Consider the following 128,962-nt stretch of genomic DNA (forward strand, 5'->3'; position numbering starts at 1 on the left):
ACCTAAGGGGACAGGAGGAAACCCCAGTGACCGGGTAGGATGTGGGGTGTGGGGGGAGTGAAGGGGGAGGAGAAGTGGGGGCGGGACGGGACTGGTGCCCCTGAGGGGCGGCTGGGGGAGGGGAAGGGATCCCACGCCCGAAGGGGGAAATTGGGTAACCACTGGGAGGGCAGAGGATCAAAAGGGAACGTGGCCAGGTTTCCCCTGACCACCTAGCCCCCTTCAGCCACGCGCGTCCTGAGGGAATGGGAGGGAGTGAAGGGGGAGCAAAAGTAAAGGTGGACCTCTGGGACAGCACCCCTGAGGGGTGCTGGGGGAGGGGAGGAGTTCCTATGGCCAGCGGGACCCACCCACGGTTAGGGGCCTAATGAAGTAGGGGGAGACCCCGGGGGAGACGGTGCAGGAGGGGCGCAGAGGAACGGAAGGGAATGGGCCAGTGCTTTCCCTGTCCACTTAGGCACCGGGGAGCCTGTTGGGCTCCCGGACCTAATCCTCTGCCCTCAGAGCCTCCCTCCTGCCGTGCAGAGCCCAAGCCCTGCCCCTACACCCTCACCCAGGGCCCTACCTCCAAACTCCGGAACTCCACACTCCAGAGGCCCTCCTTTCCACATGCTGCCTCTCCCCTTCCTCACAGGTCCAAGGCAGAGGCCCGGCTCCATGCTTCAATGTTGCCCCGCCTAGGCCCTGCCCCCAAGGCCTTTTCGGCTGCGTGGGTCCTGAGCCTAGGCCCCGCCCCAAGCTCAAATATCAACCCCCCGACCGGCCTAGGTCCCACCCCACCCTAAACCCTGCCCCTGCCTAAGTTCCACCCCACCCCAGCCTAAACTCCACCCCTGTAGCTAAGACTTTTTTTTTCTTTCTATTTTCCTCTTAGATTGGGGTTCTGTTTTATCTTGATTCATTGTTGTTGATTCATTTATATTTTTATTTTTCCTAATAAATTTTTATTTTTATAATTTTGTTTTATTCATTATACTTTGTTATTGTTCTCTCCTTTTGGCTTGTTCCCCCACTCCCCCCCCCTTTTTCTTTTCTTTTTTTTGTTGTGGTTTTATTTTACCTTGTTGCAGTTGTTTCAATTATACTTTTACGTTTCCTAATATATTCTTTATCTTTCAACTTTTATTTGTTTTTTACTCTTTGATATTGTACTGCTCCTTTTTTCTTTTCTTTTCTTTTTTTTCCGTGCCACGCAGCTTCCGGGGTCTTGGTTCCCAGGCCGGAGGTTGGACCTGAGCTCCTATGGTGGGGGCTCTGAGTCCAAACTGCTGGACTAACAGAGAACTTCAGACCCCAGGGAATATTAATTGGAGTGAGGCCTCCCAGAGGTCCTAATCTCAGCACCAAGACCCAGCTCTATCCAACTGCCTGCAAACTCCAGTGCTGGGCGGCTCAGGCCAAACAACCGGTAAGGCAGGGATACAGGCCCACCCATCAAAAAAATAAATAAATAAACGACAAAAAAATATGTTACAGATGAAGGAGCAAGGTAATGCCTACAAGACCAAATAAATGAAGATGAAAGAGGCAACATACCTGAAAAACAATTCAGAATGATAGTAAAGGTGATCCAAAATCTCGGAAGCAGAATGGAGAAAATAAACATTTAACAAGGATCTAGAAGAACTAAAGAGCAAACAAACAGTGATGAACAACACAATAACTGAAATTAAAAATATTCTAGAAGGGGGCTTCCCTGGTGGCACAGTGGTTGAGAGTCCGCCTGCCGATGCAGGGGACACGGGTTCATGCCCTGGTCCGGGAGGATCCCACATGCTGTGGAGTGGCTGGGCCCGTGAGCCATGGCCGCTGGGCCTGCATGTCCGGAGCCTGTGCTCTGCAACGGGAGAGGCCACAACAGTGAGAGGCCCACATACCAAAAAAAAAAAAAATTCTGGAAGGAATCAATAACAGAAAAACTGAGGCAAAAGGATGGATAAGTGAGCTGGAAGATAAAATGGTGGAAATAACTGCCAGGGAGCAGAATAAAGGAAAAAGAATGAAAAAAATTGAGGACAGTCTCAGAGACCTCTGAAATGACATTAAACACACCATAATTCAAGTTATAGGGGTCCCAGGAGAAGAAGAGAAAAAGAAAGAGTCTGAGAAAATATTTGAAGAGATTATAGTCGAAAACTGCCTTAACATGGGAAAAGAAATACTCAGTGAAGTCTAGGAAGTGCAGAAAGTCCCATACAGGGTAAACCCAAAGAGAAACATGCCGAGATTCATATAATCGAACTATCAAAAATTAAATACCAGAAAAAATATTAAAAGCAGCAAAGGAAAAGCAATAGATAACATACAAGGGAAACCCCATAAGATTAACAGCTGATTTTTCAGCAAAAACTCTGCAAGCCAGAAGGGAGTGGCAGGACATATTTAAAGTGAGGAAAGGGAAGAACCTACAACCAAGATTACTCTACCCAGCAAGGATCTCATTCAGATTTGATGGAGAAATTAAAACCTTTACAAACAAGCAAAAGTTAAGAGAATTCAGCACCACCAAACCAGCTTTACAACAAATGCTAAAGGAACTTCTCTAGGCAGGAAACACAAGAGAAGTAAAAGACCTACAAAAACAAACCCAAAACAATTCAGAAAATGGTAATAGCAACATACATATCGATAATTACCTTAAATGTAAATGGATTAAATGCTCCAACCAAAAGACATAGACTGGCTGAATGGATACAAAAACAAGACCCATATATATGCTGTCTACAAGAGACCCACTTCAGACCTAGGGACACATACAGACTGAAAGTGAGGGGATGGAAAAAGATATTCCATGCAAATGGAAATCAAAAGAAAGCTTGAGGGCTTTCCTGGTGGCACAGTGGTTGACAGTCTGCCTGCCGATGCATGGGACACAGGTTCGTGCCCCGGTCCGGGAAGATCCTGCATGCCGTGGAGCGGCTAGGCCCGTGACCCATGGCTGCTGAGCCTGCGCGTCCGGAGCCTGTGCTTCACAACAGGAGAGGCCACGACAGTGAGAGGTCTGTGTACCGCAAAAAAAAAAAAAAAAAAAAAAAAGAAAGCTTGAGTAGCAATACTCATATCTGATAAAATAGACTTTAAAGTAAAGAATGTTACAAGAGGGCTTCCCTGGTGGCACAGTGGTTGAGGGTCCACCTGCCGATGCGGGGGACGCGGGTTCATGCCCTGGTCCGGGAGGATCCCCCATGCTGTGGAGTGGCTGGGCCCATGAGCCATGGCCGCTGGGCCTGTGCGTCCGGAGCCTGTGCTTCGCAACGTGAGAGGCCCGCGTACCGCAAAAAAAAAAAAAAAAAAATGTTACAAGAGACAAAGAAGGACACTACATAATGATCAAGGGATCAATCCAAGAAGAAGATACAACAATTGTAAATATTTATCCATCCAACATAGGAACACCTCAATATATAAGGCAAATGTTAGCAGCCATAAAAGGGGAAATTGACCGTAACACAATCATAGTAGGGGAGTTTAACACCCCACTTTCAGCAATAGACAGATCATCCAAAATGAAAATAAATAAGGAAACACAAGCTTTAAATGACACGTTAAAAAAGATGGACTTAATTCATATTTATAGGACATTCCATCCAAAAACAACAGAATACACTTTCTTCTCAAGTGCTCATGGAACATTCTCCAGGGAAGATAATATCTTGCGTCACAAATCAAGCCTTGGTAAACTTAAGAAAATTGAAATCGTATCAAGTATCTTTTCCATCCACAATGCTAGGAGACTAAATATCAATTACAGGAAAAAATCTGTAAACCATACAAACACGTGGAAGCTAAACAATACACTACTAAATAACCAAGAGATCACTGAAGAAATAAAAAAATACCTAGAAACAAATGACAATGAAAACAGGACGACCCAAAACCTGTGGGATGCAGCAAAAGCTGTTCTAAGAGGGAAGTTTATAGCAATACAATCCTATCTCAAGAAACAAGAAAAATCTCAAATAAACAACCTAACTTTACACCTAAAGCAATTAGAGAAAGAAGAACAAAATCCCCCAAAATTAGCAGAAGGAAAGAAATCTTAAACATCATATCAGAAATAAATGAAAAAGAAATGAAGGAAACAATAGCAAAGATCAATAAAACTAAAAGCTGGTTCTTTGAGAATATAAACAAAATTGATAAACCATTAGCCAGACTCACCAAGAAAAAAAGGGAGAAGAATCAAATCAACAGAATTAGAAATGAAAAAGGAGAAGTAACAACTGACACTGCAGAAATACAAAGGATCATGAGAGATTACTACAAGCAACTATATGCCAATAAAATGGACAACCTGGAAGAAATGGACAAATTCTTAGAAAAGCACAACCTTCCGAGACTGAACCAGGAAGAAATAGAAAATATAAACAATCACAAGCACTGAAATTGAGACTGTGATTAAAAATCTTCCAACAAACAAAAGCCCAGGACCAGATGGCTTCACAGGCGAATTCTATCAAACATTTAGAGAAGAACTAACACCTATCCTTCTCAAACGCTTCCAAAATATAGTAGAGGGAAGAACACTCCTAAACTCATTCTATGAGACCACCATCACCCTGATACCAAAACCAGACAAAGATGTCACAAGAAAAGAAAACCTCAGGCCAATATCACTGATGAACATAGATGCGAAAATCCTGAACAAAATAGTAGCAAACAGAATCCAACAGCACATTAAAAGGATCATACACATGACCAGGTGGAGTTTATCCCAGGAATGCAAGGATTCTTCAGTGTATACAAATCAATCAATGTGATATACCGTATTAACAAATTGAAGGATAAAAACCGTATGATCATCTCAATAGATGCAGAAAAAGCTTTTGACAAAATTCAACACCCATTTATGATAAAAACTTTCCAGAAAGTAGGCACAGAGGGAACCTACCTGAACATAATAAAGGCCATATATGACACACCCACAGCCAACATCGTTCTCAGTGGTGAAAAACTGAAACCATTTCTTCTTAGACCAGCAACAAGACAAGGTTGCCCACTCTCACCACTATTATTCAACATAGTGTTGGAAGTTTTAGCCACAGCAATCAGAGAAGAAAAAGAAATGAATACAAATAGGAAAAGAAGAAGTAAAACTGTCACTGTCTGCAGATGACATGATACTATACATAGAGAATCCTAAAGATGCCACCAGAAAACTACTAGAGCTAATCAATGAATTCGGTGAAGTTGCAGGATACAAAATTAATGCACAGAAATCTCTTGCATTCCTATACACTAATGATGAAAAATTTGAAAGGGAAATTAAGGAAACACTCCCATTTACCATTGCAACAAAAAGAATAAAATACCTAGGAATTAACCTACCTAGGGAGACAAAGGACCTGTATGCAGGAAACTATAAGACACTGATGAAAGAAATTGAAGATGATACAAACAGATGGAGAGATATACCATGTTCTTGGATTGGAAGAATCAATATTGTGAAAATGACTATACTACCCAAAGCAATCTACAGATTCAATGTAATCCCTATCAAATTACCAATGGCATTTTTTACAGAACTAGGACAAAAAATCTTAAAATTTGTATGGAGACACAAAAGACCCCACATAGCCAAACCAGGGAAAAAAACAGCTGGAGGAATCAGACTCCCTGACTTCAGACTATACTATAAAGCTACAGTAATCAAGACAAGGTGCTGGCGCAAAAACAGAAATATAGATTGATGGAACAGGATAGAAAGCCCAGAGATAAACCCATGCACCTGTGGTCAACTAATCTATGACAAAGGAGTCAAGGTTATACAATGGAGAAAAGACAGTCTCTTCAAGTGGTGCTGGGAAAACTGGACAGCTAGATGTAAAAGAATGAAATTAGAACACTCCCTAACACCATACACAAAAATAAACTCAAAATGGATTGAAGACCTAAATGTAAGGCCAGACACTATAAAACTCTTAGAGGAAAACATGGGAAGAATACTTTTTGACATAAATCACAGCAAGATCTTTTTTGATCCACCTCCTAGACTAATGGAAGTAAAAACAAAAATAAACAAATGGGACCTAATGGAACTTAAAAGCTTTTGCAAAGCAAAGGAAACTACAAACAAGACGAAAAGACAACCCTCAGAATGGGAGAAAATATTTGCAAAGAAATCAACAAAGGATTAATCTCCAAAATATGTAAACAGCTCATGCAGCTCAATATTAATAAAACAAACAACCCAATCCAAAAATGGGCAGAAGCCCTAAATAGACGTTTCTCTAAAGAAGATATACAGATTGCCAGCAAACACATGAAAGGATGCTCAACATCACTAATCATTAGAGAAATGCAAATGAAAACTACAATGAAGTATCACCTCACACCAGTCAGAATGGCCATTATCCCAAAATTTACAAACAATAAATGATGGAGAGGGTGTGGAGAAAAGGGAACCCTCTTGCAGTGTTGGTGGGAATGTAAATTGATACAGCTGCTATGGAGAACAATATGGAGGTTCCTTAAAAAACTAAAAATAGAACTACCATATGACCTAGCAATCCCACTACTGGGCATATACCCTGGGCATATACCCTGGGCATAATTGAAAAAGAGTCATTTACCACAGTGTTCATTGCAGCACTATTTACAATAACCAGGACGTGGAAGCAACTTAAGTGTCCATCAACAGATGAATGGATGAAGAAGATGGGGCACATATATACAATGGAATATTATTCAGCCATAAAAATAAACAAAATTGAGTTATTTGTAGTGAGGTGGATGGACGTAGAGTCTGTCATACAGAGTGAAGTAAGTCAGAAAGAGAAAAACAAATACCATATGCTAACACATATATATGGAATCAGAAAAAAAAAGTTCTGATGAACCCAGGGGCGCAGGCCAGGGATAAAGATGCTGATGTAGAGAATGGACTTGAGGACATGGCGAAGGGGAAGTTTAAGTTGGGACGAAGTGAGAAAGTAGCATTGACATATATACACTACCAAATGTAAAATAGATATCTAGTGGGAAGCAGCTGCATTGCACAGGGGTATCAGCTTGGTGCTTTGTGGCCACCTGGAGGGGTGGGATAGGGAGGGTGGGAGGGAGACGCAAGGGGGAGGGAATATGGGGATATATGCATACATATGGCTGATTCACTTAGTTGTGCAGTGGAAAGTAGCACAACATTGTGAAGCAATTATACTCCAATAAAGATGTTAAAAAATAATAAAATGGACAGTATAAAAAAAAGTACTCAGCAATCTGTGTCAATGTCAGTGATACAGTGATTATATGACTTAGTGAGAAATTGAGAGAAAAAGATAACTATTTTTTGATATTTTTAATAAAGTTTTTTTTTCTGTTTTTAATAAAGTTTTCTTTTAAGTACAACTTTGCTTTCATTCTGTAAGGTTCATGGTCAAAAGTCACATGGCCATCTGCAAGCTGCAAGAGATGCTAGGAAATGGAGGATTTTAATTAGCATACTGCTGTCCCAGACAAAAATGAGGATTCTGTTAATAAGGAAGAATGGGGGAATAAACATTGGATAAACTACTAGCAGTATCTTTCATAAAATCCTAAGGGCTTGGGAGATTTTCCTGTAGATTCCCATGCTATACAGATTGTTACAAAGCATTGCGAGATGGAAAGATACCCAATTTATTTTATAAAGCTGCCAGGATCTTGTATCAAAACCTGACAAAGATGAGTGAAAAGGAAAATTATAGACCAGTTTAACTTATGAATATAACTGTGAAAAGTCAAGATACAAACATTTCAACTTTTCAGCACATTGAAAGAATCATCCATCATGATCATGTAGGGTTCATACTGTAAATGTAAGAATGCTTTAATATTAGGAAAGCTTTTAATTCAATACAGCATATCAAAAGATCTAATAAGAAAAAATATGGTAATCGCAATAGATAAAGATTTGATCAACGTTAGCCCTTGTTTCTGATTAGAAAATCAGTCTTAGACAATTAAAACTGGAAATATATTTCTTTAATGAAATAAAGATATCTAACTCCTATTCTGGTCAAGTTTATTCCAGTACAAAGAACAAAGGTATAGTCCATATACCCCAGCCTTATCAATCTATGACTTCAAAATACACTTTTAAGTAATACCTGAAGTAGGATGGCACAAAACCATAACGATGTACTCCCAGTTCCTTCTGGAAGTGTCTCAAAGTATTCTCTTTCATGTGCTGCAGAACACATCCCCCTCCTTCCTCAGCTCACATCTCTCTGACTTGCCACCATACAGCTGCAGTAACTCTAGTTAGGTAGAATGATGGGCGTACCTGTTCTTCACTCAGGGGAAAATAGTACCCACTCGTTCCTATTTTTCTGTTTGAGAATAAAAATGAGGATACTTCTAATATTGCCTTTGAACTTTTAGAATTAGATAGTTTTATAAAATCAAATTATCTACTCCTTTGTAAAGTGTGTGATATGGCTTTGCTCTGATAATAAGTGGACTAAGGCTTATTAACTTCTGAAGCCACAGTAGTGTACGTTTTATATCAGTATTTTTAAGTCTTTTTTCTTTTTACCACAACCCACACTAAGAAATACATTTTAAACTGTGACCAAGTGTACACACACGCACACACACACATTCTGTACATTCATATCTATAATTTTTTTTAAGTTTCACAAAACTTACCAAGGATCTATGCAAAATACTCTCATATATATCTATTCTATTCTACTTCATTAAAAAAAATTGATATCAACCCACCAAATTTCCTTAGACCATGCTTTTTTAAGTTTTATGATTCTGTACAGAGGGTGATTCTTTCGACTCTTAAGTAAATAAAATGTCTGGAGTTCAAGAATTCAATTTTGGAAGATGAGAATGTATTGGTTTTTAGAAATATGTTCTAATTTTGTTGTAAATATTAACTTTCATGTATAGGCAGGATGCTTTTGGTGCTAGTTGCTAGTTTTTCTTTGATTTCTAGGAGGGTGATTGGATAAGAAAGAATTTTCTAAATGGTGATTTCTTTTCTACCTGCAGCTCTCATGTGTGACTGTAACTCTAGTGCATGATTAACCTAAGGACCTCACCACTTGGAAGTTACAGTTTTCGTCATCAGCTTACCTTATCCTTTTGGTCTGGTTGTTTTCCTCAAACACTGGAAACATCTTTCTTTCAAGTTGCTTTTGTTGAAGAGTTAGGCAAATGGCTGATAGCAGCTGTGGTAAAAAATCCACAAAATGCCCCAACTGTTCATCTGCTTCTCAGAGAAATGTGCTTTGTGTATGTTCTTGTAAAACAAAGCTTTCTCCAATGTCAGTGGTGGAAATGTCACAGACATCGAGCACTGGTAGTTCAGAATTTACAGTTTCACCAGAGAGAAAAAAAGAAAGACAAGCCAGCAAAGATAGTACCTCTGGAAAAGATTTGGTAAATATTGAAGATTCAACACAAGTGGATGTCCCATTCCCTGATCCCATCCCTAGATTCATCCATATCCCATGGACCCTTGTCAGCCAATTCATTGCCTTCTTAACTATTAAAGTAACATTTCTTTCTTACGTAAGAGGTGAGAAAAGTTGGTTGGTAATTTCTTTTATGCTCTTTCCAACGACTGCCCAAATTAATGATTTCTCAGGATTATGAATAATTCAGAATGTTATTCCAGCTTCTTTTTTAAAAAATGGTTTATATGGAAATGAATTGGTTTTCAAATTGAATTCAATCTGAATTTTGGGGCATTTTCTTCAACTGATGCAGAATGAGATTTATGGTTGTGGTTAAATATAGGGTGGTTATTACTTAAGACAGTTCCTGGTTATCTAGATGGAATATCAAGTATACCTTACAAAATTGACTTGCATTGGTTACAATCTATGACTACCCAGTTGGACAGGTTTTGGTATATTCGCCTTTATAGAGGAGAGGCACTATGGAAGATTGTCATTGATATAGCACAACTTTGGAGACAGAGAGCAGTAAGTTTAAGAAAAGTTAGGTTCTCAGCCCTCAAGTTTGTACCCTTTTCACATTTTCACCCTAAACTGTTATTTCTGATTTGTATTATGGTATAGTTTTTTCCATATAGGTGTCTCTGAGTGAATTATTGCTGTGTTATCTTCATTCAAAGCATATTTCGTGAATGTCTGGCCAGTAATTTTTTGTGTATAACCTATTTGAGATGACTGTTATGTCTTGAAACAAGGGTGATTGAGAAAGCTGTGAAGTTGCTTTCTTTTGTGGTGTTAAAGATTTTAAGTCCTGATTTATCTTCTATGCAAGTCATCATGTAGACTTGCCTGGATAGAGGAGATTAGATTGAATAACTTCTTAAGGCCTCTTTTAGCCTAATGAGTGAATGAATTATATAGGGCTTAGAATTTGAAAAAAACAGTAAACTGTCTTGTACACAATAAATATCATGACACACATTAAAGATTTGTCAGATTATTATATCTGAAAGTTAATATTAAAATTTCTTTTTGGTCCAAGCCCTCAGAAACCTCAAGTGTAGAGAGAAAATCATCTCAACAACAGTGGGGTCGAGGCAACTTTACAGAAGGAAAAGTTCCTCACATAAGGATGGACAATGGAGCTGCTATTCAGGTATATAGAGAGCAAACTGAAGCTACTAGAAATTTTCCAGTTTCTTCTAAGTCAGTGTTAATGGCAAAAATGATTTAAAAGTAAGTCTCTAAGGAAAGGAAAGAGGAAACTTACCATTTTTAAGTATGTCAAAGTCTTTACTAAAGAAAATGCAGATTAATTATTTTTTCTGTTCATAGAGGTGCAAATGGACTTTAATAATTAAAGTGGAGAGCATTTTTATTAGACAAAATGAGAACATTTTGGTCTCCAGGTCTTGCCTGTTGCTGAGGGCAGTTGTGGAGTCTTTGTATAGACCTATTCAGGATGCAGACAGAGACCAGGTGACTTAGATGGTTTGGCTGTTCACTTCTTTGATGACCAGTAGTGAGGCTAGAATTTCCCTCATGGACCCCTCCATATTTTTCCAGCCTGTGACTGAGTGAATACCAATATTATTCTTCCCAGGATTCTAATTCTTATATACAAATATGACTTAAATATTAGTACCATTTTAGAAATTAAAATGTGTTCCTTTAACACCAGATTAAAGGAACTGCAACAAGAACAACAAGAAGAAAATTGTGTTAATGTTAAATAACTTTAAAAAATTACTTTAAGAAATATTTGGCAATTTACTTGAAGAGATCAGAAAAACTTTCTGAGAACTTCTGACCTGAAAAGTTTAAATCTTCCCCTGTAAACAAAAGACCTGAATTTTAAAAAAATCCACAAATTTACTGAGTTTTAAATTTAACCATAAGAGCTTTTATAAAAGCAAAATGTATGTGTTTTGAAAAATTAGGAAAATATAGATAGAAAAGTGAAGAAGATAAAAATCATGAGCCAGACATAACCAATTTTAACATTTATTGTCTTTACTTCATTTTTCTAGGCATGTATAAGTCTTACCCTATTTTTTGTTTTTGTTTTTTTCCTGGTTTAAATTGTAAAATATTTCAAATATACACATATTTTTAAGAAATAACATTAAATGGTATAGTGGAAGTTTCTCTTCCCCTATTAAATAGACAGGCTCATTTTAAAGATATCAAACATTTCAGAAGAGTATAAAAAAGGAAGCTACAGTCATCCAAAGTTCTACTACCTAATGATAACTATTCTTAATATTTAGATGAACAACTTTCCAGACATCAATGTAAGCACCTCCACATATACAGATTTTTCGTAATGGGATCATATCATGCATGCTTTCACACTCTATACTATATCATGGACTTCTTATATGTCAATAAAAAGAGATCTACGTTACCATTGTAATAGCATCCTCTTAAAATTATTACAAACAAGAAGTCATTTTCTCCTTACTGTCATCACTATGTAATGATGCCAAAGCAGTTAGTTGAAGAAGAAGATTAATTTATAAACAACTAGTTGGGCAGTTGGACTATTTTTCTACCCATTCTTCATTTTAAAAATCCTATAAACAGTATTAAAATACTGTGTCCAAATTGTGGTTCTATATGTCTAGAGATGAAATGAGAGGTTAATTTTTAAAGAACAAGAAAAGTTGGGGAAGTGGTTAGGGATTATTGAGATTATTTTGTTCTGTGGGAATAAAAGGTTTAAGTGGAGATTTAACTCATTTTACATAGTGTATAGTTGGGAGTTGCAGGTACATATAATAAAATGTTTTGTCTTATTTTAATCATCTTAGTTTTTTGACTTTAATTCTCACTATCAAGTGGTAATGGGAAGAGGGAAAAGCCAAAGTAATTATAAGTCATCAGAAGGCAGTGTCCTGAGGACAATCGCCTGGACAGGATGTGCCCTGCCTGAGTGGGGGTCACCATTCACAACATTCAAGACCTCAGATCTGGAGCTCCTTCTCCAGGGTTCAACTCCATGTACCCAGTCTCTCACTTCTCTCAAATATGCATATGTATAGAAGGTTCCTGACTGGCTGGCTTGCTGACTAGATTGATTTATTGATTCAGTTCATTTATCAGCTCACTCATTCATTCCACATTTGCACTGCTGTTCCTTTGAAATGCCTTCCTTGCTGTGATTGGATTAGAGAAAAATATTCTCAGTTATTTTTTTTTTGCCTTTGTTCCCTCACATGCCTATCTCAGAAGCCATGTCTTTCATAACGTTTTCCCTTATTCTCCCAGTATTTTAGCTCTGGTCTCTGGCCCCAGTGTCATTTTGTATTTTTTTTTTAACTTAAGATTTTATGACTTAAGTAATAATCTTGTCTTTTGAGTAGACTACAAATTATGAGAAAACAGTAATTATGTTTTATTCATCTTTGTAGCCCCCACACTATGTATCACAAGGAAATATCCAAGGAAAATCTAACATGTTGAAGCTGAACATTTTTCTTTTCTTTTCCTTTTCTTCTCTTCTCTTCTCTTCTTTCTTTTCCTTTCTGTCTCTCCCCTTCCCTCCCTCTGTCTCTTTTTTCTTTCCGTTTCCTTCTTTCCTTTCTTCCTCCCTTCCCCTTCTCTCCCCTCCCTTCCCTTCTTCCTTCTCCCTTTTCCTCCCATGCACTAAGCATGAATATTTTGCCTACAAGGTTTCAGGCAGGCTTTTTAAAGGATACAAAAGAAACAGCTTCTTCATAAGGTGTTTCTAGACCATCTTGGAAGGAAAAAAATGAGCCAAAGTGTTTGTAAGCAAGAGAGTAATAATAGTGTTTGAGGACCAATGCATACATGTTGAAGGAAGTCAAACAAACAATTACCATGGTGCAGAGTTAGGCAGAGAAGCCCTTCATAAGGAGGTAAGTAATTAGTTGGATACGGATCTTCTTTTACAAAAGTAAGAAAGGAATGTAAGCAGTAGAAAACATGAAGTCTAGCAGTAACTTACCTGTTGCATGGTGAAGATGAAAGTAGTCACGCAGAGGGAACGTGGCATCTCTAAGGCAGGCTTTGGCTGGCTAACCCAACAGGGGCTTCCCCGAGCAGCATTAGCTCAGGTGTTCTCTCCTGTTCTAGTCCCTGTGCATCATGGGTCGAGAAACTCTTGCTACTGCCCTGGAGTTGATTGAGATCAAGGAGACTGACTCCCTCCAACCAAATTCACAAGAAATGAAAGTGTAAATGAGTTACCTGCTTGTTATTTTACGACATGAAGAGGAATGCTGGTTGCAAGACCACGCATTCTGTCTTTGTAAGCAGGAGTAAAACGATAAGCAGAAGGATCCTTGGTCTGGATAGTGTTACTGTGGAAGGTTTTCATTTTTTTTTTACAGTGCTGATTTATATTAATATTTTGGTCATATATTCCTTTTCCTAAAACAAAAGGAAATAAAACAACTAAAGTGATTTTTTTAATAGAAACAGTGAAGATAAAGAAAAAGGGTTACTTGGTAAACAGGAGAGCAGTTGTTCAGTGGTTAATATGTGCTGATTTTATAGTGTAGCTCTCAGAGTTTGGTGATAATTTTTTGGTTGAATGTATCTTATACACACACATATATATTTGCATGTATGAATGTTCCATTCCTCCTTTTTCTTATGAAGACATTTCATTAATATTGTAGTTTATAAGAGGTTCATTTTTTATGCTTTTGAAGTTTTTTACATTTCTTTGTAAGGATTTTTATGGTTTTCCTCTAAAGGATATTTAATAAAATTCATCAAAACTTATTTTTGTTTAATTAAGATGTGTTTATTAATATTGAAGCAAATATGGGGTGTCTTCTGTTTGATTTTACCCTGGAGCAGAATCACTCTTCCCTTGGGTGGATATCTGTCAGTATTATATGTTTATTTGTAATCCTGATGAATGGCAGAGAGAGACAAAGGAACTCATGTTTTTTATCCAGGAAATCTATACCTTTGGAAGAATACTGGGAAAAGGGAGCTTTGGAATGGTCATTGAAGCTATTGACAAGGAGACAGAAACTAAGTGGGCAATTAAAAGAGTGAGCAAAGAAAAGGTAAGGCATATCGGCAGCGTCCTACTGAGAGCACAGTGCCAGTGCAGGGTGGGGTAGGCAGTACAGTTTTTCACACTAACACAGCTGACCCTGAGGGCCAGGGCCTAGGCTGTTCCCCTGGAGAAATGTGGATATTTCTCTAGCCTTCTGGGACGGGACCAGTTCTTAAACTCAAGTAGACAGGTACTAAAAAGTAAATGAAAGGATTACCTAACATAACCAGCATAACCAAATATAGGTAAAGTTTACCAGAGTGAGCTGAAGGTGAGGGCTGATCATCAGTATGTGTAGATGGAGGGCTGTGGGCTAGCGATGTCTTAGTGAGAAATGGGTCCCGGTAGTCTCTCCCGATGTGGTTCTGATATACTTTGTCCCTATCTTTGCCTTTCCTTTGATTCCCTATTTCCTCATTGGTAGCTAACTCTGTTTATTCATCCTACCTACTCTTTCAGTTTGAACCACTTTTCCCCCAACTCTCTTCTGTACTGTTTACTTGTAATCACTGTATGTCTCACTAGGTTTCATTGGAGTGAAGAACAACTGGGCTTCTTTTTAAGGGAGAATCTAAGTCCTCAAGCTTTATATCTGATCGTTTCATCAACTTTAAAACACTTTCTATGCCCGAGGAAAAACAAAAGACAACATTAGGTGTTTTCCCCTTGGATTTGCGATGATAAATATTACACTTACAAAAGGAAATAGTAGGTTTTATGTATTCTTTAAAACAAGCCATAGGAAATTATATACCATTTCCCCCTAAAGTTTAATACGGTAACATTAAATCTTAATAAAGGGAGATCCAAAAAAATAAAAAAATAAAGGGAGATCCAGAGCCCTTCTAGAAATCTTTAGAATTAACTAAATGAACTGTCGGGGCTTCCCTGGTGGCACAGTGGTTGAGAATCCGCCTGCCAATGCAGGGGACACGGGTTCTATCCCTGGTCCGGGAAGATCCCACATGCCACAGAGCAACTAAGCCCGTGCGCCACAACTACGGAGCCTGTGCTCTAGAGCCCGTGAGCCACGACCACTGAGCCCACGTGCCGCAACTACTGAAGCCCACATGCCTAGAGCCCGTGCTCCACAACAAGAGAAGCCACCGCAATGAGAAGCCCACGTACCACAACAAAGAGTAGCCCCCGCTCGCCACTACTAGAGGAAGCCTGCGCACAGCAATGAAGACCCAACCCAGCCAAAAATAAATAAATTAAATAAATACATTTATTTAAAAAATAAATAAATGGGATGTTATATCCTTTGCTTTGCTCCTATCCCAGATTGGGTTAGGGGTTAGGTTTTAGGGTTATATAGTCAGGATGCCTGCTTGCAACTTTAGGAATTCATAATCTTGCACATACCTATTGATGCTGAGAGCTTTCAGGACACTAAGTAAAATAAAGTTATATAGTCAGTATATGAATTGGACAGTATCTTACTGCATTATATACAGGTCAAATCATTTGTGGAGGGAGGTAGGAAGAGGATTGAGATGGATATTGTTATAACTCTCCATATCTAGTCTGTATAGGAATTCACTCCTCACAATCACTATTTCTCTTGACCCTCTAGGATAACCTTAAACTGTGACTTTCATCCTCCATGGGTGAGGCACAGAGGGTGGGCAGTTTCCTATCCCTCCTGAGATGGTAATGGTTGAAGGGTAAAGGTAATTGGAAGCAGGGATGACACTAGGAACAATTTTAACTAGGTAAAATTTGCCTTATGATCAATCCCTTTCCAGTCCTTCAGGAACTATTATGTCTCTCCCAAACTTGGTGGGGGCAGGGGTTAGGGGTAAGGAGGGAGGAATAAGAACTTTATTATCCCTTTCAGGGATATTTTCATGTGAATGAGGACAATGTTTATCCTTGAATAATGATGGTAATTTAGATATCAAGAGGGGTGATGACTGGGTTGGTGGTAGTGGTGGTTAGGGTGGAGAAAGCCCTTCTGAAATTTCTTAGATGACATTGTAGACAGTTACTTACACCCTGAATGAAGGCCTGGTCAGGTGTGGTTAAGGGTTACATGTAAGGAGATAAATTGGAGTTAGGTTGGTCTGAAGGCAAAATCTCCATCTCCATCTTGATCGAGCGTGCTCTCTCTCCTCTTTCTCTCTCTCTCAAATTTTTGAGGCTGGGGGACTAGGAAGTAATATAATGCAGGGCTAAGTGTAGAATCTCACTGCCTGTTGTTTCTTTTGATATGTATATAAATATAATCAAAACAAAACAACAATAAAACAAAAACATTTTATTTTAACAATTCTAACATTTAATGAGACAGATGCTTTATATCCGTTTTCTAATTGATGTCCCGGGAAAGTAGATTTTGTTTTTATTACGCTAACATCAAAGGATCAATACGATTTTGAAGGAAATTCCAAAAAGGCTATTAAAAATTGCAATAATTTTGTGACATGACAGAGACCATGTTGTAGCTAATTTATAGAAACAGTCCAAGAAACGTGGTTTGAGGCCAAATTATATATCTCTTAAAATTGGACAAAGGATAAGATGGGGCATACTTTAATCTTAACACATAGGTAAGTTGCATGTTATCTTTTGAAAAAGGAACTTCTAAAGAAAATGTAGGAAAAATATTAAATAACTTTAACTTTTATATTGAGGTATGCAGTAATGAAATTCATATGTGAAATCTATGTTTCCTCATCATTGAAGGCTGGAAGCTCTGCTGTGAAGTTGCTTGAACGGGAAGTGACCATCCTAAAAAGTGTGAAACACAAACACATTATACATCTAGAACAAGTATTTGAGACGCCTAAGGTAAAGCTTTGTCAGGTGCTGCATTTTGAAAATTGTTGTTATTACAAAATGAACATCATTCCCTTGGGAAGTAATCCTTTTGGGACACAGTGGCTCATGTCCTTGGCATGAGTCTGTCACTGGAGATTGATGAGAGCATTCTGGAGGACTTTTTATTGTTGATTTTATAGTTAGGTGTCTGATGATTAGATTGACGTTTTTAGTGAAATTTCTGGTGGCATGTTGAAAACAAATGTTTAAAATTGAAACAACCTCAGATATAACCCATTTGTGACCAGAGCTTCCTCAGAAGTGTCTTTCTTTTTGCTTTGCCTTGGTTCTCCATTAGAGTCTCTTGGAATATTGTCATAATTTTGCAAGTCTAGCTTCATAGTAGAGTTGGTATGGGCATATTTGGCACTATGTAGAAGATATTTTGTCATCTGTGTCTTAAACTAATATGTTTAATCTTCCTTCTTTCCTAGATGTTTTCATTCTTGTCTTTCAATGCTTCTAATTTCCATTTAGAGTTGTTCTGAAGCCTGGGTTATTGCCATTCTGCCTTCAAGTTGTTTATGCACGTGGGCTTGGGTATTTCTCTGCTCGGGGGCAGTATGATACAGTGGTTACGCACGTGGACTCTGGGATCAGATTGCCTGTGCAGTATAATCCTGGCTCCAACACTTATTAGCTCTGAGACCATGGACAAGTTACTCAACCTCTCTATACTTAAGTTTCCTCATCTGTAAGATTGGTTTAATGATAGTATCAAACTCATTTGGTTGTTGAAGGATTAAACGGGAAAGCGAATATAAAGCATACATCTCATCGACTGTTAGCTATTGTTCTTTGTTTCCTTTGACAGTCTCTAAGGCAGCAATAGTCAACTTGCGTTATGCGTTATGCTTGATTCATTAGAAGTGCTTGATAAATGTTAGCTACCACAGTTACCTTTTATGGGAGCAGTATATGGCAGTGGTGCCAGAAGGCTTCTCTACCTTTTCAGTTTTAGAGCTGTGACTTATTTTATCCTCAAATCTGCTTAGAATAGTTTTGCTCTTTATCATCAGCTTTAACCAATTTCATTATGTTGTGCCTTGGTATAGTTGTCTTCATGTATCCTGGCTTGGGGTTCATGGAACTTCTTGAATCTGTGAGCTTATGGTTTTCATCAAATTAAGGAACATCTTGGCCATTATTTCTTCAAATATTTTTTCTGCCTTCTCCTACTTTTAGGACCTCAAGTACACATGAGATTGCCTGACATTGTACAAAGCTCACTGATGCTCTATTCATTTTTTTCCAATCTTTTTTCTCTCCCTGTTTAGTTTCGCAGAGTTTCTGTTGTGATCTCTTCAGATTCAGTAATCTCTTTTTCTGTAACATCATATGCGCTGTTTATCCCTTCCAATGGAAATTTGCTTTGGATCATTTTTCTATCTTCCATGTTTCTACTTAACGTGCTCACTATTTCCTCCTCCTTAAATATAGTTACAATAACCTTTAATGTCCTTTTCTCTTAATTCTATCATATGTGCCATTTCTATGTCAGTTTTAATTGATTGATTTTTTCCCCTTCGTTATATGCCTGCTTCTTTAGATGCCTGTTAATTGTTGATTGAGTGCTGGCTATTTTTTATACTCTTACAACTATTTTTGAGCTTTATTCTGGGACATAGTTAAGTTATCGGAAATAGTTTGATACTTTTCAAGCTTGCTTTAAGCTTTGTTAGGTGGCACCAGAGCAGCCTTTGGTCTAGGGCTAATTTTTCCAGACTAATGAGGGAAGACCCTTTTGAGTATTCTACCCCATGAATAATGAGATTTTCCACTCTGGCTAATGGGAATACAGACCCTTCCTGGCCATGTGTAAGCGCCAGTGATTGTTTCTTCTGACCTTTTCACATGGTTCTTCTCCCAACTTTGGGTAGTTTCCTCATACATATGTGCTAGTTGGTACTTCGCTGAAGAGTCGAGGGGGGGCTGTCTGCAAATCTATGGAGCCTTCTCTCCATAGATTTCTCCTCTTTGGTAATCTTCTCTGTGAACTTCAGTTGTCTTGGCCTTCAGGGACTCCCAGCACCATCTCCTCAGTTCATGTAGACTGCTGGGCTCTGTTTGGATTCCTTTTCCCTTCTCTGTGGCTTGGAAACTCTCCAGACAGTAAGCTAGGATAATCACGGGGCTGGCCTCGTAGGTTTCCCCTCTCTCAGGGATCACTGCCCTATGCTGTCTGATGTCTAATGTCTGAAAATTGTTATTTTATGTATTTTGTCCATTTCTTAAGTTGTTTCAGGAGGGAGGGTAAGTCTGATCTGTTACTTCATCAAGTGGGAGTCCAAATCTAGGATAATTTGAAGGCCAAAGAAACCATCATCTGTGATTGTCTTTTTCATGTATTGTTTGCCCTTGATTCACACAGGTCACATCTGACTCCCCATCTTCCCAACTCACACAAATGCCTAGACCTTCCGTTGAAGCTATCTTAAGGATGAATGGAAATTGCTACCTGAAGGGTTAGGCTAAGATAGTAATGCTGATCATGCAGTTTGACTATGTATGGTTTCTTGTGAGTCCAAATGTTCTACACAATTACTTTTAATAATTGTATAAAGAGTTGTAAAAAACTTCTGTTGATATAACTTTTATCAATGTGCATATTTTAAAATGACATCAATTTATACTGTAAGCACTGCTAATATAACTTTGCCTTCCAAATAGTTCACTTACCATTTCATTTCATGATCCTACAGTGTTGTCAGTGGAAAAACTACGGCCTAGTTCAAAAGCTTGTTTACGTGTTAGACTTTGCAGCATTCTGTAGTTACTTTTGAAATTCTAAACATCTTGAGTTTGAGTGAGTCAGAATTTTGACTATAGGAAGAAAGGTTGTTAGCCTTGTCCTCCTGTATTCGTGCTTGCTGACTGAACACAGAAGTTGCACTAGTAGTGGTAATAGAATAGGATCAGATTCCAGAATCTTAAAAACAGCGGTGAAAATGTGGTATAGGATAGAATGGAGACATGGAGGGTAGTCTGTGTCTGAATAGCATAGGTATGAAAAAGACACGCATTTTAGTTGACTGTGAATCTTTTTGACTTAATAGATGACTTGGCTATCGGAATACCTAAGGTGATCTTAATATCTATGCACAGAAACAGGAAATATGGAAGAGGCGTTTCATTTGTGGCTTTTTACGATTTATACCCAATTAGTCACTAAGTCCCACTATTTCTCCCTCCAGGTATTTTCACATCTTTTTCTTCTTCCTTCTTTTCTCCATTCTGTGCCTCACATCTACCCTCTTATAATCAGAGGTCAGCTTACGCAGCATGTGAGCCAGTGGCATGTGGCCTGTTCTTTTATGGCCCATAAGCCAGGTTTTATACATTTTTAAATGGTTGGAGAAAACGTAAAAGAGTAAAATTTCATGACATGTTAAAATTATATTAAGCTAAATTTCAAAGTCCATAAATAAAGTTTCGTTTATGGATGCTTTTATGCTGTAACAGCAGAGTTGAGTGGTTGCAAGAGATTGTGTATGTTCCTCAAAGCCAAAAATGTTTACTACCTGGATCTGGCCTTTACAGAAAAAAGTTTGTTGAACTCTGCTCCTCATTACTGTTAGAGTGTTCATTTAGAAATGCAGAATTGATAGTAGCACATACCTTTCCCCCCACTCCAGACATCAGCTTAAAATCTACAGTGGCGGGCTTCCCTGGTGGCACAGTGGTTGAGAGTCCGCCTGCCGATGCAGGGGACGAGGGTTCATGCCCCGGTCCGGGAAGATCCCACATGCCGCAGAGCAGCTAGGCCCGTGAGCCATGGCCGCTGAGCCTGCGCGTCCGGAGCCTGTGCTCCACAACGGGAGAGGCCATAGCAGTGAGAGGCCCGCGTACCGCAAAAAAAAAAAAAAAAAAAAATCTTCAGTGGCTCCTTATTGCATATGGGAAAAAAGAAAAAATCCCAGCTCCTTTGTGTGACATCCAAGACTCCTTACAGCCTGACACCAACGTGTTCTTTCTGGCCTCACCCCTCACCATCTCAGTCTTCTCTGACTTACCAAACTCCCAGTGCTATTAACACTGAGATACTTGTTATTCTTTAACTGCCAGCACTGGTTTCTTTCTTTCTTTCTTTCTTTCTTTCTTTCTTTCTTTCTTTTTTTCTAGTCTTGCAGCGCTGGCATGCGGGATCTTAGTTCCCGACCAGGGATAGAACCGGCGCCCCCTGCAGTGGAAGGGCAGAGTCTTAACCACTGGACCGCCAGGGAAGTCCCACCAGTGCTGTTTTGAGCTTTGGAGTCTGCAAATGCCATGTGCTATGCCTGTTCTTGCCCATATTCTCTACCCATAAATCCCTATTCAGTCATCCAGACGTGCCTGTATGTTGCCTCTTCAGTGAGCATTCTTTAGGCAAAGGCTCCCCTCCTCTGTAACCTCATCACATTTCGGACATTCCTCTTCTGTTAGCCATTACCCCATGGTATTGTGATTATAGCGAAACTCTGAACTCCTTGAAGGTAAAGACTATGTGTCTTATGCTTCCTTTTTCCTCTAGTATCCTGCATAGTATCTTGTACATGATAGATAACAAATAGTTTTGAATGAAAAGATCGATTGTAACCATATTTCTGCTATACGTATACCATATATAACATTTTAAAGATCCTCAGCTAAATAATTTGTGCTCTCTGTCTCTCTTTTTAAATTTATAATGTCAGAAAATGTACCTTGTGATGGAGCTTTGTGAGGATGGAGAACTCAGAGGAATTCTGAATAGGAAAGGTCATTTCTCAGAGAATGAGACCAGGTGGATCATTCGAAGTCTCGCCTCAGCTATAGCCTATCTTCACAATAAGGGTAAGAAGAGGATCCAGCTCACTGACTCCATGAGTGCAGACACCACTTTTGTTTAAGGGCAATTGTATTCAGGGTTCATAGTCACAGAAATAATGCCTACTAATATGGAAGATATTCTTTTAAAAATTAAAAAAATTTTTCCTTTTTAACTTTATAGATATATTTTAATTAGAAGCAAGGCAGGTATGCAATTACATTGTACACAGACAAGATGAAATTATGAATGTTTCTACAGAACAGTTTGAAAAGAAGCTAATATTATCAAATCAAACATAGAAAATCAATAATAAAAGTGAAATTTCTAAAAACACATATATTAATAATGTTAAAAGTCTATATATTCTAGGCATTTAAAATTTTTTAGATTAATTATTAGAGCAGTTTTAGGTTCACAGCAAAATGGAGAAGTTACAGAGAGTCCCAGATACCTCTGCCCATGCATGCACATCCTGCCCCGTTATTAGCATCCCCCATCAGAGTGGTACATTTACTACAATTGATGAACCTACACTGACACATCATTATCACCCAAAATCCATAGTTTGGATCCATAGAATCCAAAATTCTATGGATTTTGACAAATGTATAAAGATACATATCCCCCAGTATAGTACCATATGGGAATCGTTTCACTACTTTAAAATCCACATTTAAATATTATTCTAATTCTTCTAATTGCTTTACTGTTCTTTGGTGTTATTGCTACTGTTTTTCCTCGTGCTTCTGCTTTTTTTTCTTCAGTGTTAGTTTGGCTTACATGTGACTTTAGAAACTTCTCATTTTATAGATGAGAAAAAGCTTTGTTCCAGAGAGGTGAAGTGACATGGTTAGGTGTGGCAGAGCCGGTACTGGAACCCAGGGGTTCATTCAGCAGATATTTCTTGAGCACCTACAGCATTGTGGTTAGTTCTAGAGTTACAGAAGTTAAAAGACAAGGCACCTGCCCCTCAAGGAAATTGAGAGGCAGATGGGTGATGGAGTACAGAAAACAAACTGTAATGCAACATGATAATTTCTGAAAGCCATATAAAGTGCAAGGAGCATAGGTATATTAAGCGCCTCATTTGATTTGGAAAGTCAGGGAAGAATTCACAGAGGAAGCAAAACCTGAGCTGAGGAATACAAACTCAGACGAAAAAGGGAGGGCTTTCCAGGCAGAGGGCAACAATTTTTGCAAGGGCAGGAAACCAAAGGCTTAATATTATGCTAATGTCGATTCTCCCACATTAAGCTGTAAATTCAGTATAATTTCAAACTAAATCTTAACAGGGTTTTTCATGGAACTTGATAAAATTATTTTGAAATGGGTGAGACTAGTAAAGCAAACAATGAAAAAGAAGAACAGCGGAGGCAGCAGAGAGACTTGCCCTGCCAACTACTAAAACAAAAAGATAAATTAATATTAAAATTTTGTGGTATTTATGTAAGAAGAGATAAGGAGAACAATAGAAACAATTAAAATTCCAACACAGGCTGGAACTGTGTAAGGGAACTGTAAATAATTAGGTATAATTGCCAGTCCAGGGCTCATTCAGCTTCATTTTTCCAGAAATTATGCCTATAACTTTTTAAGTTTAGGGAAATGATTGCTATGGATATGAACTGAATCAGTTATTTGCAAAGGAAATATTTGGTACATGAGAGTATTTGCATGTACATAAAAGTCCTACCTGAGCTCTGACATGTTCAACTGGAGATTTTGTGTCTCAGGGGTTTTTGTTTTTAATTTTGATGTATAGAGTAGGAAGGTGGTACTGATGTTGTAGAAAAATATACTGAAGTAAGTGTAGTTTGTATACGTGTTGCCAGGTTGCAGTATGTTAAATGTTTATACTGGCAATAACATATGCATAGAAGTAAAGAAGTCATCCTCTATTTGAAGAGCGAAGGACATGGGAAACCTTCCCAGGCTTGTAAGTACACGTGTCTCCCTCCTCCAGGGAATACCTAACCTTGGACAGGATCCTCTTCCATACTTACCAGGCCACTTGTCATGAAGAGCGGCCAGTTGGAGCAGCAGGGGATTGGGGAGAGGTGAGGGAGCCAAAGAAAATGGCTCCTTAAGGTTAGAAACATGGAGAAAAGGGATCTGAATATCAGGGAATAGAAGAGGGCAGGGTTACACCTGGCCCTCCTCAAATTTTTCAACAGTGGATGTTAACTGGTCAAGTATATTTATTTGTTCTATTTGTGTCCTCTCTATTTTTTCATTATCCATTTCATTTGATTTGTTGTTTATTTTCTTGGTAGATATAGTACATAGAGATCTAAAACTGGAAAACATAATGGTTAAAAGCAGCTTTATTGATGCTAATGATGAAATGAACTTAAACATAAAGGTAAGATATTAGAAATGGTTGTAATTATTTGCCTATAAACAGTTTGATAGCGAAGTGGCAAAGTACATCCTCTTTTTAGATACATTTTGAAAGCTTTTAAACAGCCAAAACTAAGTGCTTGTGCTAAAAAAATTAAAATTTCACAAAAGAGGTTGTGACTGACAAGAATAATTTTACAAGTTAAGCGGTGCTATTGAATTTTTCTAAAGTACATATTCATTTTGATAGTTCTAAATCATTAGTTAATAGCAAACAAACAGATGCTCTGAATTCTAATTAATTTCAAAATTATGCCTGGTAATTTGATGTAAATGTGTTACAGATCTAGAGAAAAAGTGCACCTTGGCTGTGCCTTTGATACTAAATTAATGCTAAAGTCTGTATTTCTCATTTAAAAATAAAGGCTGTATTTCTCATTTAAAAATACCCAAACTTAATAAGTTGGGTATTAATATTTATGTCCTAAGAAAAATTAATGTGCCAAGTATTTATTCTTGAAGACTTTATTCAAACTAAGTGTTCCTTAATGTCAAATAAATGATAGGATACATTATTTATTACTTAGCACTTTAAAAGTGGCTGCTTTCAAAATATATGAATGTGTTAATTTAGGAATAAAATGTTGTCTGTGAATAACTTGCTCTGTTGCATTTAAATAGGTTTAACAGCATTGTTGTTTTACCCAAGTAAAGTAAATGTTCTTAAATATTTCCGCTGTAAACTCTACGAGAACAGGAATTCTGTGTGTCTCATTCACTGTTGGTACCTGGAGTAGTGCCTGAAGCATAGTATGTGCTCAATTAATATTTGGTGCATAAAGGAATAAATGCTCTCCAAAGAACTGAATTGGATCATGAAAGCTTTTATATATTTGATATCTGTATAAATTTTCTGTGGAGAAAGATATGTATCATAATGCTCCAAGTAGGATCGTTGTGAACTCTCCTGGAGAAATTTATTAATCTCTTTAGAAAAATAGTGATATTACATTGTTGACAGGAATATTTTCTTACTCCATGCGGTACTGGAAACTTTCCATTCAGTGTCTGTGGACCAAAAGCCTATCTTTGATTGTGTGATCAATAAATGTGCCTGTTTTTCTGCTTTCAGCCCAAGGCTGTTCCAACTTGGGAGACAAGACCAAGGGCACGTACTGAATATTTAATAACCAAATGTTTAATGACGAAGATTTAGAACTGAGCAGAAAGCCTGCAGTTGCAGCAGTAGGCCTCCTGTGTATTTGTAGCTATATTGTGGTTTTTTTCCTGTTAATTTGCTTCTCGTAGTTTTTAATAGTGTAATAATTTTTTAAATTAATATACTCTAGAAAACAAAGGAAATATTAATAAAGAAAAGATAGCATTTACTAGAGATAATGTTTTGTAAATAATTATTAAAGGGGGGAGTTTCCTTGAGTTCTGACAAGGATAATGATTTGCATTTGTAACAGCACTTTAAATTGGAACATAGCTTGAGCATCAGAAAAATAGATGATAAACTTACTAAGGCCAGAATGTATTTTACAGTGAAAGAACTTTATAAAGATAACTTTTTTATTGAAAAAAAGTTAAATGCCTTCTTGCAAGAACAACTTCCTATGTTGAACTGGTGAATTTAATTAGAAGGAATGAACAATCAACGTCATGGGTGTTTTCTCAAGATTGGACAAACCAAGCTTCTCTTTACCAAGTTTCTTCTTCAAAAGGAGGGGTGGGTGGAGAGGGGAAGCAAGGTCCTTATTAGTAATACAAGTAAAGCCCCTCCATCCTCAAGAATCCCTGAATTAAATGCAATACAATGCGGTGAAAGTCCTATTTGCAGAATGAGTGAATTCTGGGACTGGAACACAGGTAACTCCGTATGAGTTTCTTATTTTAGGTGACTGATTTTGGTTTAGCGGTGAAGAAGCAAGGAAGGAGTGAAGCCATGTTGCAGACCACATGTGGGACACCTATCTATATGGGTAAGTTAGTAGACTTAAAATGATTCTTTTTCTATATGAAAAAGTAGAACAACTAGTATGGATTAAAACTTGAGCAGTTCAATTTCACGTCATGACTTAATGGCCCTGAGCAAGCTACCTTTTCTTAGGTCAAATAATTTTAATTGTTTTAGCAGATTTCTCATAGTTCTTATCTTCAAAGATTATAGTTTTCATTATTTCTCTGGGCTCTTCTTATAGCTGTTTATGTCTCTTAGGTAATCATACACCCAAACTTAATTATTGTTTTATTAGTTCATGCTAAAATCGTGAGTATGTTTTGCTTCTTTCCATTTTTTATCCAATTTCATTGCCATCCAGTGGTTTTTCAGAGAGTACTGATTAAATATATTTTATAAACCAAGTTGCCCATTTTCCTAAATGTGATTTTTAACAGCTTTCCTGAAGTATAATTTAAATACCACAAAAATGTACCATTCAGTGATTTTTTTCATACATTCACAGAGCTGTGCAACATCACCACAATCCAGTTTTAGAACAGTTCTACCCCCAAAAGTTGCCTCATGCCCGTTTGCACTCAATCTCATTCCCATCCCAACCCCAGGTAACCACTAGATTGGCTGTTTCTGGACATTTCATATAAATGGGATCATGCAATATGTAGGCTTATACGCCTGGCTTCTTTCACATAGCATGATGTTTTTGAGGTACATCCCTGTTGCAGTCTGTTTCTTTATATTGCTGAACAGTTGTCCGTTGTATGTTGTTTATATATTTATTAGCTGATGGGCATGTGGATTGTTTCCAGTTTGGAGCTATTATGAATAATCCTGCTATGGACATTCGTGTACAAGTTTTTTTTTTTTTTAAGCTTTTTGTAAAATTTATTTACTTTATTTTATTTATTTTTGGCTATGTTGGGTCTTCATTGCTGTGCACAGGCTTTCTCTAGTTGCGGCGAGGGGGGGGCTTCTCTTCATTGCAGTGCGCAGGCTTCTCATTGTGTTGTCTTCTCTTGTTGCAGAGCACGGGCTCTAGGCGTGTGGGCTTCAGTAGTTGTGGCTCACAGACTCAGTAGTTGTGGCTCGCAGGCTCTAGAGAACAGGCTCAGTAGTTGTGGCGCATGGGCTTAGTTGCTCCATGGCATGTGGGATTTTCCCGGACCAGGGCTCGAACCCATGACCCCTGCATTGGCAGGCGGATTCTTAACCACTGCGCCACCAGGGAAGTCCCTCGTGTACAAGTTTCTTTTGTGGACGTGTGGTTTCATTTTCCTTGGGTAACTACCAAGGAGTGAAATTGCTGGGTCATATATTATTTATGTTTATACTTTGTAAGAAACTGCCAAACAATTTTCCAAAGTGGCTCTAATATTTTTCCTTTGCACTAGCAATGTATGAGAGTTCCAGTTTCTTCACATCCTTGCTAACTCTTTATATTACCTATCTTTTTAATTATAGCCATTCTAGTGGTTATGTAGTATCTCACTGTGATTTTTAATTTGCATTACTTTAATGACCAATGATGTTGAGTATCTTTTCATGTACTTATTAGTGATTCATATATCTTCTCTGATGAAATGTCTATTCAAATCTGTACCTATTGAGATGATCATATATTTTTTCTCTTTAAATTTATTAATGAAATAATTACATTAATAGATTTTTAAAATGTTGAACCATCCTTGTACTTTTGGATTAAACCCCACTTGGTTTAATGTACTGCCATATTCAATTTGTCACCACTTTATTTAGGAACTTTGAGTGTAGCTTTCTTTCTTTCAGCTGCCCTTGTCTTTTTTGATGTTAGGGTTATAATATCCTCATTTTAAAAATAAAATATTTTCACTTTTTTTATGCTGATGAACCACTTAAGCAATAGAAATTACCTGTTCATTAATTATTTGATGAAATTTCCCCTTAAAATTTTTTGGTCCTGATACCCTTTGGGGCATAAAGTTTCTATTATTAATTTATATTAGGTTATTCAAGTTTTTCACATCTTCTTGAGTCATTTTGATAATTTATGTTTTTCAGAAAATTTCAAAATATCCAGTGTAACATTTGCAAAAATGAATCCTGTGTTCAGTCACAGAGAAAACTCCTAAAAGTTGGAAACCTTTAAGTCACAATTACTAGTATAATGAAGAAAGCTAGACAGAAAAACCGAAAGACTAGATAAATTAACACACATTCACATGAGCATCAAACACATCCCACCACCTAGAAAATTTAACCCCCCCACCCCCCTGGCAACCACCCATTTGTTCTCTATATCTATGAACCTGTTTCCATTTTGTATTATATTGTTCGTTTGTTTTGTTTTTTAGATTCCACATATAAGTAAGATCATACAGTATTTCTCTTTCTAGCTTATTTCACTTGGCATAATAACCTCAAGAACCATCCATGTTGTTGCAAATGGCAAGATTGAATTTTTTATGGCTGAGTAGTATTCTATTGTATATGTAAACCACATCTTCTTTATCCATTCGTCTATCAGTGGGCACTTAGGTTGCTTCCGTATCTTGGTTATTGTACATAATGCTGCATTGAACATAGGGGTGCAGACATCTTTTCAAATTCTTGGTTTTTTGTTTTCTGGGGGGTTTTTTTCCAGAAAAATACCCAGAAGTGGAATTGCTGGATCGTATGGCAGTTTTATTTTTAACTGTTTGCAGAATCTTCATACTATCTTCCAGAGCGGCTGCACCAATTTCCATTCCTACCAACCAGTGCATGAGGGTTCACTTTTCTCCACATCCTCACCAACGTCTGCTACTTGTTGTCTTTTTGGTGATAGCCATTCTGACAGGTGGGAGGTGGTATCTCATTGTAGCTTTAATTTGCATTTCCCTGGTAGTTAGAGATGTTGAGCACCTTTTCACGTGCCTGTTGGCCCTCTGTATGCCTTCTTTGGAAAATGTCTATTCAGGTCCTCTGCCCATTTTTAAATCGGGTTGTTTGGTTTTTTGATGTTGAGTTGTATGATTCTTGGTATATTTTGGTTATTAACCATTATCAGATATATCATTTGCAAATATCTTTTCCCATTTAGCAGGTGGCCTTTTCACTTTGTTGATAGTTTCCTTCTCTGTGCAAAAGCTTTTTAATTTGTTGTAGTCTGATTTGCTTATTTTTGCTTTTGTTTCCCTTGCCTGAGGAGACACATCCAAAAAATATTACTAAGACCTGTGTCAAAGAGCGTACTGCCTATGTTTTCTTCTAGAGGGTTTATGGTTTCAGGTCTTACATTTAAGTCTTTTATCAATTTTGAGATTATTTAAATTGAATATGGTATGAGAAACTAGTCCATTTTGAGTCTTTTCCATGCAGCTGTCCAGTTTTCCCAACATCATTTATTGAAGAGGCTGTCATTTCTCCACTGTATATTCTCGCCTCCTTTGTCATAGATTAATTGACCATATAAGTGTGGGTTCATTTCTGGCTCTCTGTTGTGCTCCATTGATCTATGTGTCTATTTTTGTGCCAGTACCATACTGTTTTGATTACTGTCACTTTGTATTATAGTTTGAAATTGAGCAGCATGGTATCTCCAGCTCTGTTCTTTCTCAATATTATTTTGGCTATTCAGGAGGGTCTTTTGTGTTTCCATACAAATTTTAGAATTATTTGTTCTAGTCTGTGAAAAATACCATTGTTATTTTGATAGGGATTGCACTGAATCTCTAGATTGCCTTGAGCAGTATGGTCATTTAAATAATATTAATTCTTCCAGTCCATGAGCATGGTATATCTTTCCATTTGTGTCATCTTCAATTTCTTTCATCATTGTCTTGTAGTTTTCTGAGCACAGGTCTTTTACCTCTTTAGTTAGATTTATTCCTAGGTATTTTATTCTTTTTGATGCAATTGTAAATGAGATTGTTGTCTTTTTTTTTAATTGACATATAGTTGATTTACAGTGTTGTGTTAATTTCTGCTGTACATCAAAGTGATTCAATTATACATATGTTTACATTCTTTTTTATATTGTTTCCTTTATAGTTTACCATGGGATATTGAATATAGTTCCCTGTGCTATGCAGTAGGACCTTGTTGTTTATTCATTCTATATATAATAGTTTGCATCTGCTAACCCCAAGCTCCCAATCCACCCCTCCCCTACTCCCCTTCCCTCTTGGAAACCACAAGTCTCTTCTCTATGTCTGTGAGTCTGTTTCTGTTTTGTAGATAGGTTCATTTGTGTCATACTTTAGATTCCACATATAGGTGATATCCTATGGTATTTGTCTTTCTCTTTCTGACTTACTTCACTTAGTATGATAGTCTCTAAGTCCATCCATATTGCTGCAAATAGCATTATTTCATTCTTTTTTTTACTGCTGCAAAGTATTCCATTGTATATATGTATGACATCTTCTTTATGTATTCATCTGTCAATGGACATTAAGTTGTTTCCATGTCTTTGCTATTGTGAATAGTGCTAGTATGAACATAGGGGTGTATGTAGCCTTTTGAATTAGAGTTTTGTCCAGATATATGCCTGGCAGTAGGATTGCTGGATCATATGGCAGCTCTATTTTTAGTTTTTTGAGAAACCTACATACTGTTTTCCATAGTGGCTGCACCAATTTACATTCCCATTAACAGTGTAGGAGGGTTCCTTTTTCTCCACACCCTCTCCAGCATTTGTTATTTGTATTTGTAGACTTTTTAATGATGGTCATTCTGACCTGTGTGAAGTGGTACCTCATTGTAGTTTTGATTTGCATTTCTCTAATAATCAGCAATGTTGAGCATCTTTTCATGTGCCTGTTGGCCGTCTGTCTCTCTTCTTTGGAGAAATGTCTATTTAGGTCTTCTGTCCATTTTTTTATTGGGTTGTTTGTTTTTTCGTTGTTGTGTTGTATGAGCTGTTTGTATATTTTGGAAATTAAGCCCTTGTTGGTCGCATCATTTGCAAATATTTTCTCCCAGTCTGTAGGTTATCTTTTCATTTTGTTTATGGTTTCCTTTGCTGTACAGAAGCTTGTAAGTTTGATTAGGTCCCATTTGTTTATTTTTGCTTTTATTTCTATTGCCTTGGCAGACTGACTTAAGAACAGTTTGGTATGATTTATGTTAGGGAATGTCTTGCCTATGTTCTCTTCAAGGAGTTTTATGGTATCATGTCTTATATTTGAGTCTTTAAGCCATTTTGAGTTTATTTTTTGTGTATGTTGAGAGGGTGTGTTCTAACTTCGTTGGTTTACATGTGGCTGTCCAACTTTCCCAACACCACTTGTTGAAGAGACTGTCTTCTTTCCATTGTACATTCTTACCTCCTTTGTCAAAGATTAATTGACTTTAGGTGTGTAGGTTTATTTCTGGGCTCACTATTCTGTTCCATTGATCCATATGTGGGATTGTTTTCTTAATTTCTCTTTCTGATAATTTGTTGTTAGTGTATAGCAATGCAATAAATATCTAAATATTAATTCTGTATCCTGCAACTTTACTGAATTCATTTATTCTAATAGTTCTTTGTTGTCATTTTTAGGATTTTCTGTATACAGTATCATGTCATCTGCAAACAGTGACAGTTTTACTTCTTGTTTTCCAATTTGTATTCCTTTTATTTCTTTTTCTTCTCTGACTAATGTGGCTAGGACTTCCAATACTATATTGAATAAAAGTGGTGAGAGTGGACATCCTTGTCTTGTTCCTGCTCTTAGAGGATATGCTTTCAGCTTTTTACCATTGAGTATGATGTTCACTGTGGGTTTGCCATTACGGCCTTCATTATATTGAGGTATGTTCCCTCATACCCACTTTCTGGAGAGTTTTTGTCATAAATGGATGTTGAATTTTGTCAAAAGCTTTTTCTGCATCTATTAGGATGATCATATGATTTTTACCCTTCAATTTGTTAATGTGGTGTATCACATTGATTGATTTGAAGATATTGAACCATCCTGAGTTCCTGGACTAAATATCGCTTACTCATGGTATATGATTCTTTTAATGTATTATTGAATTTGGTTTGCTAAGATTTTTTTGAGGATTTTTTACATCTGGTTCATCAGTGATATTGGCCTATAATTTTCTTTTTTGTGGTATCTTTACCTGGTTTTGATAGCAGGCTGACACTGGCCTTGTAGAATAAGTTTGGAAATCCTCCTTCCTCTTCAGCTTTTTGGAATAGCTTGATAGGGATAGGTGTTAATTCTTCTTAAGTGTTTTATAGAATTTACCTGTGAAGCTATCTGGTCTTGGACTTTTGTTTGTTGGGAGTTTTTAAATTACTGATCCAATTTTATTACTGGTAATTGGTCTCTTCATATTTTCTATTTCTTCCTGATTCAGTCTTGGGAGAGTATACATTTCAAGGAATTTATCTGTTCCTTCTAAATTGTCCATTTGATTGTTATATAATTGTTCATAGTAATCTCTTACGATACTTTGTATTTCTGTGGTGTTGGTTTTAACTTCTCTTTCATTCTGATTTTATTTGTGTCTTCTATCTTGTTTCTTGGTGAGTCTTGCTAAAGGTTTATCAATTTTATCTTTTTGAAGAACTAGCTCTTAGTTTCATTGTTCTTTTCTATATCTTTTTAGTCTCTATTTCTATTATTTCCGATCTGATCTTTATTTTTTCTTCCTTCTACTAATTTTGGGTTTTGTTTGTTCTTCTTTTTCTAGTTCCTTTAAGGGTAAGGCTAGATTGTTTATTTGAGGTTTTTCTTGTTTCCCGAGGTAAGGCTTGTGTCTCCATAAACTTCCCTCTTAGAACTACTTTTGCTGTGTCCCACAGATTTTAGATCATTGTATTCCCATTTTTATTTCTGTTTAGGTATTTTTGATTTCCGCTTTGACTTATTCAATGGCCCACTGGTTGTTTAGTAGTATATTATTTAAACTTCATGTGTTTGTGCTTTTTGCAGTTTTTTTTTTTTTCATTTTGCCCAATTCTCTGTGTCTATTTCTATGTATTAGGTATGTTGGTTGCGTTTTCTGATCTTGGAGAAGTGGCCTTATATAGATGTCCTGTGGGGCCCAACAGCATGCTCCTCTCTGGTCACTGGAGCTATATGTTCTTGGGGCAACTCCTATGTGGGCTGCATGCACCCTTCTGCTGTGGTAGGGCTGACTACTGTGAGCACACTGGTAGGTGGGACTGGCCCCCAGCCTGGTTGGCTTTGAGGCTGTGTCATGTCCAGTGGCTCTGGGCCTGCTAGAAGGTGGGGTAGGCTTACTGCAGGGTTAACTGCATGGGGCTGCTGCTGGCCTGCTGGTGGGCAAGACTGGGTTCCCACATGGCGTCTGAATGGTATGGGGGGCTTAGTGCTGGTGTAAGTCTGCTGGTGGGCGGGCCAGGTCTTAGCATCTGCCTACCGGGGGTGTGGGGCTGGTGTGTGCCTGCTGGTGGGTGGGGCAGGTCCTGGCGCTAATAAGCTAGGGGGAGGCATCCAAAATGGTGCTTACCAGCACCAGTGTCCACGTGTTACAATGAACTCCCCAAAAGGGCTGCTGCCAGTCAGCAGGGGGAGTCCTAGTTGCTCCCTCCCTCTCTGGGAGGTTTTCCAAGATCAGCAAGTGGGTCTGACTCATTTTCAAAGTACTGCCTCTGAGCTGGGATTCAGAGTGGATGAGATTTTGTGTGCACCCTTGAAGAGTGGAGTCTCTTGTTTGCTGTAGCGCTCCAGCTCTCCCAGACATAAGCCCTGCTGGTTTTCAGAGGGAGACGTTCTGGGGGCTTTGTATTCCTGGTGCAAGACCCCCTGGGCTGGGGAGCCCACTGTGGGACCAAGAGCCCTCACTCCCTGGGAAGGACCTCAAGACCGTGACATTCCTCCTGTCTGTGGCTCGCCGATCTGAGAGCGTAGGTCCTAACTCTACTGTGTCTGCGCCCCTCCTATCCATCTTCTTGTAGTTCCTACTTATGTCTTTAGTTGTGGAAATTGTTTTCTGCTGGTTTTCAGGTCATTCCTATAGACAGTCGCTCTGTAAGTGGTGGTAATTTTGGTGTGTCTGTGGAAGTTCACGGTCTTCCTGCTTTGCCATCTCGGCCGCCTAGTCAATACTGTTAATTTAATCGTGCTTGCTTCCTCTGATGATTTCTAAGAGAGTTATTAAAGTCACTCACCAGCGCAGGGCTTTGATAGATTCTTTTTGTACTTTGAGTAGATTTCTTTAAAATATACTTTATTGAAACATAATTTACATATAATATAATGCACAGATTTTAAGTGTAAAGTTTAGTGAGTTTTGACAAATACATATACTTGTACAATTACCACCCCAGTGAATATGTAGAACATTTCCATCACCCCAGGAATTTCCTTTGTGTCCCTCCCAGTCGATTCCTCACCCAGACCCCAGCAACCACTGATGATTTCCATTACCTTAGTTTAGTTTTGCTTGTCTAGAATTTATATAAATTGAATCATAAGTATATATTCTTTTGTGTCTGTCTTCTTCTGTTCCATGTAATGATTTTGAGACTTACCCGTGTTGTTATATCAGTAGTTTATTCATTTTTATGGCTGAGCAGTATACCTAGTTCATTGTTTCTTTGTCTGCTTGATGCATAAAGCTTCTAAATTGTTTTATCTTATTTGGGAAGAGGCTACTTTAGATTCTGTTCATATCCTCCTGTTGGCAAAAGACATCTGGTCTGTAGTTACATGGGGAAAATATATCCAAGCACCCTGAGTTTTATGCCTGCTTATTAGTTGTCTGCACTGTGAGACAAGTGAGAGAACAAGAGAGAAGGCAGATGGTTTGTGGAGCTTTGCTGACTTCCTAAATGGCTTCTTGGCCCAGCCAGTCTGGCCTTTGCCTCCCTGTGAGAGCTGTGATGACAGTGCAAGTAGAGATGCCCCTGATAATTAAGGTGACTCCGAAAGAGGGAGTGAGGGCTCCAAATTCCGGGCCCCTGCTGCGTGATGCACCTACATGGAGGTCTGTCAGGGAATCGGATCACGGAATCTGCCCTTGTCGTAGACATGCAGCCATAGAGCAACTTGAGCTTTAATGATTCCATATTTTAAAAGTTTAAGTAGAGTTAAAGAATACAAGTAATTGCTTAAAGGAAAATATTAATTTTAATTTTCAGTGATTTAGAGAAGAATTATTCAATTTGTTAATTATCTACAGTTGAGCCTGTTCTCTTTCTTCTGTTTACCTTTTAACTCCTTTGTTGTTGCTTTTTAGTTCCTTTAACAATAGGCAGAGGAAATGAAATTTCATTTGCTTTCAGTAGTTATAAAAGCTGTGTGTATGTTGGGGGGGTGATTGAAACTGTTTTCTAAAGTAAAAACACCTTTTACATGGGAGGCGCTGTGTAACAGTGTTGCTTTAGGTGAGTCGCTTCATATGTGTACCTGAACCTTAATTTCCTCGCTGGCAAAGTAAGTCATGGCTACATACCCGTCTCACATGATTCTTAACATAATTTACACAAATAACATCATCTATACAAAAGTGCTTTGTCAATTTTAAAGTTCTATTCAAACACACGCAGTTGACCCTTGAACGACGCAGGGGTGAATCCACGTATAACTTACAGTCGGCCCTGTGTGGTGCTACCTAGCTGTAGAAGTATAATAGACATAGTCCTGGAATATCATATGTGACTTTTTAGAAAGCCAGCCATTATAAAAAACCTAATCATTAAAAAATGTGCTACCTCAAAGTAAAAAAAAAGTTCTACTTTGAGAAGATTGTTTAAAGGAACCCTATTGTGGACACATTGTAAGTAAGTAGCCCAGAGTTGGGGAGTCAGGAGTGCCTGCATCCTAGTCATCATCCTGGGCCTAATTGGCTTTTTGATGAAGTTATGTTATAGGAGCTCTCTGTCTTAGTTTTCTCATTTAGAAAATGTGGAAGATAATTCATACTGCCATAGGAGTGCTATGATGTTATTATTACTACTGTTATTTTACTGAAGTGATTTATAACCGTTTATCTTAGTTTCTCTGTAAATCCAGATTTCTACCTATTGGGCTTGTTTTAAATTGTATCTACTTAAGGTATGTTTTCAGTTCTGTTTTTGGCAAAGAACTGAGATATTGTTGTCTTCTACTATAACTACACAATCTTTGCAAAATCATTTCTTAACAATTTGAAAGAGATGAAGAGTTGTACATCTAGCTATACAGTGTGTGCCATTGTTCCATCAGAAGCTAAATAGCAGGGGTGAGGATACAGCGACGTCAGTTGTTAAGCCTATACATTATTCACTTAACATCTGCTGTTGGTTCTCTTTTTCCCTGTGGGGGAATAAATTACAGCACATCAGCACATTTTTCATGCTTTGTGTTTAAGCATTTAAAAGTCATTTATTGTATTATTAATATTATTTCATTTCTGCTTATTTGGCAGCCCCTGAAGTTATCAATGCCCACGACTATAGCCAGCAGTGTGACATTTGGAGCATAGGTGTCATAATGTACATTTTGTAAGTACCCTGCTAAATGTACAACTTAAAATGAATGGATGATCCCTAACAGTAGAATTACATAGACTTTAAATTAAAACTAAACAATATAGTTTTAAGAAAGCGACTAAAGAAACAGTTGGGAAGTCATTCTAAAAGGTGTCTTATTAGTTGTCAGGTACATCCATTAGGTATTTTTTTAATACAATCAATTTATAACTTTCAGCTTTTCTTTTCATTGATCTATAAATGCTACAATGCACTGTATGATCTGAGCCACATGAAAAACTTGCCTCAGCACCTCCCTGATCCTTTGCTACAAAACAAAAGCTTCTTTGTATTTTCTCAAGAGATTCACTTATAGAGCATCAGGTAGAGGGAGGTCCTGGGACCTGGCACGAGAGCCACCTGATGGACAGGGCACGTGTGAGGAGCGGGCAGTAACCAGATAAAGGTTCAGCCCAGGGTCCAGAGAGTATTCTGTTGTTTCTACTTCTCTTCATGCTACTGAAAATGTTGGCCTTTCTTGCTCTCTCTTCTGTCTCACTCTCAAGATTCAGTCAAACCCCATGGCCTGTATTTTTCCTTTGAAGTGTCCTCACCTATTATTTCATTTCTCTTCACTTGTATCATTTCTCCTTACAATCCCTTTCTAGAAGATTACAGTGTCTTTCTGTCGGTTCTCCTGCCTCTGGTTCATCCTTCACACAGTTGTCAGAGTTGTCTTTCTAAATCACAAATCTGATTGTACTACTTTCCTGATTAACAACCTCTGGTAATTCTCCCTTGCTGTAGAAAAATCTCAGAGCATCCCCGCATGGCGTAACACAAAGCTTCCACTGCCTGGCTCCAGAGTGCCTTTCTAATCTTGGTCTGCATATGTGTTCCCATTCACTTACCCTGTGCTGGTGGACACTCTAGGCCACTCCTTATGACTCAGGCACCCTGTATTGCATGCTTCTGGGTCTTTGCTCATGCAGTTCATTCTGCCTAGATGTTCTTTTTTCTTCTCTACTAACCTCTTTCCTGGGTGTGTCCAGCTCACACAGTAAAGACTTCTATTTCCCTAAGTCCTACTCGACCCCAGCAGTTACTACATTCATTATGTGTATACTTTTTGGAATTTAAGGCAGTAGACGAAGATGCATGTAAAACAGTAATGTAGAAAGAAAAACAAAATAATAAGCATATTTAATCAGGAAAGTTTGCACATGTGTAAATATGATAGAATAAATTGTTCACTTTTCTGTGTTCTCATTGCACTTTTAAAAGCTAGATTATAATGGAATATAATTATTGTATCATGTGTATTGTACCTGTTTTTCTTACTCTAAATTCCATGAAGTACAGAGATACGATTCATCTTTGCATCCCTGGTATCTGGTACAATAGTAGACATGTAGTCAGTGCTCAATATTTGTTTGTTAAATTGAATTAAAGTGAATTGTCTAAGAGATGTTCTGCAAAGTTAGTGGTCACTGTTCTGCCTGTTGGTGAATATGAACATTTTTATGTTGATGCAACATGAGTTTTATGGTCATATTGAAGATTTCACTGTGCACTACCTCTTCCAGATCGTTTCTAAATATTGACATCACAGTAGTTATATTTTCACAGTCCTGTGAAATGGAATACACGGGCAGTAGAAATTGGATGTTGTGATCGTAGTTGTAACTCAGATAGCTGACATATCACTGCTTAGATTGCATAAAGTATAAATGTATTCACAAAGTTTTTGATCATTGTTCTGTGCTGATTAGAATCATATTAAAATTCTGAGCCTTAGTTTTAAATTAAAAATACAACTATTTAAAATTAGTGTTTTATACTCTCACGACTTTCTGGACAACACAAGTCAAACATAATACATGTGAACTCTTATTACACCATTCATGTGGTATTTGCTGCCTTCTTAGTTTGAATTTGGTGTTAAGGGAAGTGATAGTGTATTACATACCTTAAATTTTTTTCTCCTACTTAAAGATGTAATTTTAATTTTTCTGCTTCTGAGTGTGACTGCGTATCATAATGATGACATATTTTTTTCTTTACAGTAGACTCTTGCTTAGCTAATCAGTGCCTATTCATTAATCTGCCTGAGCCCAGTGGTCTTACAGATAATTTCCTTCAACAAGGGCGCAAACATATTACCTTCTCCAGGGGGGTTATTTTCTTGTTTATCAGTTACCCCTGTTGCATTGCTACTTAATTGGACAATGATAACATACTTTCTCAAGGTGAAATTGACATAAATACTCTTTATGGGCACTATCTTTTGCTGTTTTGATTCCTATGAAGCAAAATAATCGGAAGGCTTTAAGAGGCATTTTTCACGTCTTGGATTCCCTTTTCTGGATGTGCAGAAAATTGCTGTCATAAAATTTCATACGCTGCTGATTGACCAACCATTAGATACATTTTGTGTGAATAAAATTGTAAAGGACAGAAAAAAGTGGAATTTTTAAAAGGTAGCCCTTGAGCTATATAGTTGCATGCTAGTCAGGCAGTGTGGGAGCAGCTAAGAAATTGGTGAATGTGCATATCACTGGTTGTTAACAGACTCAATGAGCCAGGCTTTTGCTGGCCTGTACTTGCTATAATAGATTGTAATTGTCCATAAGACCATTTTTGGGGGCTTTTTTTTTATTGCATTTTAAAACTAAACAGTAGTAAGGCAAGTAAGATCAGAGAGAGGAGGGTCAGAATGAGCTGGAGAAATAAAAAGTATTAAAATGAGAGTTTGCAGAACAATTTAATAAATATTTATCACTTAACAAGAACCTATTGGTAAATGAAAAGCTGTGTTATCCAGCCTAGTTTGATAAATTACTAGAATGAGAACAGCTCTCCCCCTTCCCCCCCCCAGAAAATCATTGTCATGTAAGATATTTACCAAATTTAGACTTATTCAAAAAATATTCGTGGGAAAGGTTTTTAAAGAACTTTAAGAAGAATATGACTAAAAACAAAAATCAGTAAAAATCTGTTAAGAGACCTGGAGATCATTATACATTATACTTATGTACATAATAGACCAGCATTTGGGAAGTGTAATGGAATTCTGCCGTTTTACTGTTTCCATAATAAAGTGGAAAAGTATAATGCTGAGAGTTGAAGAATAGACATACAGAGTTAGAGTTGCCTCTGTGATGAGTCCAGGTCCAACTTCTCTCTGGTTGTCATTGGGAAAATCTGGTTGTTGTCTACAGGGTTGCCCTCAGATGTTGGGGTTGATGATAAAGATGATGGCTAACGTTTGCAACTTTTAAGCATGTTCTTGTAGTTTTGGACTAGATCACCTATTGAAGCATAGGCTTGCCATGCTCTTTGTAAAGTATAGCACGGTGCTTCCTTTAAAAGAGTCTAAAGACTCATAGTCCCCGTACTACAGAATCTACAAATAAGCCCATGTCTACTGTATACACATGGCTTTACTGATATTGGTTGTTACATACACTCAGCTTTCACCCTTCCAGACTGATTTTCCTCATTCAGATTTTCTTCATTTTATGTATCATTTTTGAAGAGTTGTGGCCATTTTAATGGATTTTTGGTTTTGACTCAGAGCCTGTAGACCCCAGGGTCATTCTTACTATCACTAACATTCGTGTAGCATTTTACCACAGGTAAAACTCTTACATGGTCATTAGAGTCTGATAACTCTCGTTAGACTCTGATAACTCTGTATATCTTTCTGTAAGTCCAATGTGAATTATGTACCTTAAGGTGTTACCTTACCTTTGCTCACGTTGAAGTGTTTCTCCTCTATCATCCACCACTATTACTGTGCACTTAAACTCACACACCTTTCTGTATTTTAACCCTTTAGTGTTTCCCCACCTGGAAGAGCTTTGGGTCATTTGCAAATGTGGAAGTTCCAATGTATACAAGAGCCTAGCACAGATCTTGCAAAAGCCCTTCGCTTCCATTTCTACATCCAGAGAAGTTCCCACCTCTTTCTCTCCTTTATTTAAATATGAAGCACCACTACTTCCAAGTCCTGTGGAAACTTAATTTTTAATAGCCTCATTCTGATTATTTTTTAAAAAATCTTAACAAAACAACTGTCTTTGTTGTAGATTATGTGGAGAAGCACCCTTTATGGCAAGCTCAGAAGAGAAGCTTTTTGAGTTAATAAGAAAGGGAGAACTACATTTTAAAGGTTCAGTCTGGGATTCCATAAGTGATTCTGGTAAGTATAGATTTGTTATTATTTACTAAAGCAAGTATACATAATATAAGAAAGGCAGCCAGTAACTCAGATACTTTAGATCTCTGGTTAGTCATTAAATTTACTTGTAGAAATACACTATTTACTTGTGGTAATAGTGATATCTTCACTGTGCTTGTTATAGTTGAAACTTTCAGCAAAAACAGAAAATGCATAATAAAAATTGAAGAGGAAATTTGCTGATCATCTAGCTAATTTTTTACTATAGACCATAAACCAGGTAATCCAGGCAATAAAACCTCACTGTAGGCCTTAAACTTTAAGCCATTGGTACTGATGATACTTATTTTATAACTGAGAAGTTTCCTTCATATCATACAGACCTAATCCTAAATAAACTGGAAAATGTGTGGTACTAATTATAGTTGAGATAAATAAGACTTTCAGGATTTTTCCCTTATTTGCAGCTAAAAGTGTTTTGAAACAACTTATGAAAGTAGATCCTGCTCATAGAATCACAGCTAAGGAACTACTAGATAACCAGTGGTTAACGGTAAGTTACAGTATTACTTCTTTTTTTTCTTTTTGGCATGCCGTCATTGCTTATTTCTTCTCATCTGGCCTTGTAGTTTATATATAGTCTTCTTAAAACAGTCATTTAGTTTCATCTTCTGACAAGTTAAAAAAATTATTGAGTGTTGCCACATTTCTGAAATGGGTATTTTCAAACTGTTAAAATTACTACCACTGTTGTTTATATACGTTTATAGAGGTTTAAATGAATTTTTCTTTTGTATCAAATCCAGTAAAATAGAGCTGAGAAATGTCCATTATTAAAGCTGTGGAATATTGAAGCAGTCTGTATAGTTTAGTGATGTAAAGCACTGGAACCATCTACTTCTCTTTCAACTCTTTGGATGCAAGGAATCTTCAGGGATTCAGAAAAGCCAAGGTCTTCTAACAGTGTCTGTTGCCTGGCTTGAAATCTTGAGTAATTATTCATTTACATATTGCTTTCCCCCATTGGACTAATGCCTTGAGCAGTGACCCTATGTCTTTTTTTTTTTTTTGCGGTACACGGGCCTCTCACTGTTGTGGCCTCTCTCCCGTTGCGGAGCACAGGCTCCGGACGCGCAGGCTCAGCGGCCATGGCTCACGGGCCCAGCTGCTCCGCGGCCTGTGGGATCTTCCCAGACCGGGGCACGAACGGGTGTCCCCTGCATCGGCAGGCGGACTCTCAACCACTGCGCCACCAGGGAAGCCCTTGTGACCCTATGTCTTACTGGTCTTTGTATCCCTGTACCCAGAACATTACCTGGTCACAACAGGAACTTTGGAAGAGGATGCTACTACCTCTCAGTATTTATTTTCTCTTTCTTCTGTGGAAATGAGGATCCTGGCTTTTAGCTGGTAACATTGCTATCTTGTCTTCTTTGCTAGTTCTTCCCCATCGTTGCTAGTTATGGTGCTGGTCAATGAGATCTAAGTGGAGGTAGGAGCAATTTCTGGGAAGTGTCCTTAAATGGAGGGGGTATGGCCTTCCTCACATCCATCTTCTTCCCTAGTGACTGAAATGCAGCTGTGATGGGTGGAGTTTAAGTAGCCATATTAGATCATAGAGTGGAATTTATAAACGGGATAGCAGAGCAACAAGATGCAAGGAACCAGGGCTCTTAGCATATAGAGCTGCTATGCCAGCCCTTGATTGCCTACCTCCAGACGTTTTTACATGAGCAGGAGACAAATGTCTGTCATCTTTGAGATACTGTGAAATATGCAGTTAAACCTAATACCAATTAATACAATAATAAATAATTGCTGGATGAGTAGATGATTCAGTAAATGAATATCTGTAGGTATGTCAGAAAATGTCTGAGAATGGAAATTAGAGATTGTCTTAGAGACATAGGAATATTGCTAAGTAATATTTATCTATGCAGAAAGTTATTTTACATCTATGACTTGCTAGACACTGTGTTAGGTACTGCAAATACATGATATGCTTATAATGCAGTAGTAATGTTGAGAGATGATGGTGGCTTGGACAGGGTGGTAGCAATAGAGTTGAAGAGAAATAAATGTAATATATTTTTTAGGTATATTTGATAGGGCTTGGTGATGGATCAGATAAGAGATAAGGATAAGGGAGGTATCAGGATGATTTTTAGATTTTGCTTTAACAGCTGGTTGGATGGTAGTGCCATTTGCTGAGATGTGGAAGACTGTAGGAGAAATAGATTTTTTTTTTCTGGGGGAAGAGTGGTGAGTCAAGAGTTCCATATGAGACATGCTAAATTTGAGATGCCTATGTAGCATTCAAGTGGAGATTTCAAATAGATCATTGAATGTATGAGCCTGGAACTCGAGAATAATGAGCTGGAGATATAAATCTGTGAATCCTGAGTATATAGATGCCATGTAAAGCCATTGGGCTGAAGAGATAAGCTAGGAAGAAAATACAGATAGAAAGGACAAGAGGCCTTAGCACCCTGCCTTAAACACTACAACATTTAGAAGAGGAGAAGCTAGCAGTGGAGGCTGAAAAGGAATAGCTGATGAGGAAGAAGGAAAGTCAGGAGGGTGGTACCAAGGAAATTAAGTGAGAAGAGTGTTTGAGAAAGCAGGAGGTAAACGCTGCCGAGGGGGTAAACGCTGCCGAGGGGTCAAGATGAGAATGAGTTTTCATTAGAATGGCCAACAGAGGGGTTGATGGTGACCCTGAGGCCTAGATAGGTTTAGATACCATAAATTTATAGTGATAGCATTCTGATTTTCTTTTGGCAATTTCTAATCATTTTTTTTGAATAACATTTTCTTTAAGGACTAAAGAAATTGTCTTCACTCAAAAATGGTTTATATCTGCCCTCTTCTGTGAATGTGTTGAACTCTCAAATGATTCTGTGCAATAAGTATTTCTGGCCTAAAGTAATTGTGCAAATGAGTTAGCAGCTAGATCATTGCAAAACTACTGAGTAGATTTGCAGTACAGCAAAATAAAAACTGTAAAACAGATGGTATGCTTTAGAAATCTATCTCTTTTCAGCATCACACAACATTCGGGTTTGGCCATTTAATTATTTGTTTTCTAATTAGTACAACTTTATTTCTGGCTTTGGTCATTTTTCCAGAAGTCTCCATTTTTGAGCCTCTGTAACATTTGTCTCTATGTAGTCTTTGCCAAATGGATAGAGAAGTGACAGATAGCGTGTACTATATCAGACTATCCTAAGGAGTTCAGTGTATGAAGTTTAGAATACTGGCATTTTGTAAACTTCTGAAAGGCAAAACTCTTTTCTTCTTAACCACTTGAAGTCTTGCTTCCTGTAATTCATATCCTTTTTGAAATAATCTAAAGAGAACACATTAGTTCTCTCAGTGCCTTACTGCTTTATAAGCAGAACTGATCTTCCAATACCGAACAAATAGTAACATTCTTTTCAAAGAGCTTTATTGGATAAAAAGTTTCTATGGTTTACCTATATATTGTGCATTTTGAAATACAGTACATATCTGAAAAGTATTCTGAGAAAAATAATCATTGCTTCGCTATGTACATTTAAGTGAATGGGTCTTAAACAGATATTGTCATCCTGATTTAAAAAGTCAAAGATCGGGACTTCCCTGGTGGCGCAGTGGTTGAGAATCCGCCTGCCAATGCAGGGGACACGGGTTCGAGCCCTGGTCCGGGAAGATCCCACGTGCTGTGCAGCAACTAAGCCCATGTGCCACAGCTACTGAGCCCGTGTGCCACAACTACTGAAGCCCGCACGCCTAGAGCCCATGCTCTGCAACAAGAGGAGCCACCGCAGTGAGAAGCCCGCGCACCGCAACAAAGAGTAGCCCCCGCTCGCTGCAACTAGAGAAAGACTGTGCACAGCAACGAAGACCCAACACAACCTAAAATAAATAAATAAATAAATTTATAAAAAACAAAACAAAAACCCAGGTATTTAAAAAAAAAAGTCAAAGATCAGATGCAAGGAAAAACAGCCAATAATGACTTTACTACAGAGGAAGAGTTTGATGATGACTCCCACTGCCAAGAGTGTACCTGTTATCCTCTTTATCCTTTTCTTCTTTTTTGCCCTTTTCATTCTCAGCAGTGGTTCAGGACTTCATTCCTTATTAGATAGTTATGGTTGCCCCTTGGTATTAAGTCCCCTGGTAACAACTAACACCAAGAATTTGCATACTTAACAAGTTTCCCCAGTATTTTTAATGCCTGCTTATATTTAAGAACTCTGTCATAAATTAACAGAAGCATTTTTCTTTTACGGCTTGTCAAAAAGTAGTTTCCGCAGTTGAGCTCTACTGGTATTATTCAGTAATTCCTTCAACAGATTCTTTGTGTGTGTGCCTACCATGTGCCAGGCCCTGTGCTAGGTAATAAAATATAGTTAAAGACATATAGGACCTAGTCTCTGACATGAGGAACTTACAATATAATAAGGAAAACAAGCTATGTATAAGATACAAAGCAAAGAAGAAAATGATAAATGACATAAGAAATTGCCAGATGAACAGAGGGATACAGAGGCAAGCAAGTGTGAAATCAGGAGTTCAATTTGACTGACAAATAAGATGCCTGAAGGAAAGAAGTGGGAAATAAGACTTTAGAAAAGGAAAGAAAATTGTGAGGGCACTTGAATCCCAGGCTAAAGAGTTTTAACTTCCTGCCATAGATAGTGGGGAACAATGGCAAGCTCTTTGACGGAAGGAAATTATTATTATAGTGCGTCAGTCTTGCAGGGTGGCTTATTTTAAACGGGACAACAGTCATTTAAATGTCTATGTTGATTTTAACAAGTGTCTTTTGATTTTAATTCATCGGGCACTATGTGGGTACAAAGATGAATAAAACACAGTCTCTCCCATTGAGTGATTTACCACAAATTACAGTGTACTTTGCTTTTTAGTCACACTTTACAAATGCTCTTGTAATGAACTGTAGGGTCTAACTTCAGAACACTCTTTCCTATGTGTGAACAGGGTCCTTGTTCACTAATTCACAAACTGTTATTTAGGCTTTGGTCATTAGCTTTTAACCTTTAGCCTGTAACTCTATGTAAAAGAATTGGAATTTTCTGATACCTAACTAATTACTGGTAATTATTCTAATACCTAACTATTTTTTTTCCTACTGTATATTTTCTTCCTAAATATATTAAGTCTCTTACCTTTATTTTACTATTGATATATTTACTTATTCTTAAATTCTGAATTATCTTACATATATGAATACACTTTGAAAGCCCTCTTTAATGAAGGTTTTTTAATAAATAAGAATTATGTTTGGAAGTTCATGAACCAGGAACCTTGGGCATTTACTCAAAATTCAGTGATTGATATATACTTAATAATTCAAACAAATATTCATTGAATAACTACTATGTGCTGTGGAGGACACAAGGATGAGTCTGGCATAGTCCCTTCCTACAGGTTGCCCAAAGCATAGTGGAAAGTTTAAAACAAAAACACAGGCAGAGAATGAGTATATGATGTGTGTGTGTGTGTATACATATTTTTTATATATATATATATATATATATATATATATATAAATATACTGTATAAAATATATATTCTATAAAATATTTATTATATCATATTTGTACTTATTAATGTATATTAAATATATATTATATTTAATATATAAAACATGTATTTATATAGTATATAGTATAGTAGTAGTACTATTAGGTTTTTAAGAAGAGAGCTATTATTCCCTTTAGCGGGTTACAAAAACCACTTAAAATGAAGGTAATATGTGATCTGACTCTAAATAAATGGGTAAAAGTAGAAATTAAAGTTGGAGTCATGGTAAGAAGGCAGGGGATTCTAGATAGAAAGAACTTTACAAAGATATAGAGAAAGAAAAAATGAAGTATATTAGTAGTTCTGGTTTTTTAGACTCATAGAAGACATGTAGGGAAGTAGTGGGAAATTAAGCTGTAAAGGCAGATTAGGGCTATTTTGCTCTAGACCTTGGCCTACATAGAGAAGACTTTGTATTTGACTTGTTTGACAATGGATTGCTACTGAAAGGCACTGGAGTATCAGATCATAGCTGAACTTATGTGAGTTTTGTTTTCTGCTTTGTCCCTTCAACCCTTGTGGAGTGATTTGAGTGGACTTGGATGGGGTCTGTGGGCTATTCTGAGGGGGGAGCTCCTCTTCTAATGCAGTATCCTGGCTGAAATAGTGTGAAGCCAGAAGGGCCCTAGGAGTAAATTTGAGGGATCCTTATGCACAGATCATGGCTGAAGGGCAGAAACAGGATCTTAATGGGGAGATAGAACAGGATAGGCATTGGAGCAGGTTGGGAACAAGTAGCAAGTGTCTAAGATTCTTCACAGGTCAACTCTATCAGTTAGTGGGTTGGTGGATGTATTGCTGGCCAGGGCAGACAGAACTTCAGGAAGAATAATCTGGCAACAGTATGTGTGATATGGTTTGCAGAGTGGCAAGTAAAGTTGGAGAACTGAAATAGGACTCAGGTGAGATAATAAAGATTGGAACGAGGGCAGTGAGAATGGAACAGAGGAGAGGAGAGAAATAGACATTAGAAAGACAATCAACACAATTTTTCAACTAAGAAGAAATGTTAGATGAAAGAGTAAAAGGAATAAAAACTTTTTCAGGTGACTAGGAAAATGGGGTAAGACAAAAGTATAGAAGACTTACTGGTTTTGTAGATTGGAAGAAGAATGAGGTGCTTTTTGGAACAGTATATTCAAACGTCTGTGCTTGAATAATTTCAGAAAGACTGAAAAGTAACGAATCTCTTCAGATATTTTTAGGTTGAGCTTAAAAGTTTTTCATCATAAATGTAAATAATTACAAGGGATATAATTTCCTATATATTGTAAATGTTGGTAATTAAAAATAAATCTAACTTTTTTTACATATATAACACCTCCATCTCATCCAATTTAAAAAATTTATGAGCAAATTATCCTTTAACAAAAACTTTAGAGTTCTGTCTCCTCAAGCACCACCAGGTCCTCCGCTTTGGGACTCGAAGGGCCAGTGTCCTTGCAACAGGAGTTCAGTCTCCATAGGACTTGCTGGGATTTGGGCTTCAGGACAACCTGGGGCTACATCCATGTGGACAGGACCTGGGTTTGCTCAGGATCCTCCCAGGGAGGCACAGCCAGGAATTGAAGTATTTAGAAATGCAGTTGAGAGATAGGTTCAAGATGGCAGAATAGAAGGATGTGCGCTCACTCCCTCTTGCGAGAGCATCAAAATCACAACTAACTGCTGAACAATTTTCAACAGGAAGGCACTGGAACTCACCAAAAAAGATACCCCACATACAAAGACAAAACAAAAACCACAATAAGACAGTAAGAGGGGCGCAATCACAATAAAATCAAATCACAAACTGGAGAACACTTATACCACAGAAGGCCACCCACTGGAGTGAAGGTTCTGAGCCCCACGTCAGGCTTCCCAACCTGGAGGTCTGGCAACGGGAGGAGGAATTCATAGAGAATCAGACTCTGAAGGCTAGTGGGATTTGATTGCAGGACTTTTCCCTGGGGGAAACAGAGACTCCACTCTTGGAGGACACACACAAAGTAGTGTGCTCATCAGGACCCAGGGGAAGGAGCAGTGACCCCATAGGAGACTGAACCAGACCTACCTGCTAGTGTTGGAGGGTCTCCTGCAGAGGCAGGGTGTGGCTGTGGCTCACCATGAGGACAAGGACACTGGAAGCAGAAGTTCTGGGAAGTACTCCTTGGTGTGAGGCGTCCCAGAGTCCGCCATTTGCCCCACCAAAGAGCCTGTAGCCTCCAGTGCTGGATTGCCTCAGGCCAAACAACCAACAGGGAGGGAACTCAGCCCCACCCATCAGCAGACAAGCGGATTAAAGTTTTACTGAGCTCTGCCCACCAGAGCAACAGCCAGCTCTACCCACCACCAGTCCCTCCCATCAGGAAGCTTGCTCAAGCCTCTTAGATAGCCTCATCCACCATAGGGCAGACAGCAGAAGCAAGAAGAACTACAATCCTGCAGCCCGTAGAACAAAAACCACATTCACAGAAACATAGACAAGATGAAAAGGCAGAGGGCTATGTAACAGATGAAGGAACAAGATAAAACCCCAGAAAAACAACTAAATGAAGTGGAGATAGGCAACCTTTCAGAAAAGGAATTCAGAATAATGATAGTGAAGATGATCCAGGACCTCCTAAAAAGAATGGAGGCAAAGATCAAGAAGATGCAAGAAATGTTTAACAAAGAACTAGAAGAATTAAAGAACAAACAAACAGAGATGACCAATACAAGAACTGAAATGAAAAATACACTAGAAGGGGGCTTCCCTGGTGGCACAGTGGTTCAGAATCTGCCTGCTAATGCAGGGGACACGGGTTCGAGCCCTGGTCTGGGAGGATCCCACATGCCACGGAGCAACTAGGCCCGTGAGCCACAACTACTGAGCCTGTGCATCTGGAGCCTGTGCTCCGCAACAAGAGAGGCCGCGATAGTGAGAGGCCCGCGCACCATGATGAAGAGTGGCCCCCGCTTGCCACAACTAGAGAAAGCCCTCGCACAGAAACGAAGACCCAACGCAGCAAAAATAAATTAATTAATTAATAAAACAAAGGACTAGTCTTAAAAAAATATATATACTAGAAGGAATCAATGGCAGAATAACTGAGGCAGAAGAATGGATAAGTGACCTGGAAGACAGAATGGTGGAATTCACTGCTGCAGAACAGAATAAAGAAAAAAGAATGAAAAGAAATGAAGACAGCCTAAGAGACCTCAGGGACAACATTAAATGCAACAACATTCGCATTATAGGGGTCCCAGAAGGAGAAGAGAGAGAGAAAGGACCCAAGAAAATATTTGAAGAGATTATAGTCGAAAACTTCCCTAACAGGGGAAAGCAAATGGGCACCCAAGTCCAGGAAGCATAGAGAGTCCCAGGCAGGATAAACCCAAGGAGAAACATGCTGAGACACATAGTAATCAAATTGACAAAAATTAAAGACAAAGAAAAATTATTGAAAGCAGCAAGGGAAAAATGACAAATAATATCCAAGGGAACTCCCATAAGGTTAACAGCTGATTTCTCAGCAGAAACTCTACAAGCCAGAAGGGAGAGGCACGATATATTTAAAGTGGTGAAAGAGAAGAACCTACAACCAAGATTACTCTACCTGGCAAGGATCTCATTCAGATTTGACAGAGAAATCAAAAGCTTTACAGACAAGCAAAAGGTAAGAGAATTCAGCACCACCAAACCAGCTCTACAACAAATGCTAGAGGAACTTCCCTCAGTGGGAAACACAAGAAAAGGGCCAACAAAAACAAACCCATAACAATTAAGAAAATGGTAACAGGAACATACATATGGATAATTACCTTAAACATGAATGAATTTAATGCTCCAACTAAAAACCACAGGCTCGCTAAATGGATACAAAAACAAGACCCATATATATGCTGTCTACAAGAGACCCACTTCAGACCTAGGGACACATGCAGACTGAATGTGAGGGGATGGAAAAAGATATTCCAGGAAAATGGAAATCAAAAGAAAGCTGGAGTAGCAATACTCATATCAGGTAAAATAGACTTTAAAATAAAGAAGGTTACAAGAGAAAAGGAAGGACACTACATAATGATCAAGGGATCAATCCAAGAAGAAGATATAACAATTATAAATATATATGCACCCAACATAGGAGCACCTCTATACATAAGGCAACTGCTAACAGGTATAAAAGAGGAAATCGACAGTAACACAGTAATAGCGGGGGACTTTGACACCTCACATACACCAATGGACAGATCATCGAAACAGAAAATTAATAAGTAAATACTAGCTTTAAATGACACAATAGACCAGATAGATTTAATTGATATTTATAGGACATTGCATCCAGAAACGGAAGATTACACTTTCTTCTCAAGTGCACATGGAACATTCTCCAGGTTAGATCACATCTTGGGTTACAAATCAAGCCTCAGTAAATTTAAGAAAATTGAAATCATATCAAGCATCTTTTCTGACCACAACGCTATGAGATTAGAAATCAGTTACAGGGAAAAAAATGTAAAAAATACAAACACATGGAGGCTAAACAGTGCGTTACTAAATAACCAAGAGATCACTGAAGAAATCAAAGAGGAAATCAAAAAATACCTTGAGACAAATGACAACAAGAACACGATCCAAAACCTATGGTGTGCAGCAAAAGCAGTTCTAAGAGGGAAGTTTATAGCAATACAAGCCTACCTCAAGAAACAACAAAAATCTCAAATAAACAATCTAACCTTACACCTCAAGGAACTAGAGAAAGAAGAACAAACAAAACCCAAAGTTAGCAGAAGGAAAAAAATCATAAAGATCAGAGCAGAAATAAATGAAATAGAAACAAAGAACACAATAGCAAAGATCAATAAAACTAAAAGCTGGTTCTTTGAGAAGATAAACAAAATTGATAAACCATTAGCCAGACTCATCAAGAAAAGGAGGGAGAGGACTCAAATCAATAAAATTAGAAGTGAAAAAGGAGAGGTTACAACAGACACCACAGAAATGCAAAGCATCCCAAGAGACTACTACAAGCAACTCTATGCCAATAAAATGGACAACCTGGAAGAAATGGACAAATTCTTAGAAAGGTATAACCTTCCAAGACTGAACCGGGAAGAAATAGAAAATATGGACAGACCAATCACAAGTAATGAAATTGAAACTGTGATTTAAAATCTTCCAGCAAGCAAAGTCCGGGATCAGATGGCTTCACAGGTGAATTCTATCAAACATTTAGAGAAGAGCTAACACCCATCCTTCTCAAACTCTTCCAAAAAATTGCAGAGGAAGGAACACTCCCAAACTCATTCTATGAGGTCACCATTACCCTGATACCAAAACCAGACAAAGATACTGTGAAAAAAGGAAATTACAGACCAATATCAGTGATGAATATAGATGCAAAAATCCTCAACAAAATACTAGCAAACAGTATCCAACAACACATTAAAAGGATCATACACCATGATCAAGTGAGATTTATCCCAGGGATGCGAGGATTCTTCAATATACGCATATCAATCAATGTGATACACCATATTAACAAATTGAAGGAGAAAAACCATACTTGATCATCTCAACAGATGCAGAAAAAGCTTTTGACAAAATTCAACACCGATTTATGATAAAAAATCTCCAGAAAGTGGGCGTAGAGGGAACCTACCTCAACGTAATAAAGGCCATATACGACAAATCCACAGCAAACATCATTCTCAATGGTGAAAAACTGAAAGCATTTCCTCTAAGATCAGGAACAAGGCAAGGATGTCCACTCTCGCCACTATTATTCAACATAGTTTTCAAAGTCCTAACCACAGCAATCAGAGAATAACAAGAAATAAAAGGAATACAAATTGGAAAAGAAGAAGTAAAACTGTCACTGTTTGCAGATGACATGATACTATACATAGAGAATCCTAAAGATGTCACCAGAAAACTACTAGAGCTAATCAATGAATTTGGTAAAGTTGCAGGATACAGAATTAATGCACAGAAATCTCTTGCATTCCTATATACTAATGATGAAAAATCTGAAAGAGAAATTAAGGAAACAGTCCCATTTACCATTGCAACAAAAAGAATAAAATACCTAGGAATTAACCTACCTAGGGAGACAAAGGACCTGTATGCAGAAAACTATAAGACACTGATGAAAGAAATTAAAGACGATACAAACAGATGGAGAGATATACCATGTTCTTGGATTGGAAGAATCAATATTGTGAAAATGACTGTACTACCCAAAGCAATCTACAGATTCAGTGCAATCCCTATCAAATTACCAATGGCATTTTTTACAGAACTAGGACAAAAAAATCTTAAAATTTGTATGGAGACACAAAAGGCCCCAAAGAGCCAAAGCAGTCTTGAGAAAGAAAAATGGAGCTGGAGGAATCAGGATCCCGGACTTCAGACTATACTACAAAGCTACAGTAATCAAGACAGTATCATACTGGCACAAAAACAGAAATATACATCAATGGAACAGGATTGAAAACCCAGAGATAAACCCACACACACATGATCACCTTATCTTTGATAAAGGAGGCAGGAATATACAATGGAGAAAAGACAGCCTCTTTAATAAGTGGTGCTGGGAAAACTGGACAGCTACATGTAAAGGAATGAAATTAGAACACTCCCTAACACCATACACAAAAATAAGCTCAAAATGGATTGAAGACCTAAATGTAAGGCCAGACACTATCAAACTCTTAGAGGAAAACATAGGCAGAACACTCCATGACATAAATCACAGCAAGATCCTTTTTGACCTACCTCCTAGAGAAATGGAAATAAAAACAAAAATAAACAAATGGGTCCTAATGAAGCTTAAAAGCTTTTGCACAGTAAAGGAAACCATAAACAAGACGAAAAGACAACCCTCAGAATGGGAGAAAATATTTGCAAATGAAGCAACTGACAAAGGATTAATCTCAAAAATTTATAAGCAGCTCATGCAGCTCAATATCAAAAAAACAAACAATCCAATCAAAAAATGGGCAGTAGACCTAAATAGACATTTCTCCAAAGAAGACATACAGATGGCCAGGAAGCACATGAAAAGATGCTCAACATCACTAATTATTAGAGAAATGCAAATCAAAACTACGATGAGATATCACCAGTTAGAATGGCCATCATTAGAAAATCTACAAACAGCAAATACTGGAGAGGGTGTGGAGAAAAGGGAACCCTCTTGCACCGTTGGTGGGAATGTAAATTGATACAGCCTCTATGGAGAACAGTATGGAGGTTCCTTAAAAAACTAAAAATAGAATTACCATATGACCCAGCAATCCCACTACTGGGCATATACACAGAGAAAACCATAGTTCAAAAAGACACATGCACCCCAGTGTTCATTGCAGCACTGTTTACAATAGCCAGGTCATGGAAGCAACCTAAATGCCCATTGACAGATGAATGGATAAAGAAGATGTGGCACATATATGCAATGGAATATTACTCAGCCATAAAAAGGAGCGAAATTGGGTCATTTGTAGAGATGTGGATGGGTCTTGAGACTGTCATACAGAGTGAAGTAAGTCAGAAAGAGAAAAACAAATATCGTATATTAACGCGTATATGTGGAACCTAGAAAAATGGTACAGATGAACCAGTTTGCGGTGCAGAAATAGAGACACAGACATAGAGAACAAACATATGGACACCAAGGGGGGAAAGTGGCGGGGAGGGGGGTGGTGTGATGAATTGGGAGATTGGAATTGACATATATACACTCATAAGTATAAAATGGATAACTAATAAGAACCTGCTGTATAAAAAAATAAATAAAATTTAAAAATTTTTTTTAAAAAAGAAACTTTAGATTATCCATTCTTTTCTTTGAATTTGTTTTTGTATTGCATTTCTTCCACCGCATTTATCCCAATGTAATATATATTTTTGCATGAAAGACTTTTTACTAATCACCCTATCATTTGTTTCATTTTGCAAAAAACAGCTCAAATATATATTTATATTTTTGTTTTTATTTCTCGTGACCCTAGGGCTCTAAATTTTTAAAAATTATTTAAGAGTGACTTTAATTATTTGTTTATAATTGATCAAGGGAATGTAATTATAATTGTTAATAATTATCAAACATAAGTCAAATTGTATTGGAAAAATATCTGTTTAGTGGATGGATAGGGCTACATTTCCCCCCAAATAGCCATCCATCCATGATTGAATGTTACTTAATGTTAGAGAGAGACAGTGTTCAGCATCAGTTGTATTATTGTTTTCAGTTTCCATAGATGTAAGCACTGAGAACCTTATAAACAAGTAGAAGGAATTTTGATGTAGCAGTGTCACTCATTTCTTTAAATCTGTTTGGGTTATATGTCAAAAACCACCTAGTGAAAGGCCAGCTGGAGGAGGCTCTGGTTCCTGACAAGGTACTGAATTAGCACAAACTTCTGCATGTTCTCTGAAGATTAAACCTAGAGTAACTTTAGAGAGAAACCTCATGATACCAGGATTCAGAGAATAGTGTGCAAAACCCCTGGGAAGATAAGGGGATATTCTGAGCTGGCATGTATGAGTGAGGTTACAGCCAGGGAAGGAAGTAAAATAGGAAGACAAAAACAACCCAAGTTCCCCTTTGCCTCGGGACGCTGATGCCTGTCCTCTCACAGGAGTAGAAAGTAAAATCAGAGCAGCACTGAGGCCCTGCATGAGTGAGAAGCTAAGGAAAATGGGTGCGAATTGGATTTAGGCATTGACTTACCTGTTGGCCTCCACACCCTAGGACAGGTGGGTTATACTTTTAGAAGTGCCTCCTCCTTGGGTTGTTCCTCCTTGGAGGAGAAGTTTGATAAGGTTGAAACCCTGAACTGAGGAGTTGCTTTGTGGGGGCAGATCTTTGGTGCCTAGGGATTTTGAGCTCCTGGGGCTGAAGGCCTGGTTCTGGTCTGTCCTCCTGAGGAGCCAGTACTCCCTGTGAAGTATGAGCTAACAGGCCACATTTCACACACCATTAAGAGAGTTTAGAATAGGCAGTTCAAGAATTTAGAAGTCAACAAAATGAACATGCTACAAGAGATAAGGGAAGATGTTAATAATATGAAGCAAGAAATGATAAAGCAAAACCAGGTAGAACCATTTAGGTATAATAGTTAAAATAGAGATACAGTTATATAGGATAAGTAGTGAAATGGGTGCAGCTGAAGAATGAATTAAAAAAACTGGATGATCAGATTATGGGACTTTAATAGAACTTTATAGAAGGGAACAGGTGAAGGTAAACAAATTGAAAAAATAAAGAAAAGCTATAAGGAATTGAAAGTAAAAGTTACAAAATCCATATAATAGGAGTCTCAGGAAAAAAAGTAAAAAGAGGGAGAAGGAAATCTTTTAAAAAATAATAGAGATAATTCGTCAGAATTAAAGAAAGAAGAAAGACTTCAGCTCTAAATAGATGATAGACTACCAAATAGGAGAGAGAAGGAAAAACTGACAAAATAGACATAATGAGATTTAAGAACATCAAAAACAAAGAGGAAATTCTAAATGTTCCCAGAGAGAAAGAGCAATATCATATAAAAAAGAACAAGAGTCACATTGACATCTTACTTTTCAGCAGCAACATTGGATGCAAGTGTAAATGGAGTAATAATTCTAAATGTGTTACAGGGAAAACAACTTTAAACTTAGAATTTTATATCCATCCAAATTGTCATTCTAGTGAAAGGGAATGATAAAAATATTTTCAAATATACAAGGCCTCAGGTTTGCCACACAAGGCCTAGATTTAAAACACTTGATAGAAGTAATTAAATAGGAGGTCAAAGAAATCCAGTAGATACTGCAAGAGCCATGTGTACCGAGAGTCTTCAAATACCTTAGTAAAGTGTGTTGGGGTCCAAAAAAAGAGAAAAAGACCAAAGGAGAAGAGGAGAAAGTATATTCATAATAACCCAGACTTAAAATGTGAGATAATATACACATGACAAGTGTTGAGAACGGAGAGAGAACATAGGTACACGAGAGGCGGCTAAAATGTAAGATGTAGACAATGGATTTTCAAAGTAATAAAGGATTAACAAAGATACAAAGAGTGAGACAGTTGTAGTAACAAACTTAAATGATAGAAACAGTTTCAAATAAGTTAATGGGTTAGAAATACCTGTTAAGGGACTTCCCTGGTGGTGCAGTGGTAAAGAATCCACCTTCAAATGCAGGGGATGTGGGTTTGATCACTGGTTGGGGGACTAAAATCCCACGTGCTGCAGGGCATCTAAACCCACGTCCCGCAACTACTGAGCCCACGTGCCACAACTAGAGAGAGAAAACCTGCGCACCACAACTAGAGAGAAGCCCACGTGCCACAACAAAAGATCCCGCATGCTGCCACTAAGATCCAACACAGCCAAAAATAATAAATAAATAAATAAATAAATAAAAATAAACATGAAAAAATAATATTTTTAAAAAAGAAATACCTGTTAAAAGACATAAGGTCAGGTTGACTTTTTAAAAATGTAGCTAAGTGCTATTTACAAGAAGCACATTTGAAGCATAAGGACACAAATATTGAAAGAAAAAGAATGGAAAAGAACATACCAGGCAAACACTAACCAAAAAAAGCCTGAGTAACTGAATTAATATCAATTAAATATACCTTGCCACAAACAAATCATCGTTAGAGATAATGAAGGTCACTTTATAATGATAAAAGTTCAATCCAAACAAAATATATAAGTTTAAACATGTATGCAACTAATAAGATAACCTCAAAAATATACATCAAAAATGACAAAATTACATGGAGAAATTGGAAAATTCACCATCATAGTGGGAGATTTTAATGCACTTCTCTCAATTATTGATACGTAAAGCAAATGAAAACAGAAACAAGGGTATTTTAACAACACAGGTAACAAGCTTATTTTAGTGGACATGTATACAATTCTGCATCCATCAATTAGAGAATATACATTTTTCTTAACCACATGTGGAAGGAACATTTACCAAAATTGAACTGGCCAGGAAGAAAGCAAGTCTCAATAACTTTCACACAGATTATGTTATCTAACAATACACAATTAAGTTAAAAGTCAATGCCAATAAGATTAAATATCTGTATATATTTGGAAATTAAATCACATGCTTCTAGATAAGTCATGGGTTAAAGAATAAATACTAATGAGAACAAATTTTTAATTTGTAGGACTGAATGGTAATAAAAATACAACGTATCAAAACCTGTGAGATGCAGTAAAGGTGTGTTTCAGCAGAAACTTCACCTGGAGTATTCACATTAAAAAAGAAGAAAAGGGCTTCCCTAGTGGCGCAGTGGTTGAGAGTCCGCCTGCTGATGCAGGGGACACGGGTTTGTGCCCGGGTCTGGGAAGATCCCACATGCCACGTAGCGGCTGGGCCCGTGAGCCATGGCCGCTGAGCCTGCACGTCCGGAGCCTGTGCTCCGCAACAGGAGAGGCCACGACAAGTGAGAGGCCCGCGTACCGCAAAAAAAGAAAAAGAAAAGAAAGAAAAGAAGAAAGGCTAAAAAAGGAACTACATATCCAACTTAAAATCTCAGGAAAAAATCCCAACAGAATATACCCAAATAAAGTAGTAGGAAAAATAAAACAAAGTAAGAGTGAAAATAAATTAAATGGAAAGGAAAGGTAGAAAAGAGAAGATCAATGAGACCAACATTTGATTCTTTGAAAAGACCAACAAATAGATAAATCTTTGGCAAAAATAAGAAAGAAATAGAGAAGACAAAAATAGTATTAATAGGAAAAAGGGAATACAGGCACAGATAAAGCAGAAATTAAAAGGATAAATATTAAAAAGGTAAGGGAAAAACTTAGGAAAAATGGACAAAATTTCTTTTCATAAAAAATATTTTCCTCAAAAAATACAGCTTCATAAAATTGTCTCAAGAATAAATAGAAGGGACTTCCCTGGCAGGCCAGTGGTTAAGACTTTGCCTTGCAATGCAGGGGGTGCAGGTTCAATCCTGGTTGGGGAGCTAAGATCCCACATGCCTCACGGCCAAAAAACCAAAACATGAAAGAGAAGCAATATTGTAACAAATTCAATAAAGACTTTAAAAAATGGTCCACCCCCCAAAAAAAAACTAAAAAAAAAAAAAGAATAAATAGAAAACTTGAATTGTCCTATATAATTACTAAGGAAATTGAAGCAGTAGTTTAAAATCTTCCACCAGGAAAACACCAAGCCTAGATGATTTTACAGATTAGTTCTACCAAACTTTTATGTCAAATTTATAACTCTCCTCCTGTGCCCCCAAAGAGAGAATTTTCCTGATTTATTTTGAGTCTAGTATTAATTCTGTATACTCTAGTATAACAAAATTAGACCATTGTAAACCAAACCTATGAAAAAGGAAAATGATCCATATTACTTACTAATATAGATGTAAAACCTTAAACAGCATGTTAGCAAGTTGGATCCAACTGTGTTTATAAAAAAGGTCGTGATCTAGTTGGATTTTCCCTAAAAATACAATGATGGTTTAATTTTGGAAAAAAATCTGTAAATATAAATTCACACAATATATTAAAGGAGAAAAAGCATATGATAATTTAATGGAAACACTTGTAATAAGACTCAGTATACATTCATAATTTAATTAGGAATAGAAGAAAACTTCCTTAACCTGATAAAAGTTTACAGCAAATATCGTTTTAAATGGGAAACGTGAGAAACATTTCTTTAAAATAAGAAGCTAGTCAAGGAAATCGGCTTTCAATAGTTTTTCCCAACATTGTTGATCTTAGTCAACTTAAGACAAGGAAAATAAAGTCATGAGAATTGGAAAACAGAAAGAAAACTTTTATTATTTGCAGTAATATACAAATTATTAGACAAATTATTAAACTATTTGAAATAATAGAAGAGCTGAGTAAGGTAGCTGGATTTAAGGTTGATACTCATCAATATATAAGTGTATCAAATCAACACATTGTCCACTTTAAACTTACACAATGTTATATATCAATTATATCTCAGTAAACCTGGAAAAAAGAGATTGACATTGTATTTCTTTTCACTAGCAAGCAACAATATAAAATGTAAAAAAATGAAGATGTAAAATAATATTCAAGAATATATCATTTCTAGAAATAAATTCAAGATAAGATTTGGGGAAAATTATGAAACTTTATTGGAAAACATTGAAGAAAAGTGTAAAGGTATACCATAATCATAGGTCAGGAGACTTAATATCATAAAAACTGATTTCCTCATGTTGATGTACATACATGATGCAAATCCAACCAAAATTCCACGAACTTTCCTGACCCTAAAATTTGTATCGAAGCTTAAAGGGTGGAAAATAGCCCAAACATTTCTGAATGTTTTGCTCTACCAGATATTAAGACTTATGAAGCTGTATTAGCATAGTGTGATCATTTGCAGTAATAAGCAAATTGACCAGTAGAATAAAATAGAAGGTGCAGTAACATATCCATGCATATCTGGAACTTTTATGACAGTGGTAGTATGGCAGATCAGTGGAAAAAGGAGAGACTATTCAATAACTGGAGCTGGAATAAATGGTTGTCCATATGAAAAAAAGAGCGAGATTGGGTTCCTATCTCACACTGCAGACAAAAGTCAACTGCAAATCAATCAAGGGCTTAAATAATAAAATTTATATTTAACTTTTAGTAGAAAATATAGGTGAAAATCTTTTGGACCTTGGACTGTGTAGAAAAGGATTTTATAAGCAAGATACCAAAGGCACTAACATAAAAGAAATGGTGAATAAACTTGACTTAATATGAATCTTCAGAACTTCTGTTCATAAAACAACACTTTAGGGATAGGTTATAAACTAGGAGAAGGCTTTTGTAACCCAAAAAACCAAAAAAGGGTTAATATCATGAAATCTCAATAATTCTTACAAATCAATGAAAAGTGGACAAACAACCTAGTAGAAAATGTACAAAGAGACAGGGCCAGGCATTTTTTAAAATTAATTTTTATTGGAGTATAGTTGCTTTAGGGCCAGGCATTTTTACAGAAGAGGACCCACATTTGGCTGGTGAACACGTGACAAGATGTTCAGTCGCATTAGCGATTGGGGAAATACAAACCAAGACCTCAGTGAGATAAACCAAAAATTAAGCAGTCTGGGGCTTCCCTGGTGGCTCAGTGGTTGAGAGTCCGCCTGCCGGTGCGGGGGACACGGGTTCGTGCCGCAGTCCGGGAAGATCCCACATGCCGTGGAGCGGCTGGGCCCGTGAGCCATGGCCGCTGAGCCTGCGCGTCTGGAGCCTGTGCTCCGCAACGGGAGAGGCCACAACAGTGAGAAGCCCGCGTACCGCAAAAAAGAAGTCTGGCAGTAGCCGGTGTTGGAATAGATGTGGGTAAATAGTATCTTTTTTTAAAATTAATTTTTACTGGAGTATAGTTGATTTACAGTGTTGCGTCAGTTTTGCTGTACAGCAAAGTGAATGAGTTTTACATATACATATATCCACTCTTTTTTAGATTCTATTCCAATATAGGTCATTACAGAGTGTTGAGCAGAGTTCCCTGTGCTATATAGTAGGTCCTTATTAGTTATCTATTTTATATATAGTAGTGTGTACTGTCAATCACAGTCTCCCAATTTATCCCTCCCCCCCATTTCCCCCTTGGTAACCATGAGTTTGTTTTCTATATCTGTGACTCTGTTTCTGTCTTGTAAATAAGTTCATTTGTACCATTTTTTAAGATTCCACATATAAGCGTTATCGTATGATATTTGTCTCTGTCTGACTGACTTCACTCAGTATGACAATCTCTAGGTCCATCCATGTTGCTACAAATGGCACTATTTCATTCTATTTTATGGCTGAGTAATATTCCATTCTATATACGTACCACATCTTCTTTATCCATTCCTCCGTTGATGGACATTTAGGTTGCTTCCAGGTCTTGGCTATTGTAAATTGTGCTGGAATGAACATTGAGGTGCATGTACTTTTTGAATTATGGTTTTCTCCAGATATGTGCCCAGGAGTTGGATTGCTGGATCATATGGTAGTTTTATTTTTAGTTTTTTAAGGAACCTCCATACCGTTCTCCACAGTGGCCGTACCAGTTTATATTCCCACCAACAGTGTAGGAGGGTTCCGTTTTCTCCACACCCTCTCAAGCATTATTGTTTGTAGATTTTTTGATGATGGCCATTCTGACCAGTGTGAGGTGATATATCATTATAGTTTTGATTTGCATTTCTCTAATAATTAGTGATGTTGAGCATCCTTTCATGTGACTCTTGGCAGTCTGTATGACTCACCAGCAATGTGTAAGAGTTCTAGTTTTGCTCCCCATCCTCTCCAGTGCTTATTATTATCAATATTTTTAATTTAGATACTCTGGTAATATATAATGGTATCTCATTGTGGTTTTATTTTTTTAACATCTTTATTGGGGTGTAATTGCTTTACAATGGTGTGTTAGTTTCTGCTTTATAACAAAGTGAATCAGTTATACATATACATATGTTCCCATATCTCTTCCCTCTTGATCTCCCTCCCTCCCACCCTCCCTATCCCACCCCTCCAGGTGGTCACAAAGCACCGAGCTGATCTCCCTGTGCTATGTGGCTGCTTCCCACTAGCTATCTACCTTACGTTTGGTAGTGTATATATGTCCATTCCTCTCTCTCGCTTTGTCACAGCTCACCCTTCCCCCTCCCCATATCCTCAAGTCCGGTTTTAATCTGCGTTTCCTGAATGACAAATGAAATTGGTCACTTTTACTTTACTTATCCTTATTGGCCTTCTGGATATCTTCTTTTGTGAAATGTCTGTTCAAGTCTCTCCTCCATTCTTCTATTAGTTTTTTTTTTATTGATTGATTTGTAGAAGTTTGTTGTATATTCTAGATATGAGCCTTTTGTCTCTCACACACACACACAAATAAATATATGTACAATAACAAGCATTGTAAGAAGCTGACTTAAGAAAAGAACATGGAAAGAATTACTGCAGATCCTTGCTCAAGCAGGTGACTTTTGAAAAAGAGTAGGTCATTGGAAATTGAGGGTCTTGAAATTGACTCCCTGCAAACCATCCCTGCCCATACAGCCCTTAGGAAGTCTTCGTTCTTGGTGTACAGCGAGGTGTACACATAACCATTTTAAGAATGTTGGTTTGGAATATATTTTGTTTTTATTTTTCCAGCTTTATTGAGACATAATTTGACATATAACATTGTATAAATTTAAGATGTGTAACATAGTGATTTAATATATGTGTATATTGTGAAATGATTACCACAATAAATTTAGTTACTATATCCATCACCTCACATAGTTTAAATTTTTTTTCTTGTGGTGGGAAAAACTCTTTGAGCAGTTTTCAAATATACATTACAGTATTGAAGGCTCAGCAGCACCTCTACCTAGAAATTCTTAGCAGACAATGGAAATGCACTTCTGGAATAAGGGTAAATTACTAAATTTCTCAGTTTGTTTCCTCTTAAAAAATAAGACTATCAACACCAATTTTCTCTATTCTCATTATTTGCTATACTTTTGAAAGCTAAATCACTGAGATGCCTTTGTTAGGAAAAATTTTAAAGTGGTGCAGAGTTGCTTACTTCAGCAGCCCTTACTACCTTTCTATGCTGCTGCCTTGGCCTCACTGAGACCCATGAGAGCATGTTTGGTGATCTTACTGGGTGCTATCAGTCCTTTGTGAGTATCTGCAACTTACATTATTTCTTTTCCTACATAGTTTATATTAATTTTTAGTCATATAATAGTTGCCATTACCCTTAGTAAATGATTTAAATGGTAAACAAGGCAGGAAAAATAACTTTCTCCCTCTATTCCCTCATTCCCAGTTACTAAAGATAACCATTGTTAAGTCTCTTATGTATTCTTTCAAATACATTCTGAACATTTTTATTATTCACTTTTCACAAATGGGTTTATATTATGCAAACTATTCTTTTTCATCTAATGTATTTTGGGAAGATACACTTATTTTTTTGAAAAACAGTATTGTATCCAAAACTATGGGTACACTATTATTTTGCCCCTATGAATATGGAATATTTAAATTGTTTCAGGTCTTTTCTGTTACAAACAATGGTGCAACAAATGTTCTTGTAAGTATATGTTTGCATACTGTGTCAGCATATCTATAAAATATATTCTTAAAAGTTGAATTACTGGTTTGTGAGAATGTGCATTACATATTTTGATAGTTTATGGCCGATTTATCCTCCCATAAAAAGCAAGTAAATGAGAGAGCCTGTTTCCCCATACCCTCACCAACACAGTTTTATCAAACTTAAATTTATGTCCATCTATTAGGTGAAAATTGCCAACTCATTGTTTTTGATTTGGATTTTATTAATTTTGTGAAGTTGAGCATCCTTTTATATCTTTTTTATAAAGATATAAAAAATTTTTCTAATTAAAAAAATTTATTCCTCAGAACATTACAAAATAAAGAGTTCTAGCTACTTACGAAAAGTAGAAAATGATGACCGTAAGTTAAAGACCCAGAATGTTTCCTTTTCGCTTTGCTGATTTTATGTTTTATACTATCTTACCCCAACTCATACATATCATTCATTCATTCATTAAAAAATACTTGTAAAAGACTTATTGTTTACAGAATACTGATAGGCACTGTCCTTGAAAAGGCAAATTTTGTTAGATGAGGATATATGTTTGGGTTCCTATTTGCAGGACCTGTCTACTAAGATTAAATCCAAATCTTAGTATTTGACCAATGCTTCTCCTCTGTGAGTGTTCATTTTTCCAGTTTTTCAAAATGAAGTCATCTCAAACTGTTAGTTAAACAAGTGGAAATTTATTAACAAAAAGGTTTGTTTTCTACTTATGATAGCCTCAGATTATCAGCCTATTACTGCTGCCTTCTTGCCATTTGCTGCTTCATGGTTGATGAGTTCAGGGTGTGACCCCTCTTAACACAGCCAGTAAAGGGAGTTCAGAGGTTACTGTTCTGGTGGTGAGGTGTCTCCACAATCTCCAGTGTCTGCCCTAACAGTTCCACCCATTTTTCTTTGGTTGGTTCATGTGTAATTTCTCTTGAGCCTAGAAGGCTCATGACACACAGCTCTGGGCCACTTATTCATTGGTCAGTCCAAGTATCTGATGCAATTCTTCCTCCAACTGTTAGCAGGCAAGAAGGGGCTAGTCTGGTAAGTTACTGGCTGGACTTCAGACAAGAGGGAAAGTCTGGAATCTATACCAACATTTGTGCCCTGTTTGATATCACAAGGGAATATAGGAAGCAAATAGTTAAAAATTTATAAATGGTAGAGTGTTTTTGATGGGATAATGACCCTATTCTAGATCTTTTGCTCTTCTCCCCAGTCTCTTTGCAATAAGAAATAGAGTCATTTGTAGCGTGTCAGTCACCATGCTTTTGTGTGTATATATTGATATATGTGAACCAAGCACTTGAAAGCTGTCTAGAAATGCAGATTCAAGATAGTACAGGTAATCCTTGCTTTGCACAGGAGTGCAGAACCATAAAAATAGTGCAGACTGAAGCTGTGCAAAATGATTTTAATAATCAATGGGAAAAATTGTGATTTTTCCATGCCCTTTAAAATTTTTTGTTAAACATTAAAAACTCCCTAACTGTTGGTTCTAAATACAGAGAGAGAATGAAATAAAAGTAAAGCTAAATTTTTGGCGCTGTAATTTAATATTGAGAGAAATATTGAGAGTTAAAGTATCTTATTTTGGGGTTAAAAACTTATCAAGATTAGTTTAAACAGTGCTTGCCTTCTTCTTATCATACAGAGGGGAGCATCTTTTTTATGCCTTGGTGAATTGTCATACTGTTTTACAAGTTTGGATCAACTTCTAACGTTGTATCCTTTGTCTTTTCAATGTCTTGAATATCTCTGAAAATTCTTTAAATGTCAAGTTTTTTTGTGGGTGGCATTTTCCCTGAAGCATCTTCATCCTTCCTCATTTATGTTGATAAGTTTGCCTTCACTAAGTTCCTTTGGTTGCGCATCTAGATTCTCACAGTGGCAGTGGCAGCATTCCCATGGTCAGCTATTTCTTCTATTACTCCATTTACATTTGATTCAAATTTTACTCCCAGTATTATCACTTTTAATTTCTTTGTTGCAGTTTCATTTTTGTTGGCAAATTCCCTGCGAGACAAGGAGTCAGCACAACTGCACACATTGCTGTCTGTGTGTGAACTGAATAGCAGATGCACAGTGTCCAATCACCAACAGACTGTGAAAGAAGTGATGTGATTGGTCACTGATTGTGATGCAGATCTGTAATTTACCTGGTGATCGTGGATTGAAGAGCTAGCAGTGAAGTTTGAACTTTATGCAATTATAGTTAATGTACCATGGTGACTGAAATTTGAACTGTGTTGCTGAGGGACTGATATTATTTAAGTCATGATGAGTAAAATTCATGCATATCAAGACTGTGCAAAGCAAAGACTGCCTACATAAATTGGCTATCACATGGTACTGATTGCATATGATTTGTGTAGTAATTACAACTTTGTTGGGTATGCTGATTATATAGTGGGCTCACTCTTTATAAAGCTTTTTGGAGGTGACTTACAGAGTGTAAATATTTAATCTTCTGTCTATATCAGGACAGGCTAGATTATGCTGTGGTAACAGGTGACCCCCAGATCTCAGTGCTGTTTATGCCTTCCATTGCACATTGGCTGGGAGGAGGGGAGCAAGCTCTGTTTTACTTTGTCTTCACTCAGGGACCCAGGCTGATGGAGGCTCCATCTCTGTGCTTCTATAGTTACTAAGGCAGAAATTGAGAACATGTAAATTACACGCTCTTTCTTCAAGTTTCTACCCAGAAGTGATACACACTATTTCAAATCACATTTTACTGGTCAAAACAAGTCATATCATCATGTTCCAAAAGAGGTGGAGAAGCAAAGTTCTACCATGTGCCTGGAAGAAATGACTCTAGATCCAAAGAGTTAACTTGTAGAGAGTTTATCAGGGAAGAGCAATTGAGGACCGGGATTACAGACATAGATGTCAGATTGTCTCTGTTTTCTAATGAAAGAATTAAGTTGAGGCAAAGTTGTGTGTACTAGTATTCCAGGAGCCTGGACACTGTGGGTTAGTGTTCAAGGTCATGATGAAGCCAGGAAGTTATAATAGAGGCTAGATGAATCACTGGGGTCAAGCAGAGCTGTTGACAGAGCCCTGAAGATCAGAACTCATTCAGATGAGAGCTCTGAGACTATCTGCTGTTCTAAACAATTTCAACTACTTTTTGCTCTCTGAGACTTCAACTGTGCTTCATTTAAGTTGACAACATCTTTGGAAGTTCTGGGATACTTGACGGAGATGACTGTCAACTTGAGCCTTGACGGAAATGTAGGCTACGGGTTGGCAGAAGGCATAGTAAAGGCATTCTGGGAGTAAATGGGTAGAGGCTGCAGAAGTGCAACCAAAAGTAGGATGCTATAAAAGTAGTAAGAATATAGACCTTCTTAAAACAGGATGACGTAGAAGAACCACAGGGAACGAATAGCATAACGATCCTCATTTAATTATTACTATTCCATGCTTAATATTTGTCTGTGTCTTTAATCACGAATATATTGAACTCTACAAATCCTCAACAGTGTACTCAGATGGCTGCCCTTAAGATGCCTGGCCTCATACTATTCTGTATCACTGTTGCGTAATGCTTCAATCCACCCACATATCAAATTAACTTAGATCACTCCATAGTTGTTCCCACACCTAAACGTCCTGTTTTAATCTAAATGTGATCCAAACTTCTTGTCCAAACTTTCTCTACTAGTCTGAGTTAGGAGCAAAACTATTTAAGGCATACCTAGTCTAGCATTTAAGAATGCATTCATGCATTTCTTGGCATTAAATGGAATATTATATTTGAGAAAAATATAGTTAATATAAAATGGTCAATTTAATATGGTATAGCCACATCTGGGGTTAAAACAGTGCACGGAATCCATTATAATCAAATGACCACATTATATCGAAATCTTCCAGTCAACCAAGAGCTTTCAAGTCAAACATCTATATTCTTGGACACGGCACCGGACTAATCAACTGAATTTAGATTTTTTACCTAAACATTTTGATGTTATATAGGCTTACCCAGTAGACTTTGGGCAACTTCTTTCATTCTTTCAGCTTCCCTATTAATTTTCTAGGAACGGCACTGTAAGGGGGTCTTTGGATTCCAGGAACTTGCCCTATGTAGTGGTTCTTTCACACAAGCATGCTGCACTATTCTTTTAAACCAGAATATTCTCCCATCCCTAAATTTTGGCATATTGTAAAAGTATTAGTGAAGAGGTCTGAGACGTGCCAGTACAAGGAGTATGCTCAAAAGGGCATCCAAAGTTTTGCTATTTATTCAGCGTTATAATTTTTCCATGTGACTTACTGAATTTGTGAGACTATATTACTAAAATATGTAAGAGTCTTCCGTTTTCTAAACTGTTTATAACACCAAAAATTCATTGTTAACATTAGGGCAATATACTTTCTTCGGCGAGACCAACCAATGTGCTAGAAATGATGAAAGAATGGAAAAATAACCCAGGAAGTGATGAGGAAAGTACAACAGATCAAAAGAACAACTGGTCCGGTCAAGAAAAGCTGAAAGGTTACCAACCCAGCAGAAGTATCCATGTCAGGAACTCTTCAGATGAAGAGGAAGGAAAACAGGTAGGAAGAACCAACAAAACAAGTAGGAAGAACCAATTGTTCCATTTCTCCAAACTGTAAAATACCTTCACAACACTTGGAACATTCTTTTGCAACTCTTTTTTATTGTTGGTCTTTAATGGTTTGTAACAAAGGAGACCTGCATGATAAAGACAGTAAAGTTCTTTCCTCCCTTGAAACTATCATGATTTAGCAATGTGGCCTACATGCTTATTTTAGGATCCATGATTATATAGGGCAGGAGTCTGCAAATTTTTCCTGTAAAGGAACAGATAGTACATATTTTAGGCTTTGTGGGCCGTAATAGTCTTTGTCACAGCTTCTCAACTCTGATGTTATAGCATGAAAATAGGCATAGGCAACAAATGAATGAGCATGGCCATGTTCCAGTGAAACTTTATTTACAAAGACAGGTGGTGTGCCAGTTTTGCCTAATGAGTCACGATGAATAATTTTTGTATTTTACCAGGCTACACAATTTGGAATGGGTTTATGTATTACCTAGAAAAAGACTTACTAAATTATCCAGTTAGTCGTTTCCAATTTTATGGTAGCTAAAACTGTTTGTATAGTTTTATTATTTTACCTTATTAGATCTGAATATAGTTTTATCATTTTTGGTGAATAAAATTTAGTAACATTTTGATTAATTCTAGATTGTGTTCTGCTAAATTGATATCCTGACAATTTACCCAAACCCTTTTTTTTCTTTCATTTCTGTGTTTGAGGAAAAATTGTCTGTATGTTTGTTCTCTTTCTTGTCTTGAGATCTAATCAGCATATTTTCGCTCTTCTTTAATGATTGAACATGCTGCCAGTGGGGGCTGTATTTACCTCCAGAGAGCCCAGACTTCTTGTGAGGAGTTGCTGCCTTTCTCCAAGGCCTAGAGACGGGCAAGTGGAGAAAGGAACTGAGAGGGTAAATCCTGACCCCCAGCCAGGAAGGTGCAGCGTGGCTGGCCCACTCCGTGCCATGCTAAGAATCCTGTCAGAAATTTGCAGAAAGAGACCCAGTAGAGTGATCTGGTTGATTTTTATTTACTCATTGGGAACTTCTTTGTCTACTTGATAGCAAATGTCTAGATAATAAGCTTGACATTTAATTATTCAGATATTTTGAAATAACCATATTTTTACCATAATATAAACATAGGTTTATTGACTCCCTTTCATCCTCTCTAGTCTGTTAACAACTCCTGCAGTGCTTAGCAGATGTGTGTATTTTATATTCTTGTTAAAAATATCCTAAAAACCCAATGTTTGCATTTCCTGTTAGCTGACTTGGCATTTTATACACACATATACATGTGCACACGCACACATACGTACACATACTCACACACATATACATACACACATGTATATATACTCACACATGTATAAACATACATTACACGTATTACATACATGCATCTACTGTATACTCACATATATACAAACACAAATCCATACATACACATGCATATGCACATTGTCTTTTGTAGTCTTGGATTCTGTTTGGCACTGAATCTGACATAAAATATCCTTGTGAACCAAATGTTTGGTTGTCTTCCATCTCCTTTTTCATTGCTCTGTCACTTGTCTCCACCATCCTCCTCCTCTTCCCCTGCAAGTCACAGAGTGATGGGACTTGCCATGCTGTTCTCAGCTACTTCCAATTAGGGAACAGAAGAATTGGAATTTGAGGTTCTTGTGGATGCTAGAACTATACTCAGTGGATTGAAAATTTAAGAATATAGATTTCTACTCATCAACAAGAAGAACTTTTCCACAATCAGAGCTCACCTGCAATAGCACAGGCTGGGCCATGGATAATAAACCCTACCTTTCAATCATTGGAACCATTCATGCAGACTCTGGAAAGCTACTTGTTATAAATGCTGTGGCAGGAATTTCTCCAAGACGGGTAGGAGTTTGCCCTGGATGTCCTCTAAGGGACTTTCCTATGCTTAGGTTTTGGCTGTGATATCTTGGGAGGAATACCTTACCTTATTTGGGAATTTTTCTGAAAATTGTTACCCCTTAAAAGAAAGACTTCTCATCCATATTAAATTTTTCACTGATTTTTATGAATAAATATTACTTTGTTAATTATATTGAAGTTGAGTTTATGTTAAGAAATTACTTCTTTTATTTTTTTCAAATCTTCATTAACAGTAAATCGTAGAGTATAAGGCCTAACGTGATAACTGAAAATAGCGTAGGCCATTTAGTCTTGAGTCCACACAGGATTCATATAGTAACTAATATTCTTAAGGGTGAAATTTTAATTTTATTAAACATCATTCTATGAAGGTAGCTCAGTGGTTAAGAATCTGCCTGCCAATGCAGGGGACATGGGTTCAAGCCCTGGTCCAGGAAGATCCCACATGCCGCGGAGCAACTAAGCCCGTGTGCCACAACTACTGGGCCTACGCTCTAGAGCCTGCAAGCCACAACTACTGAGCCCATGCTCCTAGAGCCCATGCTCTGCAACAAGAGAAGCCACCGCAGTGAGAAGCCGACTCACCGCAATGAAGAGTAGCCCCCGCTCGCCGCAACTAGAGAAAGCCCAAGCACAGCAACAAGGACCCAACACATATAAAAATTAGTTTTTTAAAAAGAGAAAAAAATCACTCTATGAATATTGAAATATTTCTCATGGGAAAAATTTATTTGTTAAAATTAGATTATATGGATAATTTGATATGATAAATAATTTATACTTACGAAATTAAAGAGGTGTGTATGACTCTTTTTCCATTAAAATATTTGAAATTTGGCTTTACTTTAAATGGAAATCTGCCAGCAGTTCCTGCTTTCCATTGTATCATTGTTCTCTCTTCTGAAGAATCTCATAAATCCATTTAGAGCTCCTGATTTTGTATTTCTCACAAGCCAGTGTCATCATATTTTTTAGATAAGTGGCAAAACACTTGAAAAACCAGCAGAGAAAGTGAGGAATTATTAAAAACCAAAACAGTTGAACTAAGCACCTTCCTCTTTCTCTGAGTAACTGTTCCTTAGTTCCAAATGCCCTGGGCATTATGGAAAAATACAGTGTGTATCTCCTCATTTTTCATGTTTGGACTAAGGTATCACACTTCACTTTTTCAAACTTATTTTTGACTAGTTGACATTTGTTAATGTCCTTTTTTTTTCTTTTCATTTTCAACCTTTAGTCTGTTTTAGGTAATTGCGTTTTTTGAAGATAGAAGTGTTCTCTCTTATATATCGTGTTTTTTACAGGCTGAGTACATCTAGATAACGTTTTGTGTTATTGGTAACCCTCTGAATTCCCTACAATGGGTTCTTAATCTATTCTGTCAGACAGACCCTAGACTTAATTCCTACAGCAGCATTTACTCATCTTCAAATGAGACACTTAGCAGACCATTGCTTATTGCAGGAACATGCCTTTCGACGTTCGATTCTTAGTGATTTCTGATAAGTAGTACGGTACTTTCATTGTTCATTAAGCTCAGAAGACAATTGAAGAGAAGTGAATGTCTGTAATTAAAATGCACCCCCCCCCATAACCATAAAGGGAGGGACTAGCAACTCTGGATGTGATAGAAGTATATTTGCATTACAGAATTCTTGCTTCATAAAGGAAAAACTTCTTAGTTGTTAAATTGTTTATTGAACACAGTCTTGAATATACTTGTTTAGTGAAAATGGAAGATTTTTGTGATCATTTTTCTTGACTGAAAAAACATGGCCTTTACAGAATCATAGGAGATGGTATGTGTAGCAGATACTTTATCTAGTCTAGAAAGTAGAAAGGCAAGCTGGCTTAGAAGCTTTGAAAATTATTTTGATCAATGAAATGTATTCATTAGCAGTTCTTCAAAGTCAAGGAATATTTGAATTTAAATAAGATTGAAATTAAACGGTTGAACTATGTGGTATATTGACCTGTTGCTGTGAGGAAAAAGTCAAGTTTTCTTAGTATTTTAGTTGAGTAAGATAAAAATTTTCTTTTCTTAACATATTAAATCTTAGTTCCCCGAGCCCATGTGAATCATGTGAAAATTTGGTGGTGCTTCCATGTTTCTGGCACACTTTTACACTCCAATATTGAAGCATTGTAATCTAGCATATATGCCCAAGCATTCCATTTAAAATATCCTACTGGTTAAAAGCACAAGCTCCAGATCTAGGCTGCCTGGATTCAAATCCTGGCTTCACCACTTATAAGCTTTAGGACCTTGGGCAAGTCTCTAGGCCTCTGTTCCCTCATATCTAAAATGGGAAAAATAATGACATCAACCAAGGACTAAATGAAATCATGCATGTAACACTCTTGACATATAGTAAGCACTCATTAATGTTAGCTATTATTAATTTTATTATTATGTTGCTAAAGAACTTGCATAGGATATTGCTAAAATTCCATGTTCTTTCTTGTCTGCTTTAAGGCTCCTTTGGGCATAGGTGTGGGAATAAACTAATGAACAAACTAAGAAATATCATTTTCAAAAGTGGTAAGATGATGCTTCCAACCTCGTTTGCCCTCTGAGTTTGGTGAGATCCCTAGGGCACTGTGGTAGATTGGATTATTTTTCCCAATTATTTAAAACCTCTGTAAGGGATCTGTACATTCATACCCTTTGCCATGTGGTTTTTCTCCCTATTAGAGTAGATGTATATTTTCTCACCTCACTAATGTTGATCTTAGCTATATGACTGACTTTAGCAAATGAAATGTTAAGAGGTGTGATGTAAGCAGAGACCTTAAAATTGTTTGCATGATTTAGCTTGCTCTCTTGTATTTCTGCCACCTGACGTGAGAAGAACATGACTGCAGAAGCCACAGTTCCTGGAATTATGAAGATCTGTGAACAGACTTGAACCCAGTACAAAGCCTGAAGTCTAGCCTAGCACCACCAAGCAAAAATTAATGTTTATTGTTATAACATACTGAGACTCTTACAGTTCTTTGTTAGGTAGTTGTACAGAAAAGAGTTAACATAGCAGGCCTAAACTGCTATCCTTGAAAAGGCCTGCTTGCCAGGTTGGCCCTTGGCTGGCTTTTGGGAACTTAGATTTTGGAACTGTGGCTACCATTAACTGATAAGAATGATCAATTGTGCCTAAACTGTGCAAACAATATGGTTTATGCTGAACACCTGCTTTCCTTCTGGGAGTCTGGGATTTTGCTAGGTGCTAGGCAGAGGTTGCCTATATGACCAGCTCCCAATAAAAGCCGTGGGTGCTGAGTCTCTTAGAGCTTCCCTGGTTGACAACAGTTCACATGTGTTGTCGTAACTTCTTGCTGGGGTAATTAAGTGCATCCTATGTGACTCCTGGGAGAGGACTCTGAGAAGCTTAAACATGGTTTCCACTGGACTTCTCCTCAAGTGTCTTTTCACTTTGCTAATTGTGCTCTGCATCCTTTCACTATAATAAATCATAGCAATGAGTACAACTATATGCTGGGTTCTGTGAGTCCTCCTAGTGAATAATGGAACCTGGGGACCTCCCAAACACAGTAGCATAGCTGCAGCAATAGCTGACTAATACAGGTACTAGTTATTCATTGTGCTAACATGAATTTTGACCTGTTGTTGTTTGATCTAATGCTATTGGCAATTCCCGTTGCTAGTTTGGATTCATAGGCTTCCGTAAACAATAAGGCTTTTGTCTGTACTTCTATTCCCAGTAGAATCTCCTGTGTAAGGCTTAGGTTTCACCACGGGTTTAGCCAGACGTCTATGGTTGAAGGGATATATTAGTGAATCCTTTCAAATCATTTCCCTGCTCTCCCAAGCCTGGCTTCTGCTCAGCTCCCCTTAGAGATTATAGCTTCTAGTATATGCTATGTATATTTTCCCCTGTGGAGAACCAACCCATTGGGTTGGGTTATAAAAAATATTGCTTCAATTTCAAATGTATTAATTTGGTTCCACTCATCTCTTATCCTGCCTTTATGCTATAATTGTCACATGTATTACATCTATGTAATTATAAACCCTACAAAACAATGTTTTAATTTTTGCCCTAAATAGTTGTATTTCCAAGACATTAAAAGGAAAATTGTCTTTTATATTTACCCAGATATTTACCATTTCTGATGCTCTTCTTTCCTTTCTGAAAATCTAAGCTTCCATTTAGTATCATCTCCCTTCAGCCTTATGAACTTCCTTTGCATTTCTTGTATTGCATGTCTGCTAGTGATGAATTCGCTCAGTTTTCTTTTATCTAAAAATGTCTTTATTTTGTCTTAATTTTTGAAGGACGTTTTCTCTGTTTACAGAGCTCTGGTTTGACAGGTAATTTTGGTCCACACTTTAAAGATGTTATTCTTCTGCCTTCTGGAATCCAGATTCTCTGATAAGAGGTCACTGGTCATTTGAAATGTTCTTTTCGTATATGTAATGTGTCACTTTTCTCTGAATGTTTTCGAGATTCTCTCTTTATCTTTGGTTTTCAGCAGTTTGACAATCATATTGCTAGGAATGTGCTTCACATTTATCTTGCTTGGGATTTGCTGAACTTCTTGAATCTGTATTTCTGTCTTTTGCTAAGTTTAGGAAGTCTTGTGATTACTTTTTCCTTATTTTTTTCTGAGAGTCTTAATTACTGGTATGTTAGACCATTTGATATTGTTGAATAAGTCCCTGAGGCTGTATTGATTTTTTTCAATCTGTTCTTTAAATTGGATACATTCTATTGATCTGTCTTCAGTTTTACTGTTTGCTGTGTTGTCTCCATGTTCCTGTTAAACCTATCTGGTGAATATTTAATTTCAGATATTATATTTTATTCTAAAATTTTCATTTGGTTCTTTTTTATTATTTCTATTTCTTTATGGAGAGCTGCTTTATTCACCAAATAAATTTTCACTTTACATCATTGATAATAGTGATGATAACTGCTTTAAAATCCTTGTTTGCTAATTCCAATATCTGGGTCATCTCAGGGTCTGTCTCTATTGATTGTTATTTCTGTTGAGGAATTTGAGGAATTTTGGATTGTATCCTAGACATTGGAAAAGTTGTGTTGTACCGGCTCTTGATTTGACTATGTTCCTCCAAAAAGTGTTGACCTTTCTGTTTTAGCAGGCAATTAGTTGATTGGATAAAAACTGAATATTGCCTCTTAGCCAGCAGTTCAAATCTTAGGTTGGTTCATTTATCTTTAGCTGAGCAGAATTTAGGATTCCCCCTTTCTGGCTATCTCCTTTAAGGAATTCCCTCACTATTCTTTGGTGTCTGTGGTTGCTTTGAATTCCATCCTTTAGTTCTTTAGATCAGAGAGAGAGAGTTGTGAAAGCATCTGGGGTAGAGGGTGGGGGCACGTTGTCATCAAAGGAGCAACTTTTGACAGCCCAACAGAAATAATGGAAGCCAGAAGACAAAGGAATTATATTGTTAAACTGCTAAATGGAAAACAATACAAAACAAAAAACCTGCCAACTTGGAATTCTGTATCTGGTGATAATTTCCTTCAAAGATAAAAATGAAAAGGTTTTCAAATATGTAAAAGACGAGAGAATTTTTACCAGCCTATCTTACTATAAGAAATACTAAAAGAAAAGTTTCAAGGTGAAAGAAAATGATCCCAGATGAAAGTAACTGTAGGAAAATATGAAGGGCGTTGGCAAAAGTAAATATGTGAGTAAATATAAAATAATGTTGACTGTTTAAAACAGTAGCAATAATAATAAGAACTAAGCTTTCATCTCAATAAGCTAGAAAAAGAACATCAAATTAAGCACCCTCCTAACAAAAATAGTAGGAAGGAAATAATTTTTAAAAGAACATATTATGAATCATTTAATGCTAATACATTGGAAAACTTATATGAAATGGTCAAATTCCTTTAAAATACACCAAAACAGATACACAAAAATAGAAAATTTAAATAGTTCTATTCTTATTTTTTTAAAACTGAATTTGTAATTGAGAACTTGCAGGTGTAGAGAACTCCAGTCCCAAATGATTTCACTGGTTAGTTCTTCCAAATATTTAAGAAGGAAAGAGGAGAAAGCTTATGACACAAACTGTTGAGACTATTTCCCAACTCATTTATAAGGAAGGCATAACATTATGATCAAGTGTATAGTATATTCCAGGAATGTCAGTTTGGATTAACATCCAAAAATCCATCAATGTAATGTACCATATTAATAAGTAAAGGAGAAAAGCCATATAGTTATCTCAATAATTTTGAAAAAACCATTTGATAAAATTCAACACTCAAGCATGAGAAAAACCCTCAGCAGATTAGGGACAGATGGGAACTTTCTTTTACATACTAAGGGATTTTTACCAAAAGAAAAGAAAACCCCTCTAAAGCTAATATAATTCTTAATGGTGAAATATTGAACACTTTTCCACTGAAGATAGGAGATAGACAAGGATGTCCTTTCTACTTTTTTTTTAACATTGTACTACAGGTCTTAGCCAATGCAACAAGGCAAGTAAAAGAAATAAAATTATATAGATTGGAAAGGAAGAATAAAACTGTGGCTACCTGCAAATGCCATGGTTGTGTACATAGAAAATCCCCAGGAATCTTCAGAAATTGAACTTAAAGTGCAAGATGCAAGATTTGTATACAAAACAATGAATTGTATTTTTATATACTAGCAATGAACAATTGGAAAACAAAAGCTTTTTAAACCATTTAACATATTATTGTAAAACATAAAATATTAGTGATAGATCTAACAAAATATATGTGAAATATATATACCAACCCCCACACCATAGTGCTGAGTGAAATTGAAGAAGGCTGACATATATGGAGAGATATACCATGTTCATGGATTGGAAGATTTGATACTATTAAGATGTCTCCCCAGACTGATTTATAACTTTAAAGCAACCCCAAGTGAAATCTAGGGCTTTTTGCTTTTCTGATAGAAATTGACAAGTTGATTCTAAAATTTATTGGGGAATATGTAAGACCTAGAACAGCCGAAATAACATGAAAAGAACAAAGTTGGAGAACTTATATGATCTGATTTCAATATTTACTGTGTAGCTTCAGTAATCAATACAGTGTGATATTGGTTTAAGAGTAGATAAATAGATCAATGAAACAAAATCGAGAGTCTAGAAAGAGACCTACACTTATGAGGTCAGTTGATACTTTACAGATATTTCAAAGCCATTCAATGGAGAAAGGATAGTTTTTTCAATAAATGGTGCTAGAATAATAGTACATCTATATGGGAAAATAATAACTTTGACACCCCCCCCAGCTTACACTGTATACAGAAATTAGTTTAAAAGCTAAACTATAAAGCTCTTATGAGAAAACATAGGATAATATCTTCCAACCAGAGAGTAGTCAAAGATTTCTTAAAACACAGAAAGCCCTTTAAAAATGGATAAAATAGACTTCAGCAAAAGTAAACATATTAGCTCATCTAAAGCATATTAAGAAAAGAAATAGGCAAGCCACAGACAGGGAAAAAATATTTGCAATAAACATATCTGACAAAGGACTTGTATGCAGAATATAAAGACAATTCCTACAACTCAATAATAAAAAGACAACTAATTTTTTTAAATGGCCATAAGACTTGAACAGACACTTCAGATAGAAAGATGTATCAGTAGTCAATAAGCATATAAAAAAAGTGCAACATCATTAGTTATCAGGAAAATGCAAATGATATCAGGAAAAGTTACAATGACACATCACTACAATGTTTCTAGAATGCCCAAAATTTAAAAGGACTGACAACTCGAAATTTTAGCAAATATTGGAGCAACTGGAATTTTCCTACATTGCTGGTGGGAATACAAAATGGTGCAGTCCTTTTGGAATACAGTTGGGCAGTTACTTATAAAGTTAAGCATTTACTTAGCATTTACCCAGCAATCCCAAATGTAAGTTCAAAAAAGGATTAGTAGAATATGTTTATAGCAGCTTTATATAAAAAAAGCCCCAAACTGGGAACAGCCCAAATATTCATTAATAGAAGAATGGATGAACAAATTGTGACATATTCATACAATGGAATACTGCTTGACAGTAAAAAGGAATGAAGTGCTAATACACAGACGAATCTCATAAATGGTATAATACTATGAGAATCTATAACTATCTCAATAAAAATTTCAATTAAAAAAAGCATGTTGGGGCTTCCCTGGTGGCGCAGTGGTTGAGAGTCCGCCTGCCGATGCAGGGGACACAGGTTCGTGCCCCGGTCCGGGAAGATCCCACATGCCACGGAGCGGCTGGGTCCGTGAGCCATGGCCGCTGAGCCTGCGCGTCCGGAGCCTGTGCTCCGCAACGGGAGAGGCCACAACAGTGCGAGGCCCGCGTACCGCAAAAAACAAAACAAAACAAAACAAAATTTAAAAAGCATGTTAAGCAAAAGAAACAAGGCACAAAAGAGTACATACTGTATGTTATTTTGTTTATATGAAGTTTTAGAAAAAACAAAAGTAATTTATGTTGAAAAATGTCAGAACACTTATAGCCCCAGGATGGGAGGGAATTGACTGGAATGTGGCATGAAGGAACTTCTTGGGTAATTGTTCTATTTCTTGATTGGGGTGTTGGTTATATAGCTCTATGCATTATCAAAACTCATCAAACTATACTTTTGAGATTTGCACATTCTACTGTATGTAAATTATACTTTAATTAAAAAGAAAAGAGAGATATTTATATCTTTCTCTAATTTACAAGTTAGATTTTGTTTTCATTAACGCCATAGAAGGCCCTGCTCTTTATGTGGGTAGGCTTATATAAGAAATCTATGTTTGGAAGTCAATTTCTCTTCTTCCCTTTGCTTTTTTATTCCCCTTCCTCTTCCTTCCGAAAACCACAGGAATGTGAAAGAAAGTGGGTGACCATTGCAAGTAAAACTATAGCTGAAAACTTATATCCGAATATTCTGTCACTTGGACCTTGTGCAGGCCTATAATTTGAATGTGTGACTCTAGAAATGGTTGCTATGGTGATAAACCACTTGACTTAAATAGCATGTATTTTACTCAAAATTTAGAGAAATGGTAACAGTTTCTAGTAATTGTGCACTGGTATTAACTTGCAGGGATATGCCTAGAGCTTACAGGTTTTGCATCCATTATCACCAGATGTGTTCATCAAGTTGAAGTTATGCCAGTGAATAATGAAATATGTGTGTTTAGCCCATTTCTTCTGGTTATATATCTCCCCTTGCACACATGGAACCCCCATTTCAAGATTAATAATATCATCTGGAGAAATCAGGCCCAGGGTGCTAAACCACAAAAAGATGGAACCAGAGGGAACCTTGTAAGGTCATCTTTTCTATCATTGTGCCTCTAGTAGGAATGACTATTCTTCAGCAGTCCCACATGGTAAGAGTCTGTCAAAGATGAGGAACAACTGAAATGCTGCTTGGGGGAACCCCTGGTGTAACCATCCTGACTGTAGCACTCAGAGATGCTGTCTAGCTTCCCAGTGCTGAAATCTTACCCCTTCTGCATTTTAAAATTGTGATTATATATATGTGTGTGTGTGTGTGTGTGTGTGTGTGTGTGTGAGAACCTCCACTAGCACATCAGTAGCCTGTCTGTAAACCTTCTCTGGTCCCTTTATATCTATTCAGACTGGTTGCAGTATTTCAGATATGAATTCTTCATGATAAATAAGGATAGAAGAATTTTTTTCTTTGATTTCTAAGATGCTTTCTGATGATAGCCAGGTTCTCTTGGTCACTGTGAAATGGTATATTACAACAGTATCTTTAGAGAACAGTTTACAATGATTTTTAAATCCTCTCTTGGAAAACAGTCTACAGTGTTTTTTAGATCCTCTTTTGGACTGATAATTATGACCAACAGTCTGATAATGATCATTTAGATAGACTCTTTCCCCCTAGAACTGAATATTGAAATTTCTCTCTCATCTTTCTCCCGCTTTGTACAATCTTATGGGAGCTCAAAACCTTCTATACGCCTTTCATGACCTGGAAGATCTTAGTAACTTCTGTAGCCTTGGCAATTTCACTTTCAGTTCTCTGGAAATTTCACTTTCCATTTCTTACAAAACTGTAAAATTGCATCAGTTACAGCAAAGATCCCTGAAGAATCCCATCAACTATGAGAGAAGAAAAATACAAACTTAAAATTTAGGTAGCCTATCACTTACAGAAGAAATCCTTTTAAAAATCCTAGAGAAAAGCCTGGAAGTTGGAATTCGCCTTGGCTGTTTATATTCCAAGGAGATGAGAGGCTTGGCTCTTGGTGAAGAAAGCTGTAACTTGGCCTGAAGGGCATCATGTGGGCCAGCCTTCATCCGTGTTTTATTAGCATCAGAGAACGGTTTTAGTGAGGGGATATTTAAGAAGGGAGACTCAGTCTTTAGGAAAGCTCTTAGGATTCTGATTCCTAAATAATGGCACCCTAAACTTAATGAAACTGCAAATTAGCAAAGAGAAATGGTAAAGTACATACATAATATTTTACAAGGTACACACATATACACAGAAGCTTTTAAGCATTTGCAATAAGTATTTGCATTTAGGTAAATAGGCTTGCATTGATGTTACCAGGGAGTTAAGGAACGAACATTGTAATTTGTTTCCATGCAGCCAGTTTTAGGCTGATTTTGAAGCTCAATTAAGATATGGTTGGGGCTTCCCTGGTGGTGCAGTGGTTGAGAGTCCGCCTGCCGATGCAGGGGACACGGGTTCGTGCCCCGGTCTGGGAAGATCCCACATGCCACGGAGCGGCTGGGCCCGTGAGCCATGGCCGCTGAGCCTGCGCGTCCAGAGCCTGTGCTCTGCAACGGGAGAGGCCACACAGTGAGAGGCCCGCGTATAGAAAAAAAAAAAAAAAAAAAAAAGATATGGTTGACTAAAAATATTTGCAAGCAATGCTACCAACAAGGGATTAATTTCCAAAATATACAAACAGCTCATATAGCTTAATACAAAAAACCCCCCAAAGAACCCAATCAAAAAATGGGCAGAAGACCTAAATAGACATTTCTCCAAAGAAGACATATAGATGGCCAAAGACACATGAAAAGATACTCAGTATCACTAATAATTATTAGAGAAATGCAAATCAAAACTACAATGAGATATCACCTCATACCAGTCAGAATGGCCATCATTAAAAAGTGTACAAATAATAAATGCTGGAGAGGGTGTGGATAAAAAGGAACCCTCCCACACTGTGGGAATGTAAATTGGTGCAGCCATTATGGAGAACAGTATGGAGGTTCCTTAAAAAACTAAAAATAGAGCTATCATATGATCCAGCAATCCCACTGCTGGGCATATATCCAGAGAAAACCATAATTCGAAGAGATGCATGCACCCCTATGTTCATAGCAGCACTATTTAAAATAGCCAAGACGTGGAAGCAACCTAAATGTCCATCAACAGATGAATGGATAAAGAAGATGTGGTTCGTACACACACACACACACACACACACACACACACACACACACACAGGAATATTACTCAGCCATAAAAAAAGAATGAAATAATGCCATTTGCAGCAACATGGATGGACCTAGAGATTATCATATTAAGTGAAGTAAGTCAGACAGAGAAAGGTAAATATGTAATATCACTTATATGTGGAATCTAAAAAAATGGTACAAATGAACTTATTTACAAAGCAGAAATAGACTCACAGACATAGAAAACAAACTTAGGGTTACCAAAGGGGATACTTGGAGCAGGGGGAGAGACAAATTAGGAGTTTTGGATTAACACATACATGCTACTATGTATAAAATAGGGAAACAACAAGGACCTACTGTATAGCACAAGGAACCATACTCATATCTTGTAATAACCTATAATGGAAAAGAATCTGAAAAAGAATATATGTATAACTGAATCACTTTGCTATACACGTGAAAGTAACACATTGTAAATTAACTATACTTCAATTAAAAAAATAGATTCATAATAACAAAAAAGTGGTTGACTATATTAGTTTTAATATGTATTAAATACCAAACTGAAAAAGAAATAAGAAAATAGGTACTCATAATGTTGCTGGTAAGAGTATAAGTTGGTACAACTGCAGTAGAAGGCAATACGGTGATGTCTTGCAAAATCACAAATCCATACAACTTTTAACTCAGAAGTTCTACTTCTAAAATGTATATCCTGTAGATATATTATTTACACATGTACACAATGACACAAGTACAAGGTTATTCACAGCAGCATTATGTTTACTAGTTAAGATTGGAAACAACCTGAATGTCCATTCTCAAGGAACTGGCTACATAAATTATGGTACATTCAAACAAGAGAACACTGCATAGCTGAAAGAAGAATGAGAGCTCTTTTATGTATTGACATGGAATGATGTTCAAGATAATTGTTAGTTTAAAAAGATCAAGGGGGCTTCCCTGGTGGCGCAGTGGTTGAGAGTCTGCCTGCCGATGCAGGGAACACGGGTTCGTGCCCCGGTCCGGGAATATCCCACATGCCGCGGAGCGGCTGGGCCCGTGAGCCATGGCCGCTGAGCCTGCGCGTCAGGAGCCTGTGCTCCGCAACGCGAGAGGCCACAACAGTGAGAGGCCCGCGTACCGCAAAAAAAAAAAAAAAGCAAGGTGTAAAAAAGTGTTTACAGTGGGCTACCATTTGTGTAAAAAAGTGAGAGTAAAGTGCGTCAATATATGGATTAGATTGAACCATATGAAATTGCCATTATTAGGCTGTTTTGACCTGCAAAAATGATGACGACTTCCATTTGGTTCCACCTAATATTTGCTTGAAGTTACATAAAATCTCTTCAGAAATGTGCACTGTAAACTGATAGTATTCGTTGTCTTGGATGGGAGGCAGAGCTGAGTTAACTAGGGGGCAAGGAGGAGATTTTGAACACCGTGAATATTAAATCATGGGGATGTACTACCTATTTAAAAACTGATTCACTTAAAAATTATATATAAGTAAATAAAATAGATAAATGTGGCTGAGTAGTATCATTTTCTCATCTTGCTCTAGAATGAAACTGAGAAATATGTTCCTACACTGAAGCAACCAAACAGTTTAGTTTAGTTTCCTTTTTCCTTCCACTGTGCCAGAAGATTCTGCAAATTATCTTAAGATATCTTATCCAGGAAGAAATCAGAGCCTTCAGTGTTTTTGAAAAAAAGAAGACAATATCTATATCACTAATCCTGCCCATAGAGACTTTCTGAGTATTTCTTCCCAGTGACTTCAACTTCTGAGTCTACTTTAATGACTCAAGTACATTAATTAGCAAATGGAACAGTGAAGAAGAATGGAAATGTTAAACCAGATATGAATATGAACACATTAAAAAGAAAATGACTGAGTCTCTATTCCTATTCTATAGATTATTTGTTGTAGTGGACATGATGAAAACCATTTCCTCAACTACTCAGGTGATAACTCAAGAGGTGGAAATGTCAAAAGAGAGGTTAAACTTAGATTCACCTTTTAAAATGATTTGTATGTCAAGTGACTTAAATTTTTATGAATTGAAATGTCCAAGCTAGGGACCAGTTCTGTACTAAACAAAGCAGCTTGTCTTTAGCTGGACACTGGAACATGAGGGGTGTTGCTAAACGTAAGGAGTTTTCAAGGAGAAGACACAACCTGTATTACTGAAGGCTAACACCTTTTGTTTTCTGTTTCTTGAAAGAATACACAGAGAAGCAACCCAGAAATTTTCCTGAGAAAATGCATCTATACAGAAAAGGACCTTTTTACTTTTCCAAATATATACAAATTAATTTTTCAATGTGCAAAATTACCAGCTCAAGAATTAGCATATACTGTTATAAGGTCATACAAGAATGATAGTTTGAAGAAGCACCTATTTAAGGACTGTCTGCAGTAAGCAAACATCTGGTAAATTTTCTCTTTTCTCGAAATATAGGTACCAAAAATCCATAAATGACCTGAGGTTTTGCTGCAGCCCTGGGAGTTCATTTATTCATTGGACAAATATGTACTGCTACTGTGTATAAAACATGGTCACTTGTATCACAAGAGTGATCAAAAAACAACAACACACGCACACACCAGGCTTATTTGTTTTGTGTTACATGTAATCTTTTCACATTCTTTGAAAATTGTTAACCTGGTTATTAACTCATGTGTATGCTTTCAGTTAACCAGAGTATTAAACTTATGAGCCCTTTCCGAGCTCATTCTGTGTAAATGAGAACTCGCCGCATCTATAGCTCCTGTCTCATCCCCCATCCTGCTTGTGCCGGTCTCCTGAGACGTTCTCTGCTGTTTTAGAACTCTATGCCCAGCTTCATTTAATTGGAAGTGAGCATTTCTAAAATGGGTCTAAGGTCAAAATGGACTCTGCTTCCCTCACAACAGCAGGATTAGAGACCATTTCCTCCACTGTGGGGTGCAGTGACCTGAGAAAACACAGTTGCCTGTTAAAATTCCTTCTACTTGTTTCGTGCTTTAAAGCTCACAGAGTACTTTCGTGGCCACCACCTTAGTTCATTCTCATAATAAGCCCATGTAGTAAATGTGCAAATACCATTTTCCTCATTTAACAGTGAGGCATCAAGACTACAAAAGGTCTTCAGACCTGCCCAAGTGGTGTGACTGGGGTTAGAAGCCAGTCCCTGGAATCAATGCAGAGAATGGTGAGCATGTGAGGAGTGGGCCACATGCAGCAACTTTATACCCAGGTTAGAAAGAATAATCATGATGTGCTTGTCAGGGAATCCACACACATGTCAAAGCTCATCTAGAAATCCGGAAAGATGAATGATTACAACTGTGTCCAGATGGACTTGCCTATGTGAATGGTACCAGGTATTTACTTTCATTTTGTAGGGCAGTGGATTTGAAGTTGTGCCTGTAGTTTGCTCTATCCCAGACACTAAACAATTCCGTTTCCTTGAAGATGCTAAAGGAGCTTTCTTTGGCATTCAATAACAGTTTCACAGTGTGATTAGTTTATATCTCACGTCCGAAGAGAGCTCCAACTTGCACATCCTAGACAACTTTGTAGCCCCTCGCTTCTTTGAATTGATGTAGATTGCTTTGTGTCTGCAAAATTAATCCAGGCCTTTTTTTTTTTTTTTTTCTAGCCCACTGCTTATGAAAAGACTTCTGTGCCCAGTAAGAAGGAAAACATGGATGACTCGGACATGAGTTACTCAAGTTACATATCTAGCAGACTCCCTTCAGTTGAACTCAAGGGAGAAATAGAGAAACCCCCCACGACTTCAGGGCAAGGAACAGCACCCAAAGGCACTGCTAAATCCATTGCCCTGCCTAGAACCAAAAAGAAACTCAAACAACGCTGAACAGTACAGAAACAGAGCTGCTCTTTCTAGTGCAATGAGGGTTTAGGAGGGGAAAAGGACAATAGTATGCCGAGCTTTCAGCGTTTCAGCCGCCCTGAGCCCTGCCAAGTGTTTGCACCAGTTTTAAAATTGAAGCAGTCAACTCCGAAGTGGGGTTAAAGGATAGCCAGCAACAGGCCTGATGGCTTGTGCAGCTGAAATCAACTCAAGGTGTTTTCGAGAGTTGTTCAGAGGAGTGGATGCCCTCAAAGCAAGGCTGTGGGCACACTTGTCCAGTTGTACTTCAGATTCTTACATTTAGGCACAATTATTTGTAGGGGAAACTGAGAGCCAGAACCTCAGTGGAGGTTCCAAATGATTATGTGCACTTTGCACTAGAAGATTTGTTAGGAAATTACTAATAAACTTGTCTATAAGCGTAACAGCAGAGTGCTTCAGCCATTCACGTGTGTTCTTGTAATTTTAGGTTGCTGTAGATGGTTTAAGACAGCTTATTTTAAATGTAGAAAAATAGATTTTGTAACTGTTTGCCATTAACTTGCTGCTAAATTCCCAACGTATCGATCGAATCGATAAAAAACCAGATGTCACCCACGCACGTTAATTTTTACGTGAACAAGAGGTGACTATAATCAGGTCCTCTAAGCCCTAAAAAGCAAATTTTGAGCTTGGCCTGCTGCTGCAAAGGTAGGCACACATCTTTGGGGATGGTCATGAGGCTGGACACAGGGGAAGGTACGTCATTCCTCTTAGTATTATAGGTCTCTCCTTTGCAGCTGGACAAATAGTTTTGTCATTCTAGGTCACACTGGGTGAAGAGATGCTTCCCTTGGCCTCACAGACAAGCTCTGAGGAAGCAATTTGCATCTGCTTTTGCCTTTATAAAGTAAGTAACCTAGGTTCATTCCAGCTCCTCGTGGGATTGTCACTTAAGCCTCCAAAATGCCCCACACCTGGCCAGCTGAGCAGGTCCTAGTTGCACATAAATCCCCTCAATGGCTGAAGGTAGTAGACGTGCTTCTAGTGATCAATTTGGAAGACACCGTCCAGCCTCCAAATGGGTCAGAGATAACACTGACGTATGTTGCCCCTGGCTGAGTAGTTTGGCCAGTATTTTCTCAGTGCCTTCAATGTGCTTCCCCGGGGGAATCTGCCAGCTTTACTTTAAAACTGGAGTTGAAGCTTCTTCAAGGTCTTTCTCCTTCCTGACTATTACTTCCAATCCTGCCAGGAGCCCGTAAACCATCTCTCCGGGATTAGTGAGCCATCTTTGAGGAGCGTATTCTGTTCACCTACAGAGAAGCCAGTCTCAGCTGAGTGGAGATTTACGTTTCCCAGAGGTGCTCCCAGAGGCAGAGGTGAGGTGACTGGTCTCCCGGCAGAAAAGCCAACCGAGACAGTGGCTTGGATTCTGTCCTTCCCCTGGGCCCGAAAATGGGATAGTTCCTGTGTTCAAAACTGCTCTTACTTTCATGTGATACCTTCTTCTCTATCATGTATTGAAGAACTCTTGTTAAATTGAATAGTATCCAAATTTCTATCCACATTTCTCTTCAGTCTTTTTGTTTTTTTTAATTGGGGTATAGTTGTTTTACAATGTTGTGTTAGTTTCTGCTGTACAGCGAAGTAGAGTTCCCTGTGCTATACAGCAGGTTCTCATTAGTTATCTCTTTTACACTTATTAGTGTGTATATGTCAATCCCAATCTCCCAGTTCATCACACCCCCCACTTTCCCCCCTTGGTATCCATACGTTTGTTCTCTACATCTGTGTCTATTTCTGCCTTGCAAACCGGTTCATCTGTACCATTCTCTTCAGTCTTAAATTAGTGATTCTGCTCAGTAAACTTGAGCAAAGGTCCAGAACTAAGCACTAAGTGAAAGGTGAAGTCATTTTATAACGTTTTAGTACATCTGTACCTTTTCCCACCCCAGCACCAGGCCAGGCCAGCTGTCCATCTACCAGAAAATGCGTTCTATTAGCTGTCCTCTGTGCAGACCTTCGCTTGATCTACATGGAATCATTTTGACCGGGACTTAGCTCACTCTTTCTAAAGAGAATATTCGTATTATTTCTATTTGTTATTTATTTGTATGGAACACACTTGGGCCAGGCCATATGTGAGCTTTGTTTTCCAACTGTGTACCTCTTTACTATCTGGGGATCTGTGGCCTTGCTTTCTCCATTTACTTTCATGGCTGTGAAAATAGTTACTCTTCTGTTTCAGATGTGTTTTCAGTGACTGCTAGGCCCACTCCAGGGCACTGATAATCACTCTGACACCTCCTGTGCACCACGGCATGGAGGGCTGGGCTTCGTTATGACCCACAGGGACACAGTCTGCCCAGGACAGTGCAGAGCAGGTGTTATTTCCAAGGAATGCAAATGCCAGTCAACACTCTGACTTGAGTAAAAGACAGGTCAAGGCAGTAGGAATATGATAAAAGATAAATGCCAGCCGGGGGCTGGGGAGAAGTTCAGCTGAGGAGAACAAGAGGATGGCAGAGACGGACTTAAATCACAGAAGACAGGAAAATGGGTTGGGGTCAGGGGAGCAAAAAGAACAAAGTGTAATTAATAAGGAAGACTGGTTGGATAACAGCACATGGTTCTGCCAAACCCGGAAGCAGGAGTCAGAGGACGAAAGTGCTCCTGGGGTAATTAGAGAGGTCCCTGTCCTAGGCCAGTCTGCATTAGGACTGGCCTCTCGTGGCCTGGACAGCAGCACAGCTGGGTGAGGACACAGGCTGAAGAACAAAGACCCAGGGAAATGGAAGCTGAGAGAGGCCGGTTGTAAGAGGTGGCCACAGAATAGTCCTGACATTTTGAGCAGGAATGTTATGCTGCGTAGGGAGGGGAAAGGAGAAAAAATTCAAAACACTTTGTGCTTATCACTGAAATGCTTTGTTTAAATAATTCTGTTTGACTCCAAAATGTAAGTTCCAGGTTAGAAAGATTGAAAGCAGCCAGTCTTGAAAATGAAGCTTTTTAAATTCCAGCCCTGCTGTTGGAATAGAGAATAAAGGCTTTGTTCAAACATGCATTCCCAGCAGTAAGCAGAGCTTTGAAATTGGCCAGGGAAGTTGTGTTCCATAATGGCTGCACTTGGCTGGAGACCAAGAAGCTGTGGCCTCTGGGAAATGACCCTGGGCTGGATATTTTCCATCTGCCCCTCCAGAACCACTCTGCCCTGCTCTGCCCTCTCCACTCAGAGAAGTGATCTTTCAGGAGTGAATTAACAGGCTCCCTTGGCCTCTGGCTTCGCTGGGCTTCTGTCAGTGGGGGACACCAACAGGCACTCAGGGAGGGGAGAGGTCTAGGCCTTGATTCCCCCAGTGCTGGGCCACTGGGAAGTCACTGCATTCTCTTTCTATAGATCTGAGCTCCTGCCGGCAGCGCTCCCTCACAGCTGTGTTCCCTGCCCCTTCAGGCTAAGACCAGGGCTATTGCCCTGGGGACTGTGTCTTCCTTCATGGGTTTCCCTAAACTCTCTGGTACCTTTACAAGTAGCCTCTTTGTTAGATTCTCAACTACCCCGTTTGAGTGAGTACCATCTGTCTCCTCCTGACACCCAAGGTGATCCAGACCCTTGTCAGTTCTGCATTGTTTTGACCTGGGGCAGCTTTGTCTATGGTTGCCAATCTCCTACCAAATGACAGTAAAGTGAAGAGCAGAGAGCATAAATGGGTTCTTCCTGAAACAAACTGATGCCCTTGGGTGGTCACTGGGGCTTGAGCGAGGGGGTGACAGGGGAGATATTCCTGAGGTTGGAACCTAGACCCAGTGAGATAAATCTAGCATTGCCCAGGTGGATCTGAGATTGTGTGGACCCAGAAGGCTGAAATTTAGGTCTTAAATTCCAACCATGGCCTCTGGGAGCCTAAAAGAAAGCCACCCTTGACTTGTAACAGCCAAGAGGACCTACAGGCTGGGACGGGAGCTACCCTCGCCGTCTCCTGGCTGTGGACTCAGGGCTCAGCAGAGGCTTCCAGGGCAAGCACAGGCAGCCTGAAGACAAGACGTCTCCCTGGGCTGTGCATTTGTTTCTTCTCTACAAGTGCTAACGTCCCTTTACAAAGCATTTTAAAGTAAAACCTTTCGCTATTCAGAGGCCTCGCATAGTTCAGTTTTATTCTTCAGGATCCTGTGCTTTCCTGGGTGAGCAGGCTCAGGCTTGGGATTTCTGCTCAGCACATGGTTACCGCTTCATTCTCTCATGGGTGAGCCAATTTGCTTTGCTTTCGTTCTTCAGAGGAAGACCATAAGCAATGTCTGTCTTGCTTTTTTGTGGCTGCCTTCCTCAGTTGCTGGTATAATCTGCTCTCTCTGTTCCCTAAATTATCCGGAGCAGCCCTCAGCCGGAGCCATGCGGATTCCCACCACTGCCCCAGTGGCCTCACTTCAAGCAGCAACACACAGGAGACAGTGGAAAACTGGGAAGATTAATAGGGCTATGGCAGTGTCACCACTGGCTCTCTTAGAGCCTTCCCCTCTTGGTTGCCTGGTGCCACCCCAGACATCTTTGAGGGACCCAGCGAACTCAAGGTGAAGACCTCAGAGGACCTTCTCCGCAAAACATGCAGTGGTTCCTGGCCTGGCACAGAGGACAGACCCACAGATGCAGTGCAGACCCCTCCCCCCAGTATGAACTTCTCCTAAGTGGACTCTGCAGCATCTCCAGACCAGACATATCCTTGGCATTGATACAGAGGTTACATAAATCTCCCTGCCCTTGGGGGACTGAGACAGCTTTGACCCTCTCACCCACGGCGGGGTCTGCAGACAAGATCCTGACATCACCCTGTTGTTTAGGAGAGACTCTTCTCATCAGCACAGAAAGCTGTCTCCATCCCCGTGGCAACTGTACCGTCCCAGGAGTCAGCATTTCCAGTCTGACCAGGGGCAAGGCAGCAGCAGCCAGTATTTCCTGGTCCAGGCACTGGTTCACACTGAGTTTACTAGAGATCAGAGTCCCCTTGTTAGCTGGACTTTGAGCTGTATTAGTGGAAGCAATCACTGTCTCTTAACTAAAGCCCCTCTTCAGAGTCATAATGTAATAATAGCAGCAACATCTACAGAGCACTTGCCACATGCCAGACACCATCCTGAGCCCTTTACATGTATTCTTCTAATCCTTATAACAATCTCTAAAGAGGAATAAATTAAGGCACAGAGAGGTTGAGAAATTTGTCCAAGGTCACACAGCTAAGAAGTAGCAGAACCAAGATTTGAACGTAGGCAGCAGGCTCAAGTGTGTCTCCAGGCATTTGTAGTTCAGGCCTGAGACTGCTGTAAAGTTCAGTCTCAGAGTTCCAAAAGGCCAAGTGGTTCCTGAACATTCTGTCTTCCAGCAAAAGTCGAGGTAATTTTGTGAAGTTTGGGCCTTGAGGTTTCGGAACAGAGTAGGATTATTTTGCATGCTAATAAATTTGAGTAAGACCCACCCGCAGCCAGGGAGAGCTGCATTCTGCAGGACTTTGCATAATAAAAATAAGTTCTAAATGCTCTAACAGGTCATTGTCAGGAACAGTCTTTAGAAGCCTTTGAATATGTTTTTGACAGAAGAAAGAGAAGGGACTCCATTGCCTCCTCAGGAATTCACGCAAGCCGCCCTGTCTGTGCAAACATGATAGATTGATGCTTACCAGGCGCCAAGTGCTGTAATTCCTATCGCAGGGCAGTTAAGAATCACTATAAATGTTTTGATTTCCCATATTTCTTCATCAGGTAGTGTGTGTAGCTGTGAAAATATGGAGTTCACAAGTCAGCTGCTGGACCATTTCTCCACCCCGCCCTTCTCCAGTATCTCTAGCATTTGCCATCACTTACCACTTTAAGATAATGCCATGTGGAGTGATGCTTTTCCTTGTCATACAGACAGCTCCCTGCTTCAGGGAGCACAGACTGTTTCTGAAGGCTCGGACCCCTTCTGTGGTATAGGATGAGGCAAACATCTGCTCTGGAATGAAGCCCAGCAGCTAAGGGTGATGCCACCTGCCAGCCGCCGCCCATCTCTGAGTCTGCTGCCAGCGGCTGGTCCCCGGAGGAGAGAGGGAGTTCTTACACAGGATCCTCATTGCTGTTTTGGAACTTTGATAGAAAGGGCTTCTAATGGAAAAGATCCCAAAGCCCATTGAAATGGGTAATTTTTTACAAGAGTTGTTTTCCCTCCAGAAGCAGTTACCTGGTTGTAGCTTGACATCCTTCCTCCCATCAGTAGAGAACTTAGTCGTTCAGCCACTTGAATTTTATAGCAACTTTCAGCTGACTCTTTTTTTAACACAGTCCCTGACCATGAACCGTTGTTGGGTGCCCCACCCCTGTATTCAATCTCAGCAGGGATGTCTTGCCCGCAGTACACTCTGCTTGCCTGGAGGGGAAGAGCAGTCTGACCACTGCCCACGTCTCCTTTTTCCTCCATGTTGACCAGCACCACACTCTGCAGCACCAGCACGAAGGACCAGGAGTTGCACAAAGAACTCAGTAGAATTGGATTGAGAGACTCAGTCCGTCATCCAAGAAGTGTTTATTGACCATTTACTATGGGCTGGGCACTGTGACAGGCACTGGACAGAAAATGATGTAAAAGACTGTCAAGGTCATTGCCCTTAACGAGCTTGCAGTCTTGGAAGAGGGAGGGAAAGATGATTGAGACCTATACAAATAGTAGAATAGCTGTGTATTGTGATTAGAGCAATAAAGGAAAGAGTAATGTAATAGAGAATAACAGAATAGAAACCTTATCTGAGAGCAATTCTGAGGATGCTTGAAGGCTAAAGGGAAGAATGCTTTAGGCAGAAGGAAAGGGGAAAGAGCTTGTTGGGTTCTAGGACTTGGTCCAAAGGCCAGAACAACACGGGTGAGGGAGAGGCAGAGGCCAGGTGCTGCACGACTTCAGGGGCCACGGGAAGGAACCTGTTTATTCTCAACACAGCAGAAAACCATCAACAAGTTTTCAGCTGGGGAATGGCATCTGATTAAAGGATCTCTGTGCCTTCTCTGTAACAAATGACTCAAGTGGAGCAAGAGGTGGGAGATTGGTTAGAGGACATGGAGTAAGATGGTGGCAGAGAAGATGGAGAGAAATAGGTGGATATGAAATATGTTTTGGAGATAGAATTGATGGGATCAAATGATGAGTAAATGTGAAGTGTGAAGAAAAGGGGGCAGGGGGTCAAGAATGACTTCTGGCTTCAGTAACCAGACTGATGGTGGTTTCACTCACTGAGGAGGACCGAGTCAGGGGTGGCAGTGGACCGAAGAGGGCTAAGCTGAGACGCCATCAGACCTTGAAGTGGAGATGGCTGCATGAGATGGACTTAAAGTCTGGAGTGGATCAAGGTGGATGGAGAGAGGGGAGAGTGGCCTAGAGGAGAGAAAGCATGTGAAGAGAGACCCAGAGTTAATCATGAGTTTTTGCACAAGGGCTTCTGGACACTGGGCAGGGGTCACAGAACCCAGGGCCCAAGGGAGACCCAGGCATCAAGGCACCATCTTGGTTACCCAGCAGCCTGTGTCCCTCACTCAGGAACTGGGCAGTGACTGTGCTTTGGCAAGAACAAGGATGAGAATGGAATGGGATGACATGAATGCCATTTGGAGAAGTATCCCTAGGGGATGTGGCCAAACCTCCTTACAGGTTGATTAGGCGAATCTGGATAGTGATACGTAACACCCTCAATAGCTAAATCATCATTCGATAGCCTCGCATCAGCACTAAATGAGAAGATGATGGACCAGATACTTTCCTGAAGCCCAAATTTGCAGAATCATGGACTATCTGCTCTATTTCTTCTGCCCAACTCTCCCCCAGGGGAGGGATCCCGACCTGCAGCCTCAGGGGACACGCCCCCTGGGATGGACGGGCTCCCTATGTCTCAAGGCAGATGAATTCCACCGTGGAAACACACAAGTGCTAGAAGAGTCTTCATATTAACTGACACCTGCTCCTTAGTTGCCCCCTGGGAACTATTTAAAGTCTGTTCCTTCTGCCACGTAACGGCCCCTTAGGGATTGAAGGTATCCCCATAGCCCTGTGAGCCTTCTCTAGTCTAAATGTCTCCACTTCTCTTGGACGCCTCCTCAGATGACATGTGTCTTGGCCCTTCATTCTGGCTCATCCAAAATGAACCCAGGCCTCCAAGTGTGGCTGCCACCCCCAGTCCTCTGGACACGGGGCCCCCATCCCTGGGGCCCGTCATGTTCCTATTAGCAAGGATTTGTGGGCAGTCTGGTTTGAGTTTACTAGGACAGGCTTTAATGACGATGTGTCCCTGAAGCATTTTATTTTCCTATCGATGTCCTTGTGGCAGACTCTCGGTGACCACGAAAGAGCCCCTTTCCAGCGGGCTGCCAGCAGGGAGCGACAGAGAGTGCACCCGGGTTGAGTCTGCGGCACGGAGCCCAGAGATTAGCCGGGAAGACAGACTCACTTTCCTCAAGTGTCTGTCTATTTACCCACTGAGTTATACGGGGAGGGGAGAAGGCGCAAACTGAATCGTAAGGCTGCTTGCCCGAGGATGCGTTAGTGGCTTCCCACTGCTGGGTGGCACTGTGGGGCAGGACAGGCTCGCAGCCTCAGACGGGACCTGTCCCGGGCCCTCCCAACAGGACGAGCACAGGGACACAGGAACATCTATGCCTAAGTTAAATGGCTCTGAGCCGTCCCCCCTGGTACCAGCAGGAACCTGAGTCTTTGTCCGAGGATTGCCTCCCCAGACCTCCGTGAAAATTCCTGGGGCTGCTCACGTGTGTTCTTGTTCACGTGCTGCTCTTTGCCTGAAGCAGAGGCTCAGACGTGACCCTCGAAACCAGGGCATAACTTCTGAGGCCCTTGCCCCTCACTTTTCTCTCCAGGGCTTTTGCTTCCCCAGCTTCTGTGCAGCTCCTGGGGAGCCAGGGGCTGTGGCAGCAGCTGCCCGGCAAGATGCTATGTGTCCAAAGTGATGAGAGCCAGGCCCACATCGCAGGTGTCCCACCGAGACATGGTGGGACGGAGCAGCCCAGGCACCTCCTCGTGTAGCCCCTGCTGCGGACTCAGCCTTGTGTGGTGGTGGATGTGGGTGGTGATGAGTGCCGAGGTGCCTGGGATGTGGGATGGGAGCTGCTGGGCGGGGAGGGGGTGGAGTTTGTGCGAGGAGGGTCACTGTGCACAGAGGGACTCGGTGGGAGGGCCCTCGGAGACCTCTCAGGGCTTCCTCTCTCCCAGGCCTCAGGGCGCCCCAGGTAATCCTGACACACAACAGCTCCGCTTCCTATCTGGGCCCCAAAGCGGGTAATGGGATTTGCAGGCTATTTTCAAATGTCAAGGAACGTCATGGAGAGAGCATCTCTGTCTGTGATGAATGGCTCTGGCCACACTCATACCTGAAGTTTTTGGGTGACAAAAGCTTTCAAAACACAGAGTCCATAAAAGAAATAATAAAAGGCATCTTTGGGGTGAAAAGGATAGGATGTGGTCCAGCCCCTCTCTGTACAGCAAGGCTCAGTGAAAGGGCTGCTCGGCCGCCACTGGATTAGAAGCCAGGCAGGTGTCCCAGTTGGAAGTGGGAGCTGGGAGCTGGGTGGTCTCTCAGGACTCTATATTCAGGATGTCTCCCATGGGACGAACCTTCCAGATCCAGGACAGGCAGAGCAGGCAGAGGCTCCAGCATCTCCTCAGCCAGCAGCTTCCCTCCTCCTTCCCTACGAGGCTGCAGCAGGAGCCTAACCCTCAGGGGGCGGGGCCAGCAGGAGACCCTCAGCTGACCTGGGTTTCTTGGAATACCCTTTATCAATCATGCATGGGTCCCCATCACTGCCTTTGAGGGTTAAGAGATTTAAAATGAGATTGAATGTTTTTTAGAGAGGATTTGTGAAGATTGAGGGGTCTGCAGTGCTCCCACCTTGGCAGCAGGACAACTGCATCAATCCAGGGCTGTGGGGTATTTACTGGTCATTCTGGGTTAACGAGGACACCATTTCTACCTTCCAGGTTTTGCTTTGGATTTGACATGTTTAAAGGAAAATGGAGGATTTTACAGGGTGTGAAAGGGCACAGTCAGGTCACTGATTTTGATGAATGCACCACCTTCCGAGGGATATGGGACACCAAGGAGGAGAGAACAGACGCTAGCAGAACAGCTTCAGATTCTGCCACGGAGGGGCCTTTCCTACCCGGGCAGAGTGTGGGGAACTTCAAGGACTGTAGGAGCCAGTGTGTGGCAGCCAGAAGACGTGATATGGCTTATTTAAAAGAGATGAAAAGCAAGGGCTGCCAGACAAGGCGTTAGGGCAGACCTCGTCCACTTGCAGAGATCCCAGCTGATGACGTAAGCACCCAGGTGGGAGGAAGGAGCTCTCAACTGTGCCTCAACTCCCTGCCTTCTCCTGGCTCGGGCTAAAGGTTTTACATAACACCCCACAAGCACACACACTCGTGTGCGATCTCTGACCCTCATTGCCTCGGGGAACGGGTTTGAGCTGCTCACATGACAGGCTCAGACACAGATGACTTCACTGTCTGCCCCACCTGCCCAGGACCCAGGTGCCCGAGACTCAGCCGAGGCTCCTGTTCCCTGGAGCCCTGCCCCAGCTGGGTATCACTCAGTGATGCCTGGGTTGGAACCACAACACTGACCCTGCTCATTCCCCCACGGCCTCTCTGGACACTTTTATGGGTGGCGGGCTCGGGAAGGAAGCAAGGGGGTGCACGTGTCCTGATGGAAGTCTGGACATTTCAGTGGCCCGAGTGCCCAGGCAGTGGACTGTGTTCTCCAAGCTGAATTTCCCCCCAAGGCTCACCCACCTGCTTCCATTTTCTAGGCAAAGAGAATTCTCGAGTAAGTTGCAGACAGCTGGCTGCTGGCAGCGTGTATGAACTGCATATTTACTATTAATGAATATAAGCTTAAACAGATTATAAAACAATTCTCTGTGAACTTGAAAATCATGCAGTAGTTCTATTATTCTTACCTTGATGGTGCACTGCTAGTTATTCAACTAATACAGATTCTAGGGGTTCATTACCAGTAATGAGTTTCTTTCTGTGCTGCAATGTGGGGAGGGATGGTGAGTAACATGTACCTCCAAGGTAGGAACAGGACGGAAATGTTCCATGTTTGCACCAACGTGAATGCCCACCTCCAGCCCTCAGCAGTGGGAAGTTTTATGCCGGGAACCCTGTTTTTGCAACTATGTATCCCTACACATTGCAGGGTTAACCAACAAGCAACTGAGTGGATAATGATGAAGCTAAATTAATAGTAGCCTGTAGCTAATTAAAACCACAACCACTCAGGAAAGCTCGGACCCTGCAAGTGCACTCAGGTGCCGCGGACTCTCAGGGGGGCTGGGCGTCAGGATCTTCCACAGACTCTGGAAACACACTAAGAAATTTCATTTAGGCTACGTGGTGGGGAAGATGTTATTCGTTGAAAGTCCTCCACTTGTTTGCAAAACACTGCTTGGTGGGTCCTTGACTAGAAGAAGAGAGCGACAGGCCTGAATCAGAGGGAAGTGTTGAGGGAGATATGGGGTCGGGGAGGCGCGCCCATCGCTCTGAGAGAGGAAGTGAGAGGTGCACGAGATGGTCGAAACCCTCCATTTGTAACATGACCTCTGCGTCAACATCCCTGTTATGGACTGAATTTTATCCCCCCTCCCAGTTCATATATTGAAGCCCCAATCCCTAATGTGACTGTATTTGGTGGTGGGGTCTGGAGGGAGGTAATTAGGTTAAATGAGGTCATACGGGTGGGGCCCTGATCCAATGGGATGGAGGTCCTTATAAGAGGAGACATAGGAGAACTCCCTGTCTCTCCCTGCTGTATGAGGCTACAGTGAGAAGGCACAGTCTGCAAGCCAGGAAGAGGTCCCTCACTGGGAACCAACCCTGCTGGGCCTTGATCTTGGACTTCCCAGCCTCCAGAACGGTGAGAAAATAAATTTCTGTTGTTTGGGTTACATGGTCTGTGTTATTTCATGATGGTAGCCCAAGCAGACTAATTCAATCCCCTGCCTCTATTGATCTCCCCCTCCTCCCGACTTGCAAAGTGCCTGAGTGCACGGGGTGGGGATGGAGCCAAACGGGCTGGGCTCTGTGCTCTGAGTGCCCCTGAGGTAGGCTCAGGTAGACCCAAGAGCAGAGTGAGAGGTGGTGGGAGCCCAGAGGCAGAGAGAGGCACGGGAACTTGGAGAGGGCTCTGGAATCCCTCCCACAGGCCATGTAACTGAAATGTGAGGCAGCTGGGAGCTCAGGTGAGAGCCAGGAGGCACACGTAAGTATTAGCATTAGCAACCTCGAAGGCTTACATCGCTTCGCATTGGTAAAGAAGCCCGGGGTGAAGGAAGACAGGGAGGAGGGGAATGCATGTGATTCGTGGCTAAGAGCCAGAAAAGGGCCTGCGCGCTTGGACTGGTGGCAAGAGGAGGACCCTGAGCTCCTGAGGCTACAGTCACAGCCCCTCTTGACAACCACTGCTGGAAGGTAGGAGTCCCAGGATGTACCTAGGAGGGAAGCAGCTTGGGCTCTTCCAGCTCAGGACAGTTGTGCTTTTCCAGGGGCTCCAGGCCCCACTTCCTGCTGCCTGGGCCTCTGCCGCTGGGATGAGCCATCTGCGAAGAGGGTCTTTCCCAGTGGCAGTGGAGCCAGTGTGACCTGGTGATGCTTTGAGCCGTCGGACCTGAGGCCATCCTAGGCTCCTTGTGGCAAGCCCACCCCCCCGCCCATTCCCTACCTTTCTTCCCTCATATTCTTCCCAGCCATGCCTGGCCTCAGCCCGGCCCTCACACTGTCACTGCCATCCTCTGCCAGGCACTGCCCCCCCTCCATCCCTGTGCCTTTATCCCCGGGGTTCCCAGGAGGGTGGCAGTAGGGATGTCTTACCAACATCACCTGGGAAGCTTTCTCAGCATCCATGTGTGCTGGGCTCTCCACGTGTAGCCGCGCCCTCACAGCGTGGCTTTACTGTCTATCTCCCCGCCCCTGAGCCCGGGCTGGCCTGTGACGTGCTTCAGCCAGTCGAATGTGGCTGGAAGTGACTCATGTCATTTCTGAGCTGAAGCTTCCAGAGGCCTCGTGTGCTTCCATTCACACTCTTGCTCCCCTGCCTTCCCATCAGAACAAGCCCAGATCAGCCTCCTGGAGGATGAGAGACCACGCGGCATGGAGCCCAGTCATCTAAGCTGAGGGCCCAGTCAAGGTCAGTGGAGGCCCTCAGACTTGGGCCTGTCTACGGGGCTCTTGGCGGGGGGAGTGACACACAGACTCTGCCGCTGTCAGAGCACTTGTGCAAACCCCCTGCTCTGGGGCCATCTTTCCCGCTGACCTTCAGGTTCCTGGTGAGCCCTCCTGGCTGCCTCCATGCCGGCCCTCATCTTCCCAAGGGCCGTGCAGGGCTTCCCAGAGTGACTGGCCGGTGAGAGGGTCCCAGAGCATGTGGAGGGGCCGGCACCCAGGCTGGTCTGGCACGGTCTCCGCCTCTCTGGCCGCTTGGCCTGCACGCTCTCTGCAGTTACCAGAGCAAGCTCAGTTAGATGTGATCTTGGTGCGCCTTTTCCAGAGGAAGGTTTTAAAAGTGAAGCGGTGCTCTTGGCTGTGAGAGGCCATCGTAAGAGCCTGCAGTGGGTGACCCTGAGCGCAGCTTGGGGCAGTGGGGGAGATGGCGCCTGTCTGAGTCGTGCAGACCGTGGGCGCAAGACCGGCTGACCTTTGCCCAGGCCTGTGGGTTGCAGCGACCGGGCTGCGTGAGGAGCAGGTCTCAAACCCCAATGCCCGGCACCAAAGAAAGGCACACTGTCTCCAGACCCCTCTTCTGAGTGCCTGCATTTCTACTAGTTTCTAACTGGGAGGCAAGGTGGCAAGGGTCTTCCTGACAGACCGTGGTGTCTACTGCTCGCGTTGGAGCCCAGGCGTAGTGAGAATGCAAAGTATGGGGCAAGCTTCCCCTGCCCCACTCCCACCCACTCCTTCCCAGGCCAAGCATCAGCCCAGGTCAGAAATACCGGATCTTGGTCTAATTAACCTATGTGGGTCACTAGAAGCCCCCACCCTTTCCAGAGTGGGCTCCTCCACCCCTACAATGGCCTGATGGTGTTCACAGAACTTGGCCTGAGCCCTTACGGCAACAGGGAGCTCATTACCTTACAGGACAATCTGCTTTTCTGTGTGATTCCAGCTGTTAGAAAAGACTTTTTTTTAAATTTAATTTATTTTTCTATACAGCAGGTTCTTATTACTTACCTATTTTATACGTATTAGTGTATACATGTCAATCCCAATCTCCCAATTCATCCCACCACCACCACCTCCCCTGCCACTTTCCCCTTGGTGTCCATACGTTTGTTCTCTACATCTGTGTCTCTATTTCTAGAGACTGTCATACAGAGTGAAGTAAGTCAGAAAGAGAAAAACAAATATCATATACTAATGCATATATGTGGAACCTAGAAAACTGGTACAGATGAACCAGTTTGCAGGGCAGAAAAGCCTTCTTATTACTCTAAAATCTTCCTCCCATCCATTCTCCCTGTATCAGTTTCCTAGGGCGGCCGAAGCAAATGACCACAAAGTCGGTAGCTTAAAAGGACAGAATTCTCACGGTTCAGGAGGCCAGGAGTCCAAATCAAGGTGCTGGTAAGGCCATGCTGTCTCTAGAGGAGGATGCTTCCTTGCGCCCCCTGGCTTCTGGTGGCTCCTGGTGCTTCTTGGCTTGTGGGAGCATCACTCCAATCTCTGCCTCCCTCTGCACTTGGCCTCCTCCCTGAGACTCTGTGTGTCCTCTCCTCTTCTTATAGGATTTAGGGCTATGGTTTAATCTAGAGAGCCTTCACTAATTACATTGCAAAGACCCTCCCTATTTCCAAATATGGTCACATTCTGAGGTTCCAGGTGGACATGAATTTCAGGGGTGGGGGGGATGCAATTCAACCCACTACACTCCCCCGTGGTCCATCCTCTGCCCCTGTCAGCCCAACAGAGATCTGACAACATCAGCCATGCCCCTGGCTTTGTTTCACAACAAGCTGCCCCATTGCTTCTCTTACCGTCTCCTCTCCTCATCCCAGTTCATGGTCTCCAGACCCATCACTCTCCTGTTCATCCCACTCTGGACCACCCAGGGTGTCAAAGCCTCTGAAAATATGGTCCTTGAAACTGAGCCCATCATTGAAGCCATGGCTGAACAGTGGGACCGAAGCAAACCTCCCGGCCACTCCTCATGGCTGGGCGCACTCTGGCACTGGTTGCCTGTGGTCACGGCACACTTGCCTGGGGCTTCTAGGGTCTTTCTCCAGCCCCGTTTTTCACGTGAGCTGCCTGGTCTCCTCCGTCTTCAACTCCAGCAGTTCCTTTTTTTTTATTGAAGTATAGTTGCTCTACAATATTATATGAGTTACAGGTATACAATATAATGATTCACAATTTTTAAAGGTTATACTCCATTTATAGTTATTATGAAATATCAGCTACATTCCCCATGTTGTGCAATATATCCTTGTAGCTTATTTTATACCTAATAGTTTGTACCTCTTAATCCCCTCCCCCTACTTTATCCCTCCCTCCTTCCCTCTCCCCACTGGTAACCACGAGTTTGTCCTCTATATCCATGAGTCTGCTTCCTTTTTGTTATTCATTAGTTTGTTGTATATTTTAGATTCCACATATGTGATATCATACAGTATTTGTCTTTCTCTGTCTGACTTCTTTCACTTAGCATAATGCCCTCCAAGTCCATCCATGTTGCTGCCAATGGCAAAATGTCATTCCTTTTTGTGGCTGCGTAGTATTCCATTGTGTGTGTATGTATATCTTCTTTATTCATCTGTTCATGGATGCTTAGGTTTCTTCTATATCTTGGGAATTATAAATAATGCTGCTATGAACATTGGGGTGCACGTATCTTTTGGAATTAGTGTTTTGGGTTTTTTTTTTTTAATACCCAGGAGTGGAATTGCTGGGTCATATGCTAGTTCTATTTTTAGGTTTTTGAGGAACTTCCATACTGTTTTCCACAGTGACTGCACCAGTTTACATTTCTACCAACAGTGTACTAGGTTTCCCTTTTCTCCACATCCTCGCCAGCATTTTTTGTGTTCTTTTTGATGGTAGCCATTCTGGCCGGTGTGAGGTGATATATCTCATTGTGGCTTTGATCTGCATTTCCCTGATGATTAGCGATGTTGAGCATCTTTTCATGTGCCTCCAGCAGTTAATTTTTTGACCAGAAATTCAGGATGTTGCATTTGCCCCTGTGAGGTCCCACCTTGAAGGTCTGGATGTGGTACTTCGGCCTCAAGAATGGAGAATTTCGGCCTGGTGTTGCCCTGTGCTTCTCCCTTAAGGCCTCGCTTGGGGAAAGCACTGAGGAGAGTTGTCTAAACGCTCAGCTTTTCATGCCTTGGGCCTGAATAGGCTGTTTTTTCTCCCCTCCCGACCCTTAAGTCTGCTCCAGGCATCCCCAAGCCAGCTCCAAACTCAGACCTGGCCTATGGGAGGGGCAGCTGGCCTGGGCTGGCCTCCTCCTGCCTTCACTGGCCACAGCTGCAGCTGGAGCCCGTGGGCTATTCTGTTCCTAAAGCTGAAGGACCCCAGTCAGAAATTCAGGGATAACAGACACCTGCCTCTGCTTGGGGTCCCCCACCCAGGGCTCCGAGTCCTCATTGAAGAAAACAGACACACAGGATTGAGTGCTTGGTCTGCAAGTCTGCCCATGGCATTCCTCAGGCTTGGCCCTGAGGTTAAATAAAGCTCTAGCCTCTCAGGCCTACATGACCCTTGAGGCCTCCAGAGCGAGGTGGACCAGGCTTGACCCAAACCCTCAGCTGTTCAGGGGGCCGTCTGCTTCTCCCCAAGTCCTGGGGCCTTGCTAGGCCAGCCTCTAAGGAGTCTCCACGCTCTGAGAGTTCAGAATTTTCCAATTAAGAAACTGAGGTCAACAGAATGGGAACCAAGGCCTGCGAGCTCCAGCCCCGGGGCTTTCCCTCCCTGCACAAGCCAGCAGTACTCTCTCCCCTGCTGGAGTGGGGGGAGAGGAGGGACAGGAAAAGACAGGCTGGGCCTGTTTGCCAGCTCCAGACCTCTCCTCCAGGCCCCTCCCGTCCCCCACCCCACCCTCTGTCCCAAATAGTCTTGCTTTCCATGCAAATGAAGAAGTTTCTTCTGGCAGGACTTGCTCAGCTCCCCTGCCCTCTGGAGGCTCCTCCCGGGCCCTCTTCAGTTAGGAGATCCCACCAGCCGCCCCTGGGGCCCCGAGTGCCTGCCTGTCTGCATGCAGCCTTTCAGTCAGCGCCCTCCATCAAATCAGTGCACCTCTGCGGGACTTTATGATTTGAATATATATATGTATATATAGAAATATAGAAATAGACATATTCAAATATATATTTCACCACAAAGAAATGGAAAAAAAGGAAATTAAAAAAAACAACAACCTGATTTCACCACTGAGAGATAATATCTGCTAACATTTTGGGAACTTCAAAACATCCGTCTCTTGAGCCTTCTTCCTTTCTCTCACTGTCTCTCAAAGAATAAGATTTTCTGTAAATGTCATATTATCAACGCACTTTAGTAACCTACAGCTTTGCCAAAACAGTGTGTAAAGGACAGTTTCCATGGCAGTAACTACGGATTTATGTCACTGTTATTGTGTCGCTGTCTACAGGACTGTTTGCCCATAAGAAGCCATCCCAGACCCTTGGACGTGGTTGTGACAATCAGCTCCGTGATGGAGCTCCTCCTACATGTTGCTTATTTGCGTGATCAGCTCCTTTCCATAAATTCCCGAATGTGGAGTGGAAGGTGAAAGGTCATGTATATTTCATGTCTTGATCTGACTGCCCGACATCTTGGGGTGGCTCGGGCCCCCACTGGGGGCCTGAGATGAATGGGAAGCTGCTGTTAAACAGGGAGTGAAGACCAGCTAGCCTGGGGTCCTTAAGGGCAGGGGCCAGGCTCCCATCCAAGACGGGGCAGGGCTTTGGAACTGGAGGGGTTAATTAAAGAGGGCTTGAGAAATCTAAAAACACCCAGAAATGACTGACAGGTGCTAATTTCTTCTTTAGTATTCACAATGGCTTCCTGTTAATTAAGAAGAGAGAGAGCCCAGGGGAGGGATGGCAAGCCGGCTTTCTGGCACAGGCAGGCAGGGCAAGCTGTCCGGGGCCTTCTGGGTGTGAGGGTGCAGCCGGGGCACTGCTTGACCTTGAGGGCACAGACTAGGGACAGCCTGGCCCTCAGGGAGCCTCCTTGGGCCAGAGAAAGCATCGTGCATGGGGCAGGCAGCAGCTTTAGTTTTTATCTTTTTGAACCTAGGTGGCTGCTGGCCCTTGAGGGGACTGGGGACATGTGAGGCTTGGGTGGGATGGGGGTTCCCATTTCCCAGAGAGTCCTTTCCACAGGCTTGGGCAGGGACAGGGTGGGCAGCGTTCTTCCCCCATGGCTGCTGGAGAAAGTGAGGCCATGCTGAGATCTGCAAAGCAGGCGTGTTTGTTCGGGTGTGCTGCGTGGGGAGGACCCTGCCCTCCATTCTTGGGCTGCATGGGTAGGGTTACAAGGCAGAGAAAACCCCCAGGCACTTCCCTCTGGTCCTCCTTCATCTCATGCTCACCGCCTTCCTCCCCCCAGATGCCCACCCCAGCAAAGCCAGGGCTGAGCTAGAGCTCTGCTCTGGTCTGGGTAACTCTGGACAGCTGGGGACACTGGACAGGGCCTGGATGTGGGCGTGTGCAATGTGTGTAGGTGCATAAGTGTGTGCCCAGCATGTGTGTGTGATCATGAGTGTGTGTCCATTGTCTTGTCTACATGAGCATTGTGTATATGTGCCAATGTGGGTGTGAGTGTGTGTCTGTTCGAATCCTGATTGTCCCACTTTTAAGCTATGTGTCTTTGGGCAAGCTACTAAACATCTCTTTGCCTCATTTTCCACATCTGTAAAATGGAAATAATGATAGTGCTCACTCCATAGGGTTGCTGTGAAGATTATATGAATGTGTGTGTAACACACTTAGAACATTTAGCCTGGAACCCCCTTCCCTCCTCTACTACTTGGTGAACTCCTATTCATCCTTCAAAACACAGATGAAGCTCAGGCAGCATCAGGTCCATGTCAGAGTGCAAGAAGATCTACACTTGAGAACCCTGGGCTCAAGAGCAGAACCCCAGTCCCCAGAGAAGCAGAGACGAGTCTCTGCCCCCTACCCCACGCCCATGCAGCAGAGGGGGGATCTGCTGGCCAGGGCCCCTCACAGTCAGCACACGAATGCACAAGCACACATTCACAGGCACGTGTACAGTGAGGCAGGCAGACAGAGAATGCACCCTTACACACAATCCGAGTGGAAACAGAGGTGCAAATCCTTTGTGTTCTTGGTGTTCACCAACATAGGACTCACACACAGAAACTTCACACACACACAATGCACACAGATAAACCTTACATTATGTACAAACGTAATATAGAGGCATCATTTATATGCACATACTTTGTACACATAACAACATACCGTACTTTGCACATATATAACGATTTACACTTTGTACACATAAACATTTTGTATACAGACAATGCACACAGACAGAGTGCACACGTGTACACACATAAACCAGTAAAAGATGAACATTGCCTTTATACACAGGCAACGCAAGGGTAATGAACACACATGCTTATATACACATGCCACACAGACCAGCCTGTAACTCATCCTGGGGAAGAGCCACCCTGAGCCAGTGCCCCTCCTTTTAACCTTCAGCACTGAAGGCTGCAGGGGACCCACAGATGGGGAATTAATTGGTGTCATTAAGATGTGGTGATGATAATGGCTTCCCATTGATCCCAGTGGCAGACGTATGGCCACCCCGAGGTGGAGTTGGGAACTCAGGATTGGGAGGCAGGCCGGCTGTGCAGAGCCCTGACCTTTGGTGGCCATACCAGGCAGCCCTGGCCTCACCCAGGCCATGGTGAGGCCCTACCTTGCAAGGTTCCGTTGGAGTGCAGTGGGGAGACAGAACTGAAATCCAGGGGAGAGAAGCGACTTGCCCAAGGTCACAGGGCTGTGGGAGCCTGGGACCACCTGGGCTCTTCCCCTCTGACTTTCCTCCCCCCTCCCACCCCCTCCCACCCCGTTTTCTCTTCTCTTTCTCCCATGCCCTCCGTAGGAAAAGTCACTCTGTCTCTCCTTGCCCCCTCCAGGCTCTAGCTGTCTCCCATGGGGCTGGCTCCATCCCCAGTCTCTGGCCTCTGCCCCTGGAGCCTTCAGTGGGTCCGAGACCCTGCGGTGGAGGGGCTCAGCTGTAAGGAGGGGAGGCCTGGGCTGCAGCGAGAAGGGTGAAGGCACAGAGGTGGTGGTCTGAAGAGCAAGCAGCAAACTCCTGCTCCTGGTTCAGATGCTGCCTCCTCCAGGAAGCCTCCCCTGACAGGTCCAACCCCTGGGGTCCTGGAGTCCCCTCTTCTGATGCGTCTGCAATTTTTACTCCAGCCTTTATCCAGCCTTTACCTCACAGGACTGTAATGTCTGTTTACTCCTCTCCTTCCCGCTGTGTCATGAGTCCTTTATTAGGGACTTGACGTAACCTAGCTTTGTAGCTGCTTCAGACTTAGCCCAGAACAGGCAAATCATAGGTGCCTAGTGAATGTTGAATGAATGGAGATAGACTGAGACAGACCGACAGACAGAGCTGCGACCGGAGCTGGAGGGACGAGTGGAGAAAGGTTTAGAAAGCATGCGCCCCAGGACTCAGTGAGTGGATGGGGGGCACTTGAGTCTCCCAGGCTTGGCCTGGTGCCCAGTGTTGGGCAGAGAGTCTGGGCTCTCTGGGGTCCCTCGCGGCTTTGGGGTCCCCCTTCCTATCTTGGAGCCAGACTGCCTTCTCCTATGTGGTCCTCACAGGAGAGGAGTGCAGGGGAGGGTAGCTAAGGGTCCTGAAGCTGGGGGCAGGGCTGGAAAGTGTCAGTGGGCAGGTGGTTGGGGGAGGGGATATTTTAATGGTATCCAAGGACTAGGATTCAGACTGAGGATTCAGACATGGGCACAGTGGCTGAGCTCATTCCCAGTAGCCCCCCACTCTGAAGCCCAGCCTGGGTCACTCCCCTGGGGACACCCCCGGACTGCCTGGTTGCACCAAATTTGTTACTGTCACTGCATTCAGGGCTTCTAATGAGCTGCTAATGAGCTGTCAGCTAATTATGAAAATTAAATGGGGCAGCCAGGCCGGCTGAGCTCTTACTGAGAGCTTCTGGGGTATCAGGAGAAGGTAAGGTTCCCGTTTTGGGCCTCCCGGCCCCATACACCTGATTTGACCTCAGCCCCATGAGGATGGGATGAAGGTATTTTCCCATTGAGATAGAGAGAGTCCCACTAGCCCCAGAATAAGGCAAACTCTAGCTCCACAGCTGGGAGGGCTGACCCTCAAGGGCAGCCCTCGGCAGGGCAGGCAGGCCTCCTGGAGGGCAGGTTGAAAGGGGCCCCATAGATCTGACGCTGTGTGACCTCAAGCAGGTCCCTCTGGATCTAGAGTCTATCTTCCTATCTGTAAAATGGGTCTGGAAGAGGGGAAGGACCTCCCATCTCAGTGCAATTAGGACCCTGTGACTCCTCTTTCTTTACAGATGTTGCTCAGATGCCCCAGCTCTGTGGGGATGGGGACTTGCCTGGGGACACATGAAATAATTGGGTAGAAAACTCTTTAACCAACCAAAATGAGTTCATATGTTGACAGAGACAGGTGCAAGGATATTCATAGCAGCTTTATTCATAATAGAGGCAAACTGGAAACAACCCAAGTGTCCATCAACAGCAAGAGGAACAAATAAATTGGGACATAGTCACACAATGGAGTAGTACACAGCAGTGAAAAAGAACCAACTATTTATACAAGCAGGCTTCACTTGACACGGTTCCAATATGCACAAATTTCAGTTACCACAGTTTAGTTAGATAATACCAGTTTCCCAATAATAACAGTTCAAATTTTAGTTACCATGGTATATTAACTGTAACTGCGTAGAATACAAACTTCCCTACTTGGTCTTCAGTCTGCAAATCACGACCTGTGACCAGCCATGTTACTTCTTTGGGCGTCTGTGGGTGACTAGCCACTGGGCATCTGCTGTTTATTTCACGAACAGACAGCAAAGTGTGCCATTGTGTTGCCTCCTCATCTCCAAGTTATAAATACATGCAACACTTTACACAACTCGTTAAGTGAAAGAAGGAATTAGTCACAAAGATGAAAGTGCAACAAAGAAATGAAAATCGATAATGATGGAATTGAAATTTGAATCAGATGTTAAGTGGAGCTACAGAAGAAATAGCTGATCATGAGAATGCTGACATAGACACTGTTTGAACCTGATTGTGACTGAAAGGATGAAGATGGCCCAGAGAAAGTGAAGCTCACACAAAACTTCGAATTAAAGGAACTTTCAGAGATATTTCACCACACTGAAAGCACAAAGGCACAACGTTGGAAGCTGATCCAGACTTAGAAAACAGCAGGACAGTCTGCCAAGGCACAGAAAAGACGCTCGCTCTGTATTGTAAGTTACATAACGTGAGCAGAAGGAGGCGAGGACTGTTCAAACGGCTCTTGATAAGTTTTTTTACAAAGAAATACAACACTTTAATTTTTAATGCTTTAAACGACAGGTTACTAAATATTAGTGTTCCTATTTTTTCATTTCCCTATACCTTTATAACCAACAGGAAGAGAGTTTTTAATGTTTTGATGAAAAATTTTAAAAGTCACAGAACAATCATAATATTCCCCATTGATCATCAAGATTGCTTTGCATGGTTTCAGCCTGCATATTCATTTCACAGTCCTGCTGTGCAAAGCAAGGACTGCTGGTACATACAGCATGGATGAATCTCACAGATACAACGTTGAAGGAAAGAAGCCAGTGGCAGAAAAGTACATACTTTATGATTCCATTTATAAGAAGTGCAAAGGCAGGCAAAACTAACGTATGGGGATAGAAGCCAGAATAGTGTTTACCTAGGGGGATGCAGGGTTATTAATTTTGAGGAATCGTGAGGAAGGCCGCTGGGGTGCTGGAAATACGGTCGTCCTTCGGTATCTGTGGGGCATTTGTTCTAGGGCCCTCCCTTGGATACCAAAATCCAAGGGTGCTCAAGTCCCCTGTATAAAATGGTGCAGTATTTGTATAAAACCTATGTACATTCTCCCGTATACTTTAAATTGTCTCTAGATTACTTATAATACCTAATACAATGTAAATGCTATGTAAGTAGTTGCAAATACAATGTAAATGCTATATAAATAGTTGTCAGCATGTGGCAAATTCAAATTTTGCTCTTTGAAACTTTCTGGAATTATTTTTTCCAAATATTGTCAATGCACAAATATTCTGAATCTGCGGATGCAGAAGCCATGGATACGGAGGGCCAACTGTATTCCATATGTCCATCTGGGTGGTGGTTACAGGCATATATAAATTTCTAAAACTCTCATCGAGCTGCACACTTCATATTTATGGACTTTGCTGTAAGACAGTCGTAATTTAAAATTTTTTTGATTGGAGAAATTCTGTGAATGCCTTGGAGTTTTATGTGTCTCCATCTTCTAGAATTTGACAGTATTTGGCATGACTGGTCTTTTTCTCCTGCTTCAAACTCTTCCCTTGCCTGACTCGTGTGATCCAGCTCTCCTGGTGTTCCTCCTTCCTCTGGGCACTCCTTGTCCACCACTACCTGGCTGTGGGTGTTGTTCTTCGTCTGCTGTGCTGCCCTGCTGGGGGGCACCACCCTCCACCTTGGAGCCCAAGCACACCCAGAACACTCCCTGCCCTCACTCTGTCCAGATGGCCAGTGGTTTGACCCTGCCACCCTGCCTCCTCACCCTCTCCCCAGAGGGAGGGAGGAAGGGAGGGAGGAGGGAGGAGGAAAGGAGGGAGGGAGGAGGGAGAAAGGGAGGGAGGAGGGAGAAAGGGCAGGAGGAGGGAGGGAGGGAGGAAGGAGAGAGGGAGGAGAGAGGGAGGAAGGGAGGGAGGAGGGAGGAAGGAGAGGGAGGAGAGAGGGAGTAGGGAGGAAGGGAGGGAGGAGGGAGGAGAGTGGGAGGAGAGAGGGAGGAGAGAGGGAGGAGGAAGGAAGGGAGGGAGGAGGGAGGGAGGAAGGGAGGTCTGGCTCTGGGGGAAGAGGCAGTGCCGGGAGAGGTTGTACAGGCAGCAGCTGCTCAAGGTGGATTTGGGCCTGATCCCTGCTCTAAGGAAGCAGCACCCCATTAATGCCTTTTCAGCCACCCAATGCGTCTCCCTGATTGAGCCTGGAACTCCACACTATTAGCCACAAATGGCATTTTGAAATGGCTTTTTTCTTTTTTTGGGGCGAACCCCAAAGACATTGCTAAGATTTACATTTTCAAATATATGCTGACCTTTTTTTCCTCTTTCTTTGAGTTCATTTGTCATCAGTGTATAATTGAATCAATGTATTTCCCGATCAGCCCCAAGATTGAATAAGGTCACGGGGAGCCATGTGTGGGCATTAGACATCATTATTTCACTCTGAATGAGCGGCCATGGCACGGAGCATTCCGGGCGCCAAATGAAATTCTATTAGATTCTATTACACTTTTACAATTATAGAGACGTTCCAATATTACAAGGGGAAATGAAGTCATAATAAAAAGGCCCAGAGGTGTATTACAGAGAAATGGGCACACTATTTTTCTGGTTAAAAACTTGATGGAAGGCGCCCGACTGGCTTTCGGTTGCCAAGTTGTGACCTTGTGCTCAAGGCCCCTCAGCTGCTCCACCAGGCCCTCCCTTCCCAAGACTCTGCCAGCCAGAGAATGGTCAGAGCCAGAGCCCAGGGAGCTAGCTCACCCTCTCTGTTCAAACTGAGTCCAGGGCCTGAGTCCCAGGAGGTATAGACACTCTTCAAAAACACGTCACACCTAGGGAGACAGAGGCAGCCCAAATACTGAACCATTCTGGGCGGGGATCCCAGAGTGTGTGACAGAGAGCACAGCAGCCCGGGCAGGCATGTGAGAGGGTGGTGAGAGGGAGGGACACTGGAGGGGGGTGGTTATGGGGCCGTGTAGGCTTGGGGGCAGCTGCCCCTGCTGGACACCCCCTCGTGAAGGGCAGAGTATCACGTAGGGCAACACCGGCACTTTAGGGTGCTTACTCCCTTCCAAGGAACAACCCCCATATGTAACTGTGCTACTACTGGGCAGGGCTCCCCCCACCCTGTCCTGACCCTTCCAGAAGGAGTTCCACCCAGCCCTGGAGCAGAGTAAGACAGGGTCCAGGGGGTAGTCTGGTAGGGCTTCCTGAAAGAGTGAGTAAACTAGGCCTTGAAGGATTGGAAGGATGTGGGTAAAGGGATCAAAGAGGAAAAGCCCTGAAACTCAGCAGGAGGGGCAGCCAGCGTGATGAAAGGCCTGGAGGTTGCACGAGCCTGGTGCACAAGGGCACTGCAGAGAGCAAAGGCTGGAGAGAGGCAGATGGCCTGGGGACTAGGATGAAGGGACTGGACCTCAGCCTCTGTCCCAGCATGGGGGAAGTGTCTTGGGAGATCAAGGGGCCTATTCAGGACTGGAGGGCCTGGCTCACCCAGGTGAAGTGAAGGCTGGACAACCGCCCGCAGTGAGACAGGATAGGGGGCCAGAGGAAGGGGGTTCAGAAGGGTCCCAGGGCCTGCGTGGGGCTCAGACACCCAAGTCCATCCTGGGAAGAGAACAGTGATGGAGCATCTTGGGAACAGGCCTGGGACCCTCCCTTTCTGTGGGGTTCTGCCCAGGTACTGCTGAAGATTGTCTAGTGGTCAGGTGAGTGGATTTGGAGAGGGTTTTTCAGGAACACGTAATAGATAAGATAATGGTTCAGTAACATTTCACTTGCCTCTCTGGGGAGGTACATATTTTCCCACCCATAGATGCTGGACTTGGCCATGTGTGCTAAGCAGAATTCTAAAGATGCCCTCCAACCCCCGAGTTTCCTGACCACGAGTTATTCAATGAAACACGAATCTAGCTGCTGCTATGGAGGGATTTTGCAGATGTAATTAAAGTCCCAGGTCAGCTGATCTTACAATGCAGAGATTATGCAGGTGGGCCTGACCCAGTCAAGTGAGCCCTTTAAAAGCAGAGCAATTTCTCTGGTCAGCAGCAGAAAGGGAAGTCAGAAAGGTTCAAAGCGCGAGATGAATTTGTTGCAATGTTGCTATATTGAGGATGGAGGAGGCCATGTGACAAGGAATGTGGGCGGCCTCCAGAAGCAGAGAACAGCTCTGGCTGCCAGCCAGCAAGGAAGTGGGGACTTCAATAGGCTCAAGGAACCATCCTACAACCACAATCGCAGGAATGAGCTTGGAAGAGGATCCCGGGCTCTAGATGAGAACACAGTCAGCTCACACCCTGATATCAGCCTGAGCAGAGAACCCGTCACGCCAAGCCTGGCTTCTGACCTACAGACTGTGAGCTAATAAATGGATGTTGTTTTAGGTGGCTGGGTTTATGGTAGTTTGTTACACAGCAGGAGAAGAGTAACACATCCACTGTCTGGACAGTGGAAGCGACAGTGTATGGGCTCTGGGACAGGGCCCTGTGTTTCTGCTCAGCCTCCTGTTTCCTTTGATGGGGTAACAAGCACGTGCCTAGGGAGCTATTACCCCTTCTGCTGGGCCCAAGGAGCAGGCTTAAAGCCAACAACGACCTGCAGCCAACCCAGCCAGTCTGCATCCTGAAGTAGCCACCCACCTCACCTGTCGACCTGAGAGAGAGGAAAGAAATGCTGCTGTCTCCGTGCACTTCTGGAGGGGTTTCTCACAGTGATGTCACAGCAGTTGTTGGCTGTTACAAGCATCTATATCTGAGCAGCAGCTGGAACAAGCTGGGGTAGGAGGCAGGGGCTGTGTTAAGGTTCTGGAGCAGGACTCTCATGCAAAATGAGCCCTGGAGGCTGCGGACCGGTGCTGAGGAAGTGCTCGCTTTGACCCATGGACTTAGGGCACTCAGAACTCAGCTTACTGTGTCCTTTCAACCACCCTGGGCTTCTGTGTGCCCTTCCTGTTGGAGTCACCTCCTGAAGTCACTGTGCTGTGCCCTGCCAGACAGTCTCCTTGGGGAGGATTCTTCCAAGAAAGCTGAGCCCTGTGACCTTTCCCTTGCTCCTAGGGACGCCCTCACCTTCGTCGAGCCAAACTCCACCAGCATGCCTGGACCACCCGGGGTGGTGAGTTCTCTTCTCTCTGCAGCACAGATGGCTGCAGCTGACCTCTGACCTTCAAACTTTCCTGGAAGATGTCAGAAACCTGCCCTCAAACTCAGGGGACAGGCCATGTTCCCTCAAGAACCCCCTTGATGGCCTGGCAGCCCTTTCCCACCGCTGGGGCAGGTGGAAGGTAAGCAGCAATACGTGATCTCTCCAGAGAATTCCTGGCTCCCAAATCTTTCTTTGGTCTCTGGCTTCTCCCTCCGACCATCTGGAAGCAAGTGACTGGGTGAGGCACCTGGGCCGATTTGGGCCTCCCGTTGGCAAGCCTCGCCTGGAGCATCCAGCACCTCCCCTAGAACATGGGCAACTGTGGTCTTGTTTCGTCCAGCTTTGGGCCTCAGCCCAGAGCAGGACCTCCCCCACACTTTTCAAATTTTTAATTCTTTTTAAAAAAAATTTATTTTACTGAAGTATAGTTGATTTACAATGTTGTGTTAATTTCTGCTGTATAGCAAAGTGATTCAGTTATACATGCATATATATTCTTTTTCATATTCTTTTCCATTATGGTGTATCACAGGAGATTGAATATAGTTCCCTGTGCTATACAGTAGGACCTTGTTGTTTATCCATCCTATATATACTAGTTTGCATCTGCTAACTCTGCACTCCCAGACCTTCCCTCCTGCAACACGCCCCCCCAGCAGCCACAAGTCTGTTCTCTCTGTCTGTGAGTCTATTTCTGTTTTGTAGATAAGTTCATTTGTGTCCTATTTTTTAGATTCCACATATAAGTGATATCATACGGTATTTGTCTTTCTCTTTCTGACTTACTTCACTTAGTATGATAATCTCTAGGTCCATCCATGTTGCTGCAAATGGCATTATTTCATTCTTTTTTATGGCTAAGTAGTATTCCATTGTGTATATATTCCACATCTTCTTTATCTATTCATCTGTCAATGGACACTTAGGTTGTTTCCATGTCTTGGCTATTGTGAACAGTGCTGCTATGAACATAGGGGTGCAAGTATATTTTCAAAGTATGGTTTTCTCCAGATATATGCCCAGGAGTGGGATTGCTGTATCATATGGTAGCTCTATTTTTTGTTTTTGCTTTTAAGGAAAGTCCATACTGTTTTTCCTAGTGGCTGCACCAATTTACATTCCCACCAACAGTGTGGGAGGGTTCCCTTTTCTCCACACCCTCTCCAGCATTTGTTATAAAGTTTAATTCTTATTTTGAAATAACCTCAACTTTACAGAAAAGTGGCAACTACAGAACACATGACTGTCTTTTTCCCTGAACCATCTGAAAATAAGTTCCTTACATTATGCCCCATCACCTCCCATCCCCATGGGTTACAGTACATTTCCTACCAAGAGGGACATTCTCCTACATAACCACCAGCCAACCAGCAAAATCGGTAAGTTAACATCAACACCTAACTACCATTTAGTCTTCAGATCCCACTCAAGCTTCACCAGTTGTCCCAGTAATGCTCTTTATAGCAAAAGGATCCAGGTTTGGGGATCATGTCTCATTTAGTTGTCATATTTCTTTTGTCTATTTCAATCTAGAAACAGTTCCTCAACCTCTGCTTGCATTGTCACTTTTGAGACTACAGGCTAGTTCTTTGGTAGAATGTCCCTCAGTTCGGGTTTGTACAACGTTTTTCAAGATTCATTTCAGACGGAGCATTTTTGGCAGAAACACGACAGACGTGATGTAAGGTTCTTCTCATTGTCTCCAATCAGGTGGTGCCTAGTTTTGATTTGTTCCATTACTGACATTCACTTTGATCACTTGTTTAAGATGGTGTCTGCTGGACTCCTCCATTGTAAAATCACTTTTTCCCTTTGTAATTAATAACTATGTGGGAAGGTACTTTGAGACTATGTAAATATCCCATTCCTCATTAAATTTTCCATGTATTCATTTATGTCAGTATGGATTCATGGTTTCCTATTTTATTCAATGGGCTATAAACTGCTACCATCATTATTTATTTTGATGTTCAAATTGCCCCAGATTTGGCCCATGGGAGCCCCTTCAAGCTGACTTCTGTTTCCTTTTGATATATGCACATCAGGATTTGAGTACACTGGCTTTTTGGCACAATAAGATGTCCTAGGTTCATCTGGTACTTTCTCTGCTCTCGCCCTGGAATCGGGCATTCCTCCAAGAAATCCTGGTTCATTTTAGGGGACAACTATATTTAGAATTCAAGAACTGGGTGCAAGGTATGCTCTTTGCTATTGGTGTGTCACTGTTCGCAGGTCCTCTTGGTGGACTGAGCAAAGGAATAGATGAATATAGGTCAATTGATTGACAGATCACGTTTATGTCTATGTTTTTGCTTCTATCTATCAATCTGTCTATCATCTATCTGTCTCATCTGTTTCTGCCGAGAACTGTGAGTTCCCATCGCCAACTCCAACTCCGACCCAGGATCATTCTAGTTTTCTCTCTTTCCTTATTTGTAACTCCTTTCCCCCATAGCGTGAAACATGGATCCCATTAGCCTCCGTATATTTATGCATTTGATCCCCTGTGTGTAATCAGGCTCCCCCTGTTGCACCACTCTCCCAGGTGGCTTCCTCACCCTGTGTTCTGACCCACCGAGGTAGACACTCCGCTTCACATGGGAGTCCGGCTCATCTGCTCAGGCTCCAACATGACATCCTGCTCTGGGCCACTGTGGCCCCTCCCCTGGCCTTCGGTGCAGACAGTGACCTTGCTTGGCCTCACCTAATGGCTTTGGGGCAGAGTTGTTCATAAAAGGAAGGAAAGGGAAGGGGTGGGCAGGGGAGGGAGGGGAAGGGAGGAAAGAGGAAGAGGAAGAAGAAGAGAAAGAGTAGAAAATCCATTTAAAATCATTCTCATTTGCCTGCCATGGGAAACCACTCCCTTCCCCGCAGGCTCCATGTGGTGTTGCCATTTTGCAGACCTTGGGAATCAGACTGGTGAGTGGCTTTGCTTGTGCTCAGCCTTCCTCTCTACTCCCTCTATTTAACTTCTCTGTGCCTCAGCCTTCTCATGTGTAGAATGCAGATTACAGCAGCGTCCACCTCACACGCTGTTGAGAGGATGCAATGCTCCAGGCCCTGATCATACCAGACCTTCCGGGGGGCCTGCCCCAGGGCCTTGTCACAGCTCCCACCTCCCCCTCACTGTTCCAACCTGTTCCTGGCTGTTGCTCAGGATGTCCCTGGACAAGCTTAAAGTCCAAGCTTCCACCCTCCTGCATTCACTGTCAGGCTGGCATGATGAGCGCCCATCTCTCATCCCCACTGGAGCTGAGTCTGGACAGGTTTGGATCTTGGCTGGAGGGCAGAGGCAGGCCCCTAGCCCGGTGGCAGACCTCAGCCCCTGACCCTGGCTGAAGCAGATCTGGGGCTGAGCCAGGGACCCCCTGGCACCCCACTCACCAGTGTGATGATGGGCTATTGGCTCAAAGGGGTTCTGCGCAGCTGCCGCCGGTGTGGGCTCATTCCCAGGGCTCAGACATGCCCTCCTCCTGGGCTGTGACTCCACCCAGTCCCTGGCCCTGAGGTCTTCTTCCCTGTTGTCTCCGAGTTGAGGATACTTTGCAGGCGAAGGTAATGCTCAGCATGGCTCTGCGGCCACCTGCAGGCAGTCTATGATTTTTTAGGATGCAGAGAAGGCCTGGTGGCAACTGTGTCATAATGGAGGACATCTGAGCAGAGTCTGGGGAAACGAGAGAGGGTAAAGAAGAGAGGCTGAGTGACACCAGGAGCCTGGGTGGGGCGGTGCCTGGAGTCCCTCTGGCTACATAGGCTGGACCCCCAGAAAGCCAGCCTTTAGGGTGAACAACAGCCATGCTGGGCTGAGTCCCTACAATTTTCTGGCTTCAATTCTCATGCATCTCTAGACATTTCCTGGTGTGGAGCTCTGGTTACAGACTGGGCGTGAGCCCTCTGGGCTGACAGCCTCACAGAGGAGCAGTGTGTGTGGTTCAAATGTGACTCTGGGGTCCACCTGAAGATCGCAGTTCGCGTTAATTCCTGTGGGATTCCCGGAGGGGACTGCAGGCTGCCTTCTTCTAGCGGGGAGGGGTCTCAGGGCAGAAGCACCCTGGAGTGTGCAGGGTCTTCCCTGCAGGCCGGTCCCGGCCCCTGTCACCGTTAGAGCCCGGGTTCCCGCGGCGCATAGGCCTGGAGCTCCAGGCTAATTGTGAATTAGGAGCGCAATTATGCCCGGCAGAATTGGCTCCGCGCTGCCGCCTCTTCCCGACAGACATGTATATTAATAGTTGGCACTTATTGAACCAAATATGAATATTCATCTTCATTTATATTTCAAGGCCTTTCCTCCCGGAGGCCCGCGGGGCTGCGACCAGCTCCAGCCCCATCACGGAGCTGACAGCTCGCACTCCTGGGCCCTGACTCCTGGCTCGGCGGGGCGGCGGCGGCGGCCCGGCTCCCAGCTGTCCACAAACACTCATTAGGGGCCGGACCCAGCGAGCTGCGGAGAATGTGTAATCGCGCCGCGCGCTGCTAATTAGGGAGCTGATGGGGCATTGAGGGCGAGAGGACGAATTCTTTAAACAGAGGACGGGAAACTTGAAGAGCTGTAATTACTTGGAGCAGAGTTCATTTCAGAACTTGGGAGCCAATGAGTCTGATGACAGCCCTGCCCGGAGGCGGGCGGGGGCGGCGGGGGTGGGAGGGGGGGGAAAAGCGAGCCGCTGGCCCAAACCTCCGCAGTGCCCAGGAGGCGGGGCGCCGCCCTCATTTTGTTCAACGCAATCAAGCTGCGCGCGCTCGCCCTCCCCTCCCGGGACAGCTTCCTCTCCCTCGGGGTCACCTTGGGCTCGGGCTCCTGTCTCTCCAGAGTGCTCCCCTGGCCTGGCGGGTCGTCCCTGGGCGCTCCCGGCGCCACCCAGGGCCTTGGCTCTCCCCGACAGCCAGCCCAGAACGGTGGGTCAACGATCCAGCCACCTGACAGCTGTTGTCGCTCTTTCCCGGAGCCAGAGGAGATGGAGGGCTTCGGGCTCCCCCAGACACCCGGGCTGGCCCTGACAGGAGCTGTGCCACGTGGAGGTGGGGGGCCGCGGTTTAGAGCCCTTGCCAACAGGACTTCCTCCAGAATTTCCCAGGCGTGTCACCGCAGGCCTCAGACCCTAAGAGGCGGTGTTGATGCCTGGGTGCTCTTCAGTCCTCATCTGCCTCCCCCAGCTCCAAGGCCACCGCGCCACCGGGGGTCTTCTGCAAACCTCCGCCTGAAATCCCACCCACCTCTCTCAGGGAAACCTCACCACTACTAGCTGGCGTCGGTCCTTGTGGCCCAGGGCAGAGTCCCACATCAGTCATGCATTTCAGAGCACCTGCGGGGGAGGGGGAAGAGACACTCCTCCACCCTCACCCTCCCCTTTAAGGTCCAGTGCCACCCAGGTCTCCCAGGACAGCTGTGGGCAGGAAGAGCGCTAGGCCCATGGTCAGAAGTGGACGTGGGAGCTTCTGGGGGCATTGTCCTGTCTCCGTCCCCACCGGGGTGAGCTTCAGGCCTGACTGTACCTATAACATCCGACAGATCCCATTCAGCTGGTGCACCCCGCCCCCAGCCCCACCCAGGTGGCAGCAATTGTTAGGTCTGACTCCATACTCTGACCACTTCCTCAACTAGCAAGAGGTGTTGGCCCCCTCCCCATTATTGGGTGTTTGGGTTTTTTTCCTGATGGCCTTTACTCTCTGTTGCTCAAGGAGAAGCTTGTGACTCAAGCTGCGTTTTTCTTTTTTTTTTTTTTTGCAGTACACGGGCCTCTCACCGCTGTGGCCTCCCTCACTGCGGAACACAGGCTCCGGACCCGCAGGCTCAGCGGCCATGGCTCACGGGCCCAGCCGCTCCACGGCATGTGGAATCCTCCCGGACCGTGACACGAACCCGTGTCCCCCGCATCGGCAGGCGGACCCTCAACCACTGCGCCACCAGGGAAGCCCACAAGCTGCGTTTTTAAGGTCTGTGGTCTCCCTCCAGAAGATAGTTGTCAGTACTTGCTTCTAATTCCAGCTGCTGCTTTGCGTGCTAACTAGTGGTGATTGTGGTGGTGGTAATAGCAACAAAAACTCCCACTTATTTGAGTGCTTCCTGTGGGCGAGGCACTAGTCTCGGTGCTTCACATGTATTAACTCATTCAATCCTCACAGTAACCGAAGTGGATATTAGTATTGTTTATGATACCCATTTTACAGATGAGGAAATTGAGGTTCAGGAAAGCTTGGTGGTTTGTTGGTAAGTGGCAGAGCAGGGATGGATTTGAATTCCAGTCTGTTTGGCCCCAAAGCCTGTGCTTCTAACCTCAATCCTCAACTGCTCCTGGAAGCCCAGCCCGCAGGGCCCGGAGCTCCTGGGGCAGGGACCCAGGCTGACATGGAGAGAAAAGAAAGTCCTTTGGCGGGTGGAGAAGATGGGGTCAGGGGACAGTCATGCCATTCCTCAGGTTCCCCAAGCGACCTGGGAGGAATTTGGACAACATTTTCCTCACTTCAGTCTAGATCTGTGCTGTCCAGTGCTGTAGCCTCTAACCCCATGTGGCTATTTAAATGAACTCAAATAAAATTACAAATTGGGTTCCTCAGTCATGCCAGCCGCATTTCGGTGTTCAGTAGTCAGATGTGGAATATTAACCTCCCCTGTTATCAGTCACCCCATACAGAATGCCAGTGGCCTTCCTAGCTTGGGGGTAGAACTCAAGAGTCAGCAACCTTCAGGAATCTTCTCCCGGATGCCCGTCAAGGACTCAGAGCGTGAACACCTGGCAGGGACAGAGTGGGAAGGGGCTGTGTGGGAAAGCATGAGAGCCCTACCCTTACACCTGCCTCTGCAGCCCCCAGGCAAGCATCAGGAGCTGCAATTAGCAGACAGGGCCCCTGCTTAAACCTGCCATTCGTTCCCCTCCTCCCAAAGGCAAGCAGCTTACAGCAGCTTTGCTCTTTTTCCTGCAAGAAGAGATCAGAAACAGAAGCATTCAGGCCTTGCCTGGCGCTCTCCTCTCTCTCAGCGTGAAGTCTGCCCAGCCCTGCCAGGCTCCGCTTCTAATTAGGGAAGCCAGGCTGCGGCCACAGAGGGGCCGGCGCCCAGCCAGCAGCCCACCTGGCCCCCTCCCAGCTAATCAGGTCCTAATTGACGCAGGGGTTGCTCGGCCGTGCTCCCCTTGCTCCGTGGGCCCAGCTGCCACTTCTCCCCAGAAAGGGGCTCAGCCCTCTGTCCCAGCAAGTTTGAAACCATCTGGACAGAAGGTGGGAGACCCGTGTTCACAGCATTCAGGACTTTCTTCACGCCCCCGGGCAGATTGCTGGGAGAGAAAGCTCCTTGACAAGATGTAACCTGCACTGCCCTGGGCGGGGCTGGGTTCGATGTGGGGCGTCTGAGGGGTGTGCTTCTGTGCTTGAGTTCAGACCCTGACCACTAGGTATCCTCAGGCCTGTGCCTTAGGAGACTCTATCAGGGAAAGCAAAGATGGGAGGTGGGGGTGGATTAGGAAGGGAGATAAGGCCTGAGGGTGAGAGTGGAGATGGGGGCAGGGGTGGGAAGCCCCTGGGAGTTGGCTCAGGCTGGGCCTGGCAGGGGTTTTTCCTCGCTGATGCCGCTATGTCCTTGGATCTGATCCACAGGGAGGAAAGCCAAGGAAGGGAGGAGGGAATACATTTACAGAGCATCCTCATCTTGCATCTCCTTTTACGGTTCCAAAAGGCTTCCTCTTGGTTTATCCCCACAGCTCTGGGAAAGAAGTGGGGCGGGACTGTCATTCCCATTCTGCAGAAGGGGAAAACTGAGGCCCACAGTGGGGAATTGATTCGCTCAAGGCCACACAGGGTCAGAGCTGGAGTTGAAAGCTGACCTTTGTCCTCTCACTCCCCAGCCCAGGGCTCCAATGTGGGCTGTGGTCCATGGCTGACTATAGAAATGTCAGACCCTCACTTCACTTACCTTGGGGAATGTTATTGATTGCTGAAGTGGCCACATTTGTTTCCAGATGGCCTGGAATTGGGGCTGTGGCTGAAGTTTTTTAGGAGTTTTAGGGAAAATAGCACAGATGAGAGAGTTTGAATTCGCTCTCCATAACTTTGAAAACCACTCCCAAGAAATTTGGTCAAGGCTGCAACGGTAAAGAGGTACCCTCGACACCCCCCAGGCCTCCGAGGAAGGCCCCCTCTCTCTGAGACAGCCGGAAAACGATAGGAAGGGAGAATTTTCAATATGGATTAACACATAGAAAGGGATTTCATTTTGGACGTTAGTTTCTCTGTAAGAACTTAATGAGGAGGTGAGGCTCAGACTTGGGAGTTTTCTGCTGCCGCCTAGACTTCTGCCGCCTGTGCTGTCTGTGGCGCCCCCTTTGTTGAACTAGCTGGGGCAGTGGGGCTGGTCAGAACTTAAGGTAGGGAAATAGAAGGGTGTGTGAATTTTTGACTTAAGTGTGTGGGACAACCTTGGGTTATTCAATTATCAATTAATGTCCTGTTCTAACCTATTCAGAGACCTCTGGACCTGCAGCTCTCCTGTAGGTTTTTTTTTTGGCCACACGGTGCCTCACGGCATGTGAGATCAGGGATCGAACCCATGCCCCCTGCAGTGGAAACGCAGAGTCTTAACCACTGGACCGCCAGGGAAATCCCTCCAGTAGGTATTGACCAAGGGGCCTTCGTGAGCTGGGAATGGAACTGTACCAATGGGCTGCTGGTTGTGGCCCCCTCCCTTGGGAGGCAGTCACGCCCCCCCCACTAGGTAGACCAGAAAGTCAAGAGAGGACAAAAACAGGGTGCTTCACCCCTCCACTCTCCCCTTCCTAGACCTTCCTCTGACTGCTGTCCTCCCACCGAAGGAGGGCTCTGCCGACTTGCATGGTCAGAACTCAGGACGTCGGCTGGGCCAAGGTCATGGCCTTAGTGGACCCCGATTTAAGTTCACGGCATCTCGCGGACCCAGGCAGGGCACGAGCCCTGGGTCCTGCGACCACTCCTCCTCAGCATCCCCTCTGATTGTACATTCTGGGAGGAGGAGTGGACTGAGAACCTCTCCCGGGGCCTCACTCTCTTTCCTTGGGAGGTGTTGATGCCACATTTAGATTTGGGGAAGTGCTCGGGCCCCCTGAAGCCGACGCTCCATGTTCCGGGTTCTGGCCGCTCAGCGCGCTGTGCTGGGCCTTAGGCATCACGTGTCACGTAGCTGTGAACACAGCAGGGCTCTGATCTGTGCTGTGCTCTCGCTCCCCCAGGAGTCCCGCCAGGAAGTGGAGGTTACGTAGGGTAGGATGCAGGCGTTCCTGGGTCCCTGGCAGTCAGCTAACAGCACAAAACCTCACCCTTAACCTAGAATGGTTATTAACATATTAATTAATATTTAAAAACTCGTTATGCCTTGATGATGGCTTCCTTAAGCTGCTTTTATATTAACTGCAGCCATCCAGGAGCAATAACCGTACTTCTGTGGCGAAATGGAGTCATTCTACTTAATTACCGAGGAGGTTTAACAGTCAGTCTTCAAAGCCCACAAACAATCAGAGAGTTGATGTCATGTCTTCTTTTTAGATTTTCTTTTAAATTGGATGCTGTGATGGTTAGGAAGTCGTTTCTTATATTGAGGAGAAACCTTCCTGTCAACACCCTGCTTTCCTCCCACTATGCCAGGCTGGGGCACCTGGTCTGGTCAGGCACAGGGCCCTGTGAGAGCCTGTGGACCCAGTGCGGCTGGGGGGCACCCTAGCACCTACCTTGCACCTTGGGGGTTACACCACCGGACAACCCCACAGGCTGGGGCCCCAGGTCTGGAAATGCTTCTCTGTCTCCCCCTGGCAGGGTTCTGCCTCTGAGCCCTGGGCTGCAACCCTAGCGTTCTGTCTGTGGTTAACAGCAATCTTCAGCATTTTCAGGTCCCGGGGGTGATCCTATCAGGCTCTGCCTCAGCGTCCCTCCTCCCTGTTACCTGCAGGCTTCTTCCTGAACCCCTTTCCGCCACACCAGCACCCAGCTCTGCAATGGGTCACGCAGCCACCAACCACCCACTGCCTATGGGGTCCTGTGACAGCAGTAGAGGCAGCTCATGGTCAGTCTGTTGGGACAGTTGCAGGTGGGGAAGGCGATGGGAGAGAGGCCACAGCAGGCGCTGCTTATGTCCCTCCTGCCTGTGAGGACAGGTCCCTGAGCACCGCTGAGGATTTTAGGATTTCTGTCACCTTCCTGAGGGTCTGGAGGCACAGTGTGACAGGGACCCCTGGTGGTCTCTGCTTCACCTGCCTCCTGCACGCTCCAAGGCAATGGGGATGCTCATGGTGACATGGAGGCCTCAGATGAGCCAGGAGTGCTGGGGCTGGGGCAGAGGGGGCCTGGAGTGACATCTGTCCAGGAGGCCAGCAGAACGTGTGACAGCTGATGCAGCCTGCCTGTCCGTGTCTGCGAAATAATCGCACCAGTCTATCCCTTCTAGGTCCTGGCCCCAAGGAAGCCCTCTGGGGCAGGGACGGAGTCCAATGATGTTGAGAGATGGCATCAGCTTACTGTGCTTTAGAAAGTATGACGAGGTGACAGGCGGGAAAATGGGTGAATCCCTCCCGTGGTGCTGATGATGGCAGGCGTGGCTGGAAAACTTCAGAGGCCCGACCACTCTAAGGTGGTTCCCTGCGGTGCTCAGGGTGGGGCGGGCAGAGGCTGGCAGCCGCCAGGTGCCGGGCACAGTCCTTTTAAACTACAGTAAGTCCCCTACGTATGATCCTTCAGCTCTACCATCTCCCACTTCCTTTCCCCCCTCCAGTCATACCTCCTCTTGCCTCTTCACTCGATGCCAGCCCCGGTGTGCCAGCTGTTGTACCGTACTACTGTACTTTTCAAGGTACTGTACTGTAAGACTGAACATGTTTTCTTTATTTTTTGTGTTTCTTTTTTATATATTATGCGTGTGAAAAGTATTATAAACTTATTACAGTACAGGACAGTATAGCCAATTGTGTTGGTTGGGGACCTAGGCTAACTCTGTTGGACTTACGAACACATTGGACTCACAAATGCGCTCTCAGAATGGAATGGGACTCTTCCGTATGTAGGGGGCTTACGGTAACAAAGCTGTGTCCCTGGACGTGCACAGGCCAAGGCAGGCGTGGAGCTGTCAGGACCGAGGTCCTAGGCTCGTGGAGGATGTTCAAGGTCGGGGCAGAGCCAGAGTGAGGTTTCCAGTTGGGTCTGCGCTCGGTCAGGGTAGGCTGGACGTAAGGCTGGATTCAGGTCAGGGGTCAAGAGAGGCTTCCACGGGAGCTTAGGAGAGAGGTCAGGTTAGGGAATAGAGCTGGAGTTTGGTTTGGGGGAAAGGATTTTTTCCTGGATGAGGGTGCAGTTGGGATTATGTATGTGTCAGAGTGTAGGATTTCCTCATTTGGGGGGTACCATCTAGGGACCCAGACAGAGGCCAAGACCAGGCATGACATGCCCAGAGTCTGCTCCAGCTCACCCTCGGGGAACACCCAGAAGTCTCCTCTTGCTTCTGGCCCAGTGTTCTGTGCTTTCTCTCTCCTTTCCCTGTCCCCTTTCCTGCCCCAACTGTTTTCTGAGACTAAGGGTATTAGGGGCTGGTGACGCCATGGAAGCCCTGAAACTGAAGGTCCCCAGTCACTTCCATTGCTGCCGGTGTGGGCGGTGTGGCACCATCTCCAAAGGACAGTGATCTTGGGCTTCCTTCTTCTCTCTCTCCTGCCCACAGCCATGGCCACCCACCCACACCTGCCATTAGCTGTAAGCCCTGTCCACAGCTCAGGTGGAAGCTTGGCCCCAGATCTTAGGAAGGGGAACTTTGAACTCCCGGGTTGGCTGCACTTGACTTATAGCCACTCCTGCGGCCTCCGAGGTCTTAGGCAGAAGCTGCTCTGTGACAGGTCCCGTCGTCACAGGAGGGGAACACAGGGCCACTCCTGTCTTCCCCTCCTGACCCTCACTGCCCAGCTGAGGTCCATGCTATTCCCCTGGCTCCCTCATCAGGGGCTGGATCAGGATAATCCCTCTCCCAATTCAGATCCAAACATGTCCTGTAGGGGTTGTGTTTCCAAGCTCAACCCAGGACTCTCTCTGAGCAGACCCTCCTGCCCTGGGTCTCCCAGTGGGCCTATCCCTTCCTCCCTGGGGGCTGGAGCCATGCTTGGAGTGTTCTAGTACAAGAGGAGGTGGCCGAAACCAGGAGAGTGACGTGGTGTAACCAGGGTCTCTGCAAGGGAATGGTGACGTGTGAGCTGTAATCCTCCGGGCGTCCCTGGTGTGTCTGTGTCACAGTAGCGCGTGCACATGCTATGCGTATCCTGGTGGGGGTGTGTGTGTCGGTGTGGGCGGGAGAGGGAGCAGTGTGCAGTCTGACGCTTCTTTCTTCTAGTGCCCATGGGCTGGCTCAGCCCAGCCCCTTCCCAATCCCACGTGCTGGCTGGGGTCTGCCTCTCCACCCATATCCCCACTTTGAGCTCTTTCTGTTTTGCTCTTCCATAATTCCTCCAAAAAGGATCTTGGTCTTCCCTCACACTAACTACCTTACCTCTTGTCACGGGACTCTCGGCTGTGTTCACCCACTGTGCATCCTGGGGTGGGGTGTGTGTTAGGGAGGTTGACTACAGGGTCCCACAGCCTTGGGTCCAAATCCCGTTCTGCCATGTACTGGCCAGATGGCCTTCAGAGAGTCACGTGACTGCTCTAAGCTTCCGTTTCCTCATCTGTAAAATGTGGATAATACTATCTCCTAGCTGGAAGTTCAGTTGTGAGGATTAAATGAGACACGCACGTGAAGGGCCACACACACTGTAGGCGCTCAGTAAGTAGCTGGTATTCTCAGCCTTACCTGTGCCTGCTTATAGCTCTGTGGGGCCTGTGCTGTCTCAGGCTGGGTTCTCAGCAGTGAACCCTGAGATGAGAAATCGTGTACAAGTGGTTTATGAAGTAGGTGCTCCCAGGACAAGCCTGTGAAGCGGAGGAGGGGGCAGAGGGCCAGGAGGGAGAAGCCAAGCTGGTGTGTGGGAGGGGAGGACGGAGGCTGGAGGATGTTACACAGAGGAAGTTCCCCTCCACAGGCAGAGGAAGTTAAGGGACGGGCACCACTGAAATGGCGAGTAGGAAGAGAGGCAAAGTGTTAACACCCTGGTTGCTCCCGGAGTGGAAGCACCAGGGAAGTGGAGTTGGTCACCCAGATGGGGCTGGGAGTCTCCGTGTATGCTAATCTCTAGGTCCGCCCATGTTGCTGCACATGACATTATTTCATTCTTTTTTATGGCTGAGTAATGTTCCATTGTACATATGTACCACATCTTCTTTTTTTTTATTTTTTTTAGAAGGCTGATATTTTTTATTGAGTGCAGTGACTTTATGAGGTAGGCGCTATTGTCCCTGGTTTACAGCTGGGGAGACTTACTTTTTTTTTTTTTAAGAAGATGTTGGGGGTAGGAGTTTATTAATTAATTTATTTATTTTTGCTGTGTTGGGTCTTCGTTTCTGTGTGAGGGCTTTCTCTAGTTGTGGCAAGCGGGGGCCACTCTTCATCACGGTGCGCGGGCCTCTCACTATCACGGCCTCTCTTGTTGTGGAGCACAGGCTCCAGACGCACAGGCTCAGTAGTTGTGGTTCACGGGCCCAGTCGCTCCACGGCACGTGGGATCCTCCCAGACCAGGGCTCGAACCCGTGTCCCCTGCATTAGCAGGCAGATTCTCAACCACTGCGCCACCAGGGAAGCCCTACCACATCTTTACCCATTCATGTGCCGATGAGCACTTAGGTTGCTTCCATGTCCTGGCTATTGCAAATAGTGCTGCTGTCAACATTGGGGTGCATGTATCTTTTTGAATTACAGCTTTTGTCTTTTGCAAGTATGTGATATCACTTACATGTGGAATCTAAAAAGTAGTACAAATGAACTTCTTTACCAAACAGAAACACACTCACAGACATAGAGAACAAACTTATGGTTACCAAAGGGGAAGGCGGGGAGGGAGAAGTTGGGAGTATGGGATTAACAGATGCACACTACCATATATAAAATAGATAAACAACAAGGACTTACTATATAGCACAGGGAGCCGTATTCAATATCTTGTAATAAACTATAATGGAAAGGAATAGAAGAAAAGAATATAGATGTATACATATGTATGCATAACCGAATTACTTTGCTGTACACCTGAAAATAACACGATATTGTAAATTAACTATACTTCAATAAAAGTAATACATACATACATTTTTTTAAAAAATGGCCAAGGAAGGTACCCGGGTGACTAAGCCGAAAGACAGCCTCACAGGACCTCCAGCACTCTGTTGTGGGGGGGCGGGGGGAGGTAGAGAAAGCCCGTTTGTGTTCCCAGCCCACAGAGGGCATGCTGGGGAGAGCGATGGCACATTCAAGTAGGTCTGGTGTTGGTCACGTACTGGAGCTACAGAATAGGGGTCTTAAGCGTTCCAGTTTCTTTCTTTCCCCTTCCTGGCATGGGGCAGGTCTGAGATCCTGGCTCCATGGTGGGACCACGTGTCTAGTGCTAGTCAAAGCGTCACGAGCAAAAGCGCCTCTTCGAGGACAGAGCACTTAGCCCCTGAAGTGAAACCCTCCGCAGCACTCGCTTCCCTCTGCTGCGTCGTTCACGATGTTCTGGATGGTGGCTGCTCCGTCGGCCTGGGTCCTGGAGGGAGGACGGTGATGACGTGGATCAGGGCCCGTGGCTGACTTGTGATGGACACGTAACACAGTGAGAAATACGTCCCTGAGATCTGGGGGCTGTTTGTTGTCATGGCGTAACCTAGCTTATACTGGCTGATACAGGCTTCATGACTAGAAGCCAAGATGGGACTCAAGGACTCAGCACCTCAGTGAACACCAGGAGCTGGTCACACTGTCTGAGACCAGTGAGAGCACAACGGGCAGCATGGGTTCCTAATGCCTTTCCCTGTGCCCCCATGAGAGGTGCCAGCTGCCCCCTGCAGTTGGCTGCCGTCTTTGCAAGAAGGGAGTAGAATGAAGACATAATGAAAGAGGAGAGTGTCCTGAGAGCTTGAATTTTGGAAGACTGAGTATTTATGCAAAAGATGTTGAGTTAACCTGAAAGAGACTGTTTTAAACAGGAAAAGGCTGAGCTATCTTTAATTGATGAGTTAAAGGATCTCCCCCACTCCTTTCCCAGGCATCGGTGGGAATACAAGTGCAAGAGCAAGATGAGATGAGTCATAGAAAATAAAGGTCTCTGCTTTTGCACATCTGAATGTATACAATTCTGCCATTTTGTGCCTGCCCAGCTCAGTTCTGCCCGACTCCAGAGGCTGGGCCCTACTCTCCCCAGATAGCTCACATTCCCTAAAACATGGCTCCACGTGCCATGTGCCAGCCCAGAGCTGTGGCAGCAAGAAAGGTGGGAGCCGGGTGGGGGGACATGAGGAGGCCATTTCAAGTAGCTGGTTAAGTGCTTTGTTTTAGAAAGAAGGAGACCAGGGATAAGACGAGGCAGGTCCTCCGCGCCACAGAGCCAGTGCAGGCCATGTGGGAGCCTCGGGGTGGAGGCAGGAGCGTTCCCGCCACAGAGGTCCTGCCCTCCTTTCCCTTTGACTCTGTCTCTGAGCATCACACCACCGTCTGCCACTAACGCCCAACCAGAAACTGGGTCAGCCTTGACACTGCATTCAGTCCCCAGGCCCTCTGGCCTTGACCGTGTGCTCCAGCCCTCTAGGCCTGTCCTCTCCCACCCCATGCCCAGGAGGCTCGTCACCTGGTCTGCCTTCATGTGGTTGTTACATTTCTCCTAGTTCTCCTTCCTGCAGGGTCACCACGGGCTCACTGTGTCCCCCAGCTGAAGCACCCCACCTCCACGGTGGCACCCCACAGCTCTCCTCTCTCTGGGTCCCAGTAGCTGCTCCCTCCCCATCTCCTTTCTGACCTGGGCTGGTAATGGCTCCCCATGGTTCCAAGCTCTAGGGTACAGCACCATTCTTTAGAGCTTTCCTTCACCCTGCTCACATCTGTGAGACAGTCCGTTGATTAAACTCTTCTCATGGTGCCGAGTCTGAGGGTGCTGTCTGCTTTCTGCCAGGGTGTGGCTGATAGATCCTTGGTGGGAGGATTCCTGTGAGGATGGAGATAATGGATATAAGGCACAAAGGTCTAACCCCGAGGACACAGTTGTCGCTCGCTCGATAACTAGAAGCTATAATTAACTGTAACCTACTAAACACTGTTGAAGAGTCATTTATCTCCAACCTGGTTGCCACTTCGCTAGGAGAGGTGGCCATTATCTCTCTCCTGACCATTTTAGTTGTCCTCCTTGGTCTGCCTGCCTCCTAGGACAGAGCACTTCCTTCCTAGAACAGAGCACTTCCTTGAGCACCTTGGTGGAGTCCAAGCTGCTCAGCCTGGCCCACAGGCCCTTCCTGCCTGTCCCTGCCCATCACACACACACACACACACACACACACACACACACACACACACACAC

General features: G+C 42.1%; 1 protein-coding gene across 2 annotated transcripts; it reads left to right on the forward strand.

The window, feature by feature from the left end:
* The first annotated feature begins 7,275 nt into the window (after positions 1-7,275).
* STK33 (serine/threonine kinase 33) lies at positions 7,276-97,027 on the forward strand. 2 transcript variants are annotated; one of them, XM_027115463.1, is made up of 13 exons: positions 9,264-10,548; positions 14,324-14,437; positions 17,119-17,223; positions 21,927-22,065; positions 24,316-24,404; positions 26,283-26,367; positions 36,675-36,750; positions 40,809-40,921; positions 41,368-41,453; positions 67,938-68,132; positions 86,155-86,238; positions 86,584-86,710; positions 91,080-97,027. In XM_027115463.1, exons 1-13 carry the CDS (start codon positions 10,525-10,527, stop codon positions 91,187-91,189), a joined length of 1,347 nt encoding a protein of 448 aa, XP_026971264.1. In that variant the 5' UTR covers positions 9,264-10,524; the 3' UTR covers positions 91,190-97,027. The 2 variants fall into 2 exon arrangements, with proteins under 2 accessions (XP_026971263.1, XP_026971264.1); XM_027115462.1 differs by lacking the exons at positions 86,155-86,238; positions 86,584-86,710; positions 91,080-97,027 and adding an exon at positions 85,134-85,779 and having other exon boundaries at positions 7,276-9,372; positions 10,435-10,548.
* Positions 97,028-128,962: the final 31,935 nt, after the last annotated feature.

This window comes from Aethalodelphis obliquidens, unplaced genomic scaffold (assembly GCF_003676395.1).
Source record: "Aethalodelphis obliquidens isolate GAN/ISIS:26980383/991018 unplaced genomic scaffold, ASM367639v1 scaffold14, whole genome shotgun sequence".
NCBI lineage: Eukaryota > Metazoa > Chordata > Mammalia > Artiodactyla > Delphinidae > Aethalodelphis > Aethalodelphis obliquidens.

What these genes read in the sequence shown, in the direction of transcription:
- STK33 (XM_027115462.1), top strand. Translation starts at nt 9,148, where the DNA reads ATGGCTGATAGCAGCTGTGGTAAAAAATCCACAAAATGCCCCAACTGT. An exon ending in AAATGAACTTAAACATAAAG is followed by an intron (nt 24,405 to 26,282) that starts GTAAGATATTAG and finishes TTCTTATTTTAG; the next exon opens with GTGACTGATTTTGGTTTAGC. An exon ending in TAGATAACCAGTGGTTAACG is followed by an intron (nt 41,454 to 67,937) that starts GTAAGTTACAGT and finishes TGTTAACATTAG; the next exon opens with GGCAATATACTTTCTTCGGC.